Below are 144,179 nucleotides of genomic sequence, written 5' to 3'. Positions count from 1 at the left end.
GCGCTGGGTACGATATGGGAAGGGTTACCCTTCCGGTCAGACGTAAGCAGCACTGAAGATGGCTTTGGCTGGGCTTTGTGGCAAGATCAGGATGGAACTAAAGTACCTCTAGGTTTTTGATCTCAACTATGGAAGGAGTCAGAAGATCAATACAGTCCCATGGAGAAACAATTATTGCCTGCCTGTAATGTTCTCTGTCAGGTAGAGCTGTTAACAGGGGCAAGAGGGGTAACCTATTACACAGTTTTGCCCTTAAATGAGTGGGTCAATAGGCTGTTTTCCAAGTCATTATCAGCTATCACCCAGACAGCTATGTTGACCAAATGGCATGCATGCCTGCAACAGCACAGTGCCCTTTCTGCCAGTCCATTGTCTCAAGAGTTACAGACTGTACTTGGTCCAGCGACATATCAAGATGACCACTCAGCACAGGCTAGTGAGCCACCGGATCCACCTCCCCTCTCTTCTAAAAGATAGGAAGACCTCTTGCCAGCAGGCACCTGGTGCACAGATGGCTCTAGCTAAGGTATACCACCACTATGGATGGCAGTGGCTGTGCAAGCCTCTACTGACACCATTTGGTTTGAAACCAGCTCAGGGCAGAGCAGTCAGTGGGCTAAATTAAGGGTGTATGGATGGTCATCACCCACAAACCCAGTCCTTAACCCTGTGTATTGGACAGTTGGGCGGTGGCCTGTGGGTTAACTATGTGAATAGGCTAATAACATAAGGAGAAGTGGACAGTAATGGGTCCTGTCCTGTCGGGGAAAGCCGTGTGGCAGAACATCTGGGATCCGCTCCAAGCCTCAGATGCTACTCTGTCTTCAAGTAGCAGCCCATTCACCTCTTTCCCCATTGGGAAGCCAAAAGCAGACACTATAGTACAAGTTAGAACAGTACATCCCGAAGGGGAAACTGCCCATAGGATTCACCAGAAAAGTGGCCACTGTAGTGCCCATGTTGGTTAGAAAATACCTAAAGAGCCAGGCATAGCAGTGAAGTATAGTGATTTGGTGGTGGTTATACAAAATTGCCCCCTGTGCTCATACCAATGTCCAAGACATCTGCCCCACGATCCTGGGAAGATACATAAGAGGATACAGCCAGAGGTGGACTGGCAGGTAGATTATATAGGGCCCGTACCCCATGGTGAAGGAGCAAAATACACTCTGGTTTGTGTGGACACTGCTACCAGTTTGACACAGGTGTTCCCATGGAAACGAATGAACTAGACTACTGCAATAAAAGGATTACAAAAATTGAGTATTATGTACGGAATACCGCAAAGGACTGATAGTGACCAGGGCACACACTTTACAGGTCATGAACATCATACTGACACTTGGCATATTTCAGCATGAGAAAACGAACAGTACTTTTAGCCATGCTAGAGAAGGCCTAAATCCCTTCTCCGTGCATCCTTTCCCGTGAGCTTAACCATGGTTGGCATTTGGAGTTCTGGAATATAGAACGCAGCTTCAAAAATGGTGACCCTGTGGAGAAGGAAGGGCTCTAGTAGAAAATGAAATGTTTAAAAAGGAGAAGACCAAAAGAGAAGGTTTTAGGAGAGCAAATTTTAGAGAAGGGAAAACCTAATTATCTTTTCTATTGAAAACTGAGCCTCTTACTCAATTTCTTTGTGTTTCTGAGGATTCTATAATATGAGAGCTTAGCAATCATAGAGGTGAAATGAGACTGGTGTGAACCTGTCCTGGAGGTTTAAATTTGATCCCAGAAAATGTTTCTTACAGGATTATTATAAGGGTAAAATGAGTTACTGGAAGTGAATTAATCCAGTTTAGTGCTTAATAGAGAGTGGTGACTACCAAAGCGAATTTCTCTTTCATGAAGGAGCATATCTATGGACAGCCCTCTGCTGATCTTCTGGTCAGTAAAATTTAAAATCTCGTAGTTGTATGTCTCCTAATATACATATCATAGAATTATAAAATTTTACCCCAGTTTCTTGTGAAGGATGCTTTAATTTGTCTTTTACAGATTTTCTGGAAGAGAAAAAAAGAACTTTCAGAAATATACATTAGATAACCTTTTTTCCCCTTCTGCTATTAATTCAATTCATTAAACTCTAATGTAGTTCAATTACTATATTTATAGCATTGTTTTTCATAACCCTGACTTCTTAGGCCCTTGAGGATGCCATTTCACTAATTAAGTATCTTCTGTCTAGTCACATGTTCTTCCCTAAGTAGTGTGAAATAAGCTCATCTATTCTATACTATTGTCAAGATCCAGAATAATTTTCATTTTCTCTAATAAAAAACAATCTCTTCCAAATCTTATATTTTCTACTCAGGGGATCATACTAAAACTTTTGATATTCTCAAATCATGGGAAAAAGATTAATTTAGCAAATATAATTTTGTGATTCTTCTAATTTACTATTGACCAAGACACACACACACACGCACGCACACACACACACCCCAAACCAAAAACCCAACGGATTTTAAAAGTTAATTGCTAATCTACCTTATACTAACAGCTACAGATACATTACAAATGTACGTATTGTTTTTCTTAGCCAATAAACTGGTTTATTAGTTAGCATTTGCCTTCCACATTGCTGATAAAAATAGCACAAGTATATATGACCAAGCAATTAAAATAAAAGACTTCCCAAGAACATACTAAACCCGTAGTATTTAAAAGTAAAACTAAAGTTGCTGTCTTGATTTTTAGTTAACTCGGAATTAAGTGGTTATATTGAGTGTTGTATGCATGTTAGCAGCAATCAAGCTGAATTTATTTGCAAACCCTGAGATCATTCAAACAGTGTCCCAGGGGCCCCTGAAAGAACCAATTAGCCTATACCAACCACTCAAGATATGATCATCCTTAAGTACCATGTAAACTAACCCAATCTGACTAAAGAATTGTCTGTCTGAATGCCTCATTTAATGATAAAAATGTTGTAAGAAAGTGAATTGTCTCTTATTTCTCTGAACCACTTTCCCCTAACTATTGTTAATTCACCAGAGTGAGAATAAACCATATGGACCATCCAATTCTGTCAAACGAGGAAGACCCTCAGTGAGGTAGATTGACACAGTGGCTGCAACAGTGAGCTCAAGCATAACACAACGATCATGAGGATGGCACAGGACGGCGTAGTGTTTCGTTCTGTTGTATGCAGGGTCGTTATGAGTCAGAACTGACTCCATGGCACCTAACAACAATCTTACAGAAAGGAGAAATGACTAGCCAAAGGGCACATAACAGGTTAACGAGAAAGGTGCGATTGAAATCTATGTCTCCTTAGTCTAATTAAGGATAGTGTTGTATGTAATAAAGTTTCCTATAATTTTTTTTTTTTTTTTTACATAGTGGAAGGGAAAAAAAAAGGTAAAGACTCTATGACTTCTATTATTTTTTCCAACTTATTCTACTTATATTTCACTTTTTTAAAAATCTTTCCATCATTAATTAGTCACCTCTTCTGCATTTTTAAAAATTTTATTTTGTTGTTGTTGAAAATATACACAGCAAAACAACACCAACTCAACCATTTCTACATGTACAATTCAGTGACATTTGTTATATTCTTTGGGTTGTGCAACCATTCTCACCCCCTTTTTCTGAGTTATTCCTCCCCCGTTAACATAATCTCATTCCTCCCAAGATTCCTTTCAAGTTGGTGTTGTCACTTTGATCCCTTATAAATAGTTCTTAAAAGAACATGATGCTCAAGGCAGACATTTTTTACTAGTTAAGCTAAACTTGTTTGGCTTTAAGATTTCAGGGGATATTTTTGGTTTAAGGTTTAAAGATTATCTCAGGCAATAGTTTCAGGGGTTCATCCAGCCTCATTTGCTCCAGAAAGCCTGGCATCCATGAAAATTTGAAATTCTCTTTGCATTTTCTCCCTTTGATCAGGATTCTTCTATAGAATCTTTGATCAAAATGTTCAGTATTGTTAGCTGGGCACCATCCAGTTCTTCTGGTCTGATGGCAAAGGAAGCAGTTGTTCGTGGAGACAGTTAGCCACACATTTCATATCCTCTTCCTATTCCTGACTCTCCTTTCTGTATTGCTCCAGGAAAATAGAAACCAATTGCCACATTTGGATGGCTGCTTGTAAGCTTTTAAGACCCCAGGCACTACTCAGTGAACAAGGAGGTAGAACAGAAGCACTAAAAACGTTATGATGCTAATTAACTGTAATGTCCTATGAATCCATGACCCTAAACCTCCAAACCAAAGAACCAAATCCCACGAGGTGTTTGGTTGTACTTAAGCAGCCTCAGCAGCTACTCTTTTTTTTTTTTGTCATCATAGTAAATATATCTGTCACACAACTTTTGCCAATTAAACTTTTTACAGGTATACAGCTTATTGAAAGCAATTACAGTAATCAGCTGTGCAACTCTACGCTTGATAAATGCAATTTTTCTATCACCGTTAACCCCCTTTTTACTCTACCCTCCCTCTCCTAGTAACCACTAACAAATTTTGGTTTCTATTCATTTCTCTTTTTTTGTCTTTTTATATATGTGAGGTCAGACAATATTTGCCCTTTTGTGAGTGACTTATTTCACTCAGCACAGTGTCTTCAGGCTCCATCCATATTATAGCATGTGTCAAGACAGACTTCATTTCTTCCATTGGCAGAGTAGTATTCCATTGCATGTATGTACAACATTTTGTTTATTCATCTGTTGTCAGGCATTTAGTTTGTTTCCTCCACCTTTTGGCTATTGTGAATAGCGCAATAAACATTGATGTACAAGTCTCTGTTTGAGTCTCTGCTTTCAAGTCTTTTGGGTATATACTTGGAGTGGAATTGCTGGGCTATAGGGTCGCTATAAGTCAGAATCGGGTTGACGGCAGTGGGTATGTTGTTGTTGTTGTTAGGTGCTGTGGAGTTATTTCTGACTCACAGCAACCCTATGCACCATGGAAAGAAACCACTCCCAGTCCTGCACCATCCTTAATAATCGTTGTTATGCTTGAGCCCATTATTGCAGCCACTATGTCAGTTCATCTTGTTGAGGGCCTTCCTCTTTTCTGCTGACCCTGAACTTTACCAAGAATGATGCCTTCTCCAGGGACTGATCCCTCCTGACAACATGTTCAAAGTATGCAAGACACAGTCTCGCCATCCTTGCTTCTAAGGACCATTCTGGTTGTACTTGTTCCAAGACAGATTTTTTCATTCTTTTGGCTGTCCATAGTATATACAATATTCTTTGCCAACACAATTCAAAGGCATCAGTTCTTCTTCGGCCTTCCGTATTCATTGTCTAGCTTTCACATGCATGTGGGACAATTGAGGAAATACCATCGTTTGAGTCTGGCGCACCTTAGTCTTCAAGTTGACATCTTTGCTTTTCAACACTTTAAAGAGGTCCTTTGCAGCAGATTTGCCCAGTGCAGTGCATCTCTTGATTTCTTGACTGCTGCTTCCATGGGTATTGATTGTGGATCCAAGTAAAGTGAAATCCTTGACAATTTCAATCTTTTCTCCGTTTATCATGATGTTCTTTATTGGTCCAGTTGTAAGGATTTTTGTTTTCTTTGTGTTGAGGTGTAATCCATACTGAGGGCTGTGGTCTTTGATCTTCATCAGTAAGTGCTTCAAGTCCTCTTCACTTTCAGCGAGCAAGGTTGTATCATCTGCATAACACAGGTTGTTAATGAGTCTTCCTCCAATCCTGATGCCCCGTTCTTTTTCATATAGTCCAGCTTTTTTTGGATTATTTGCTCAGTGTACAGATTGAATAGGTATGGTGAAAGGATAGAACCCTGACACATACCTTTCCTAACTTTAAACCACTCAGTATCCCCTTGTTTTGATCTATGTGTAGGTTCGTTGTGAGCACAACTAAGTGCTCTGGAATTCCTGTTCTTCAAAATATTATCCATAATTTATTATGAGCCACACAGTCAAATGCCTTTGCATAGTCAATAAAACACAGGTAAACATCCTTTTGGTATTCTGTGCTTTCAGCCAGGATCCATCTGACATCAGCAATGATATCCCTGGTTCCATGTCCTCTTCTGAGTCTGGCTTGAATTTCTGCCAGTTTCCTGTTGATATATTGCTGCAGCCACTTTTGAATGATCTTCAGCAAAATTTTGCTTGCATGTGATATTGTTCAATAATTTCCATGTTCGGTTGGATCACCTTTCTTGGGAATAGGCATAAATATGCATCTCTTCCAGTCGATTGGTCAGGTTCTTGTCTTCCAAATTTCTAGGCACAGACAAGAATGGGTATGGTAGTTCTATTTTTAGTGTTCTGAGGAACCACCACACCTTTTTTTGAAGGGCTGCACCATTTTGCGTTCCAACCAGCAATGGGCAAGTCTTGCAGTTTCTCCACGTCCTTGAAAACATTTATTTATTTTAATTTTAGTTGTCCTTTTGTTGTGTTATGTGCTGTCGAGTTAGTTCTGACTCATAGTGACCCCACATACAACAGAATGAAACACTCCCTGGTACTGCGCCATCCTCACAATTGTTGCTATATTTGAGCCCATTAGCCATTCTAATGGGAGTGAAATGCTATCTGTCTTAGGCTGAGTTCTCTAGCAAAGCAAAACCAGTGAAGTGTGTATATATTCCAACTCATAGCGACCCTGTAGGACAGAGTAGAACTGTCCCATAGGGTTTCCAAGGAGCAGCTTGTGGATTTGAACTGCTGGCTCACCTTTTGGCTAGCAGTAAAGCTCTTAACTGCTGTGCTACAAGTGTGTGTGTGTGTGTGTGTGTGTGTGTGTATACACATACATATATATGTATATGTGAATATATGTAGATGTATATATACATATATACACAAATAGAGCGAGAGAGAAAGAGAGATCTTTATCTCATGGAAATGGCTTCTGCCATTGTAGAGGCGGCAAGTCCCAAGTCTGTGGGTCAGGCATCCGGCTGAATGCTTCTCCTGACTCAGGTGGGTGCAGGGGCTGTTGCACCCAAGATCTGTAGGTCAAATGGCAGGCCAGTGGCTCAACAGGCTACAGAAGCTGATGTATCTAAGATGGGCAGGCAGTATGACAGGCAGCTGGCTCAAGTCCCAAGAAACAGAGGTCAGGTGGTGATGAGTTGGATTCAGGATACAGAGAAAGCAAGCCAGCTTTGCCAGAATGTCTATATATATATATATATATATATATATTGGATACAGCCCACACCCCTGAGAAAACTCCCCTTACAACTGTTTGGCTAATCACATCAAATCACGTCAGGAGGATGAGTACATCATTACATAACTGCCAAACTACTTTATTACTGCCAAACCACTGAGAATCATCGCCCAGCCAAGTTGACACACAAACTTAACCATCCTAATATCTCACTGTGGTTTTGATTTGCATCTTGCTGATGGCTAATGACATTGAGCATCTGTTCATGTGTTTGGTTGCCATTTGAATGTCCTCTTTGGTGAAATGTCTATTCAAGTCCTTTGCCCATTTTATGATTGGGTTATTTGTCTTTTTGTTGTTGAGGATTTATATATGTTGCCATTCCACATAAAGTTAGGCTTGGTTTTTCCATTTCTATAAAGAAGGCTGTTGACCTCTTCTGCATTTCTGGTAAATAAAACAAAATTATCGCTTCCTGAATGAATTTGAGGTTTAGCTCTTTGCTGCTGTATTTCTTTAAAACATTCTAGACAAATAAAAGTTTGCCATATTTAAGAAGATTCCCATCATAGCATCCTTAATTTGGAAGTATCAGTGGTTTCATTCAGATTTAGAATTTTTAATAGACTTAAGGGATATCATTACACTTGGATAAACTTTCCCTGATAAATGGTTAAGTATGACTATATTTCTGAATGACAAATAGATGACTGTTTTTATATCTTCCTGTTTTTTACCAAAAACTCCAAAATCCTTTGTATTTAATGAAGTATAGTTGCTAAAAGACTAAAAGAACATTTTGTTCGGATAAATATTAGAGTATTCATCTATTTCCTTCCATTAAACAAACAAACAAATGAAAAACTTTTGTTTTCCTTGCAGAATAATTTCTACTGGAAAAGATGCTTTTTTTAAATTATAATATAAAATTTAGTTGAACACAGTTTTTTTTTTTATGCTTTTGTTTTGGTTTTTATGAATCTGAGTCTACAAGCTGTAATTGAACATGATGGTTAAATGGTGGCACAAGGTTTCGATGTGGGTACAGATTATTGGCCTTGATATATTGAATTGTAGTTGAATCTAACAATTATATACAGTATGTGCTGTTATGAAGATTAAAGTAGTTTGAACTTTTCATATATTTACTCAACTATAGTAAAATGCAGATTAAATGTTTCTAAAGTAAATAGTTTTAAAGTCAATAGTCTCTAAGAACCACAAGTACCCTTCCTTGAAAATACACTCCTTAAAAATTTTACTCCGTCATTCTAGCATGAGTTTCATTTTAGTTTGCTTGTCTAACCCTGTCTTACCGAAATAAGGAACTTAATTTGATAATTTAATAACTTAATTATGATCTTGTTGGCAGTTTCTGTGTTGAAATGTTTTTAAAATTCTGACTACCAAATAAATAGAAATATATGCCCCATATATTTTAATGTTCTCATATATTTCTCTGTATTATTATTATTATTTTTTTTTAGCTCTTTAACATTTAGATATAAAGCACTTAACAAGATCTGAAGGAGAGACTATAATCCTGAGAACACATTTTTTCTCCTTTATTACTGTTGAGTAGGAGGAGGTGCATGTTAAAGACAGGCCCTGACCTCAGATGCCGTCAGCCACTGCTCTTCTGCTGTACTGCTCTTCTCTCCCACTCTCCCACACAACATTTTTCTTTTAAATTAAACTGTTCATTAATACTGTTCCACCCTGGAGTCCTTTATGGATTTTCTCACATTTATTATATGAATTTCCTCTTTGCCAGCAAAATTATGACAGTTAAAACACAAAGGTTTTGAAAGCTATGTGACATTTTTAAAATAGAGGCTGACTTTAATGCAGTTTAGAGTTACACAGTGGAAAGATACTTGTCGTACGTCAGGTTTGTCCAAACGCTTTTCTCGTTTCTCCATAGGTAACTTTCAGATTTGCACAGAACAGGAAATTTCTAATATCTTGGGGATGGCAAATATGATTTTAAATGTAATGCGTAGTTAATTTAAGGCTGTTTTTCAAATATGTCAATATTTTCACATTTTAGTTTATGACAGTTGAAAATTAGTTAATTGAATAATTTAAGTGCCTGAGGGCATTCTTCTCCAGAAAAAAACACAAAGGAAAAGAAATAAAGCTGAAGTAAACAGAAGAGAGGAAATTAATGTTTTATAGATATACTGTTATAACTGCATAGTTTAATTGTTGCTGTTCTTGTGTTACTGATATCTGTTTGCTTGTAAGGGGTCTGCAGAAACACATTTATTTAATCCTTTCTTGTGTTAATCCTTTTTTTGTGTTTAGCAAAGGACCTGTTTTGTTGTTTTTGTTGTTATCATTCCCTGATTTCAGAAAGTCAAACCCTCTATAAGGCTGTGTTTCCATAGAGTCAGTTATCAACATGCACTGCTTTTAGATCTGTTCTGTCATCATTTAATCATGAGTTACTTTTCATTTATGCTAAATATTAACTGCTTTTTGCCAATTTTTTTGGCCTTTGTGCTTTTGCTTATTTTCTAGTTCTTAAATCACCTGATGTGAAGAAAATAAACTGAAACACTTGAAGCAGGAAACTTACTAGTATCTTTTCACAAATGTTGGGTGAATGTTTGGCTCAAGTTAAAAGTAAGAAATTGTTCTGTTTTTCACTGATCGTGACTCATTATGCCTAAATTAGATAGTTCTTTAAAGCAATTATGTATTATATAAAATAACATGCTTGGTAGAGGGTCAGTGAAAAAGAAGAAGACCCTCAACAAGATGGACTGACACAGTGGCTACAACAGTGGGCTCAAGCATAACAACAATTGTAAGGATGGCACAGGACCGGGCAGTGTTTCATTCTCTTGTACACTGGGTTGCTATGAGTCAGAACCAACTTGATGGCACCCAACAACAACAACAATAACAGTAACAACAAAATATATAATATGCGTTATATAATATATATAAATGTCTTATGTTAAAAAAAAGAAAAACTTGTTGCTATTGAGTCCATTCCGACTCTTGGCGACCCCATGTGTTACAGAGTTGAACAAATCACCAGGCCTGTCTCCTGAGGTGCCACTGGGAGGTGTATTTGAACTACCAACCTTTAAATTAGTAGCTGAGTGCAAACCATGTGCACAATGTTGTAAATACAACAAAAGTAAAGAAACAAGGAAATATGTTATGGCATTTTTTTTACTGAGTCACTTAAGTGTTTTATGTTTAGTTTTGTAATTTCTTTCTGCCTGAGAATAACTTTTTCTTTATTATATAAAAATACAGAAATTCTAGCTGAAACAAAAATATACCCAACAATAATTAGGCTGACATAACTTTGAAAAAAGTAAAAAAATAATAATAATAAAATGAAAAGTCCACAGTAGAAGAGAAAATCTAGGTAAACACTTTTTAGATAAAACATTAAAAGTGCAGAGTTCATGAAAGAAAAAAAAAGTTTGACTTTATTTAAATTAAAAACTTCTGCTCTGTGAAAAACATGTTAAGAGAAGGAAAAGGCAAGCCATAGACTGGGAGAAAATATTTGCAAAACATGTATCTGCTAAAAGATTTACAATCAAAGTATACAAAGAATTCTTAAAACTCAAAAACAACCCAATCACAAAGTGAGCAAAAAATCTGAACAGAACCTCATCAAAGAAGATACACAGATGGTACATAAGCATAAGAACAAATGCTCAACATTATATGTCATTAACGCAAACCAAAACCCGAATCAAAACAACAGTGTGGTACTACTACACACCTATCAGAGGGGCTAAAATCCAAAGCACTGACAACTGGAGTAGAGCAACAGGAATGCTCGTTAATTGCTGGTGGGCATGTAAAATGGTACAGCCACTTTGGAAGACAATCTGGCAGTTTCTTATAAAGCTAAACGTAGGCTCACCATATGATCCCGCAGTTAGCTCCTAGGTATTTATTCAAATGAGATAAGAACAATTGTTTATATAAAAGCCTGTACATGAATGTTTATACCAGCTTTATTCAGAATGGACCAAAAATTGTAAGCAACTAAGATGTATTTGAGTAGGCGAATGAATAAATTGTGGTACATTCATACCCTCCCCCCACAAAAAAAACCCCTTGCTGTCAAGTTGATTCTGACATGCAGAGATCATGTAGGGCAGAGTAGAATGCCCCCATAGGGTTTCCGAAGCTATAAATCTTTACGGAAGCAGATTGCCACATCCTTTTCCCATGGAGCAGCTGGTGGGTGTGAACTGCTGACTTTTCAGTTAGTAGTCAGTGCTTTAACCGTTGTACCGCCAGGGCTCCTTATATCCACACAGTGGAGTATTATTCAGTGATAAAAAAGAAATGAGCTATCCAGCCACCGAAAGATCTGGAGAAACCTTAAGTTCATATTGCTAAGTGATAACGGCCAGTCTGAATAAGGTAACGTACGACTCCAATTACTGTACTTTTATGCAAATAGCGCTCACCTTCTGCGTTTGTTTCCCAGACACACGTTTCAACCATGAGGCACCCTCACAAGCAACACCATGCCAAACCTCTTCCACATGCTGCTGTAAAAAAAAAAAAAAAGTAGCATAGAGCACTAACTTGTGGGGAGGGGAGGGAAGGGTGTGGCTGGCAAACAAACACAGAAGGTGTGTGTTATTTGCATAAAAATACGGTGTGTGACATTCTGGAAAAGGCAAAACTATACAGACAATGAAAAGCTCTGTGATTTTATTCTAGAGTTTCAGGGAGAAGGGGGAGGAATGAATACGTTGAGCACAGGGCATTTTTAAGGCAGTGAAACTTCCGTAGGATAATTTAACAATGGACACGTGACATTATGCATTTGTCAAAACCTATAGGACTATCCAACATGAAGAGTGAACCCTAATGTAAACTGTGGACTTTAATAATAAGGTATCAACATCAGTTCACCAGTTATAATAAATGTACTACAGGAATGCAAGATGTTAATAATTTGAGAAATAGTGTGAACTGGGGAAATGGGTATATGGGAATTTTGTACTTTCTGTACAACCTCTAAACCTAAGACTGCTCTAGAAAAGTCCACAATAATATTTTACATTCAAGAGCAAGGTTCAAATTATAAAAACCTGGTGTAAGCTTGGGTTGCTTAATTGGTACTTTACCAGTGAGCCCCGTATTACCAATTTAAGATTCATCTATAATCATGACTTCTAAAGTTAGAGAGCTAAGGTTTTTGGAGAGATTCCAGAATGTTTTAAACTATGAGCATTGCATTTTGTGTTTTTATGTAGTGATTGGCTAAGCTTTATGTAGTGATTGGCTAAGCATAAGGTTATATTTATTCGCATGTATGTATTTATTTATTTCAGCATTTATTTACTGAAGAGCTAATAAGTACTCAGCTCTGTGTTATGTATTGGGGATATAGCTTCTTGACAAGATAAAATCAGTTTCTTTTTTTAAAAATAAAGGAAAAATACTGGTTGAAAATTGAGAACAAATGGAAATGCTCACTTCTTCATTTACTGACAAAGAAAAACGCAGGAATGATACAACAGCTATGGAGGGTGGCTACAAGGGCATTGTCCTCAGGCAGAAGGAAATGTATCATTTACCCTCCCACTCCAAGTAAGGCAGGGGCTCAGCAAGTATCAAATCCCAACAGTATTCACCCTTGCCAGACACAGGGTGGAAAGGGAAACTGAAGGAGAGAATTGTTTAAATGAAGTTAGAACAAAACTCCAAAAGAATATTTAATTGGACCAAAAAGCCCACACAATTTGATGTGCCTATAAACAACGTTTCCACGGAAATTTCTTCTAAATTATTGTTTGGGAGACTTACTCATGCCTTTTTGATTTATATGCAGAGAATAGCTTGTTGTATTTCCCTGTGGTGGGCAAATTAACTAGCTTTACTGCCCTGGCATACTTTCTCTATGTTTCTAAACTAAATGCCAGCAACCATCTATAAAGTATCAGTAGAAAACATCAGTAATGAGGTAGCCAATGAGATTGCATGAAAGGTGCATTTGGGGGTTCTAACCTGGTCTCCATATCTTCCATTCTATCTGTTAACTTCAAAGAGATTATCTTCTTTCACAATTTGTCTTACTATTTGCAGTTTATCTCAAAGTGAATGTTCTGTAGTCACCTAAGGTAAATACTGCAAAGTTAGAAGTTACAGTATTTTAAAAATTAATTCTTAACACGTGTTATTTTTACATTGTTAATGTTAATTTTAAAATAAGACTCGCTTACTGAAATGTGGTAAAATACAGAAGTGTAGAGGAGAAGTTAAAAATCAACTCGAATTTCAAGAGAGAGTAATTGTCAGTATTTTGGAGAACTGCCCTCCACGTGTAGACATAAACACACGCACACACATTTATATAAAAACTTAGCATCCATGTGCATAATGAGATTTACCTCAGAATGACTGGACTGCACCCTTAGTTTTTGCTTTCCTGTTTCCTCATTGCCACTGGCAATACTGTCATACTGAGGTCACGGGCCAGGTCTCTTGAAATAGTATTTTCATATCCCTTTTATACATATAGCCTACCGTTGAATATATCCTATCGTTGAATTGTGTCACTTCTTTCTAACATCTGGAAATTTTCAAACATTCAAAAAAATGGGGGCAATAGTATAGTCCCCTCCAACGCATTTATGTGTTATGTGTAAATATTTTAAAGGAAACCTCACATTTTATTTTTGTATCCATAAGTGTTAATACTTCAGTATTTATCCCTACTGGAGAAGGATTTTTTCTCCTATATCTCCTCTATAACAATAATTAACAATAAAACTAAATGCCTAGTCTGTGTTCAGTTTTCCCCAGTTGTCACACAAATGTTTGTTTATAGTTGGTTTGTCTTAATCAGGATGCAAATAAGGTCCAAACACTGCAGTTAGTTGGTGTGTCTCTTAAGTCTGTATTACTTCACCCTCTTCCCCTCCTATTTTTTACCCTCCACATTTATTTGTTGAAGAAACAAGCTGTATGTCCTGTAAAAATATTCTACATTTGGGATTTGACCAGTTGGGATCCTTTTGTGGCATTTAGTATATTCTCCTATACCCATTCCTCCATTACCTGTAAACAATTCATTAGATCTTGACATTTGGTTAAAACCATGTTCAATATTTTTGGCAAAAAGCTATTGAAATGTATCAGGAGGCACATAATATCTTGTAATAGCACTTTTAGTGATTATAGTGTTATCAGTCTGACCTATCCAATAAGTGTCCCATCAACCTTTCACCCTAACAGTTTAATTAGCCACTAGTTGCCCAGATCCATTATTTCATTGTTGCTGTTGTTGTTAGGTGCCGTTGAGTCGGTTCCAACTCACAGCGACCCTGTGCACAACAGAACGAAACACTACCTGGTCCTGAGCCACCCCCACAGTCCTTGTTATGCTTGAGCTCATTGTTGCAGCCACTGTGTCAATCCACCTCTTTGAGTGTCTTCCTCTTTTCCGCTGACCCTGTATTCTGCCAAGCATGGTGTCCTTCTCCAGGGACTGATCCCTCCTGACAACATGTCCAAAGTATGTAAGACACAGTCTCAACCATCCTTGCTTCTGAGGAGCCTTCTGGTTGTACTTCTTCCAAGACAGATTTGTTCATTCTTTTGGCAGTCCATGGTATATTCAATATTCTTCGCCAACACCACAATTCAAAGGTATCAGTTCTTCTTTGGTCTTCCTTATTCATTGTCCAGCTTTCACATGCATATGATGTGATTGAAAATACCATGGCTTGGGTCAGGTGCACCTTAGTCTTCAAGGTGACATCTTTGCTCTTCAACACTTTAAATAGGTCCTTTGCAACAGATTTACCCAATGCAATGCATCTTTTGATTTCTTGACTGCTGCTTCTGTGTGTGTTGATTGTGGATCCAAGTAAAATGAAATCCTTGACAACTTCAGTCGTTTCTCCATTTATCATGTTCTTGCTCATCGGTCCAGTTGTGAGGATTTTTGTTTTCTTTATGTTGAGATGCAATCCATACTGAAGGCTGTGGTCTTTGATCTTCATTACTAAGTGCTTCAAGTCCTCTTCACTTTCAGCAAGCAAGGTTGTATCATCTGCATAACGCAGGTTGTTAATGGGCCTTCCTCCAATCCTGATGCCCTGTTCTTCTTCATATAGTCCAGCTTCTCCTATTATTTGCTCACCATACAGATTATTTCACTAGGGTTGAATAATGATGAATTTCTAATCCTGTCATGCTTACTACATTTTTTGGCCATTGAATACAGGTTCTTATATGGTGTTCAAGAGATTACCTTGGCAATGTGATCATTTCAGTTTGCCTGAGAATCACCTGGTTTTAGCAGTGATTGTCCTGTGCCCTGGGAAACCTCTCAGTTCCCAGAAAACCAAGGCAGGTCAATTTATGAACCAACCAATGGTTTTCTATCACTTTTAGCTATTAACTGTTGCTTTATTCAGGAAATTATGATGTGGTGGATTGAGGAGATATGGATGTTTGACTTCAGTCTCTGTCTTTTAGGCAACTCATGTAAACTTTAAAATCTTCAGTTTCTTATCTGTTACTTAGAGCATGTATCTTCTTCACAGGTAATTGAACGGGTTGGCATCAAAAAGCATGTGAGTATAGAAAAGTGCTACACAAAATTTAAGGATTACTAGTCCCCATTTCCATCATGTTTCATCTCTCATATTACACCTGAAGCCCTTCTTCTTTACCATTTGGTATCATTTTGAGTATTAGTATTCAGTTTGAGCTTCACCCCATGTAGGAGCCAAAGCTCTCAACCCCCAGGTCCTTTTAGACCACATATAGCAAATTACATTCAGTTGTGAATACTACATTGGAATAGATCTTAACATCAAAGGGCTTGTCCAGAGAAGGATGACCAGGATGGAGGTAGGCAAGAATCTATATCATAGGAGAAGGATATCTCAGAGTCACTTATACATTAAAACTATGAAGATTCTTGTGTCATCTGTTTTTTTTTAGGCTTTAAGCTCCTTTGAATTAGGAGATAATAAAATGCCTGGCATATTAAAAGCCTTGATATTGATCTTCTGAGAAAATAAAAAAAAAGATAAGCAAATGGATTAGTAATTGAGAGGCCCAACGTATAAATGCTCAGATGAAGAAAACCTGTAACTTAATTTTGGTGTGGGCAGAACCAGGCCTTGGACTAGAACTTAGGTTATTTTAGTCCCATTCCCACCTGTTTTCCACAGCAACAAACTGCCTAGAAATGTTAAACAAGAAAATAAAATAGTTAAAAGCATTATAGCAATCTACTAATATTTGAATGGAAGAGTAATTAGAGTTGATTTATGTAATTAAGGGTAAGAACCATAATAGCCAGAGCTGGACTATAACTATGAGAGAGCATTCCAACAATGAGAGTTGCCCTACTGCAGAACGGGCATCCCATCTGGAAGTGCTCAGTTGAAGCTGGGTGAGCATCTGTCAGATTTTACAGAGGGAATATGTATGCTGGCTGTTTTCAAACTACCTCCCAACTGTAGGACACTGTTATTATAAGAAATAAAGCAATCATAGGTACAACTCTCTAATTTCTCTGATAGAAATGGGTGTCTCCACTGGCAGGGACCCAGCTCCTCCTCAGCTGCTTCTGCTGCCGTCCCCAGCGATAGGAAGGAAGAGGGGGAATAAAGAGTTGGGCCTTTGTCCTTCCAGAGTCTAGTACTGTTGGCGGAACATCCCCTTTCTCATCAAAATGATTGGAGCAGTGAAGATGGTTATACAAGCAAACAGAGAATACGTTTTCATAAGCTTTGTTTTATTATAAACATGTCTCACATATGGTTTACTCTCCTTCATTTTCACTGTTATCCTTATTATCAATTGTCTGAATACTAAAATAGCTTCTTGACTGATTGTTCTCTGAACTTTCAACCCATTGATTCAACATTTGCCTGTATTTCTCTTTTTAAAAATACTGATTTCAGTGTACTGTATTTTTATGCAAATAATGCTCACCTTCTATGTTTGTTTGCCAACCATGCCCTTCCCCCATGAGGTATTTTCGTAAGTGCTGTTATACCAATTTTTTTAATGCTGCTGTTAAAAAAAAAAGAAAAAAACAGCATAGTGCACTTCCAAAAATAGCTTGCAGAGGGAGAGCGTGGTTGGCAAATAAACGTAGAAGGTGAGCGTTATTTGAGTAAAAATATGGTATTATTTGCTGTAAATTACTGGACCTCTCTTTATGATTTATTCTAGGCTTTTGCTGTCTAACTTTCAAAGCACTTTAAGGTTAGTCTCTTATTGAGCCAACAAGTTGCCTTCCTTTTCATATTATATTGATGGTTCCTCCATAATAAATCATACAGCCTCTGAGGAAGACAACTCTAGACAACATGTGACCTTAAGGAGTTTCCTTAACCTTTTTATTATCTCTAAAATAAGAATAATAAAATTTTATTTATGGAATTATTAGGAATAGAGAAAAACACTCTGCACAATGCTTGACATATGATAAGAACTTCATCAACGTCAGTTCCTTTCCTTTGTCCCCAAGCTTCTTATATTTACTATGCCCATAGAGTTATTTTAATTGGGCACATTGTTCATTTTTCGCCTAATGTAAATTTGTTTGCCCATAGAGTTATTTTAATTGGGCACATTGTTCATTTTTCACCTAACGTAAATTTGTTTGTATATTTTCAGTAGTTGTCTTCTTTTTTTTTTTAAAGGTTCACCATTGTGCTGTCAGGGTCTGCACTAGCAAATCCTGCCAACAATGCCAATTATACAAACTAGTCGAAGAAGACTAAGACCACCCATCTCTGATGACAAACTGTGTGGTGGATAATAAATCCCACTCCACATGCCAGCTGTGTTCTATGGAAATTTCAGCTCCCCTTACCTATTCAGACCCAGCTGCCCATGCAGCCTTTCTTCCTCTCACCCCCAGCCACTTGGGGCTAGGTCAGTGGGTACCAGCTGCAGGCTGAGGAGTCCACATGATTCTTTCTATTTCAGATTAGCCAGCCCCAAACCTGAGGCTTCTTTCTACCCCCTCAGGATACCAGCAGCAAGCACAGGAGTCCACACAACTCCCTTTTCTTTAGGTTGGCCAGCACCCCTGCTCCTTTGGGTCAGATGATTTCCTGAAATGACTCACAGAGTTCACAGGAAATGCCGTAACTGTGATAACAGCTTTACTATAGCAGAGAAGGATACAAACAAAGAGACACAGAGGGTGAAGCCGGGGGTGGGGGGGGAGGGGTGAGGGGTGACAGTCTGGGGCTTCCATGTCCCAAGAGGATGTACTACCCTCTGAGAGCAGATATTTGCATTTACTAAACAGGAAACTTTTTGAGCCTCTGTCTTCCATAGCCTTTATTGGATTCACCATAAGATCATTCCATCATACCCGGTAGAGGCTTAATAAGCATCGGACCCCCAGGTAGTCCCTCTTGGCTGGTCACAACACCGCCTGACTCACATTTAGACTCACTGTCGGTCCAGCTCTTAGGAACCAAGACCAAAGGCCAAATGGCTTTCTGCAAGGTGATTCCACACCTTGCAGCCACTAGAACAAATTAGACTGAAAGTAGTAGTGTTATTTATTATAATATGGCTATTTGAAAAATAGCATGTGATGAATATTTGGGAAAGGCAGAAAGACTGAGTCCCTGCCTTATGTAAAAAGGAAATTTTACATAGTGATGAAGGAAGAAGTGGCGTTCGTCTTCATATTTTATATAATTTAGCATGGCTGCGATACGTAATGAGCAGTTTGAACACTGATCCTTTGTTAGTCAGCCAAAAAGCGGTTGCCACATTGCATTTGTCATAATTTTTCACCAAATTCACTGAAAATTTCTTAGGCCAGAACCTAGTGTAAAATGATGCACATTCCACAAAAGAAATTAATCTTGTGCTATGCATATTATGGGTATCCACAAATTAGGTGAGTGCATGACAATTTATATCTAAAATAAAAGAAAGAGCAGAAATAAAATTCCAAGTATATTTAAAGTTATTGAGTTTCCCTTTAACTTGTCTGGCTTATATTGATACTGCTGTTTTGTTAGACTGAGTAGGTATAGTTTATAAATTGCTCTATGATTTTACACTTGTTCTCTTGAGAGGAAGGAAGCCATTATTTTAATCAAATATTTATATAATACCTTTTGAGCAGCTTGGGGTCTAAATGAATGGTTGTCTGTGATGATGAAACGAAATTGACTTTGTTCCACTGGAAAATATAATAACCCACCAAAGTAAACATGAAAAGGCAAAAAGTGCAAGATGATAGGGAAAAAGTGTCAGTGGTAAACAAAACAACACTAAAAGCTCCCATGCTGTGATCTCAGAAAAGTTTTATATCCTAAAGAGTTCTTAACTCTGAAATGAAGATATGATTTTATATACTTCAGAAACCTTGAAATGTGTACAGTATATTTGTTGCTAGAGAATACTTCTAGGGCATTGATCACCTGGTCAGAGTGCCTGCTTTTGTGAAAGTTCTTTAGTCCCAGCTCACCATAAAGGGCAATACCAGGAGGAACAAGGAGAAAAAAGCAGGACAGAAACAACAAAGCCAAGTGCAATTGTCTGAAATTCCACATTCTGTTTCACTTTTCAGTGTCTTCTCACAGTGCACCAAAAGTTACTAGTTTTCAGAGAAACCTAATTAATAGCAAATTCTTCTTCAAAAGAGTTCTGAGAAATAAGACAAAGAATCAAGGGATGGAGGCCAATGTCTTTGAAGGTATCTATGTTTTTAATGCTAGGGGCCTGCCTTGATTAGTGTTACACCACGGAAGAGTAGATTCTCCTGCTCCCTGCAGGTACCTTCCTCCAAGGGAAAAATGGAAAGAACTATGCTGAGAATACCCAGTGTGTTACTCCAGAATTCCCCAGTTGGCTAGCACCATTCCTTCTTCTCTGAGAAGAAGTGAGTGAGGGACTGAAGAGAGGCTAGGCATGTCAGAACAGTGGTGTTCCCATCACATACCAACATCAGGATTGTGAGAGAAGTAACCCTCAGTAATCTCATTTCCATATTAATCTGTAAGTTAAATGCAATTCAAGTAAAAATTCTAGCAAGTGTTTTTGAGGAACCTGAGAAATTCATTCTAAAATGTGTAGGAAAAATCAAATTTTGAAAAAGATGAGCAAGGGGAGATATTTCATCCTACCAGATATTAAGACATGCTACAAAGCTATAGTAATATAAACAATATGGATATTTGTGGAGGAACAAACATACAGCCCAGTGCAAGAGAATGTAGAGCTCAGAAATACATCCAGGTGTAAATATGGGGGTTGATATATGGAAGAGAGATGGCTCCCAAAATCCATGAAGCAAATATGGATAGTTTATTTAGATGTATTGAAAAACCTGGTTTACTATAAGGAAAAAAGATAAAATTGAAGTGTATTTCACACCATGTAAAGGTGTTTTCCAGATGGATTTAAAGATAAAAATGTTAAAACTATAACTAAAATGGAAGAAAGTAGAGGTGATTGTCTTTGTGACCTTGGAGTAGAAAAGGACTTCCTCAAAAGACCCCTGTAATCACAGACTTGGAAACCCAAGTGGCGTAGTGGTTAAGTGCTGCGGCTGCTAACCAAACGGTTGGCAGTGTGAATCCGCCAGGCTCTCCTTGGAAACTCTATGGGGCAGTTCTACTCTGTCCTATAGGGTCGCTATGAGTAGGAATCGACTAGACAGCACTGGGTATTTTTGGGTTTTAATCACAAACTAATGAGGAAAAAAAATCCAGCAGATTCAACTACATCAAAGTCATTGATTTTTGTTCAGAAACTTGCAAAAATGGTAATAGGTTGGGGGAAAGTATCTGCAACATCCAAATCATTAAGAAAAATACGTGTTGACAGTATTAATAAACTATTTTGCATCAGCTAAAAAAAAAAACAGGGAATTTAAAAGAAAAATGAGTAAATGGTAATTCACAGATAGGAAATGACTAACAAATATATGCAAACTCATCAGTAATGAAAGCAATGCAAATTAAAACAACTGTGAGACACTATTTTAAATAGAATATATATATATTATTATTTTTTTAACTTTTATTAAGCTTCAAGTGAACATTTACATATGCAATCAGTCTGTCACATGTAAGTTTACACACATCTTACTCCCTTCTCCCACTTGCTCTCCCCCTATTGAGTCAACCCTTTCAGTCTCTCGTTTCGTGACAATTTTGCCAGCTTCCCTCTCTCTCTATCCTCCCATCCCCCCTCCAGACAAGAGTTGCCAACACACTCTCAAGTGTCCACCTGATTTAATTAGCTCACTCTTCATCAGCATCTCTCTCCTCCCCGCTGACCAGTCCCTTTCATGTCTGATGAGTTGTCTTCGGGGATGGTTCCTGTCCTGTGCCAACAGAAGGTCTGGGAAGCATTGCTGCCGGGATTCCTCTAGTCGCAGTCAGACCATTAAATATGGTCTTTTTATGAGAATTTGGGGTCTGCATCCCACTGATCTCCTGCTCCCTCAGGAGTTCTCTGTTGTGCTCCCTGACAGGGCAGTCATGGATTGTGGCCGGGCACCAACTAGTTCTTCTGGTCTCAGGATGATGTAGGTCTCTGGTTCATGTGGCCCTTTCTGTCTCTTAGGCTCTTGGTTGTCGTGTGACCTTGGTGTTCTTCATTTTCCTTTGCTTCAGGTGGGTTGAGACCAATTGATGCATCTTAGATGGCCGCTTGTTAGCATTTAAGACCCCAGACGCCACATTTCAAAGTGGGATGCAGAATGTTTTCATAATAGAATTATTTTGCCAATTGACTTAGAAGTCCCCTCAAACCATGTTTCCCAGACCCCCGCCCCTGCTCCGCTGACCTTTGAAGCATTCATTTTATCCCGGAAACTTCTTTGCTTTTGGTCCAGTCCAATTGAGCTGACCTTCCATGTATTGAGTGTTGCCTTTCCCTTCACCCAAAGCAGTTCTTATCTACTGATTAATCAGTAAAAAACCCTCTCCCTCCCTCCCTCCCTCCCCCCCTCGTAACCACAAAAGTATGTGTTCTTCTCAGTTTTTACTATTTCTCAAGATCTTATAATAGTGGTCTTATACAATATTTGTCCTTTTGCCTCTGACTCATTTCGCTCAGCATAATGCCTTCCAGGTTCCTCCATGTTATGAAATGTTTCAGAGATTCGTCACTGTTCTTTATCGATGCATAGCATTCCATTGTGTGAATATACCACAATTTATTTACCCATTCATCCGTTGATGGACATCTTGGTTGCTTCCAGGTTTTTGCTATTGTAAACAGAGCTGCAATAAACATGGTTGTGCATATATCTGTTTGTGTGAAGGCTCTTGTATCTCTAGGGTGTATTCCGAGGAGTGGGATTTCTGGGTTGTATGGTAGTTCTATTTCCAACTGTTTAAGATAACCCCAGATGGATTTCCAAAGTGGTTGTACCATTTTACATTCCCACCAGCAGTGTATAAGAGTTCCAATCTCTCCGCAGCCTCTCCAACACTTATTATTTTGTGTTTTTTGGATTAATGCCAGCCTAGTTTAGTTGGTGTGAGAAGGAATCTCATCGTAGTTTTAATTTGCATTTCTCTAATGGCTAATGATCGAGAGCATTTTCTCATGTATCTGTTGGCTGCCTGAATATCTTCTTTAGTGAAATGTGTGTTCATGTCCTTTGCCCACTTCTTGATTGGGTTGTTTGTCTTTTTGTGGTTGAGTTTTGACAGAATCATGTAGATTTTAGAGATCAGGCGCTGGTCTGAGATGTCGTAGCTGAAAATTCTTTCCCAGTCTGTAGGTGTTCTTTTTACTCTTTTGGTGAAGTCTTTAGATGAGCATAGGTGTTTGATTTTTAGGAGCTCCCAGTTATCTGGCTTCTCTTCATCATTTTTGGTAATGTTTTGTATTCTGTTTATGCGTTGTATTAGGGCTCCTGGGGTTGTCCCTATTTTTTCTTCCATGATCTTTATCGTTTTAGTCTTTATGTTTAGGTCTTTGATCCACTTGGAGTTAGTTTTTGTGCATGGTGTGAGGTATGGGTCCTGTTTCATTTTTTTGCAGATGGATATCCAGTTATGCCAGCACCATTTGTTAAAAAGACTATCTTTTCCCCAATTAACTGACACTGGTCCTTTGTCAAATATCAGCTGCTCATACGTGGATGTATCTATATCTGGGTTCTCAATTCTGTTCCATTGGTCTATGTGCCTGTTGTTGTACCAGTACCAGGCTGTTTTGATTACTGTGGCTGTATAATAGGTTCTGAAATCAGGTAGCGTGAGGCCTCCCACTTTCTTCTTCTTTTTCAGTAATGCTTTGCTTATCCAGGGCTTCTTTCCCTTCCGTATGAAATTGGTGATTTGTTTCTCTATCCCCTTAAAATGTGACATTGGTATTTGGATTGGAAGTGCGTTATATGTATAGATGGCTTTTGGTAGAATAGACATTTTTACTATGTTAAGTCTTCCTATCCATGAGCAGGGTATGTTTTTCACTTAAGTATGTCCTTTTGAATTTCTTGTAGCAGAGCTTTATAGTTTTCTTTGTATAGGTCTTTTACATCCTTGGTAAGATTTATTCCTAAGTATTTTATCTTCTTGGGGGCTACTGTGAATGGTATTGATTTGGTTATTTCCTCTTCGGTGCTCTTTTTGTTGATGTAGAGGAATCCAAGTGATTTTTGTATGTTTATTTTATAACCTGAGACTCTGCCAAACTCTTCTATTAGTTTCAGTAGTTTTCTGGAGGATTCCTTAGGGTTTTCTGTGTATATAATCATGTCATCTGCAAATAGTGATAACTTTACTTCCTCCTTGCCAATCCGGATACCGTTTATTTCTTTGTCTAGCCTAATTGCCCTGGATAGGACTTCTAGCACAATGTTGAATAAGAGCGGTGATAAAGGGCATCCTTGTCTGGTTCCCGTTCTCAAGGGAAATGCTTTCAGGTTCTCTCCATTTAGAGTGATATTGGCTGTTGGCTTTGCATTTTTTTTTTTTTTTTTTCTAGTGCCCATAGATGCCCTTTATTATGTTGAGGAATTTTCCTTCAATTCCTATTTTGGTAAGAGTTTTTATCACAAATGGGTGTTGGACTTTGTCAAATGCCTTTTCTGCATCAATTGATAAGATCATGTGGTTTTTGTCTTTTGTTTTATTTATGTGATGGATTACATTAATGGTTTTTCTGATATTAAACCAGCCTTGCATACCTGGTATAAATCCCACTTGATTATGGTGAATTATTTTTTTGATGTGTTGTTGGATTCTATTGGCTAGAATTTTGTTGAGGATTTTTGCATCTATGTTCATGAGGGATATAGGTCTGTAATTTTCTTTTTTTGTAATGTCTTTACCTGGTTTTGGTATCAGGGAGATGGTGGCTTCATAGAATGAGTTGGGTAGTATTCCGTCCTTTTCTATGCTTTGAAATACCTTCAGTAGTAGTGGTGTTAACTCTTCTCTGAAAGTTTGGTAGAACTCTGCAGTGAAGCCGTCCCGGCCAGGGCTTTTTTTCGTTGGAAGTTTTTTGATTACCGTTTCAATCTCTTTTTTTGTTATGGGTCTATTTAGTTGTTCTACTTCTGAATGTGTTAGTTTAGGTAGGTAGTGTTTTTCCAGGAATTCATCCATTTCTTCTAGGTTTTCAAATGTGTTAGAGTACAATTTTTCGTAGTAATCTGAAATGATTCTTTTAATTTCATTTGGTTCTGTTGTGATGTGGTCCTTCTCGTTTCTTATTCGGGTTATTTGTTTCCTTTCCTGTATTTCTTTAGTCAGTCTAGCCAATGGTTTATCAATTTTGTTAATTTTTTCGAAGAACCAGCTTTTGGCTTTGTTAATTCTTTCAAGTGTTTTTCTGTTCTCTAATTCATTTAGTTCAGCTCTAATTTTTATTATTTGTTTTCTTCTGGTGCCTGATGGGTTCTTTTGTTGCTCAGTTTCTATTTGTTCAAGTTGTCAGGACAGTTCTCTGCTTTTGGCTCTTTATTCTTTTTGTATGTGTGCATTTATTGATATAAATTGGCCTCTGAGCACTGCTTTTGCTGTGTCCCAGAGGTTTTGATAGGAAGTATTTTCATTCTCGTTGCATTCTATGAATTTCCTTATTCCCTCCTTGATGTCTTCTATAACCCAGTCTTTTTTCAGGAGGGTATTGTTCATTTTCCAAGTATTTGATTTCTTTTCCCTAATTTTTCTGTTATTGATTTCTAGTTTCATTGCCTTGTGGTCTGAGAAGATGCTTTGTAATATTTCGATGTTTTGGACTCTGCAAAGGTTTGTTTTATGACCTAATATGTGGTCTATTCTAGAGAATGTTCCATGTGCGCTAGAAAAAAAAGTATATTTTGCAGCAGTTGGGTGGAGAGTTCTGTATAAGTCAATGAGGTCAAGTTGGTTGATTGTTGTAAGTAGGTCTTCCATGTCTCTGTTGAGCTTCTTACTGGATGTCCTGTCCTTCTCCGAAAGTGGTGTGTTGAAGTCTCCTACTATAATTGTGGAGGTGTCTGTCTCACTTTTCAATTCTGTTAAAATTTGTTTTATGTATCTTGCAGCCCTGTCATTGGGTGCATAAATATTTAATATGGTTATGTCTTCCTGATCAATTGTCCCTTTTATCATTATATAGTGTCCTTCTTTATCCTTTGTGGTGGATTTAAGTCTAAAGTCTATTTTGTCAGAAATTAATATTGCTACTCCTCTTCTTTTTTGCTTATTGTTTGCTTGATATATTTTTTTCCATCCTTTGAGTTTTAGTTTGTTTGTGTCTCTAAGTCTAAGGTGTGTCTCTTATAGGCAGCATATAGATGGATCGTGTTTCTTTATCCAGTCTGTGACTCTCTGTCTCTTTATTGGTGCATTTAGCCCATTTACATTCAGCGTAATTATAGATAAATAAGTTTTTAGTGCTGTCATTTTGATGCCTTTTCATGTGTGTTGTTGACCATTTGATTTTTCCATATACTTTTTTGTGCTGAGACGTTTTTCTTAGTAAATTGTGAGATCCTCATTTTCATAGTGTTTGACTTTATGTTAGTTGAGTCGTTACGTTTTTCTTGGCTTTTATCTTGAGTTATGGAGTTGATATTCCTTTTTGTGGTTACCTTATTATTTACCCCTATTATTCTAAGTAAAAACCTAACTTGTATCATTCTATATCGCCTTGTATCACTTTCCATCTGGCAGTTCAGTGCCTCCTGTATTTAGTCCCTCTTTTTGATTATTGTGATCTTTTACCTATTGACTTCCATGATTCCGTTTTGTGTACTATTTTATTTATTTATTTATTTTAATTAATCTTAATTTGTTTGTTTTTGTGATTTCCCTATTTGAGTTGATATCAGGACGTTCTGTTTTGTGACCTTGTATTGTGCTGGTACCTGATATTATTGGTTTTCTGACCAAACAGTCTCCTTTAGCATTTCTTGTAGCTTTGGTTTGGTTTTTGCAAATTCTCTAAACTTGTGTTTATCTGTAAATATCTTAATTTCGCCTTCATATTTCAGAGAGAGTTTTGCTGGATATATGATCCTTGGCTGGCAGTTTTTCTCCTTCAGTGTTCTGTATATGTCGTCCCATGCCCTTCTTGTCTGCATGGTTTCTGCTGAGTAGTCTGAACTTATTGATTCTCCCTTGAAGGAAACCTTTCTTTTCTCCCTGGCTGCTTTTAAAATTTTCTGTTTATCTTTGGTTTTGGCAAGTTTGATGATAATATGTCTTGGTGTTTTTCTTTTTGGGTCAATCTTAAATGGGGTTCGATGAGCATCTTGGATAGATATCCTTTCGTCTTTCATGATGTCAGGGAAGTTTTCTGTCAGGAGTTCTTCAACTATTTTCTCTGTGTTTTCTGTCCCCCCTCCCTGTTCTGGGACTCCAATCACTCACAAGTTATCCTTCTTGATAGAGTCCCACATGATTCTTAGGGTTTCTTCATTTTTTTAAATTCTTTTCTCTGATTTTTTTTCAGCTATGTTGGTGTTGATTCCCTGGTCCTCCAGATGTCCCAGTCTGCGTTCTAATTGCTCGAGTCTGCTCCTCTGACTTCCTATTGTGTTGTCTAATTCTGTAATTTTATTGTTAATCTTTTGGATTTCTACATGCTGTCTCTCTATGGATTCTTGCAGCTTATTAATTTTTCCACTATGTTCTTGAATAATCTTTTTGAGTTCTTCAACAGTTTTATCAGTGTGTTCCTTGGCTTTTTCTGAAGTTTGCCTCATTTTGTTTGTGATGTCTTGAAGCATTCTGTAAATTAGTTTTTTATATTCTGTATCTGATAATTCCAGGATTGTATCTTCATTTGGGAAGGATTTTGATTCTTTTGTTTGGGGGGTTGGAGAAGCTGTCATGGTCTGCTTCTTTATGTGGTTTGATATGGACTGCTGTCTCCGCGCCATCACTGGGAAACTAGTTTTTCCAGAAAATCCGCTGACTGGTACGCTGGCTCCAGGCTCTGAAAACAATCGCTGCTTCCCCGTATTTGTTTGTTCTCCGTCTCTAAATCTGTGTTTGTTGTTCAGAGTTCGTAGATTGTTATGTATATGATCGATTCACTTGTTTTTCCGAGTCTTTGTTGCAAGAGGGATCCGCGGTAGCGTCCACCTAGTCTGCCATCTTGGCCCCGCCTCTCTTTAAATAGAATATATTTTTTAAATTTAGAAACATGGATTATTATTCAGCAAATAGAGGACATAAGAATCCTTCTGTACTTCTGATTGGCAAGTAAACTAACATAGACTCTCTGGGAAGTAATCTTACAGTGAATAGTGAAATTTAGCATGCTAAAATCTTATAACCCAGAAATTTTAGTGTTAGAGGATTTCTCAGTGGGTCCATGAAAGTGCTTATATAAATTCACTCATTGCAGTTTGGCCTGTGCTATCGGAAACTGTTAGACAAATTAAGATATCCATCACAAAAATAAAGTATAAATAAAAAGTGGAAATAAAAGCAGAAAAGTTTGAAATTGATCTCAACAATGGAGTTGTTGTTAGGTACCATCAAGTCTGTTTCGACTCAGCAACCGCATCTACAAAGGAATGAAAAACCACCTGGTCCTGTGCCATCCTCACAAATCATAGCAATATTTGAGCCCATTGTTGTAGCCAGTGTGTCAATCCATCTTGTTGAGGGTCTTCCTTTTTTTTGCTGACACTCTACCTTACCAAACATGTTGTCCTTCTCCAGGGTTTGGTCCCTCCTGATAATATGTCCAAAGTACATGAGATGAATCGCACCACCCTCACTTCCAAGGAGTGCTCTGGCTGTACTTCCAAGACAGGCTTGTTCATTCTTCTGACTGTCCATGGTATATTCAATATTCTATGCCAACACCGTAATTCAAAGGTATCAATTCTTCTTTGGTCTTCCTTCTAACTTTTGCATGTATATGAGGCAGTTGCTTGGGTCAGGCACACTTTAGTCCTCAAAGTGACATCTTTGCTTTTTAACACTTTGAAGAGGTTTTTGCAGATTTGTCCAGTACAATACATCATTTGTTTCCTTGGCTGCAGCTTCCGTGGTCGTTAATTATGGATCCAAGTAAAATGAAATCACTGATGTCAATCTTTTCTCTGTTTATCATGATGTTGCTTATTGGTCTGTTGTGAGAATTTTTTTATGTCGAGGTGTAATCCATACCGAAGGCCATAGTTGTTGATCTTCATCCGTATTTCACGTCCTCTTACTTTCAGCAGGCAAAGTTGTATCACTTGCATGTGGAAGGTTGTTAATGAGTCTTCCTCCAATTCTGATTTCTTCTTCATGTAGTCCAGTTTCTCATATTATTTGCTCAGCATACAGAATTTATAAGTATGGTGAAAGGATACAACCCTGACACACCTTTCCTGATTTTAAACTGTGCAGTATACTCTTGTTCTTTTCAAACAACTGCCTGTTGATCTATGTATAGGTTCCACATGAGCACAATTAAGTGTTGGAATTGCCATTCTTTGCAGTGTTATCTGTAATTTGTTATAATCCTCAGAGTCAAATGCCTTTGCATAGTCAATAAAACACAGATAAACATCTTTCTGATAGTCTCTGCTTTCTGTCATGATCCATATGACATCAGCAATGGTATTCCCCCATCCATGTCCCCTTCAGAATCCAGCTCGAATTTCTCACAGTTCCCTATTTATGTACTGCTGCAACTATTTTTGAATTATGTTCAGCAAAATTTTACTTGTCTGTGTTCGATAATTCCACATTCCACTGAATCACCTGTTTTTGGAATGGACACAAATATGGATCTCTTCCAGTCAGTTAGCCAGGAAGCCATGTTCCAAATTTCTTGGCATAGACAGGTAAGCACCTCCAGCACTGCATCCCTTTGTTGAAACAGCCCAAGTGGTATTCTGTCAGTTCCTGGAGCCTTGCTTTTTGCCAGTGCCCTCAGTGTAGCTTGGACTTCTTCAGTACCATCAGTTTTTGATCATATGCTACTTCCTGAAATGGTCAAAAGTTGGCCAATTCTTTTGATTACAGTGACTCTGTGTATTCCTTCCATCTTTTTTGATGCTTCCTTTGTTGTTCAGTATTTCGCCCATAGAATCCTTCAATATTGTAACTTAAGGCTTGAGTTTTTTCTTCAGTTCTTTTAATTTGAGAAATGCTGAACCAAGCATGTTCTTTTCTTTTGGTTTTCTAACTCCGAGTCTTTGCACATTTCCTCATAATATTTTACTTTGCCTTCTCAGGCCACCCTTTGAAATCTTCTGGTCAGCTCTTTTACTTCATCATTCCATTCGCTTTAGCTACTATACATTCAAGAGCAAGTCTCAGAGTATCTTCTGCCATCCATTTAGACTTTTGTTTGTTTCTTATCTTGTAAAGGACCTTCTGCTTTCTTCATGTATGATGTCCTTGATGTCATCCCACAATTTGGTCTTCGGTCATTAATGTCCAGTGCATCAAATCTATTTTTGAGACGGTCTCCAAATTTAGGTGGCGTACACTCAAGGCTCTATTTTGGTTCTCGTGGACTTGTTTTAATTTTCTTCAGCTTCAACTTTAACTTGCATATGAGCAGTTGATGATCTGTTCCGCAATTGGCTCCTGGCCTTGTTCTGATTGATGATACTGAGCTTCTCCATTATCTCTTTCCATGGATTTAGTCAATTTGATTCCTGTGTGTAGTGCTGTTCATGTTGTTGAAAAAAGTATTTGTAATGTCGTTGGTCTTGAAAAATTCAGTCATGCAGTCTCTGGCATCATTTCTATCATCAAGGCCATATTTTACAACTACAGATCTTCTTTGTTCCCAATTTCCATGTTCTCAATTTAAAACTGTAGAAGTTGGTAAAAATCTTCAGTTTCCTCATCTTTGCCATTATTAGTTGGTGCATAAATTTGAATAGTGGTCGATTAACTTTTCTTCCTTGTAGGCGCATGGATATTGTCTTATCACTGATCACATTGTACTTCAGGATAGATCTTAAGATACTCTGTGATGAAGAACGTGATGCCTTTTCTCTTCAATTTGTCATTCCCAGAGTAATAGATCATATGACTGTCTGATTCAGAATGGCCAGTACCTGTCCATTTCAGGTCACTATTGCTTAGAGTTAGGGATTGAATTGTATCCGCTCAAAATATGTGTTAACTTGCCTAGGCCATATTTCCTAGTATTGTGTGATTATTTACCATTTTGTCATTTGATGTGATTTTCCTATTTGTTGTAAATTCTATGTCTATGATGTTAATGAGGCAGGATCAGATATGGTTATGGTAATGAGACCACACTCAATCTTTAAGATTTTATTGTGGCTTGAGTCAGTCTCTTTTGAGATATAAAAGAGAAAAGCTAGCAGAGAAACAGAGGGACCTCGTACCACCAAGAAAATAGAGTTGGGAGCAGAGCACATCATTTGGACCCAGGGCGCTACATTGAGACACACCTAGACCAGGGGAAGGTTGAGGACAAGGACTTTTCCCCAGAGCCGACAGAGAGAGAGAGCCTTTCCCTGGACCTGGCACCCTGAATTCGTATTCTAGCCTCCTAAACTGTGAAAGAATAAATTTCTGTTTGTTAAAGCCACCCACTTGTGGTATTTCTGTTATAGCAGCACTAGATACCTAAGACACCTAGGATATCTATCTTCAAGCGTCCATTTCATTTTTGATGACTTCCAATTTTTCTAGATTCATACTTTGCACATTCCATATTACAGTTATTAATGGATGTTTGTGGCTGTTTCTTCTCATTTTGAGTCATGCCACATCAGCAAATGAGAAGATCCTGAAAGCTTGACTCCATTCACATCATTATGGTCAAAACTACTTTGAAGAGTGCCTTCCAACCTAAGGGATTTATCTTCGGCACCATATCAGACAACGTTCTGCCACTATTCATAAGGTTTTTACTGGTCAGTTCCTTCTTTCTAGTTTATCTTCATCTGGAAGCTCCGCTGAATCCTCTCCACCAAGGATGACCCTGCTGGTATTTGAAATACCAGTGGCATAGCTTCCAGTATCACAGCAACACACAAGCCACCACAATACGACAACCTGACAGACATGTCTGTGGTGGCAATGATATAGAAAGTATGCTAAATATAAAAAAAAAAAAAATAGACAGTCATTATTTCTGAGTGGCTAAATTAGAGATTGTTGTTTTCTTTTGTAAATATTTTTGTTTTTCACATTTCCAACCATGGGTACATTTTTATTTTAAAATCAGGAAATATATCTGATTTGGTTAAAAATAATAATCTTTATTTAAATAGCAGTTCAAGAGATGTTGTTGCTCAGTAGGTTAAACTAGTATCAGCTGAAGAGAATGACAAAGATAAATGCAAATGTATCCAGGCATGAGACTGGTGCTTAGAGCAAGGACTTAATGATTGTATGGCTTAAGTGAGCTACGGGTATCAATAGCCTAAGAGATACAAATTGAGAACAATGTCTATCCTTGGAGAACTAGCATTACAAAGATACCTTTTCCTGTTCCAGTACATTTGAGAATTAGACCATTATTAGTTCTGATGCAAAGATTATTTTTTAATGTACTAAATATTATATTTCAATACTGTGATTCAATGGAACGTCAAATTATATGTTAATTCTCAGCACCAGAACCTGTCTTAGGCTGGGTTCTCTAGAAAAGCAAAACCAGTAATGCGTATAAATATTTAGAGAGAGATTTATATTACGGAAACAGCTCATGTGATTATAGGGGCTGGAACGTCCCAAATCCTTGGATTAGGATAGAGTCGTTTCCTAATTCACAGAGCTGCAGAAGCTGGTGAACCCAAGATGAGCAGGTTGGAGAGCAGGGATCCTGCTGACAGGTTGTGATGGTCAAGGAATCCCCAAGGTCGGCAGGCAAGATCATAAGGTTTCTCCTGAGTCAGCTGCAGGGGCTGGCGAACCCAGGCAGGTCGGGGACCAGGACTCTTGCTCACTGGCCGTGAAGATCGGCGAATCCCAAGATGGACAGGTAAGCCGCTAGTTCAGTCCCAAGAACCAGAGGTCAGACAAGAGCTGCTGGATACAGAACAAGCCAACAACCATTGCAAGGCGAGCAGGAAAAGGAAGTAGACAGCGGAAGGCAGAGAGATGAAGGCCGAGGGGGTGGTGAGCCATCACAGGCCCCACACCCACCGGTACCACTTGGCACATTCCATCATAGGGATGATCACATATCAGATTTCAACAGGAAAATGATCACAACATTATACAACTGCCGAAACACTGAGAATCATGGCCCAGCCAAGTCGACACACAATCTTAACCATCACAGAACTCTTAAAGGATTTTTTTGAGTGTTGCAATATGTTCTCAGCTATGAAAAGTTTTAATTTTGTTAAGTGCTGTTATGATGATAATGTAGCACCATATCAATTAACTAATATGATACTAATAATTTGGGTTCCAAAGTATGTATCACTACTTCCAGATCTTATAATCTCTAAGCATTAATATCTACTGTATATTTCATATGAATACTTTACCTAAACTGAGGGATATTCTTCATGGGTGTTATTACTACAGCTGGGGGAGCTTGTATTAGCAGTCCCCTGGAGCCTGGGTTTTTTCTTTCCTCCTGGAGATGGAGGGGTATGTGATATGTGATAGACTGCAGTGTCCCTGAGGGAACTTGAGTAAATGAATAATTCTGTGTAGATAAGCCATTTAATATCTCTGTTTAGAAGCATGTCCCTTCTAAAAGTTCCTCCTGTGTTCCATTCTGCATTTCATTTGTAACTTAAAAATCAGATATATCAAAAGAAAACTGTGATGGTTAAGGGGAGACATAAGCTCTGGCTCCAAAGAGCAAAGAAGTAAAAGAGGGCTGGGAGTGATGTAGCCAGGTAGGCTATTGCGTTAATGAGAATTACCAGATGTTAAAGCTGCAGTCGTTAGTATTAATCAGATGGAGTCCCAATGTTTAAAAGAATTGGACTAAACTATAAACAAGGCTGAACATTATTAAAATTTCCTCCTGCACTCAAGGATCTGACATTCTCTTCCCAAAACTCAGTAATCGGACCATCTAAGATACAACTGTTGGCCTCTACTCACCTGCAAAAAAAAAAAACTGAAGGAAACCAAAGACTCAAAGAAGGAACTAGCCCACAGGACTAATAGCCTACACGAACCACACCTTATCAGAAGAACTAGATGGTGTCCATCTACCACTACCAACGGTTCTGATCAGGGACACGATAGAAGTCCCAGATAGAATGGGAGAAAAATGTAGAAAACTCAAATTCCTAAAAAAGTCAGACCTACTAGAGGAACCCCCTAAGATATCCTTTGAACTTGGAACTGAAGCCACTCCCAGAGATCACTTTTCATCTAAATAGTAGTTTGGCTTATAGTATAAACATCACCTGAGAGTACTAAAAAAACTATGCTTCCTTAAATAACTATGTGAGACCATATGGTCAACATTAACCCTAAAGCAAAGATGAGAACACAAGGAGGGGCAGGGAAGCTAGATCAATGGAAACAGAACAAACAGAATGGAAATAACGAGACTGCTGACACATTGTGAAAAACGTAACCAATGTCACGGAACAATTTGTATAAAAATTGTGAAGTAGGAACCTAATTTGCTGTGTGATCTTTCACCTAAATCACAATAAAGTATTATTAAAAATCGACACATTGGCAAGTGATGGAAATAAGGAGAAACTTCGATTATCCAGAAATACTAGAAATTCCAATCTGAAAATCAAGTTGCCTGAAATTTTTTCTGGATTTAGCTTACCCTGCTCAAAATTTCACTTCTCAAAAAGTAAAGGAAGTGGCAGAGCAACTACTAACTTGGAGCTCTAATTCAGCCTAATAACGAGGACCTGAGTGCTCGGCAGCTAACCAAAATGTTCGCAGTTCCAACCTACCAGCCACTCCGAGGGAGAAAGATGTGGCATTCTGCCCCTATAAAGATTACAGCCTTGGAAACCCAATGGGACAGCTCCGCTCAGCCCTATTGGGTCACCAGGAGTCAGAATCGACTCTATGGCAGTCGATCTTGTGGGAGATGTCAGTGCAGATGCACGCTCAGATTCACGTCCTGGATGCATAGACGACAAGGCGGCCAAGCTCTGGGCAACATGCACCCAGCTGCTGCCCCCAACTGACCTGGTCGAGGTCTGAACATTAAACAAAGGCCAGAAAGTCATCTAAAAAGTAAAGATGTGCTAGTGAAAAGATATTAAATATATACTCAATATTAATTCATAACAATACATACGTATTTTATACCCAGTATGGACAAGTTATTTCTGTTTAAAAAATGAGTTTTGAACAGAAACTACAATTGATTATTCCCAATAAATTGGTATTTTTTGAAATTGCAAAAAAAAAAAAAAACAATATTGAGTACATAATATGTACCAGAAACTGTGGTTGGTGATAAGGGTAGAAAAAAAAAAAAAGAAAAATACATTATACATAAATTATAAGTATAATTAAGTTAAAAGAAATAAAACAGAAAACTTTAAAAACAAAACAGTCAGTGGTAGGAATTTACACAATGTTTTTTTTCTCCAGGAATTGCTTTAGAATACTTTTCTCCACATTCTATAGTTACTTGGCTCCTTAGCTATTGGCATGATTTTCCTCAGTCTGGTATGTGGAAATCTAATTAGCCTATGAATTTTGTTGCACAGATGCCGGACATCAGGAAGGGTACACTAAGAGTGTATGATTCATGAATGACAAATTGTTATTGGTTCATGATAAGATAAGTACAGAGGTTGAGAGTAAGTGTTTAGAAACTTTGACAACAATTTGATATTGTTGTGGTGTTCAAACATGTGGTCAGGGACTAGTCTGGTTGAACAGGGTATAAAATAGCTCTGGTATTGAACTTGAGAGCTGAGTCGCAGAAGGCACAAATTGTGTTCTGGCGTCATGTGTTACAGGAGCATTTTAATGTGTAATATTTAAAGATTCATTTAACAACTGTAGCCCAGTGTTCTATAAAATTTGGAATTCACTAACTTCTTCTATTGAAAGATAATGTAAATGTAATATAAATACAGGACAAATTATTGAAACAGGCTACTGATGAAATTTTGGAGATTAATTTTGAAAATAGAGCATGTCTTGCTTCATTTTGGATAAAAGTTAAAAACTAGTATACTGAGTTGGATGGAATTGCTTTAAGAGCTTTTTTTCCTTTCCTGTCAGCTTATATATGTGTGAGAATAGCTCTCTACTATTAGTTTTATTTAACAAATGTAGAAATTGTTTACATACGTGGTATTGCCTGCAAACAGCATTGCCATCGATCCAATATAGATTAGATGTATTAACAAGAAGCAAGCTTATTTGTCACATCAAAAACTTAAAAAATTGTTATACATGGTATCTGTTTAAACTGTGTATATAATTTTTCAGTATAGGAATTACTATTTCACTCCTAGCTTTGTGTAAGTTATGGCAGCCAAACAAAAAGGAAAAGTTGCAGGAGTAATAATGATTTTTTATACTAATTGCCCATATACACACTTTCAACAAATTTATATAGTTTTTTTCTTAAAATCTTCTCTTATCCTGTGTCATGTTTATTCTGATTATATTTATTGAAATGGAATTTTGAATCTGATAATAAAAATTGGGTCTTACACTTTTTTTCATTTATTTTTCTAGTAATTTATTTTTCTTTTATAAACGTATTAATCTGCAACCGTTTGGAAAAAATAACTTGGTTTGCCACATGAGTTAGCTTGAGAAGCTCTGTACTTAGAGTCTAAAATGTAATAGGACATCAGAAAGAATGTGTGGAAGGAAAGTTTTTGAGGATACTGCACACCCTGTATATCACAGACAATATGAGGCTACAAAAAGGCAGATATATCAGAAGTGCCCCGACCTCCATTTAAAATAATAGTAAGGTGAGTACAGTGTCCTAGACACCTTTACTTTTGTTTTTCTCCTCCTGTTTCACAGCTGCTGTTTCTAGAAACTACTTTCCCTCCCTCCAGCATACCTGTACAGATTCCATGATTTCTGTGGTATCAGCAGGGATGGCTTCACAGATGTGTGACCTAGGCAGTGGCACAGTGTCCCATACTTAGAAGAGCCCCACATGTACTTCAATACCCTGCTGTTGCCATTTCAAAATGCATAATGTTGAACAAGGAGCCCCATGTTTTCATATTGCACTGGGCCCACGACATTATAGCCCATCCTGGATAGCAACCCTTTTAGTATGGTCACATTGATTAATTCAAAGCTAGGTGCCAGGTTGTAAGGATGGCACAGGACTGGGCCGAGCTTCATTCTGTTGTACATAGGGTTGCTATGAGTCAGAACTGACTTGACGGCACCTAACAACAACAGGTGCCAGACTGAAGCTTGGTCATCATAGGGTTTCCTAGGAATTTGAAATTCAGGAACAAGAGATGGGGAGACAAGTCTTAGACAAGTCTCAGTAACCATAGCAGCCTTGTAGATCTACAGACTTCTGCAGGAGCTCACCTTGTTCTTTTAATTTTTTTTTTTTCTGAGGCTTGTAACCCAAGAGGTCTTTGGTGGTGAAAATGTCGTGAACCACTGAATTTTAAGGCTTCCTCTTTCATTGATAAGAATGGAATTTGATCATTATGTAAGTCTGTAGTTCAGGGTAGACATTTGATTGGTTTATGTTTTCTGGAAAAAAAAATTAATGCATTAGCTTAGACTCTGGAGCGGTTCTAGGTTTTGTAAGGCCAGAGGATAAAACAATTTCAGAGGCGTCTTTAAGAAAAAGAATGCAAAATTACGAATATAATATGTTTAGTGTCTTGGAAGGACTGTGCAAATGAGAGACACTCTGAAACTTAAGCTTCATTGCTTACATGTTATATCATTGTCTGCTGAGATGCATTTTTCCTCTTTTCACTAGAGTCTTGTTGATCATTTTCTTTGGGGCACATTTATTGTCACATGCAAATCACAGTTTTCCTTTAAAACCCTTTCATTGCTATTGGATTATATCAGCCACTTTTTATGTCTCAGGACCTCAGAGGTAAGCCTTTATTCCTGTTCTAATGCATTTCCCTTACTCTGGTTCTAATGCGTTTAACCTCAAGGTGGGTCTCTTTTGAAATGTGTAAAACTCAACAGCCCTGAGTTTGGAGCTTCATTGTTGTGTAGATAGGGTATTCAGTTAGGCTTCCTGGGTATGCTTGTTTTGTAAACTTTTGCCTGTTTACCCTTAATACTGCTAGATAATGATGCCTGTTGGAATCGGAATCGACATTCAACGGCAGTGGGTGTTTTTCGGTTTAATGATGCCTGTCGACGGCATTGGCTTTTTTTTAATGATGCCTGCTATGTTTTTCTGTTACTCTGTTCTCCTGAGAATTGCCTCTTCTCCAGGATAAAAATGTGCTATTCTTACCTCTCATTCATTCACAGCGGCCATCTTTTCCTGGCCTCACTCATTGTGGTCAGGAGTTGCTGCTCTACTACTATGAGATTTGGAATTCTGCTTTAATCTTCCAGGACTGCTTGTCTTGTCTCTGAATAGTAAGTAGTGGTTTTGGGATTAGGGAAACTGCATTGCGTTCGTTAATTTGAAGAGACTCTGACCCTTATAAGGTTTTCTTTACCCGGTATGCACTCTTAGATCCCAGTCATTGCTTCCCTGTGTAGCTGGTGGCATGCACAGCTGTAAGCTTTCCAGCAATGTTCAATGGCTGCTTTTCTTCTTGAGTCTTAGCTTTTAGTACTGCTTTTTGCAGTATTGAGGAATGTATAGTCACAATAATGTTCCTGAGGTAAAAAAAAACCTCCTTGGTTTCCTGTAGCTGGGAAGGAGACTGCACTTAGGCAATTTTCTCCCATCGTGTATTCTCATGTTTGTTTGGAGTCATGCAGTAGTAATTATTCTAGTTTTGTGGAACCAAGAATTATTTTTTTCTGGTGCATCCCTCTGTTTTAGAAATGGTCAAGAGATTTAGAAGCACCAAGGAAGCAATAGAATGTTACGTTTCTCCACCCAACTGTGATGATCCCTCTGTTGACCTCAGCGATGATGCTGGAAAAAAAAAAAAAAACAAACCTGAGTCAAATTCTGACAGTGGGAACCACAACAGTGACATGACAGAGGCGAGGAAGTGATGGGTGGAGCAGGGGAAGAGGATGGATTGTGTGGCGATGGTTATGATGCAGGTGAATGGTCCAAGTGTAAGGGGGCCAAATGTGGGCCTTGCCTAGTGTGCAAGGAAAGCCAACAACCAAGACACCGGCCTTTGGAAAATGGAAAGCAACATTCATCATGAGCCAGCAAGAAAAGAGTCAGGAGGAATTTTCTCAGATCAGGCTCTCTGCTCAAGGGTTGTGCCACACATTTATGGGGCAGCAGAATAAGGAAATTGCACATATTAAATTTCTGGTTAATCATATGCATAATAACAGCAAAGTGGGGGAGGATCTCAGGGCTGGATGCTGGTGTCAACCTCTCACTTCTGAATGCTTTCCCTCAATTTTGTACTGCAGCCTTTTGGTTCCTTCTGGTTTTTTATATGGCACTTTTGTTCCTGAGAAGTCATCTGGAGGACATGTGAGGTCTCTCCTCTGCATGTGTTGCAGGCCGCAGCTGGTCTTTACTGGTTTTAGCCAGTTTCTAACACCCAGGTGAGGATTTTCCTGGAAGATCAGAAGCTGAAAAACAACTTAAAATATCTTTAGCGGGCATGGCAGAGCTTCTTGCAAGACACCCTTACACAAGGGTGTTTCCTGCTTTGAAAATCTAAGTGTCACTTAGATATGCTCCCCAGATTTACCCTGACTTAGAAGAGTAAGAAAGAGAAAATAAGTTATTTTCTGTCAATATTTAACAGAAGAGATGTTGGAGATTATAAAGGACCAAACTAATTTCTACATGACCCAGGAGCGCATCAAACATTTTAAAGGGAAGAATATTGCAAGCCCCTCCATAAACTGGAAGCCTGCTTCCATAGAGGAAATAAAGACATTCATTGCAGTGCCCATGACGGGCATGTACATCTGACTGGCATGCAGACACTATCGATCCAGTGACCCCTGCCCGGGTGTTGTTTGAATTCAAGAAATAATGTGTAAAGGCAGATTCATAAAACTGATTGAAAACATATACTGTAATGACAATTCAAAAGCTGTGGCAAGAGGAGAACCGGGCTATGACAGGCTGCACAAATTGTGCTCATTTATTGATGAGCTCAGTAGTCATCTAAGTGTATGCACCATCAAGAGTCACGGCAGTCAATGAAATCCTGGTACCATACAAGGAAAGATCATCAGTAAAACAATACATGCCCATGAAGTCTGTCAAAAGCAGGTACAAAGTTGGTGTTTGGATTTTTAAACTGGCTTTGTGATTAACTTTGACATGTATTGTGGAAAATAAGACATAGCCAATGACTCATCTCTGTCCCTCAGGAAGTGGTGTTAGGGCTATGCTAGCCATGGTTCGGTACTCGGGCTCACAGCCTTAGATAATTTTTTACATCCTGTAAATTGATAAGCGTGCTGGAGGCAAGGGGATTGTATACTGTAGGCAGAACGAGAGTAACTAGAAAGGGGCTATCAGTCTATGCCGTGGGAGAAGGATAATTTACAGCATGGAGGATGTATATATTGTATGTGTGTCAGCTGTAAAGTGGCAGGACAGTAAACTGGTGACAGTTTTATCAGTGCCCCACAATCCACTGGCAAGAGACCCTCATTTTGGGTACATTACAAACAAGCAATAACTTGGGTGCTAGATGAGGCACAGCTCCAAAAAAGTGGGAAGCATTTTCCTGTAAATCCATTTAACAGGTGATGCAGGCAGTGCAACACTATGAAGAAGCAGAGTAGAACAAAATTTATGTGTGGGCATTGCCAGGTACCTTTATGCTTTATACCATGTTTTGCAAATATTAATGAATGAGGGGGGAAAAAAAAGGATAAGAAGGAAACAGGAATAACATTTGTGTGCAGTCTTTGCCAGATGAATTCACGTTTTACCTCATGGTTTGCAAATTTTCAATTAAAAAAAAAACAAACACCAGAAAAGATTTTATCTTTGACTTGTATTGCAGATGTTTACTACTGCCAGGTCCTGTTGATAATAATGTGATACCAGAAATTGTATCTGAAAATCCATAACTCGTAAAAAATTCCAAATTGGTCTTTGAATCAGCATGTCTTCCATTAGTGAAAACACATGACATCAAAAAAAAAAAAAAAAAGTAATGGAAGGGTTAAAACGGTGTTAGTGATATTATAGTGTATATATTTTTGGGAGTTTGAGCATATCAAAACAGAAGAGAAATTGTTTATTAATATTATTTACAGTGTACCTATGCCAAAAAAAATAGTGCTTAATCTTCAATGAACTCCAAGTTATAGTCCAGTTATTATGCAATAGTATTACAATATAGTAGACTTTCTGCATCCAGAGAATTCCTTTTGTTAGGGATTTCCTTGGATAAAGCAAAATAAAAAATAATTTAAAATCTGTCTTGATATTTCTTTTTTCTGCTTAAAATCATTCAATAAGTAAATTTTATTCCAGCACAAAGCAATGTAGTTGAAAAGTTTGAGAAGGTAATGTGACCAAAAGGGAGAAAATTAAATATACGTTTATAGTTGTTTTTATTGGTGTCTAAAGATAAAGACTAAGTGTTTTGTTTGCACTATAACCGTATGCGGTCACTCACTTTGGACCACATGTGATATAGCACTATCATCTTAGAGAAACATTGCTCTGTGCACCTTCAATTGTAAATATGTCATGAGACCTTAAGTTAATCATATTTGGGGTTTTAAAAAATTAAAAATTAATATTGTTACAGAATCATTTTACTAGGCCCCTGCATGTCCTCCTTTAAATTTGTCTCTTTTTTGGTGGTTGCTATTCCGTGATGATGTACATATGCTTCCTGTTACCCCAAGAGCCATTTGTACTGTATTTTTACACAAATAACACGTGTTATACATTTTTTGCCAACTGTGCAACCCCTTCTACACTGTTTTTGTAAGTGCTATGCAGGATGCTATATTTAAACTTGGGAGTGTTTTTGCAAAATAATATGGTAAATCAAAAGGGAAAGCAAACTAAAAAATATTTCTTACATCATTTAAAATGTGACAAATTTTGTATTATACTCTTAATATTTTCAAATTAAATACAACTTTTTATATAGCTTTCAAATAGAAAACTGGAAGTACATTTTTATGTTATAAACATGACCAACTCCTAGAACGTACCCGCAAAACGTTTTGCTGCTTGTGTCCTTTTAAATTTGCATGTAAATTTCTAAATAAGTTTTTAACTTCAAAAGTGACTAGATATTTTAACTGTAACAGAAGGGACCTTGGCAGTCTAGAGGATACAGCCCTTTAAGTCAAGATGAGAATAATCAGCAGATGGCATCTTGAATACCTGTAGAGGCTATCAGGACATTGCATTTTTCAGAGATCTAAGAGAAGAGGCACAGCTGTATTCTCAGTTTTGGTGGGATGTCAGCCTTGGCTGAGGCACAGAGTGTTATGGGTACCACACCATGGTTAGGAGGCATCTGGAGAATTGCAAGAGCCCTGGTGGCACAGGGGATAAGCACTCTGCTGCTAGCTGAAAGGTCAGCAGTTCGAACCCACTGGCCTCTTCATGGGAGAAAGATGTGGCAGTCTGCTTCCGTAAAGATTACAGCTTAGGAAACCCTGTGTCAGTTGTACTGTGAGTCGGAATCTACTTGATGGCAACAAGTTTGTTTGTTTTAAGATGGACATATCCCAAGGTGAACCAAGTAGAGAACCACAGTTAGTGTGCTAAGAAGTCTGTGTTGTAAACAGGAAAATTATAGCTTGCATAAATATAAAGGGTAAATCAAGAAAAGAAACATGAGTGAGAATAATCTAGAGCAGCACTAATGCAGGCCTCAAATGTGAGGAACATAAATAGTTTCAAATTTTCTAGTAACTCATTTAAAAAGTGAAAAGAGGCAGGTGAAATTAGTTTTAATAAACATTTTGTTTAACCTAATATATCCAACATATCATTATTTCAACATGTAATCAATTTACGAATCAAATTACAAATGAGAGATTTTACATTTTTTTCCCAAGTCTTCAAAATCCAGTGTGAATTTTTTACTTAAACAGCACATCTCAGAAGCTGCATTTCAAGTGCTCGGTGGCCATATTACCTACGGGGTGTTGCATTGGACAGCACAGGCCTTGTAGTCACAGGTGACTAATGGGTTAAGGTGAAAGACTATAGGGTTAATCCATCAATAACAAGTTTGCCAGAGTCCCTTTTGTTTCAGTGCACATAACGGGAAATATAATAACCTAAATATTAGCCTCAGTTGTGCTTCTCCTGCTTACTTTCTGAATCTTAGATTTATTGGCTATGTAGACACAAAAATATATTCTCACGGTATAGGCCTTTGATATTCTATGAATGAGGACTTTCAATGCTATTAGAAATATGTAGTATATAGTTCTTATTCTATTACAAAGTATACTAGGAGAAGTTAGGAGAAAAAGTATATTAAAATCGAGTGTACCTATCTAGCCAGAACAAATGACATTTTTATTTCACTGACTTTTCCGTAGCTTGTATTAAATAATCAAGTCTTTTAGGCAGGACCTGGAATTACTGTGTTTCTATCAATGAGCTTTTGAGTTAAACAAGGCAATTAGATTAAACAAAAATATTTGGTCCTGTTCTAATTAAAAGCAGACATAAAAAGATTAAAAATCTTACAATATTATTAACAGTACTTATAAGTAGTATTTATAACTTTACATGCAAGGGGAAAAATACAGTCCAAGGGAAGGTACAGTTAATAAGGCAAAAAAAACTGGAATCAACCCAGTGGGATGAATAGACAGAAAATCAATGACCCAATGATTACCCTGTTTTCTCAAGAAAATAGTATGTGTATTTCTGTCATGCTACTATTAAATTAATAGTAAAAAGTGTGTGCTTTTTATACTGTATAATTAGAAACCAGGGAAATATAATTGCTCATTCAAAATCAGCTATAACCTGTTATACTTGGGGAACAACTTTGAAGAAGATGCAAACACATAGTGAGAATTAACATCATGAATGCTTAACTAAGCTGTATGTCTCCTTCATGGCAGTTTGCACTTGTCTAAATTGGAAGATTACATTTTTGAAACTGAACAATGAAGTTATTTGACCTGTAATAATATAAAACTAGGAATCTTTAATGATGTTGGAGTATCAAATATATTCACTCGTTTCTGTTATTTTAGCTATGAGTGGAATTACTAAGTCACAGAGTTTGTGCGTTTTTAATTCTTGGAGGCAATGACAAGCTACCTTCCAAAGTGAATGTGCCAATTTACACTCCTGTCAACTGTTCCACGTCTTTACCAACACGTGGTATTTTCAAAGTTTTAAGCCAAGGCATCTTAGTGGGTTCGTAATTGTAGTTTTAACCTGTGCTGCCCAATTTACTAATAAGGCAGAAAACACTCATGTCTTTATTGTTGCACAGTAAGGATCATCATGAATCCAGCCCCAAAATGAGGAGGTTGATCAAGTCCTCACGTTCCCACCTCTCCATCCTTGTCCCCAGCTGCCCCTGTGACACTCTTTCTCTGACTCTAGCAACCTGGAGCTAGGTCAGAACTCACACGTTAAAAAGACACCATTCTTCTGATGTTCAAATAGGCACATGCCAGCAATAAGTTTGGGGAATCCACACAACACGTCAACCTTCTGACCTGCTGGCCACAAATTTGGGGCTGATTTCCTATTACCTCCGCAGGATGCCAATTGCAAGCCTGGAAGTCCACATGGCACCCTTACTTTCTGACCTCCTGACTCCTATTGTCCCTTTGGGTTCAATAATTTATAGGAATGACTGACAGAATTCATGGAGACTATATACTTATGACTACAGATTTATTCCAGAAGCATACAAAGGAAGAGACACACACATAAGGCAAGGTCTGGGAGGGCTCCCCCAAAAAAGCTTCATGTCCCAAGGGATATGCTTCCTCCTGAGAGTAGATGTTCTCACAACCAGGAAGCTGCCAACCAGAAATCTCTTTGAGCCTAGAGTTCCAAGATTTTATCAGCCTGTCCTGCCTGATAGGCTAAATTCTGCCTCCTGAGGCCAGTTAATAGCAGTCTCCCAGGTCTGTCCTGACCCAATTCATCAGCACAGATTCTCAGATACAGCCTGGAAGTGCCAGACCAAAGCAACTGAATCTCTCCAAGGGTTTTTTCTCTGGAGCCAAGGACAAAGGCCACCTGACTTGGGATAAAACCAAATCTTTTGGATATTCTCCTTTGTAAAGTACATCTCAAATATTTTGTTCATTTTTCTGTTTTGGGGGTGTCTCTGAGTCCGAATTGATTCACTGGCAATGTGTTAGGCTTTGTTTTTTTCCTCATTGATTTGTAGGTGTTATTTACATAAGCATTTTTTTAGAATTATGTGTTATATATAGCCTCTTGACTCTTCTTAATATTTTTGTTGAACAGACTTATTTAATTTTAACGTAGTTCAAATCATAAATTTGTTTATGGTCAGTGCTTTTTTTTTCTTTCCTATTTAAGAGGTTTTTCTCAGTTCTGAGCTCACGAAGATATTCTTTTTAAAGCTGAATTGCTTTGCTTCCTACATTGAGATTTACAATCCTAATGGAAATGATTTTTCTGTGAATGGTATGAGGTAGCAGTCAAGTCTCATGTTTTTATTTTTTCCATATCCTGACTCAATTGACCCAGCACCAATTATTGAAGATTGCACTTTATTTGCTGCTTTGCAGTTCCATCTTTGTCATAAATTGTCTGTGCGGGTCTGTTTCACAGATCTGTTTTTCTGTTGGGCACTTTGTTTGTCTACCAGTATTGTTCTGTGTTATTTTAACTTTATAATGTTAGAAGTGAATGTTCCCATTTGATCCTACAGTTTAAGGTATTCCTGGCTCTTTTTTTTTTAATACCCTTTTTAAGACAAATATTGGAATAAATAAAAAATATCAAAAATCATTTTTACATTAATAAGATCTGTAATGATATCCTTTTTTCATTTCTGATATGGTTTGTGCTGTATCTCCAACCACTCCCTCTTTTTTTACTTCTTTATATGTCTTGCTTGGGTTAATCAATTTTATTTTCTTCTCTTATGTTCTTTAGACTCAATTTAATTTCCCGTTCAAGATTTTTCATGAAATATTTAGGCTCATAGATTTAGTATTATTTCCTTTTCTAATATGTGCACTGTAAAGCTATACCTTTCCCTTTAAGTACAGCTTTACCATCATTAAAAGGTTTTTAAATATAGATTTTTCATTATTTAAAAAATAAAAATATGTGTACACTTCTAGCTTGAAAATATGCATACACGTAGTATGTATTAAATTTCCTTTGTGATTTCTTCTTTGATCTATGAGGTATTTATATTTCTTAATTTCCAAATAAATGCTAATTCAAAATATCCTTTTTGTTATTGAGTTATAGTTTTACTCCATTGTGATCTGTGGCCATATTCTGTATGACTTTAATATACTAGAATTATTGAGTCTTGTGTTCAATTTAGTGATCAATGATTTTTTTTTTATGCCCTTGAAAATAAAGGTATATTTTGACAGTTCAACAACTGCTGTGTGTGTGTGTATACATGTGTCTCCATATTCAATAGGCCAAGATTGCTGAAAGTATAGTTCAATTTTCCATATTTTTTTGTCTTCTAGTTTCATCAGTGTCTGAGAGGTGTGTTAAAAATCTTCCACGATAGTTCTGGATTTGTCCATTTATCCTTGTATTTCTGTCAGTGTTTGCTTCATAAATATTGTGAGTAAATATTGGGAAACACAAATTGAAAATTATCTGTTATGGATTAACCCTTTTATAATTAAGAAATAAGCCTCTTTATCTCTAATTTTCTTGTTTTAGCATAGACTTCTTTTTCTTAATAGTCTCACAATCTTTTCTGTTGATTGGAGCATTTAATGCCCTTATAGTTAATGTAATCAATGATATATTTTGGTTTTAATCCACTATCTTTCTACTTATCTTAGTGCTAATTCATTCAAGTGCTTTCTATATCCTTCTTTGTTCCTTTTTTCTCTTCTTATCAGTCTTCATTTTTTTTCTATATACCCTCTTGGAAGTTACTTTACTATTACTTTAATGGATTCTTTTGGTGTTAAATAAACATTGTTCACTTATCAAAATAAAATACTAATTGACACCATTAAAATATTTTGTGCAATGCCAAGTACCTTATGATACTGTATCTTCATTTACTCCCCTCCCAACATAAAGGTCATTATTGTTGTGAATTTAATTCTATACACGTTTTAAATTCAAGCAAGACATTATCGTTGTTTGTTGTATATAGCCAACATTCCAGTATATTTACCTACATATTTACTATTATATTCTTTTGCATTTTCAGGATTGTCAGTTATGTTTTCCAACATTTTAAGATACTGTTTTCTGGTTTCTATTGTTCTTTTTGAGAATTTACCTATTAGGCTAGTTCCTGGTGGTGCAATGATTAATGAGTCTGGCTGTTAACCTAAAGGTTGGCAGTTCGAATCTACCAGCCACTCCTTGGAAACCCTGTGGGGCAGTTCCACTCAGTCCTGTAGGGTTGCTATGAGTCAGAATTGACTTGATGTTATCTGGTTTTATTTAGACTACTTCCTGCTCCTTTGAAAGTAATCTGTATTAATGGTTGCTTTTAAGATTTCCCTTTTTCTTTGATATTCAATAATTTTATTTTCATGTTCATAAGAATAGATTTCTATTATTGGGTTTATAGGACTGTTGTAAATTTATATCAATATCTTTAATCCATTTTGATCATTCTAAGCCATTATAATAGTATGCTTCATTTTTTCTCTCTATCCTGTTCTAGGACTCCAATCTATCCTGTTCTAGGACTCCAGTTAAACATAGGGTAGACCTTTTCACCATATCTCCTATATTTCTAGCCCTCTCCTTTTATTCTTGATGGTGTTCTTTGAAGCACAAAAGTTTTTAATCTTGATGAAACCCAATTTAGTTTTTCTTTTTTGTCTTGTGCCACATGCTAAGCCAAGTACATGACGATTTACTCTTATGTTTTCTTCTAAGTGTTTTATAGTTTTAGCTTTTGTGTTAAGGCCCATGATTCATTTGGAGTTAATTTTTCTTTATATTATGAAGTGGGAACCTAACTTCATTCTTTTACGTGAGTATATTCAGTTGTCCCAGGACCATTTGTTGAAAAGATTAATCTTTCCCTAATGATTTATCTTTATACTTTTCTTCAAAATATTTGACCATAACTGTAATGATTTATTTCTTTACTCTTAGTTGTATTCCATTGTATTTTATCTCTATTCTTGTAACACTACCACACTGTCTTGATTACTGTACTTTGTAGTAGATGTTGAAATCAGGAAGTAAGAGCCCTCTAACTTTGTTCTCTTTTCCAATAATTTTTTGGCTATTTTTGGTTCCTTGATTTTCCATATCAATTTTGCAACCACCTTGTTAATTTCTGGAAAAAAGGCAGCTGAGATTTTTGGTAGGAATTGCATTGAATCTGTAGCTGAATTTTGGGATTATTTACCACTTTAACAATAGTAAGTGTGATCACACTGTTCAGGAAGTCCTATTAGTAATCCTCATTAAATGCTGCCTACAATATTAAGCAAATTGTGCACAGATATAACACCCATCAATGTTGTGCACCAAACCAAATGGGCAATTGGCATGGCAGGACATGGTACTGTTTTGTTTTTTCTGGCATCCTGATGCAACTTAGGGTAGTGGACTATTGGGAGGATGATCTGCCTCCATCCCTCTGATTTGGGCTGCCTAAGCAGAGGCCTTAGGCCCAGAACATTCTCTGATAAGGAGACTGGAAATTGGGTTTCTGTCCCTTTCCTAAGCCCTTCCTCTTACCAGAGAAGCCTTCTACCCTATTCTGAGCACATAGTAACTTTCTCTGTTTTTTGCACATGTGCGAGCACCGTATGGTACCTGGCCAACCCCATTTCAGTATTTATTCCCTTGGGGAGGTAAGGAAACCCTGGTGGTGTAGTGGTTAAATGCTATGGCTGCTAACCAAAAGGTCCGCAGTTTGAGTCCGCCAGGCGCTCCTTGGAAACTGTATGGGGCAGTTCTACTCTGACCCATAGGGTCCCTATGAGTTGGAATCGACTCGACGGCAATGCGTTTGTTTTTTGGTGGGTTTAGGGAGGTAATGGGATCTCTTGGTCGGCGGCACAAGAGGGATGTGCACAGAGCAATGTCCTGTACCAGCTGTGAGGAGCAACTCCCTCTCTGGCCATGGGAGACATGCCCACAACTGACGTTAATCTCACTCTCTCTCGGTGAGTAAAGCGTTATTCTATGCACTAGTAAAGCTTGTGGTTTGTATCTTTTGTTGGTGACCTAAAAACCCTGTTATGAGTTATACAATGGGGAAATTTAAGCACAGGATTTTAGAGAGTTTCCCAAGGTCGCCCAATATGTGCCCAAATAGAACTGGGATTCTGAACAGCTTACTTTGTCATTTTTCTTTGTTTTGGTCACTTAAAAAGGTGTTGATTTAAGCAATTAAAATTTTTGTAATGTATTAATCAGCTTGCTTAATTTAGTCACTTTAAATCATTATACATTTGTACAATAGGTCTTAATTATATTGCAGGCTTGTTGTTAGCTGCCGTTGAGTCACCTCCAATTCATGGTGACCCCATGCGCAACGGAGTGAGGACAATTTTGGTCAATAGGATTTTCATTGCTGATTTTTGGAAGTAGATTGTGAGACTTTTCTTCCTAGTTTCCTAGTTTAGAAGCTCTGCTGAAGCCTGTTAAGCATCATGGCAACACATAAGCCTCTACTGACAGACAGGTGGTGACTGTGTTTGAGGTGCATTGGCCAGGAATTGAACCCAGGCCCGCCATATGGAAGGCAAGAATTCTAATGAGGTTTGTTCCTCGACAACATGAGAGGCCAGTGAGAATATCCAACCTAAATTTTTAGTGAAATCCCTCTTTGACAATAGGTAAAGCACCAAGGGAAGCCAAGTGTATTAACTCTTAGTGAATTGACAGTATCTTTCAGTGTGCTCTCTAATTTCTAATATTATAGATAATGTGACTTCTGACCCACGCTGTGGGACCGAAAGACACCAAAGAGGAATAAATCTCCCGCTTACCATTTTTTCCTGTAACATCCTTTAGGGTCCTTGAATAAAAGATATTTTGCAAATGCTGAAGACTTTATATAAGAATTGCACGCAGTCTAGAGGTAAAGGTCTATGGTGAGTTCTGCCATATGGTACACATGTCTAAGATAGGAAAGCATCTAATACACTATTTTGACAGGCAGTCATTTTTAATGGGCAATCCAGATTATCCTCAAAGGTATTGAATATATAGGGAAAACAGTCATGTATTCAATGGCTTGAATTTTCCTTCTTTTAATTTCCCAATTCCCCATAACTACTCACAATTTGCCTTCATTTCTATGCTAATTACTTCATTAATGCTTTGGAAATGAGAATGTTTGCTATACTCTGCAATTGTTAGGTCACCTAAGGCAGAGTAAATTCTAGCTTTAAATAATTTCAATAAAATTATCACTGAAATGCTACCATTTATGATTTTTGTGCCTTTAAAATGCTTGGGAGATCCTATACTCCTTTAATTATACTCTGTTATATATGTACTTATACATACTTAGGGTGTTATAGAAAATATTATCCCAATTTAGAAGCTGTTAGTTGTAATCTTGATTTTAACAATATTTTAGTGTATGAAATATACTGGACCTTTTGGAATCAATATACTGAACATATCTAAGCAAATACTCTTGTGTTCCCTTTATACGTTTGTATAAAAACTTCAGAACTTATTATCTCCTAATTCCTCTCATATATTTAAAGGAATTAGAAGACATCAAGTTCTGACATTCTGTCTGTTTTCAGGCTTAATCCCACAAAGTGGGATTGATACAGTCTGTTAAATTTTACCACTATCATGAGATAAATACATTTTACGTTTAATATAGATGGATGGAAGTTCTTTTCTTTATTATATGTCACACAGCTCAGGTTACTATTTTAAAAACATTAAAATCACCATGTACCAATTTCAAACATGCCCATAATTATCCTAATGAAAATATAATCTCAATTCCAAACAAAGGTGGAAAAAATGAAATGTGTCATAGGATACTTATTACCTGATTGGGTTAATTTAGGCTGTGGATTAAAGAAAATTCTGTTTTACTGACCAAGGAAGTTTTGTTTATAATTAATAGAGTCAGAGGATCTTGAAAATAAGATTTTAAGGTAGATGCTATAATTTTTATTTTTGCCCATAACTCTTCTAACACATGAAAGAAAATGAAGCAGCTAAAATTTTTTCTTAAAATAGGTTTTAATTATGATAGTTTAAATAAAGTATCCTTTTCTATAAATAAATAGGATAAAATCTTGAAACATATTACTATACATTGTAATTCTATCATTTTACTTAACATTTTATTAAATAATTTGATCTTCAGAACAATCCCCTGAGCTAAGGAAAATAAGTATACCCATTCCTCACTTATCAACATGTTTAGGTTCCCAAGACCAGGTTGTTAGGCAAAAATCGACATTATGAGAAAATGGAGGTTGACCACATCATAAAAATAACCACAAAAATCTCATCATTACATAACTGCCGAGCCACTGAGAATCATGGCCCAGCCAAGTTGACACATAGCCTTAACCATCACAGCCAGTGTTATTCTCACTTTGCACCTGAGCATTCATTACTGCCAGATGTACTTTGTCACTGTCCAAAATAGTTGGATAGATCTTTTACTGCTGTTACAAATGCGAAATTTGGATAATGCAATAGTTGATAAGTGAGGAATAGGTGTATAATATTAACACTGAATATTTAGGCATAGAGACATTAAGTTAATATTTTAAGAGCTGAAATGAATACTCAAGGGATCTGAATTCTAGTGCCCATTGTATTATACCAGTTATAAAGCATCAGTCAAAAAACCATAAAATTATAGAGTTTTATAAGATTTTATAGAGCTGTATTTTTTTTTATAACACTTATAGCATGATTCCTATAATTGTAATAGGATATGAGGTCGTCGAATTTTAGACATGCAAGCATTTTTAAAAAATTTAATGTGCTTTAAGTGAAAGTTTACAAATCAAGTCAGTCTGTCACACAAAAATTTATATACACCTTCCTATATACTTGCTCTCCCCCTAATGAGACAGCACACTCCTGCTCTCCACTCTCTATTTTCATGTCCATTCGGCCAGCTTCTGACCCTCCTCTGCCCTCTCATCTCCCCTCCAGACCGGAGCTGCCCACATAGTCTCATATGTCTACTTAATTGAAGAAGCTTACTCCTCACCAGTATCATTTTCTATCCCATAGGTCAGTCCCATGCCTGTCTGAAGAATTGGCTTTGGGAATGGTTCCTGTCTTGGGCTAACAGAAGGTCCAGAGACCATGACCTCCAGAGCCCTTCTAGTCTCAGTCAAACCATTAAGTCTGGTCTTTTTACGAGAATTTGAGTTCTGCATCCCACTGCTGTCCTGCTCCCTCAGGGGTTCTCTGTTGTGTTCCCTGTCAGGGCAGTCATCGGTTGTAGCCAGGCACCATGTAGTTCTTCTGGTCTCAGGTTGATGTAGTCTCTGATTTATGTGGCCCTTTCTGTCTCTTGGGCTCATAATTACCTTGTGTCTTTGGTGTTTTTCATTCTCCTTTGGTCCAGGTGGGTTGAGACCAATTGATGCATCTTAGATGGCTGCTTGCTAGTGTTTAAAACCCCAGACGCCACTCTCCAAAGTGGGATGCAGAATGTTTTCTTAATAGATTTTATTACACCAATTGACCTAGATGTCCCCTGAAACCATTGTCCCCAAACCTCCACCCCTGCTACGCTGGCCTTTGAAGTGTTCAGTTTATTCAGCAAACTTCTTTGCTTTTGGTTTAGTCCATTCGTGCTGACCTCTGCTGTATTGTGTGGTCTTTCCCTTCACCTAAAATAGTTCTTGTCTACTATCTAATCAGTGAATACCCTTCTCCTTCCCTCCCTCCCCACTTTCATAACCATCAAAGAATATTTTCTTCTCTGTTTAAACTACTTTTTGAGTTCTTATAATAGTGGTCTCATACAATATTTGTCCCTTTGCAACTAATTTCACTCAGCATAATGCCTTCCAGATTCCTCCATATTATGAAATGTTTCACAGATTCATCACTGTTCTTTTTCGATGGATAGTATTCCATTGTGTGAATATGCCATAATTTATTTATCCATTCATCTGTTGATGAGCACCTTGGTTGCTTCCATCTTTTTGACATGCGAGCATTTTAACTATTAATGATGGAAACTTTATGATACACAGAATGAAAGGGGCCCAGTTCAAGGGAGATAAAATATGTTTCAATAAGTTTAACATATGGTTTCATGAACTATAATGACAGAAAGATTTCTAAAATACAGGCAAGAAAATTATGTTCTAAATAATATAGAGTACTATAAAATTGCATACAGTTGATTGATTCATTTATTCATTCTTTCAGGTCACAAATATTTACTGAATGCCTGTTATATGTTAGACCCTATTCTAATAGCTAGGAATACTAGAATGAATGTCTTTTAGAGAATTTTTTTTTTTAATAGTTTCATGAGTACTATGTAATAGTGAAGATGATGTTGAGTACTGATTTAAATCCTTCATATTTGGACTTTTTCAACATAATATACATTTGAATTATGAACACTGATATAATAATGATTGTAGCTGCTATAAACCTGTTACTGTTGAGTCTATTCGGACTCATAGCGACCCTATAGGATGAAGCAGAACTCCCCCACAGGGTTTCCAAGGAGTGGCTGGTGAATTTGAATTGTTAAATTTTTGCATAGCAGCCTAGCTCTTAACCGTTGTACCACCAGGGCTCCACAGCTGCTATAGTTTAAAATAAAACAAATTGAGGGATGTTGAGTAAAATGAAAGAAAAAACAAACTTGCAAATAATCAAAGGGGCAATGAGAAAGAGAAATGGAAATGAAGATACTTTGTCAGTTCTAATTATCCTAATTTGAAAAAGCAAATAGACCCACCAGATGTTACTACATGAGTTAATTCTGTTTTCAACATATTAAAAGTAATTAACTTACATGCTTACACTTGTACAATTTCTTAGACTAGAGTTAAATCACGTTATGACTTAACATAACAGTCTTGAAGCAAAAGCACCTATTAGTGTGATGAAAACTCTTTGCAAGTGGAAAAATGCTGGCTGTATAATTATACGCTATTCTTTGAGGAGACTTCCCAGGACAGGCCTTAACCACTCCCAACATTTGTGGCAGGGATGGGAGGCTGAGACCTTGTTGTCATCCTGCTCCATTAAGTGACTGCTTGGCCACTCCTCATTAGGATTCCTCTGACACATTTCCTTTACATCCATAACTCCTCTAGAGTCCCATAGAGGGAAGGTAAATTGAGGCAGTAAAGCTTAGCCTGCATTTTCCATATGCTGGTCAACTTGTTAGCTGCTGTAGAGTCCATTTGGACTCGTGGCAACCCCATGTGTACAGGATAGTACTGTTCCAAGGGGTTTTGAAGGTTATGACCTTTTGGAAGCAGATTGCCAGCCCCGTCTTCTGAGATGCTTCTGGGTGAGTTCAAACTGCCAATTGCAGCTAATAGTCGAGTGCTTATCTGTTTGTGCCACCCAGCTACTCCTACTGGCCAACTTAGTGACTTTGTAATAATAGCAGCTTTCATATATAGAGGAAACTCTAGCGGCATAGTGGTTAAGTGCTATGGATGCTAACCAAAAAGTTGGGAGTTCAGATCCACCAGGGGCTCCTTGGTAACTCTGTGGGGCAGTTCTACTCTGTACTATAGGATCACTATGAGTCTGAATTGACTTGATGGCAACAGGTTTGGTTTTTTTGTTTGTTTCATATATACAGCGTCAGAGACTGTCCTAAGTGCTTTACTTCTGCTTACATGTACCCAGTCATTTAATCCTTACAAGTCTTTAAGGCAAGGTTTTTTTTTTTTTTTCAGAGTCTCTAGTTTACAGGTAAGGAGCTCTGGGTGGCACACAGTTAAGCGCTTGGCTGCTAACCTAAAAGGTGGGCAGTTCAAACCCACCCATCAGGTCCGTGGAAGAAGGAACAGGCAATCTGCTCCTGTACAGATTACAGCCTAGGAAATCCTGTCGAGCAGGTCTACTTTGTCACACGGGGTTGCTATGAACCAGAATTGACTCAACAGCAACCAGCAGCAGTTTTACAGATAAACTGCTGAAATCAGAGATCCAGAGAGGTCACGGGGTCAGTAGACACCCAGTGGAGGTTCGAACCCACGCTATCTAGACTAGACAGGTCATGACCCTGAGGGAAAATATTCTATGATTTGGATTTTCCCATATTCGTGAGTTCTTTTCTTTGCCTTTTCTAATCTTTCTTAACGTAGATATGTTCATCTATAAAAGAGGAAAATTAATATCTGCCTGCTTCCCTCACATGAAAAAAATTTTCGAAACTGTAAAATACTGTATAAGTGTCAAGAACCATTATCATTATCCCTTGGCAGTGTTGACAACCTCCTTCTTTATGCCACTCTTTTCTTTCTAGCTTTGTGGCAATAATCTAAAAAAAAAAAAAAGCTGAGAAGCTTTTCCCCAACTTATCTTACTGCTCCTTTCTTTTTCCTTTGTTGGCTCCATTTTCTCTTAACACCACAAAAAGTGGGTAAGAGCCAGGCTCCTATCCTTGGCCCTGGAGAACTGAGGTATGTTCTAGTCGGACTTCTTCATTTTATAGATGAGGAAACAAATTTTGAGTAGTTATTTGGTGCCACAATGTTAATTTTGTCAGAGATTGTTCATGCTCTTACCCAGCCTGAAGTCCTTCCACTGAAAACGCCAAGCCTATTGAATAGGAGGCATTTCTGCATCAAAGGGTGTCAGATTTGGAAGTTAAAAGTGGTTAAACATAAAAATTGCAACAGGAAATTTTAAAGATTGCAAGTAGTAATATCAGTTAAAAGGAGAAAATTAGACAAATTGATTCCATAATAAAAAGATACGCATTATCAGGGCAGAGTAACTAAAACATCTGTTTTTACATCTTTTGGGGAGGAAAAAACTAGTTAGTCTGGGCCTGGTTCAGAAAGATGTCATCTTAAATTACTTGTTTCTTCTGCTTACCAAAATAATGCAATTAGTTGGAATGAGTAAAATAAAGAAGATAGGTTTAAAACAGATGTCTGGCATTAGGCATGCACACTATTAAAAACTCTGTATGGAACTGCCTCGTAGGCAAATTTATGCAGAACTAAATGTTGGGTCATTCTTAAGAAAAATTAGCCTTGACTGAAGTACATAGAATTAGCCATAGGTTTCATTTTTAATCAACAGAGAACATCATTTGGTCAAGTTAGAATGACATGGTTTGTTATTCGAGGGAGAGGTGGATACTGATGGGAATTGTTTAGGTTAATCAGTCTGCTCAGTGGAAATAAAGCCATTGCCGTCAGGCTGATGCCGACTCATCGCAACCCAATAGTACAGAGTAGAACTGCCCCATAGAGTTTCCAAGGAGGCCTGGTGGATTCGAACTGCTGACCTTTTGGTTAGCAACTGTAGCACTTAACCACTATGTCACCAGGGTTTCCATATATATATAGACATAGATAGATACATATATATGTGATATGAAATTTTATTTATTTTGTTAAATTAAAAAAATTTTTTTCTTAATTTTCTTTCAATTTAAGTTTTGAATGTATCTCTAGGTATATATGTATTTATACACACATACAAAGACACACTTGTCCTCAGAGAATTAAATGACGATAAATCTTACGTCTAATTTAGTAAATTTTTAATTAAACTTAACCTATCCTTTTCCTTGGTTTTCTTTGAATAAGGAAGACAATGGTTGGAAAGTTAGTCTCAGATGGCAACAAGCAGTTCTGTCCAAAGCATAAAGGGGATTTTTCTTTGAATTGGCAGCGTATTTAAGATAAAAGCAGAGTGGGACTTAAACTCCATTAGCTAGGTAAGGATCTTTAAGCATTTTCTTGGTGCCATGTAACCCTTCATAACCTATAAAGAATAAATGTTAGAGCAATAATAACTATAGTGTAATTAAATAGCTTCTCGTCCCTAGAAACGTCTGTGTACTTTTTTCCCCCCACATGGAATCAATTACCTTTATTTTTAAGGATGCAATTTCATTTTTTTTTTAACTAATCAAGAATCCAGGGTGTATGGACCTCATATTTGTTTCCTAAGGCCTGGCCCAAAGCCTTGTGTCAACTTTTAAAAACATTTTTATTGTGCTTTAGGTGAAAATTTACACAGCAAATTAGTCCTATTGAACAATTCATACTCAGATTTTTCGGTGGCATCGGTTGCTATCCCTGCAATGTGTCAGCAGTCTCCCCATTCCCACCCTGCCTTCTCCATTTCCATCCCACCAGTTTTTCTGCTCCTCCTTGCCTTCTCATCTTTGCCTTTGGGCAAATGCTGCCTTTTTGGTTCCCTTTAGTTGATTGTTTTAAGGAGCAAATTCCTCATGGGTGTTACTGTTTATTTTATAGGACAATCTATTATTTGGTTGAAAGGTGACCTCTAGGAGTGGCTTTAGTACCAGGTTGAAAGGATGTCTTAGGGCAATCGTCTCAGGGTTTCCTCCAGTGTCAATTAGTCCAGTAAGTCTGATCTTTGTTTTTTTTTTTAATGAGTTTGAGCTTTGTTCTACATTTTTATCCCGTTCTAACTGGAACCTTCTACCATGTCCCTGGTCAGAGCTGTCAGTAGTGGTGGCCAGGCACCATCTAGTTCTTCTGGTCTTAGGCTAGACTAGGCCATGGTTTATGTGGGTCATTAGTCCTATGGACTAATTGGTTCCTTGAGTCTTTGGTTTCTTTCACTTTCCCTTGCTCTGGATGGAAAGAGACCAGCAGTTGTATCTTAGATGGCTACTCACAAACTTTTAAGACCCAGATGTTACTCGCCAAGCTGGAACATAAAACATTATCTCTAAGGTATGCCAGTTGACCTAGATGTCACCCGAGACTATGGTCCTTAGCCTTCAAATCCAGTAACACAGCCCCATGATGTGTTTGGCTATGTCTAAGAAGTTTCCGTAACTGTACCCGCTATGTGCTCAGTTATGTATATGAATGTATATGCAGCACATACAAATACATATATACAAATGCCCATGACTGTACCTATACACGGACATGCATGTACTCCCATACACCTTCCACACCTATACGGCATACATATCTACCTATGTAACCACTCACAGATTTTTGGTTGTTATTACTGTTGTTAGTATAACAGAATGAAACACTGCCTGGTCCTGCGCCATCCTCACTATTGTTGCTGTTTGAGACCATTGTTGTAGCCAGTGTGTCAATCCATCTAGTCAAGGGTCTTCCTCTTTTTTACGGACACTCTACCTTACCAAGCATGATGTCATTCTCCAGGGACTAGTATCTCCTGATAACATGTCCAAAGTATGTGAAACAAAGTCTCACCATCATCACTTCCAAGGAGCACTCTGGCTGTACTTCTTCCAAGACAGACTTGTTCGTTCTTCTGGCAGTTCATAGCATACTCAGTATTCTTCCCCAACACCATAATTCAAAGGCATCAATTCTTCTTTGGTCTTCTTTACTCATTGTCCAGCTTTCACATGTATATAAGGCAATTGAAAATATTGTGACCTGGGGGCAGGTGCACATTAGTCCTAAAAGCAACATCTTTGCTTTTGAGCACTTTAAATAGGTCGTTTGCAGCAGATTTGCCCAATGCAATACGTTGTTTGTGGATCCAAGTAGAATGAAATCCTCGATAACTTCAATATTTTCTCCTTTTATCATGATGTTGCTTATTGGTCCAGTTGTGAGGGTTTTTGTTTTCTTTATGTTGAGGTGTATTCGATATTGAAGACTATAGTTTTTGGTCTTCATTAGTAAGTGCATCAAGTCCTCTTCACTTTCAGCAAGCAAGGTTGTGTCATCTGCATATGGAAGATGGTTATTAAGCCTTCCACTAATCCTGATGCCCTGTTCTTCATATAGCCCAGCTTCTCGGATAACTTGCACAGAGTACAGATTGAATAAGTAATGGTGAAAGGCTACAACCCTGGCACATACCCTTCTTGATTTTAAACCATGCAGCAGCCCCTCGTTCTGTTCGAACAACTGCCTTTTGGTCTATGTACAGGTTCTGCGTGAATATAATTAAGTGTTCTGGAATTCCCATTCTTCACAGTGTTATCCATAATCTGTTATGATCCACAGAGTCAAATGCTGTTACAGAATCAGTAAAACACAGGTAAACATCTTTCTGGCATTCCTGCTTTCAGCCAAGGTCCATCTGACATCAGCAATGATATTGCTCATCAATATCATATGCAAGCTGAAGCTGAAAAAAAAAGAAAACAAGTCCAGGAAAACCAAAATACTACCTTGAGTATATCCCACCTGAAATTTGGAGACCATCTCAAGAATAGATTTGATGCATTGAACACTAACGACTGAAGACCAAATGAGTTGTGGGATGACATTCAGGGCATCAAACATGAAGAAAGCATTTATCGTAGTTGTCCTTTAATTTGCTTACTTCTTAGTGTCTTCATTTGCCTTGGTCACATTGTGCTGACTTCCCCCGTATTGTGTATTGCCGTTCCTTCAGCAGAATTAACACATGTCTACTATCTTGTTTTTTAGGGGGGACTATTTTGTGATTCTTCTTCCCTTCTACTCCTATCTCTGGTAACCATCAAAGAACATTGCTTTCTGTGTATAAACCTGTTCTTGATTTTTTATAAAAGTGGTGTCATTCAGTATTTTTCCTTTTGTGGTTGACTTATTTCATTCAGCGTAATGTCCTCCAAATTCATCCATGTTTTAAGATGTTTCGTGGAATCATCATCATTCTTTGTTGTTGTAGGTATGTACCATTGTATGTATGTACCACATTTTGTTTAGCCATTCATCCATTCATGGACACTTAGGTTGTTTCCATCTTTCCGCTGTGTCAATAATGCAGTGAACGTGGCTGTGCATATGTCTATTCATGGCACTACTGTAATTTCTCTAGGATATATAGCTAGGAATGGGATAAGGACATCATGCTTGGCAAAGTACAGGGTCAGTGGAAAAGAGGAAGACCCTCAATGAGGTGGACTGACACAGTGGCTGCAACAATGAGCTGAAGCATAGCAAAGTTTATAAGGATGGCGCAGGACTGGGCAGTGTTTCTTTCTGTGGTGCATAGGGTCGCTATGAGTTAGAGCCGATTCGGCGCACCTAACAACAACAGCATATACCTAGGAATGGGATTGCTGGATCATATTTCTATTTCTAGCTTTTTGAGGAAGTGCCATACCATCTTCCATAGTGCTTGTACCTTACAATCCCACCAGCAGCATGGAAGAGTTCAGTCTCCCCACAACCTTGCCAGCATTTGTTGTTTCCTGTTTTTTTTTTTGGATAAATGCCATTTTTGCAGGGGTGAAATGGTATCTCATTGTAATTTTGATTTGCATTTCTCTAATGTCTGATGATCCTGAGCGTCTCTTCATGTATTTGTTAGCTACCTGGATGTCTTCCTTGGTGTATGTTCTTGTTCTTTGCCCATTTTTTGATTGGATTGTTTGTCTTTTTGTTGTTGAGGTGTTGAAGTTATCTATATATTTTAGAGGTTAGACCCTTTCAGATATGTTGTTGCCAAAACATTTTTGCAGCCCGTAGGTTCTCTCCTTACTCTTTTGGTAAAGTCTTTTGATAATCAGAGGTATTTAATTTTTAGGAGATTCTAGTTAACTAGTTTATCTTCTGTTGTTTGTGCATTTTTGGTTATGTTTGATAGTGTATTTATGCCATAAATTAGGACCCCTAGCTTTGTCCCTGAATCATCATCCAAGAACTTTATAGTTTTAGGTTTAACATTTAGGTCTTTGATCCATTTGTGTTAGTTTTTACGTATGGTGTGAGGTATGGATCCTGTTTGTTTTTTTCTTTTGCAAATGGATATCCAGTTTTGCCATCACCTTTTGTTAAAGAGACTATCTCTTCTCTATTGAATGAACTTCTACCCTTTGTCAAAGACCAGCTGTCCATAGCTGGATGGATTTAATTCTGGATCCTTAATTCTGTTCCATTGATCTGTGTGTCTGTCATTTTACCAGTACTGGGCAGTTTTGACTGCCATGGCTGTATATTAAGTTCAGAGATCAGGAAGTGTTAGGCCTCCTTCTTTGTTCTTCTTCAATAGTGCTTTACTATTCAGGGCCTCTTTCCTTTCCATATAAAGTTGGATATTAGTTTTTCCATTTTGTTAGAGAATATTCTTGGGATTTGGATTGAAATTGCATTATGTCTGTAGATCACTTTGGGTAGTATTGACATTTTCACAATGTTAAATCTTCCTATCCATGAGCATGGTATGTTTTTCCATATACATAGGTCTCTTTTATTTTTTTGGTTTCCCACAGTAGTGTTTTGTAGTTTTCCTTGGATAAGTCTTTTATGTCCCTGATTAGATTTACTCCTAGGTATTTTTATCCTTTAGGGGGCTATTATAAATGGTGTTGTTTTCTTGATTTCCTTTTTGGAGTTCTTCTTGCTGGTGTAGATGAATCCAACTTATTTTTGTAGATTGATCTTGTACCCTGACACTTTGCTGAACCTTCTTTCAGTTCCAGTAACTTTCTTGTGGCATCTCTGGGATTTTCTATGTTTAGGATCATGCCATGTGTGAATAGGGTTAGTTTTATTTCTTTCTTATCAAATTGGCTGCCCTTATTTCCCTTTCTTGCTTTCTTGCTCTGGCTAGAATTCCCAGTACAATATTGAGTAAGAGTGGTAATGATGGTCACCTTTGTCTCATTCCCATTTTCAAGGATAATGCTTTCAATCTCCATTGAGAATAATGTTGGCTGATGGTATTGTGTATGTGCCCTTAATTATGTTGAGGAATTTCCATTCTGTTGCTGTTTTGTTGAGAGTTTTTATCAGGAAAGGATGTTGGGTTTTATCAAAAGCCTTTTTTACATCGATTGAGATGATTGTGTGATTCTTTTCCTTTGTTTTATTTGTGTGGTGAGTTACATTGATTGATTTTCTGTTATTGAACCACCCTTGGATTCCTGGTATGAATACCACCTCATCGTGATGTATTGTTTTTTTGATACACTGTTGTATTCTGTTGGGTAGAATTTTGTTGAGAATTTTTTCTTCTGTATTCCTGAGGGATATTGGTATTAATGTACTCTTGAAATATTTGTCCATCTATTCATTAAAAACATTTCCTGAACATCTATGCACAAAGCATGGGACAAATGAGGATATGATGAATACAGTCTCTTCTCTCACAGAGCCTATTGTCCTGTAAAGGATGTAGATTTATGGTTTTCAATTCAGTGTGATATGGGGTGTTGGATGGGAACTTTTAGTGAGCTCTATGTATGTATATAGAGCCAGCTAATCTATTCTGTTGCAGGAAGGTGAGAGGGAGCAGGAGAGTGGAGGGATATGGCAAGGGAGGATATGAGGCTGCATTTTGCAGAGGATGGAAAGTTGGCAGAGCCAGATCATGAATCGCCTAATGCACTTTGTGGAGCTCTGGTGATACAGTGGTTAAGTGATATGGCTACTAACAAAAAAGGTCGGCTGTTCAAATCCACCAGCTGCTTCTTGGAAACCCTATGGGGCAGTTCTACTCTGTCCTCTGGGGTTGCTATGGGTTGGAATCAACTCCCTGGCAATGAGTTTTTTTGGCTAATGCACTTTGCTAAGAATTTTAAAACTCATGTAGTGAACAATGGACAACCACTGGATGGTTTTAATGGGGAAAGACATGAGTGAGACAATTTGCATTTTAGAAAGATCATTGTTTAAATTGATTTGCCAATTAGAATTCTTTTTAGGCAGGATTTATTTCCTCTAATTGTTTACATAGCTATCTGTCAATACAGGCTTATCAGATACTACAATAAAGAAAGGAGAAATTTGGTTTTGTTCATTTCTGTCTGATAGTTATCTATTGTGTGCTTACTAAGCATATTGCAACTTGCTAGGTTCTGTGAAGTATAATAAGAATCCTGAGATCACACCAGGGCTGTTCCAGTTATAGAGCATGATGGAGTTCTGAGTAAGACAAAGAATCCCTCCACATTCTTGATTTCAGAGAGTGGAACAATCACTTGTTTACTTTTCTACTCCAGTTGCTTTTAAACCAATGCTGAATCTCCTTACAGAGATACCCTGAGGAGGCAGGGCCAAGATGGGGAATAGTCAGATGCATCCTGTGGTCCCTCTTACAACAAAGACCAGAAAAAGGAAGTGAATTGATTATACATTACAGTCTAGGAGCCCTGAACATCAAAGACAAAGTTGAGGAGTCAGACTGAGCAGCAGGGGGAAGGAGAGACAGTTCAGAAGCAGCAAAGAAGTGTCAGACTTGAGCTAGCTGGCATGCTGCATGCTGGATTGGCTGGTGCATGTAGGCTGAGGCAAGCAGTAGTGCTTGGGATGTATTTTATCACTTTGGGAAAGACTGGGTGGTGGAGAGTCTGCACAATCCTCCAGAGCCAGGGGGAAGCAGCACTGGATCTGTGACAGTTAAATGCAAGCATCTAACCTACCCCACCAGATCAAAAGAAATCCTCACCCTCTGGGACTTTCGTAGCAGAGAAGTGCCTCTTTCCCGTCACCCACCCCCTCCCCACTTAGCTCTGATACCAATCCAGCAGAATTCAACAATTGCCACACCCCCTAACCTGGAAATAGGAGCTATTGTGACCAAACCAGTCTTGAGGCTTTAGGGGAAAAAACAAACAAACATATAAAACCTGCCAACTCCCCTAAGCTAGTTACTAGGGACTAACCACGCCCAAACCAGTCTCTTGGCTTTAAGAAATCACCACATGCCCTAAGCTGGGAATTCAAATTAGGCACTGTCCCTTTGCCTATGCACAGGCATAAGAGGTCCATGGACTTCGAATGCCCTTTACCCCTGCCTAGACCTGTGTGGGCCAATTCACCAGTATAGGCCCACATTAGCATAGAACAACAGGGTATATACTTGAAGCCTATTTTCACTGCAACAGCCAAGAGCAGTGGCAGATTCATGACATTTGACACTGCCCTGCCCATTAAGCAGGATCTTCATCCACCCACATCAGGGGCCTGAGGACTGGCGGATTCACCCATTCCACCTAGCCACCTATGACAAAAAAAAAAAAAAAAAATTATTTTTTATTTTTGGTGTGATAATAAGTGGTGCCTCCCAGACCTTACAGTCAACTGCATTAGGTGCCCATAGTCCAGCTGCAAAACCCACCCACCTATGTGCCCTAGGGGACAGGGACATACCTTCCACCTAGGTACTCAGAGGCAGCCATCAACCCCTTACCTTGCTCAGCACATAGACCCCTACTACGTCCAGATAACTGCACCTGCTCCAATCACCCCTACATAGGTCTGCCTATCTAGGACTGTATGTGAGAGCCTGCACCACATACTCGGTGACCGATCACCTGGACGCCGGAGCTGAATCCATACAAGAAAAGTAAACAGACTCCTGGGCTCACACACCTAGTAGCAGCTCTTATCACCTGGTGACAGGGCATGAGAAGTTCAAAGATGCCAATAACCAAAGTAGCTCACACACCCAGCCTATTTGGGCATATCAAAACAAAACAAAATAAAAGAAAAAGCTAGGACGCAGTAAGCAAACATACAATAAATATAACTTATTGATTAAAAAAAAAAAATTTTTTTTTTTTTTATTGATGGCTTTATTGATGGCTTGGAGACAATTAAAATATCAAATCACATAAAGAAGCAGATCAAGATGGTTCCAGCAAGTGACCAAAACAAAGAACCAAGAAACCTTCCAGAGGAAGATAAATCTTAGAATTACTGGAGGTAGAATTCAGAAGATTAATATACAGAGCTCTTCAAGAGATCAGGAAGGTGATCAGGTAAAACTCTGACCAAGCCAAGGAACACACAGACAAAGCGATAGAGGAATTCAGGAAAGCTATACAAGATCAGAATGACAAATTTAATAGGTTGCTAGAATCCATAGGGAGACAGCAAATAGAAATTCAAAAGATTAACAATAAAATTTAAGAATTAGACAACTCCACAGAGGTACCCTGAAATCACCCTCTTTATCTCCCATTATCCTTTCTTTTCTACCTCTCTCCAGCCAGACTTTGATGGCAGTTGTGGGTTTCTCCAAGAAAATCCTCTTTTATACAGCTGTCTCCTGAATTCATGCCTGCAAATTCTAATTGCCTTGGGTCTTCACAGTCTTAATAGCATCTAGAAGAAAATGTTTTTTTAAAATTTTTATTGTATTACTTTGATATACTAAAACCAGGTTATGCTGATAAATGTTTAACAACCTGCTTTTTGGGGAGGGAGGAAAGTGCCATGATTTGTAGCCACTGTCAATGGTGTAAATAATCCCACCATTATTGATTTCATGCTACGAACTTGACCTCACTGAATGTGGAGTTGGGAAGAGATGCATATACCTGGCTCTTGCAAGTACAAGCCAGCTCCCACGTACTATGGAAACATTCCCTTCCCACTGGATGAGGGAATAGTGAGGGATAAAAAGAGGGCAGAGAACTCTGGAACCCCATGATGCCTCACATAAGTGAAACAGAGAAAAGTAAATTAAGAGAAATTGTTCTTGAAAAAATTTTCCCTGTCAAGCTCAGAATGTTAGAAATATTCCTTCAGCTCTGGGTTTAGAAATTGAGAATAAAAAGGTAGTTGGCTTTTTGTCTGCTAACTTGCTTTTGGTTTTGAAATCTAGCCTATACATGGCCGTCAGAGAGATACTTTGAAAATGCTAATGTAATCTGTTCTGCCCTTCTGCTAACTTTTAGTCTGATTTGTCTGTGTACCATACTTCTTCTACTTGTCTTTGTTCCAATTGACTTGAGTATGATGTTATATTGTATTGTAAAATTTTTTTCTGATGTTATATTAGATTGTATTTTAAAATTAGAAATATATAAAAAGGAAAAATAAACTTAAATACTCTGTAATTCTACAACAGAAATGCCTGCTGGAAATATTTTCAGTTTCCTTCATGTCTATCTGGTCTCTCTGATTATCTGTGTGTATGCACATTTACTTATAGACATATGTAAAATATTTTAATCACTGTATAATCTTATTTTCTTCATTTTTAATAGAAAGTAAATCATAGGTATTTTCTACATAATAGATATTTTTAGTAAATCATATTGGTAGTGGTTAGCGCATACTCTGTAATAAACAGTATATCAGAATTACTTCTTTGTGTATTTTGAGAATTTAAGAAATTTATAATTATTTACTATTATAGATAATATTCTGAAGAACATGTATTTCTTTATATGCATTTCTTATTTTTTTCCTTGGAGTAGCATCCCAAAAATGAAATGAATTGTTCAAGAGTATAAGTTTACAAGAACTTCAATATAAAAATGCTTACAGGAAAGATTAGAGAAAAATATTGCTTTCCCTCAGCAGAATATAAGAGCTACATTTTACTGCAACATCACTAGTATTCAATATTAAAAATATTTGCTAATTTGTTAGAAGAAAATCAGTTTTTAACTTTTGATTTCAGTTTAGTAGTAAGGTTTAATATACATTTGTTTGCCCTTTTTTTTTTTAATCCTTTCATAAACTGATCAGTGTTTGATCCAGTTTTCTATGGTGATCTTAATTTTTTTTTAATTAATTTGAATGGACACTTGAAATTTAGAGACTTATTGATTTCTCATTTTGTGGCTTATTTTGCCTTTTTTTAACATAGGAATTTTTTTTATGATTTACTTTTTTGCTTAGAATCCTGTCTTTTACACCAGGAACAGATACATGTTGACTTGTACTTTCTTCTTGTACTTTTATGATTTAAAAAATTGTCCAGCCCTTTAATGTATCTGAAATTTATTCTGGTGTATTATTGAGCTGAATGGGAATTGTGGTGGTGTAACAGTTCAGCACTCTGCTGCTATGATGGTTAAGGTTATGTGTCATCTTGGTTAGGCCATGATTCTCAGTGATTTGGCAGATATTATGTAATCATCCTCTATTTTGTGATCTCATGTAAGCAGCCAGTCAGTTGAAAGCCAGTCAGTTTCCTTGGGGGTATGACCTACCTCCAGTATATATGGATGTTTTGGCACAGCTCTCTCAGGATCCTGCATCCAACTCATCATCCTCTGACCTGCATCTCCTCTGCACTGTCTGCATCATCCTCATCTTTGGCAGTCCCTCTGGCTGTCATAAATGCAGTGGCTGTGACCTTGCACTTTCTTAGGGTGATGTGGGAGGCCATCTCCTTCAGAGCAGCCCCATCACCCCTCTGGAAGTGGTGGAGCATGATCTGCAGCTGCTGGCTTACCTGGGGCAGACTTGCTCCACAACTGTATCAGACTTGGTGGTCATATGCTCTCTGAGGAAGTCCTGCACTTCATCTAACACCAAGTCAGCATTATGGATGAAATACTTCTCCACTGCACCACCCACCCCTGCTCCCCCCGCCCCCCACCTACTTGGCCTTCCCCTGGCTGTGCACAACACCGAAGCCATTCTCCACAGCAGTCTGGAAGGCTGACCGTGCAAACACCAGCTCTGGAGAGTGCCTGTGAATCTTCACTGATGCTTGACCCATGGTTTTGGGACTTGCCAGCTTCCACAACTGCATGGACCATTTTCTTGAAATAAATCTTTCTGTTTATAGGGTCGCTATGAGTCGAGATCGACTCGCTGGCAATGGGTTTGGGTTTTCGGTTTTGATATATATATGTATATGTGTGTGTGTATATATGTATATATATAAAAAAAATTTATATATATATATATATACACGCACACACTTCACTGGTTTTGCACCTCTAGAGAACCCAGAGGATGACAAGTCAGATGTAGGATCCAGAGAATGCTTTGGCAGAACATCCATATATATTGGATGCAGGCCACACACCCAGTGAAACTGATTGGATTTCAACTAATTGGCTTTCAACTGATTGGTTGTTCAAGTGTTTGGCTGCTTATGTCATATCCCAAAATGGAAGATGATTGCATAATATCTGTGAAACCACTGAGAATCATGGCCTAGACAAGTTGACACATAACCCTTAACCATCACAGTTGCTAACCAAAAGATTCATGGTTCAAACTCACCCAGCAGCTCCATGGGAGAAAAGTCTTGGCAATCTGCTCCTGTAAAGATTATAGGCTAGCTATGAGTCAGAATGGATTTGACAGCACCTGACAAGAACAACAATCAATTTGAAGACCTAAATTGATTATTTTCCCAACACCTCTTCATTTCCTTCTTAGCATTTACTTAAACAACACATTTTCATTATTGACTTAGTGCTTTATTTGTTATATATTAAATGCTATATTGAAAAAAATTCTATTTCTAGGTTATAGCTTGTTTTTCATTTATTTCTGTATGCTTACATGCTGCTGGACTATTAAAATTATGCAGCTTTTTTTGTTATTTAAATGTGATAATGCATATCCTCTCTCATTACTCCTTATAAATTTTACTTGGCTCTGTATATCTGTTAATTTTTCCAGTTAAACTTCACTTTAATTTCATTAAATTAGTTGTTAATCTCAATCCCACTGGAGTGTTATTATGGGAAGAATTGAAGTTTTTACAAACAATTTGTTCACATTCAGTAACATGGTATTTTTTTTCCTCCATTTATTTAGGTATCCTGCATGCATTTATAGAAAGGTGTAGTTTCCTATCTATTTAAAAATGCATTTCATGCTAGCTGTTACATACTTTTATTTGGTTGCTACTGTTAATGGCTCCCATATCCATTAAATAATCCATTGCTATGGTACGTGAAAACAGGCAGTAATTTGATAAGTTGTTAATTATATAAACTTTATCAGTTGGTCCTCTTCTGTTATTTTTTTAAATAAAATTTTGAAACGTACTGAATTTATAATATTGATAGCTTTTATTTCTGCTTAATAAGTTGTTTATTTCAGGACTTCCAGAATGAAATTATAATCGATACCCTGAAACATATTTAACAGGGGATTTCTGTATTCTATAGGGTTGCTATGAGTCGGAATCAACTCAATGGCACTGGGTTTGGTTTTTGGTTTATTGTTCAGTATAAGATTGATTTACATAAGATACAATTGGTCTCTATGTGTCCGGAGTACAAGAGAAAGAAGGAAACCCAGACTCGGAGAAGAAACTAGTCCACAGGACTAATAGTTTACACGAAGCACGACCTCATCTACCCTGAGATCAGAAGACAAGACGGCGCCCAGCAACCACTACTGACCATTCTGATCGGGAACACAATAGATCTTGATAGAATGGGGGCAAGATATATAACAACTCAAATTCTTGAAAAGTCCAGACTTACTGGACCAGTTAAGACTGGAGAACTCCCTGAGACTATGACCCAGACCCAAAAAACCAAACCCAGTGCTGCTGAGTCAATTCCGACTCATAGTGACAGAGTAGAACTGCTCCATAGAGTTTCCAAGGAGCGCCTGGTGGATTTGAACTGCTGCCCTTTTGGTAAGCAGCCATAGCACTTAACCATTAGGCCACCAGGGTTTCCCTATCGCCCAGAGATACACTTTAAACCTTCAACCAAAACCATTCCATGAGGTCAGTTTTAGCTAACAGATTGGCTTATATTAAGTGCTACCACCCGTGAGTACTCTTTTAAAATATCATCTATATGAGACCAAATAGCCAACATTTACTCAAAAAATGAAGATTAAAGAAGGCAAGGGGGTAGGGAAAGTAGATAAGTGGAAACGAACAACCAGTACAGAAATAATAAGAAAGCTGACGCACTGTGAAAAATGTAACCAACGTCACTGAACAGATTGTGTAGAAATTGTTAAATGGGAATCTAATTTGCTGTGTAAACTTTCACTGAAAACACAATAAAATATTTTAATAAAAAAAGGTGTATTTAGAATAAGTATTTGAAAGTTTTAAAGCATGGACATTGGATTTTATGTAAAATATTTTTGTGATATTGTTGGTCCTTGTTCATATAATTGTGTCTATAAGATGATGCTGGCATCTGATGTCAGAGCATTAGTGCATTACTAGCATTCTTAGAAAAACCTGCTTTGACTGTGATAAATGACTATTTTACTATACGACTGAGTTCTATTCATTTGCCAGCATTTGGTTCAGCATTATAAAGCTCATATTCACAGAGACTGGATCTCTGGTTTTACTATTTTATGCTTTTTGTTTCAAATCATATTAGGTTGGTAGTATTGGTTAGATGAAATGATTCCCTAGTTTAGCGTGTTTCTTACATAGTAAATACTGCATATCTCAGAAATCTCATAGGTGAATGAATGCTACTTGAATGGTTTATGCAGCGTTGGAATTAGACTTTTATTTTGTACATTCAGGTCTGCCATAATGTGACATATGTGTCTTAAAAATCACCCACTGTGCAAAATCATGTAATAAAAACCACAGGGCTTATGGGGAAAATGGGGTTATGGAGCATTTAGAATCATTGCCAATGACACACAAAGAAAAAGATTAGTACCAAGTAAAAACTGTAGCATGGTTTTTTACACATGTTAAATGGAGATGGATCTATCTATCATCTAAGTTCTTTTCCTTTCTGTCATCAATACTACAATATGATACTTTACCTTAAATGTCCTGAAGTTTGCTTTTAGGTAGAAGTCAGAAGAATTGCAGCTTGAGTTATTGTGGAGTTGTGAAAGGAAGGTTAACTAAAAACAGGAAAAGCTGTAACCTGTATGGATCAGTGTGGCTCACGATGAATTCTGAGAACTGGGGTAGCTGGGAGATGTTTGAGGTATGTACATGGGTGAGTTTTTTGTATTCTTACATGGCTCAGTTCAGTTAGGTACAGTTTTCTGCTTTCACCTAGTGTCTCTCCCAGATGAAACCACTCAAGCAAACCCAATTTGTGTTATGCTAATATTGTTGTTAATATACCAGTTGTGTTGGAACAAATTCACAATTTAAAAGAAATATTGCAAAAGAACTGACTGCATTTGAAGGAACTCAAATACTTTGGGAATTACTTTAGCAAGTAGTTCTTTTGTAAGTTCTATTTTTTGTTTTTATTCTCTATTTTTGATCTATTCAGATTTTCTTCTGAAATCACTTTTGGACATCCTGTGTATTTTATCTGCATTCTGGGTATACTTCTACTTTCGGGGCCTGATATTAGTCTTTGCCTCTGGCCCAATGCCCAGCCCCAATATCTGTATATGAGCCAATTGGGAAAAATAGAAGGGAGCCAATAGTTCCCAGAGGAAATGTTTATAACACCTTCTACCTCATTTCTCTGCCATGCCTGAAGTCATCTCTCCTTTGGAGCAATTTTTTCTGCCAAAATAGTGGAGTTTAGAGTTTGTACTGGTGCTGTTTTTCTGTGAATCATGACTATGACAGTCTATAAAATAATGAGTCTTGTCTTACTACTTTAAAAGTGTGTTGTGTAATATGACAACTATATTTAGAGTTTTCAAGGAAGCAAATAATGTAGCATGATTATTCTACTAACTGTCTCAATAGTGACATGTAGGTATGGGAGCTGTTTTTAGAGCCTAAAGAAAATCTTAGGTACCACAAGCTCATATCCCATGATGAATAGCCAGAGCACCCCTTTATTAAAATCATGTTAGAATTTGAATTATATTTGCTTGAAAAAGCAGAAATGATCACTCAGAAACAACTACAATTTAAGAATTGCATAAATACCGAGAAATGCAAAATAAATGGGAATACTTTTACGAAGTAGGAGTTAATTACGAAAAAAGAAAACCACGGGAGGGGGAGGAAATGATGTGGGGCAGACTGCACAGCTAAGTGATGTTGTCTGTGTAGTACTTAACCCTATTTCAACTTTGTCTAAAGGTAGAGGGGTTGCTTACTCCTCAGGTGAATACATGTGATAATTATAAGAATTACTACTAATGATACTAATGTATTGGTGGTAGTGATTCAGTAACTGATATGATGTAGTTTAAAAACTATTTTACATCATCTGTGCTCTGTATCTAGAATAAAAGGCTACATCAATTTGTTTATCCTTGGTAATTGACAGGGATTATATAAGGCTTCTGTAAATTCCTACTCGAGAAGAACAGGTTCCTCCTTTAGCCTGTCACAAAATTTTGGTTGCAGAATTGTTTTAAAAAGGCAGAGAATTAGCAGGTTTTCAAGGAAAGCAAATACTACTAAAAATCTAGGCTAGTTGAATGTTACTTAAAATTCCATAGTGCCTAATTAAGAATTTCAAAGGAGTGAAAACAAAAGCTTGAACCCCATCTGTCTCTTGAATGCAATATCAGGGATTCACAGGAACAATGAACCATCTACTTATTACACATCGGTGAGGTTTGTTTGCTTTGTTTTTTGCAGACAGTCATCTGGTATTTACATTATGCTTTTTCTCCTATATCTGACCTGTGAAGATAATCATGCCTTTTTTTGACTTTTCTTCATTTTAGCTAAGGAGAAGCCTATAAGAACAATAACCAAAATAGATAATTTTTCTGAAGTTTGATGAATTCAAGTCATTGAATTTGTGATGTTTTAAACTTTTAAAAAATCGTTTAGACATTACAAGAAAATTTTAAAAGTACTTTGAACTTATATATCTGACTATGAGTTAATGATAAATTCCCTTCTCTAATGGTACCTTATAATATTCCAGAGAAAGAAAGTTATAAACTTTTCAATGAAATATACTTCTCAGAAAAAAGTTCTGATGGCCTCAGACCGAAAGAGAGAGAGAGGGAGGAAATATTGAGCCAAGTAGCTTGCTCGCTCCTACAAGAAGGGTATGTTTGCCGATGGAACCTATTCCAAAAGTACCTGTATGGTATCAGATCTAATTACATTAAAATCATTCTAATGAATGAATGTGACTTGGCTTGAATACTCTTCTTAATTTCTGCTTTTTCAGTTTATACTCATAATTTGTCTATGACATGTTTTCACCTCTGTGTCGGTTGGAATTGTGAAACTGGATGGAGATAAAAGCAGTTTGCAGAATACTGTCACAGAATATTCTTTCAGTAATATTAATGGCTCTTCAAACTGGTTCCCAGGCATGACAAGATAATGAATCAAGGCGGAATTAATTTTTTTTGCATTCTTTCGAAGTGTGGCAACAGCGTTAGTCGTTAGGGTTGTTTTGTTTTCATTTAAAAGGTAGTAGTTTTTTTAGTTAGTGCAATAATGCATCATATTAGTGTCTAACTAGCTAAAAGCATTTAGACACTGCTGTGAGGAAAAGCCTGTAGAGGGATAAATATACCCTCCCAACTCTAGAGAAACTGATTTTAGATGAAAGGAAAGAAGTCTGGCTGGGAAAGACATTCTAAAATGGATAGAGAAGAAAGAACCATGGAGACTATTAACTGAGACAAAGTTGAAGGGAGTTACTTGTTTGGTTTGCATGTAACATATTCCATTATTCATATTTTGGTGGCTTTTGCTATTAATGATCAGTTTCTAAGTACTTTAATATGTTTGGGTTCAAAGGTTAGGAACCGTTTTATTAGTATCGTGGTTGTAGGAAATTCATTTTAACCTTTAAGCCTTCATTGTTTCATATGTAAAATGAGGATTAAAATCCCAGCTGTATGTCCCATAAAAGACTGTGAGTGTGAAATGAGATAATACAATAAAAGAATGTTATAAACTTAAAGGTGTCATACACATTAGGTAACAGTATCATATGTCCATATATAGTTGAAAGAACTTAAGCATATCGTACTTTCTTTCGTCAGTATGAAAATGTAATTTATGGACTGAGGACTATGTGTCCCTTTGAAACTGCCTCTCAACTTCTAGTTTGTAAAGAACAGGCACCTATTGCATGATTCTCTGCACAGTAACCAGAGTGAGTGAATAAAATCCAAATTTCTTACTATGGTTCACAAAGTCTATGATCATCTCTCCAGACTCATTTTCTGTCAGTCTTTTTGAGCCACACTGGCTGCCTTGCTGTCCCTAACAAGTTTATTGCCACCTCAGGGAGAATTTTTACTTTGGGTTCCCTCATCTTAGAATATTCTTCTGCCAGATTGTCACACATTTTGCCCCTTCCCCTCATTTATATTTCTACTAAAATACCACCTCTTTGGAGAAGTCTTTCTTTGCCATTCAGTGAAAATTTTCTCCTCACCCCCATTACTGTCTATCCTCTTACTCCCCTTAATTTTCCTCATTACTCGACATCATACATATATTTTCATCTTTATTATGATGGCTTGTTTGGGATTTTTTTTTCCTCTTTCCCCACTGGAAGGGAGTCTTTAGAAATTTAATAGTGTTGTTCACAGTATCCCAGCATCCAGACATTTTATGACACAAATAAGGTACACAAGAAGCATTGGGAAAAGCAAAAAAGCAATAAAGGAGAAAAAGAGAAGAAAATCAAATGAAAGGGGATGGAGGGAAGCAGGGAGGAAGAAAGGAAGGAAGGAAAAATACATGGGAGATTCTGGCCTATACATCGTGATCATTGGTAACTATTGTTTCCCAGTAGGCCAAAATACTGATTCAATATGTTGTCGTTAGGTGCCATAGAGTTGGTTCCGACTCATAGCAACCCTGTGTACCACAGAATGAAACACTGCCCAGTCCTGTGCCATCCTTACAATAGTTGATATGCTTGAGCCTATTGCTGCAGCCACCATATAAATCCACTTCATTAAGGGTCTTCCTCTTTTCCACTGACCCTGTACTTTACCAAGCATGGTGTCCTTCTCCAGGGACTGATCCCTCCTGACAACCTGTTTAAAGTATGTAAGACGCAGTCTTGCCATCCTTGCTTCTAAGGAGCATTCTGGTTGTACTTCTGCCAAGACAGATTTGTTCGGTCTTTTGGCAGTCCATGGTATATTTAATATTCTTCGCCAACACCCCAATTCAAAGGCTTCAGTTCTTCTTCAGTGTTCCTTATTCCCTGTACAGCTTTTACATGCATATGATGTGATTGAAAATACCGTGGCTTGGGTCAAGCGTACCTTAGTCTTAAAGGTGATGTCTTTGCTTTTCAACACTTTAAAGAGGTCCTTTGCAGCAGATTGGCCCAGTGCAACACATCTTTTGATTTCTTGACTGCTGCTTCTGTGTGTGTTGATTGTGGATCCAACTAAAATGAAATCCTTGACAACTTCAGTCTTTTCTCCATTTATCATGATGTTGCTTGTTGGTCCAGTTGTGAGGATTTTTGGTTTCTTTATTTTTATTCCATACTGAAGGCTATGGTCTTTGATCTTCATCAGTAAGTGCTTCAAGTCCTCTTCACTTTCTGCAAGCAGGTTGTGTCATTTGTGTAACGCAGGTTGTTAATGAATCTTCCTCCAATCCTGATGTCCCGTTCTTCTTCATATAGTCCAGCTTTTTTTGTATTATTTGCTCAGCATACAGATTGAATAGATATGGTGAAAGGATACAATCCTGACACACACCTTTCCTGACTTTAAACCACTCAGTATCCCCTTGTTCTGTCCGAACAACTGCCTCTTGATCTACATACAGGTTCCTCATGAGCACAATTAAGTGTTCTGGAATTCCCATTCTTTGCAATGTTATCCATAATTTGTTATGATCCACACAGTCGAATGCGTTTGCATAGTCAATAAAACACAGGTAAACATCTTTCTGGTATTCTCTGCTTTCAGCCAGGATCCATCTGACATCAGCAATGATAACCCGGTTCCACATCCTCTTCTGAATCCAGCCTGAATTTCTGGCAGTTCCCTGTCATACTTATGCCTATTATGAAGAAAGGTGATCCAACCAAATGTGGAAATTATCAAACAATATTAATATCACACGCAAACAAAAGTCTACTGAAGATCATTCAAAAGCAGTATATCCACAGGGACTGGTATTGGCCATTTTGAATCAGACAATCATATGGTCTAGTATGCCAGGAATGAAGAGGAATGGCGTTGCACTCATTGTCAAAAAGAAAATTTCAAGATCTATCCTGAAGTACAAGCTGTCAGTGATAGGAGAATATCCATATGCCTACAAGGAAGACCAATTAATACAAATATTATTCAAATTTACACACCAACCACTAAGGCCAAAGATAAAGAAATTGAAGATTTTTACCAGCTTCTGCAGTCTGAAATTGATCAAACGTGCAATCAGGATGCATTGATAATTACTGGTGATAGGCATTAGAAAGTTGGAAACGAAGGAGGACTGGTAGTTGGAAAATATGGCCTTGGTGACAGAAACGATGCCAGAGATGACATGATAGAATTTTGCAAGACCAACAACTTCTTCGTTGCAAATACCTTTTTACCAACATAAACAGCGACTATACACATGGACCTCGCCAGATGGAATACAGGGGAATCAAATCGATGATATCTGTGAAAGAGACAATGGAAAAGCTCAATACCATCAGTCAGAACAAGGCCAGGGGCCAGCTGTGGAACAGACCATCAATTGCTCATATACAAGTTCAAGTTGAAACTGAAGAACATTAGAACAAGTCCTCGAGAGCTGAAGAACGACCTTGAGTATTTAGAGACCATCTCAAGAATAGCTTTGATGCGTTGAACGCTAATGACTGAAGAACAGATGAGTTGTGGAAGGACATCATACATGAAGAAAAGAAGAGGTCATTAAATAGACAGGAAAGAAAGAAGAGACCAAAATGGATATCAGAAGAGACTCTGAAACTCGCCCTTGAATGTCGAGCAGCTAAAGCAAAAGGAAGAAATGATGAAGAACAAGAACTGAGTAGATTTCAAAGGGCGACTCTAGAAGACAAAGTATTATAAGGACATGTGCAAAGAGTTGGAGATAGAAAACCAAAAGGAAAGAACACACTCAGCATTTCTCAAGCTGAAAGAACTGAAGAAAAAATTCAAGCCTTGAGTTACAATGCTGAAGGATTCTATGGGGAAAATATTAAGTGACGCAGGAAGCATCAAAAGAAGATGGAAGGAATACATAGAGTCATTATACCAAAAAGAATTGGTCAACATTCAAACATTTCAAGAGGTAGCAGATGATCAGGAACCAATGATATTAAAGGAAGAAGTCCAAGCTGCACTGAAGGCATTGGTGAAAAGCAAGGCTCCAGGAATTGACAGAATACCAATTGAGCTGTTTCAACAAACAGATGCAATGCTGAAAATGCTCACTCATCTAAGCCAAGAAATTTTGAAGCTAGCTACCTGACCAACAGGCTGGAAGAGATCCATATTTATGCCTATTCCCAGGAAAGGTGATCCAACTAAATGTGGAAATTATTAAACAATATCATTAATATCACATGCAAGTAAAATTTTGCTTAACATCATTCAAAACTGGCTGCAGCACTATGTCAACAGAAGAGGATGTGGAACCAGGGATATAGTTGCCGATGTCAGATGGGTCCTGGCTGAAAGCAGAGAATACCAGAAAGATGTTTACCTGTGTTTTATTGACTATGCAAACGCATTCGACTGTGTGGATCATAACAAATTATGGATAACATTGCAAAGAATGGGAATTCCAGAACACTTAATTGTGCTCATGAGGAACCTGTATGTAGATCAAGAGGCAGTTGTTCGGACAGAACAAGGGGATACTGAGTGGTTTAAAGTCAGGAAAGGTGTGTGTCAGGATTGTATCCTTTCACCATATCTATTCAATCTGTATGCTGAGCAAATAATACAAAAAAAGCTGGACTATATGAAGAAGAACGGGACATCAGGATTGGAGGAAGATTCATTAACAACCTGCGTTACACAAATGACACAACCTGCTTGCAGAAAGTGAAGAGGACTTGAAGCACTTACTGATGAAGATCAAAGACCATAGCCTTCAGTATGGAATAAAAATAAAGAAACCAAAAATCCTCACAACTGGACCAACAAGCAACATCATGATAAATGGAGAAAAGACTGAAGTTGTCAAGGATTTCATTTTAGTTGGATCCACAATCAACACACACAGAAGCAGCAGTCAAGAAATCAAAAGATGTGTTGCACTGGGCCAATCTGCTGCAAAGGACCTCTTTAAAGTGTTGAAAAGCAAAGACATCACCTTTAAGACTAAGGTACGCTTGACCCAAGCCACGGTATTTTCAATCACATCATATGCATGTAAAAGCTGTACAGGGAATAAGGAACACTGAAGAAGAACTGAAGCCTTTGAATTGGGGTGTTGGCGAAGAATATTAAATATACCATGGACTGCCAAAAGACCGAACAAATCTGTCTTGGCAGAAGTACAACCAGAATGCTCCTTAGAAGCAAGGATGGCAAGACTGCATCTTACATACTTTAAACAGGTTGTCAGGAGGGATCAGTCCCTGGAGAAGGACACCATGCTTGGTAAAGTACAGGGTCAGTGGAAAAGAGGAAGACCCTTAATGAAGTGGATTTATATGGTGGCTGCAGCAATAGGCTCAAGCATATCAACAATTGTAAGGATGGCGCAGGACAGAACAGTGTTTCGTCCTTTTTTGCATGGAGTCACTATGAGCCGGAACTGACTTGATGGCACCTAACAACAACAATACCAGTCCATTTCAGTTCACTGATGCCTAGGATATCTATGATTATGCATTCCATTTCATTATTGACTATTTCCAAGTTTCCTAGAGTCATCCTTCATACCTTCCAGGCTACAGTTATTAATGGATGTTTGCAGGTGTTTATTTTCATTTTGAGTCATGCCACATCAGCAAATGGAGATCCTGAAAGCTTGACTCCATCCACGTCATTAAGGTCGACTCTACTTTGAGGAGGCCGCTCTTCCCTAGTCATCTTTTCAGTGCTTTCCAATCTGAGGGGCTCTTCGTCCAGCAATATATCAACATTTCACTCCTGTTCATAAGGTTTTCACTGGCTAATCCTTTTCAGAAGTAGACTGCTGGGTCCTTCTTCCTAGTCGGTCTTAGTCTGGAAGCTCAGCTGAAACCTCTTCTCCATGGGTGACCCTGCTGGTGTCTGAATACCGGTGGCATAGCTTCAAGCATCACAGCCACATGCAGGCCCCCACAGTATGACAAACTGACAGACACGTGGGGGGATTCAATATGTGGAGGTATTGTTAATAGAATTTGAAGTTTAAAAATGCACTAGACTTTTGGGATAACCTTATATCTACATCTGTGTAAACATATAGATCATATGTGTATATTTATTACTGTATCTAAAAGGGTATAGATTCATATATCTAAATGGATAGATGTACATGTATATAATTATCAATGTATATACATATACACATGTGTGTATGTGTGTGTATTATATACGTTAATATTATTCTCACCTCCCCATGTGTGGTTGATACTTTTTACTTCACTGTATTGAAGCTAGTTGGCATTCAGCTGTTCTGTATTTTCCTTGTAGGACTTTGGAAAAAAAAGTTCTACCGTGGTGAGCATTTCTCTCCTTCCGTAGCTGGTAATGGCACAGTGGTTAAAGCACTCTGCTGGTAACCAGAAGGCCAGTGGTTCGAACCCACCAGCAGCTCCATGGGAGAAAAATGTGGCAGTCTGCTTCAGTAAAGATTACAGCTTTGAAAACCCTATGAGGCAGTTCTACCCTGTCCTATAGGACCACTGTGAGTCCAGATTGACTGGATGGCAGTGGGTTTGGTTTGGGTTTAGCTTAGCTGTTAATGATGTGTGATTTTTATTGCTGCTTGTCTACATATCTTTCAGCTAGATGAGCAGGTAGCATTACTATAAACCCACTGCTGTCAAGTCGATTCTGACTCATAGTGACTATAAAAAAAAAAAATAGCTGACCACAAAAAGTGACTGTGGTATTGGTGGTATTTTTCACCTTAATCAACAATGAATGGAGTTCCATTTCTATTAAATTTACTGGTTATATTCCATTGCGAACACATTTTCTTAGTGAATCAATTACTTGACAACTAATAAATAGATCCTAAACATTGCTACTTAGGTTTGAAATAATTAGCCCGGAGACCAGTATGGTAATTATTGCCATTCCATGTTCCTATAGCTCTGTGGTTCTCTAGAGGTATAGATTTCATTTCTGAAGATCAATCACTAGACTCATCTTCTGTGGTCTAATGCAATATTAAATCATTATAATATATCTTCGTTTACTGAGGTTGGGATCTGGTTTGGGGTTGAAAGAATTAGTTCCCTTTCTGTATTAAGCCATTGGTCTCAATTATAGGTAGAATTTATATTCCCCTGCATATAGAGAACCACATCAGAGCATTTGCTCTGTTTTTCAGATGGCATTGTTAACACATCACGTACCTCATTTTGTGTGCTATGCCTTTTATTTCTCTTTAGTATTCCTTTGAATTGCTCCATTAGAGGTACAACTATTCTTTTTTCTGGATATCTTGCCAATATCAAAGATGCTTGTTAATCAGTTCCAAAATTTTAAAAGAAATCAATCTCACATCTTTTGTTATCTTTCTATTATATGCTATGTAATTTTTGTTTCCTCATTTATCTGGAGGATATAGGGTAAAACAACTTTTGGTAAGTAAATGATGTCGGTTTTCTTAATTTTATTGGTTCCAAGTAATACCTAGTATTATGTAAACTAAATTTTTATACTATATACAATTTTAAATGTAACTTGCCTATTTCTTTAAAGGAACTTTTTATTGAATGTTACGATATTGATGATTCTCTGGTGATTTTTCTAGGAGAAATATTTTCTATGTATGTCTTGTTACAGTGGTAATGAATTTTACTTTTAAGCCTTTCAATTTTCTGAGAAGCATTTTATGTTCAAAATCATCCATTGGGGTTCATTTTGTGATAAGGTAAAACAATATGATTCCACACATGAAGACATGAAAAATGTAGTTTTCTTTAGATCTTAGATTATAGCCTAAATTTAATATTCCACAGAGATATTGCAGAAATAAATTTATAGAATCATGTGATACTGAAATATGGATAATAGAAGTAATATGCTTTACCTGAAACTCCATTCTCCTTTATAAGCGAATATCCTGTTTTAATAGTCTCTCTGTTCCTCCTCAGATATTATAATATGCTCTCTCTGTTTTAGCAATCTAGACTGGAGCATATTTATATGCCCATGGATTTCACCAGCCTCTCAGAGTGTCATGACTCCACAAAAACTAGATGGTATATAGAATTTTGCATGTGATTTCGAGGGGTTTACTTCAGCCTAGGAAACTCTATGGAGCAGTTCTCTGTCCTGTAGGGTCCTAGGGTCACTATGAGTTGGAATCGACTTGATGGCAAACAACAACTTCCTTACCAGAGCCCATTTATGTGTAGGTGTGTTTTTATTTTGGCCCGTGAAACTTTTCAGTGTGCAGCCATCCATATAATAACTGAAGTTTAAAGCATCATAACTAAGGCCTCCTTTCTGAAATATGTTTGGAATTTAACATTTTTCTTGCAGAGTAGAGAGATCAGATTTAGTTTTACATTTAGAACCGGCTTCAAATCTAAACAGCTGTTGATTATTAACAGCTTGACACTACTGCAAAAATAGCCAGTGAGAACTGGGCAACAAGAGAGTTCATGTAATTTCTAAGACCATCAGCTGTGTGAGCCTTTTCTTCACGTAAACCCACCAAAACCAAACCCACTGCTGTCGAGTCAATTCCGACTCATAGTGACCCTATAGGACAGAGTAGAACTGCCCCATAGAGTTTCCAAGGAGCACCTGGTGGATTCAAACTGTCGACCCTTTGGTTAGCAGCTGTAGCACTTAACCACTACACCACCACGGTTTCCTTTTCCTCGAGTGCCTAAAAATAATACAGTAAAATGTGAGTTGTCAAGAAGATGATAATATTAACAAAAAAAAATTTAATTTAAAACACCTTAATATGAAGTTGTAAAAACGCAGGTATCCAATAACACCAGGACCTTCATTTGGGGGAAAGTTTTATTTTAATTAATTTCTGTATGTTTTTATTCTGCTTGCCTGTACTGCAAAATGTGTGTAGATTTCTCCTTCCTGCATTCTGTGATGTCAGTGGAAGAATAAACTCTTATTGTCCACCCTTAATAATGTACTCTGTGCCCAATACCCTAACATTTTCTGAAAGACTTTGTCTCCGTGATCACCTCCAATAACTCTATATCGTATCCCTTTCACTTTCCTTCAGATTAGAAAATACTTTTCTATCAGAATTTACATTCACTCTCAGATCCTGCAGTTTCCCTAGTTCTCACCTAATCTGTTTCTATCTCTCCACAGACAAGTTTCTTTTCTAAGAGGTAATTTATTATCATTGTCTCTAATTTTTCACCTCAGTTCACTCCTCAAATCAATGTAATCTGTTTTCTGCCCTAAGCGTTCTTTTTTATCTTCTTCCACCAAGATTACAAATTATCTCTTAATTTACAAGTGTAATGGAGACTCATTTTAAAAAAAAAGCAACACTTTATTAATTGACTTATTTAAAACATTTAGTACTGATAACTATGCCTCCTTCTTGATGTTAGATCTCAGCTCTCTCACCTTTCCCAACATTCCTCCTGATTCCTCCAGCCATCTCATAACTGTTGATCATCCACATGTATTCCTCCTCTGTCCTCTCTATTCTATACATCTCTCTTTGGTTAATTTCAAATATGCTTTTAACTTGCAAATATGTGCTCATGACTCTGAAATATTATAATTCACCATATTCTCCTGAGTTGCTAGACCATATTTTCGTATTTCCTACCTCAGTGTCTCACACGCATCTCAGAACTTCAATTTATCTTGGGACCCTAACTTGCAGCTTCTTCAATATTCTTTCACTGAATGAGTGTACAGCTCTGCACACAACTGCCTAAACCAAAATCTGGGCATCAACCCATAGTACATTAATTAATTTTGTTTCAAGCACAAACCAAAAAAAAAAAAAAAACCAAACCCGTTGCCGTCAAGTTGATTCCAACTTATATTGACCCTATAGGATAGGGTAGAACTGTCCCATAGAGTTTCCAAGGAGCACCTGGTGGATTGGAACTGCTGACCTTTTGGTTAGCAACTGTAGCACTTAATCACTACGCCACTAGGGTTTCCTGAAGCACAAAGAAAGGCCCTAATAGGTTTTAATCCCATCCCATTGCCATCGAGTCGATTCTGGCTCATAGTGAACCTATAGGACAAAGTAGAACTACTGTATAGGGTTTCCAAGCAGTGGCTGGTGAATTTGAACTGCTACCCTTTTGATTAGCAGCCAGACGTTTAACTACTGCACCACCAGGGTTCTGAATAAAATAATGTAGGAATAATCTTACAAAATCTTGTTGGTTTTTAACCTGACTTTCTATCTCCTGTCTGAATAATGGCCTGGTTGTGAAATGTAGTCAGCCCAAGGAGGGAGAGGTCGATAACTTGGTGATGATTGTTAGATTTTGAACTATTAAGAGCTTAGCTCAAAACATGATGATGATTAGTATTATAGCAACATATTAGTTTATTAGTGGGTACAGTATACTCTATACTAGGACAAGCGTTTTCTGTAAGGGTCCAGAGAGTAAATATTTTAGACTTTGTGGGTCAAGAGACAAAATTGAAAATATTATGTGAATTCTTATATAATCATTTAAAATATAATCATATAAAATTGTAAAAAAAAATGATTTTAGCTCACCAAACATGTAAAAGCAGGCAGGGGCCGGAGTTTTGTATGCCCCACAGGTCCTAGTTTCCCAGCTTGTGCTCTGTAACATATTATAAATAAGAGCATCAAATTCTTGGTGCAATGAGCATGACTAAAAAAAATTTTTTTAATTAACCCCCAAATTATATGCTATCTGACATTTTAGGTAGATAGATATAGTTGCTGTCAAGTTGATTCCTACTCATGGCAATCCCATGTGTGCAGCATAGAACTGCTCCATTGGGTTTTCAAGGCTTTAAACTTTCAGAAGCTGATTGCCCGACCAGTCTTTCAAAGTATCTCTGGGTGGGTTTGAACCACCACCTTTAGTCTAGTGCTTAACCGTTTGTGCCACATGTGTGTATATATATGTGTATATATACATATACATGTATGGTTGTCTGTGTACATAAACATTAGACATATAGTGTATACATACGTGTATGTGTATATTGCTATGTTAAGAATTTTTTTTTTTGGAAACAGTAATTTTAATATTTAGGACTTAGTTTTTATTCTTCAGTGTTGTAATTTCTTGGTCGATGTAACTAATAAAGCACTAAATAAGTAATTGCATTTTTACTGCAATTGCATGTGAGCCAGAAATCTAGAATTTTTTATTACAAAGTCTCCCTAATTTTAAAATGTTTGCAACTTACTGAATTAAAAATTAAAAAAAGATGAAACAAAATAAATCTCCATCCTTTTCTCTTTAGATTCAGAATTACAGCTTGTTCCTTTGAAACAAATTTTACTATCAAAAGCAAAAATTCAAGTGTACTTGCATTCTAGGCATTTAAGATGGAGATCAGGTGTCTGGGGCTATGTATACGTGTTTGAGATTTGCTTCAACCAAAGTTGTCTGAATACTAAGTCTTGCTAATGATTGCTAATTCTTTCTGTGGTTCTCACGTTCAATTTGTTCAAGAGAGGAGATTCAGTTAGTTAATAGATCATCATATTGGACAAAACATTTGTATTTATCAGTTTATTTGTTTTTACTAGACCATCTCCAAGGTCTGATGTCAATCTCTAGTCCGGCGTTTAAAGTCGGGGGAGCAGGTCATGACCAGTCAGTGTGTAATCACTCAGTGTGTAACCATGGTTGTGGGTATAGCAGGCAATTGCACTTTCATAGACTGTTCTACACATTATGTCTGTTCTCTGATCACTGCAGGTAAGATTCGGGTCAAATGCGGCTTGTGTACACATTTACAATTTTATTCATTGAGATATTGAAGGGAAATAAGTGAAACTCAGAAATCTTTATTATTTATGTTTTATGACACCTACGTTCAAACTAAAAAATACACATCAAAATCTGAAACAATACAATAATCAAGAGAATTGCAGATAGAGAATAGAATCCTTCAAAAGTACAATTTATCATTTAAACATAATATCACTGTCAGCTTTTGACTTGTAAAAAAAAATTTGGTGAAAATATGTACAACAAAACATACACCAATTCAACAAATCTCTTTTTGACTTTGGTTTAAGTTCCAAATTGTTTAACAGTATAGTCTTGTTGAATTGGCAAATGTTGTGTTAGCTATATTTTTACAAAAAAAAAAAAAAAAAAGGACTAGGGAAGAGCTGCCTCATCATGGATTGACACAGTACCTGCAACAATAAACTCAAACATGCCAACAATCGTGAAGATGGTGCAGGACCAGGCAATGTTTTGTTCTGTTGTGAATAAGGGCACCATGAGTTGTAGCTGACTCAACAGCAACTAGCAACAACATGAAGATGTGAGGGAATAATACAGAATTTATTCTGCTTTGAGGGTGCTTATAAATCAGGAAAGCATGAAGAAAAGGTGGCTGTGGGGATACAGACATGAAAATTTTAGTTAAAATTTATTAGATTGGAAATATTCTGACTTTTAAAGAATAATAATAAAAAAAGAAACCTATTGCTGTTGAGTCAATTTCAACTCATAGAGACCCTATAGGATGGAATAGAACTTCCTCACAGGGTTTCCAAGGCTGTAATCTTTATGGAAGCAGACTGCCACATCTTTTCCCATGGAGCCACTGGTGAGTTTGAACCTCTGACTTTTTGGTTAGCAGCCAAACACTTAACCCCTGTGCCACCAAACCAAACCAAACCAAACAAAACAAAACAAAACAAACTAAAAAATACCACATCCGTTGAGTCGATTCCAATTCATAGTGACCCTATAGGATGGAGTAGAACGGCTCCATAGGGTTTCCAAGGAGCAGCTGGTAGATTCAAACTGCCAATCTTTTGGCTAACAGCTGAACACTTGACCACTATGCCACCAGGCCTGCTTGAAAAAAAAAAAAAAGAATAATGCCCCTCAGTTTCTCCAGTGAGTTTCTGCAAATGTCTACTATATCCGAGACATCCTGTGGAGAGTTTGTGCTCTGCTACGTATAATTCCTGATGAGATATTCATAGTTTCTCTCCCAGTGCCACTTGCTGATGACACTAAATAATACATAGCTTCAAATTCTAGGCTGTGTATTTGTCATTAAGCTTATAGGACAAACATAGATCAAGGAGAAAGAACAGAGTTTATACGCCGTGATTTATTTTTGAGTTACATGATTCAGTTGTGGTTGATGTATGTGCAGCAGCTGGCTTTTGATGTAGAATACAATTTAAGCCTAAGAATCTATTAACCAAAGAGCTATGATTGGCATTAACTACAGTTATCTCATTCCGGGAAGTGAAGCCATATTTATAGAAGGGAACAGATAGCTTCTGAACGTATGTTGTAAACATATGGACAACATATCAAGGTGGTGTTTCGCCCAATTTTTATAGGCTACTGTGATGCACATTGCCATGGTACTTTTTTGTGTTCAAGTGATAAAGTAGTTCAAGGTAAACAGGAACTCTGCATTGTAATTGCTAGCATCAGTGTACCAAGTGCCCTTAACAACTCGATTTAGAAAATCTGAGCCATTGACACAATAGGGCAGGTTAAAGCCAGGGGTACCTCAGTAACATTCTGAATAATGACAGCTTTAACCAGCAGTTATACCATCAAGGGTACTGAATTCAACCATGGGGAATTCATTTTTTCAAATTCAACATAGGCTACTTCATGCTTTATCAGATGACAACAGATAAAGTGATAAGTGAGTCATAACTTACAATATATATTGACATTGGGAGCTCAGTTTTATCATATTAGTATTTGTAACCATATATTTCATTTCTTCCTTTCACGTGTGTTAGTAATTGAAGAGTTGATGCCAACAATACTGATCTCTCTCAAATACACAGAGAAACAATTTAAAAAAACAAAATAAAACTCTAGGAAAAGTATTTAGTTAACTGTGCTTTCCTTCTAAATTGCTGCCAAACCACCATCTTCTTTATGAATCTTTTGCTTCTATAACCCGGAAGTATTGGATGGTAATAAATGATGTTTTCTGGGGTTCATATTTATACCTTAAAGGGCAACATCTGTAATATGTTTCCACACGAGAATCATCTGGGGAGTTTTTAAAAATACAGGTTTGGAAACTCCATCTGCACATATTTTACTGAGCCCAAGAAGCTGACCGGTAACCTCCTTCTCCCACCATGATTCTGATGAAACCCTACCTGGGGAAAAAGCTTGGAAAACACTGGAAGCAATACATACTTGATCTAATCAAATAACCCAATCATTTATATTTCCAAACATTCATTTAATAGATATTAAATTATTGTCATCAATACTTTGGAATGGGTTTTGTATTTATATTGTGTTTCTGCTGAAAGAGATCAAAGGATGCAACTTCCTTATTTTTAGATGAAGACCCAGGTGCGGTAGACTAGCCTAAGATAGTACCCAAACCCCAAAATGCTAATTTAGTGAATACATTTCTGATTTTACTTCAAACTTATTAGGTATAAAATACGAACTCTCCTCGTGCCTCCACAGATGTATATTAATACATAGAATATTAAGGTAATTAAGCTCAATAGACCTTGAAGTTACATTTTTTAATTTTAGCCTTAGATATATTTCACTTTACTCTTTAGGATAAAAAAGTCTCCTTCACCAAGGAAAAGGAACAAGAAAAATACCAGGGATTTGCTTATTTATAAGGGCCTCTTCTTCAGTGTTTTGCATTATTAAAAAAAAAAAAAAAAACCCTACATTTCAGATCTCTTTATTTGTTCATTTCTGCTTTTTAAATTAAATGTGATTATGAGTATAGTCCCCATAGATAGACTAGGAAATTTATTTTTTTTTTTTAATAATAGTAGAGAAAGATCTTGAAGAACAGGAGAGAAGAGCAAGCAAGTGAGCAAACAAAAAAGAGAACCCAAAAAGCAAATACTTACTAAATTATGTACCTTTCCCAAGTCTGCTAAGAAAAAAAAAAAAAAAACAAATTGCATTAATCTTTTATTTCATAAAAGATTAAAGTCCAACTGCATACATGTCTTCAAACACTCATCATCATTTTAAAGAGGCACAAATAATTTACTCTCACCTGTTCCATTCAGAAGGCTGTTTTGCCACACTATCAAGGGACCATGGCTGTCAGGAAGTTGTGTCTGTCTGTCTTTTTAGCTTGAAGATGTTCTCATTTCAGACTTAACTTTTTTTTTAAATAGCAAATTTACCACATTATTCCTTACCAGGGCTTTAGGAAAATATATGTATATGCAGAGACATGGAACCATCTAGCCTACTGTGTTTACTTAGTATGTGAAAGCCCTGGTGGGAGCTAATTGAGCCCATGCTGATTAATTATCAATGGAAATGAGTTTGGCCATTTTCTTTAGCACTGGGAAATTTAAACAAATAACATTGTTGAGTAAACATTGATACTATATTTGTGCATCCATTAAAGCATAAAAGCCTCTCATTTGAATTCCAAGCGGGTGGGTTAGAATAAGAAAAGGATTAGATGGAAGTATACTGCAGTATAAATGTATTCATGGGCTGGGTAAGCTCGCTTTGAGTAGAATCAGATTTACAAAGGAATCTCCATATACTCAGTTTCTTCTAAGAAGACTTGATCATTTTCAGATGAGAGAACCAATTCCTGGCTGAACATAATTAGAAATAACATCAACTTGTAATTACTTAATAAGCAGAATTATTTTATGGCATAATTTACTGGTGCTAACTTGTCAATTGATTATTTTCTTTTAGATATATAGCTGCAATAATGATCCACCCATGTGTTCACAGTGCCTGTGAATTCTCCTCTACTTCTTAAAAATATTGATCTCTGTTCAAAACTAAAACCATAGCATTAATGTTGCTTTTCAAAATGCCACTATCCACTGGCACCAAGTTTTCAAAACATAACTGCATTTATTTTAAATATTTGGAATAAAATGCACGTTCTACAATTGTTTAGAGGAAAAAAGTTGATATCACCTAAAATATAGTTGAACCAATAGCACTTTTTCAGAAAATGTTTTGGATTACATGAAAAAGCATATTATAGAAGATGGCAGAATAGACAGATGCTTCTGTCAAGCCCTCTTTACAACAAAGACCTGAAAAAACAAGTGAAGCAAGTATATTTGTGACAAGCTGGGAGCCCTGAGCATCAAAGACAAGCTTAGACAACGAACTGAGGGGCAGGGGGAGGAAGAGGCCGTTCAGAAGTGGAGAGGAATTACCGGACTTGAATTGTGGAGAGCCCTCGGGCACCATTCCTGGAGCAGTGGCAGCAGTGGCCGAGGACTGGTACTAGCATTTGGCTGTAGTTTCCTCAGGGAGAAGCAGCCAGCCACACAGCCTACTTACACCTGCAGAACCTGAGGAGAACGACGCTCTTGGCAAAAGCTAAGTATATGCGTATATTTTACTGTGCCCACCCACCCCCAAGCCGGCTTCAGTGGCTGAATCCCTGGGCCTGAGATAGACCCTGGTGATCACCTAGAGCAATCCTCCCGGCCTTGGGGAAGGAAAAAATTTGCAACTGGGGGGAAAAGATAATTTGCTAGCTCCATTAACCGGGGGAGCTCAGGACAGAAGCGGCTCCTGTCCAGGCATAAACTGTCTGTGGACCTTGAGCACCTTTCCTTTCTGCATGGACCTGTGTGGGCCTATTTTAGGAGAATAGGCCCTTGTTAGCAAACTCCAACCATTTCAGCAGTGTGGTGGAGAGGTGGGTGTTTGACGTTTGACATCGCTTTGCCTATTAAACAAGGTCCTCATCTACCCACATCAGGGACCTAAGGACTGGTAGCTCCACTCAGGTCACCCAGCCACCTGTGACAGGGGTCCAAAGATAACTGGTACCTCCTAGTCCTTACAGCCAAAAAACTTTGGGTGCCCATGGTCCCTCTGCAGAACCCACCCACCAGCACACTCTAGGGAACAGGGACACTTGGGGGTCAGTTTTCAGCCCCCCTGCCTTGTTCACAGCATGACCCCCTGTTGCAATCAGATGCTGGTATATACACCAATCACCCCTGCCCCTCTAAGACTGTAGGACAGAGCCTGTACCACACACTTGATATCAGCTACCTGGAAACCTGAGCTGAATTCATACAAGAAAACTGAATGGACTCCTAGACTGTTATACCTGATAACAGCTCTAGCCAGCTGGGGACAGGACGTCAGAGCTCCAAAGGTGAAAATAATCAAGCTAGCTCACTCAAGCAACTTATGGGGGTATACCAAAACAAAACAAAGCAAGCAGCTATGACACAGTAAGCAATCATAAACTAATACTACTGTATAGTAACTTATAGATGGCTTGGAGACAACAGTCAATATCAGGTCACGTAAAGAAACAGAACATGATCACTTCAACAGGCTCTCAAAACAAAGAATCCAGGGATCTTCTAGATGAAAGTGCATTCCTGGAATTACCAGATGCAGAATACAAAAGTTTAATATACAGAACCCTTCAAGACATCAGGAAGGAAATGAGGCAATATGCAGAATAAGCCAAGGAACACACAGATAAAGCAACTGAAGAAATCAGAAAGGTTATTCAGGAACATAAGGAAAAGTTTAATAAGCTGGAAAAATCCATAGACAGCAATCAGAAATTCAGAAGATTAACAATAAAATTACAGAATTAGATAACTCAACAGAAAGTCAGAGGAGCAGAATTGAGCAAGTAGAAGCTAGAATTTCTGAACTTGAAGATAAATCACTTGGCACTAATATATCTGAAGAAAAATCAGATAAAAGAATTAAAAAAAATGAAGAAACCTTAAGAATCATGTAGGACTCTATCAAGAGAAATAACCTACGAGGATTGGAGTACCAGAACAGGGAAGGATAACAGAAAATACAGAGAAAATTATTGAATATTTGTTGGCAGAAAACTTCCCTGATATTGTGAAAGATGAGAAGATATCTATCCAAGATGCTCATCAAACTCCACATAAGGTAGATCTTAAAAGAAAGTCACCAAGACATATTATAATCAAGGTTGCCAAAACCAAAGATAAGGAGACAAGTATAAGAACAGTGAGGGATAAAAGAAAAGTCACCTACAAGGGAGAGCCAATAAGAATAAGCTCAGACTACTCAGCAGAAACCATGCAGGCAAGAAGGCAATGGGATGACATATTTAAAAAATTGAAGGAAAAAAATTGCCTGCCAAGAATCATGTATCCATCAAAACTGTCTCTTAAATATGAAGGTGAAATTAAGACATTTCCAGATAAACACAAGTTGACGGAATTCGTAAAAACCAAACCAAAACTACCAGAAAACTAAAGGGAGTTCTTTGGTTAGAAAATCAATATCAGGTATCAACCCAAGACTAGAACACTAGGCAGAGGAACCAGAAGTCAACCCAGACAGGGAAATCCAAAAACACAATGCAAGATTATATAAAAAAAAAAAGCCCCAAACAGGGTAACAGTGATGTTATTATATAAAAAAAGACAACATTAAAATAATAAAGAGGACTAAGAAATGTAATTATACACCTTCCATATGGAGAGGAAGATAAGGCGATACAAAGAAATAAAAGTTAGCTTTAAATTTAGAAAAATAGGGGTAAATAATAAGGTAACCACAAAGGAGACAAACTATCCTACTCATCAAAATAAAATATGAGGGAAAAATACAGACTCAGCAGAAACAAAATCAACAACAACAAACATGAGGAAAGGACAGTATATAAAGAAAATCTACTCAGCACATAAAATCAAGTGGGGAAAAGAAACTGTCAACACACAAAGACATCAAAATGATAACACTAAATTCATACTTATCCATAATTACCCTGAATGTAAATGGACTAAATGTACCAATAAAGAGACAGACAGTGGCAGAATGGATTAAAAAAAAAGATCCGTCTACATGCTGCCTACAAGAGACACACCTTAGACTTAGAGACACAAACAAACTAAAACTCAAAGGGTGGAAAAAAAATGTATCAAGCAAACAACAATCAAAAAAGAGCAGGAGTGGCAATATTAATTTCTGACAAAATAGACTTTAAAGTTAAATCCATCAGAAGGGGTAAGGAAGGACACTATATAATGATTGAAGGGACAATACACCAAGAAGATATAACCATATTAAATATTTATGCACCCAATGACAGGGCTGCAAGATACATAAAACAAACTCTATCAGCAGTGAAAAGTGAGATAGACAGCTCCACAATAATAGTAGGAGACTTCAACACACCACTTTCGGTGAAGGACAGGACATCCAGAAAGAAGCTCAATAAAGACATGGAAGATCTAAATGCCAAAATCAACCAACTTGGCCTGGTAGCCATATACAGAACACTCCACCCAACAGCAACCAACTATACTTTCTTTTCTAATGCACATGGAACATTCTCTAGAATAGACCACATATTAGGTCATAAAGCAAGCCTTAGCAGAATCCAAAACATTGAAATATTATGAAGCATCTTCTCTGACCATAAGACCATAAAAGTGGAAATCAATAATAGGAAAAGCAGGGAAAAGAAATCAAACACTTGGAAAGTGAACAATACCCTGCTCAAAAAAGACTGGATTATAGAAGACATTAAGGATGGAATAAAGAAATTCAGAGAATCCAATGAGAATGACAACACTTCCTATCAGAACCTTTGGAACACAGCAAAAGCGGTGCTCAGAGGCCAATTTATGTCAATAAATGCACACATCCAAAAAGAAGAAAGGGCCAAAATCAAAGAATTATCCGTACAACTTGAGCAACAAAAGAAACCCATAGGCACCAGAAGAAAACAAATGATAAAAATTAGAGCTGAACTAAATGAAATAGAAAACAGAAAAACAATTGAAAGAATTAACAAGACCAAAAGCTGTTTTTTTGAAAAACTCAACAAAATTGATAAACCACTGGCCAAACTGACAAAAGAAAAACAGGAGAGGAAGCAAATAACCTGAATAAGAAATGAGAGGGACTATATTACAATGGACCCAACTGAAATTAAAAGAATCATATCAGATTACTACAAAAAACTATACTCAAACTGGAAAACCTGGAGGAAATGGATGAATTCCTAGAAACACACTACCTACCTAAACTAACACAATCAGAAGTAGAACAGCTAAATAGACCAATAACAAAAGAAGAGATTGAAAAGGTAATCAAAAAACTCCCAGGAAAAAAACCCTGGTCCAGACGGCTTCACTGCAGAGTTCTACCAAACTTTCAGAGAAGAGTTAACACCTCTACTACTAAAGGTATTTCAGAGCATAGAAAAGGATGGAATACAACCAAACTCATTCTACAAAGCCACCATATCCCTGATACCAAAACCAGGTAAAGACACCACAAGAAAAGAAAATTACAGACCTATATCCCTCATGAATGTAGATGCAAAAATCCTCAACAAAATTCTAGCCAATAGAATTCAACAACATATCAAAAAAATAATTCAGCATGACCAAGTGGGATTCATACCAGGTATGCAGGGATGGTTCAACATTACAAAAACAATTAATGTAAACCACAACATAAATAAAACGAAAGACAAAAATCACATGATTTTATCAATTGATGCAGAAAAGGCATTTGACAAAGTTCAACACTCATTCATGATAAAAACTCTCAGCAAAATAGGAATAGAAGGAAAATTCCTCAGCATAATAAAGGGCATTTATACAATTTTTTTTTTTTTTATACAAAGACAAAGCCAACATCACCCTAAATGGAGAGAGCCTGAAGACATTCCCACTGAGATCGGGTACCAGACAAGGATACCCTTTATCACCACTCTTATTCAACATTGTGCTGGAAGTCCTAGCCAGAGCAATTAGGCTAGATAAAGAAATAAAGGGCATCCAGATTGGCAAGGAGGAAGTAAAATTATCTCTATTACAGATGACATGATCTTATACACAGAAAACCCTAAGGAATCCTCCAGAAAACTACTGAAACTAATAGAAGAGTTCAGCAGAGTATCGGGATACAAGGTAAACATACAAAAATCATTTGGATTCCTCTACACCAACAAAAAGAACATTGAAGAGGAAATCCCCAAATCAATGCCATTTACACTAGCCCCTAAGAAGATAAAATACTTAGGAATAAATCTTACCAGAGATGAAAAAGACTTATACAAAGAAAACTACAGTACACTCCTGCAAGAAACCAAAAGAGACTTAAGTGGAAGAACATACCTTGCTCGTGGATAGGGAGACTTAACATTATAAAAATGTCTATTCTACCAAAAGCGATCTATACATTTAATGCAATTCCGATCCAAATCCCAACAACATTCTTTAATTAGATGGGGAAACAAATCACCAACTTCATATGGAAGGGAAAGAGGCCCTGGATAAATAAGACATTACTGAAAAAGAAGAACAAAGTAGGAGGCCTTACTTTACCTGATTTTAGAACCTATTATACCGCCACAGTAGTCAAAACAGCCTGGTACTGGTACAACAATAGATACGTGGAACAATGGAACAGAATTGAGAATCCAGACATAAATCCATCTACATATGAGCAGTTGATATTTGACAAAGGCCCCAAAACAGTCAAATGGGGAAAAGACAGTCTTTTTAACAAATGGTGCTGGCATAACTGGATATCCATTTGCAAAAAAAATGAAACAAGACCCATACCTCACTCCATGCACAAAAACTAACTCAAAATGGATCAAAGACCTAAATATAAAATCTAAAATGATAAAGATCATGGAAGAAAAAATAGGGACAATGTTAGGAGCCCTAATACATGGCATAAACAGTATACAAAACACTATTAAGAACGCAGAAGAAAAACTAGATAACTGGGAGCTCCTAAAAATGGAACACCTATGCTCATCCAAAGACTTCACCAAAAGAGTAAAAAGACTACCTACAGACTCAGAAAAAGTTTTTAGCTATGACATTTCTGATCAACACCTGATCTCTAAAATCTACGATGCTGCAAAAACTCAACTGCAAAAAGATAAATAACCCAATCAAAAAATGGGCAAAAGATACGAATAGATACTTCACTAAAGAAGACATTCAGGTAGCTAACAGATATATGAGGAAATGTTCACGATCATTAGCCATTAGAGAAACGCAGATCAAAACTGCCATGAGATTTCATCTCACTCCAACAACAACAACAACAAAAAAGGCTGGCATTAATTCAAAAAACACAAAATAATAAATGTTGGAGAGGCTGTGGAGAGATTGGAACACTTATACACTGCTGGTGGCAATGTAAAATGGTACAAAGACTTTGGAAATCGATTTGGCACTTCCTTAAAAAGCTAGAAATAGAACTACCATACTATCCAGCAATCCCACTCCTTGGGATATATCCTAGAGAAATAAGAGCCTTTACACAAACAGATATATGCACGCTCGTGTTAATTGCAGCACTGTTTACAATAGCAAAAAGATGGAAGCAACCAATGTGCCCATCAACAGAAGAATGGATAAATGAATTATGGTGTATTCACATAATGTAATACTATGCATCACTAAAGAACAGTGAGGAATCTGTGAAACAATTCATAACATGGAGGAAACTGGAAGGCATTATGCTGAGTGAAATTAGTCAGTTGCAAAAGGACAAATATTGTATAAGACCACTATTATATAAAAAAAAAGAACTTGAGAAATAGTTTAAACTGAGAAGAAAACATTCTTTTGTGGTTACGAGAGAGGGGAGGGAGGGAGGGTGGGGGGGCATTCACTAATTAGTAGATAAGAATTACTTTAGGTTAAGGGAAAGTCAGCACACAATACAGGGGAGGTCAGCACAATTGGACTAAACCAAAAGCAAAGAAGTTTCCTAAATAAACTGAATGCTTCGAAGGCCAGCGTAGCAGGGGCAGGGGTCTGGGGACCATGGTTTCAGGGGACATCTAAGTCAATTGGCATAATAAAATCTATTAAGAAAACATTCTGCATAACGTCTGGGGTCTTAAATGCTAGCAAGCAGCCATCTAGGATGCATCAATGAGTCTCAATCCACCTGGATCAAAGGAGAATGAAGAACACCAAGGACACAAGGCGATTACGAGCCCAAGAGACAGAAAGGGCCACTTGAACCAGAGACTACATCATCCTGAGACCGGAAGAACTAGATGGTGCCTGGCTACAACCAATGACTGCCCTGACAGGGAACACAGCAGAGAACCCCTGAGGGAGCAGAGGAGCAGTGGGATGCAGACTCCAAATTCTCATAAGACCAGACTTAATGGTCTGACTGAGACTAGAAGGACCCTGATGGTCATGGCCCCCAGACCTTCTGTTGCCCCAGGACAGGAACCATTCCGGGAGCCAACTCTTCAGACATGGATTGGACGGAACAATGGGTTGGAGAGGGATACTGGTGAGGAGTGAACTTCTTGGATCAGGTGGACACTTGAGACTGTGTTGGCATCTCCTGCCTGGAGGGGAGATGAGAGGGTGGAGGAAGTTAGAAGCTGGCGAAATGGTCACAAAAAGAGAGAGTGGAGAGAGAGTAATTGGGAGTGTGTATCAAGGTATATATGGGTTTTTGTGTGAGAGACTGACTTGATTTGTAAGCTTTCACTTAAAGCACAGTAAAAATTATAACAAAAATTAGATGTTTAGAATAATGTGTTTTAAATCTGATGCTACCTTCAAGCAGGTGGGACTTCATAGGTGGCAGTCCCTTTCTCTGAATATTCCCAAAAGTGGTGACTTTTCAATATTTTTGCACTAACCAAGTTGACAAGAGGGTTGTTAAGAATATAAAAATATTTTAATGGAAGTAGAGTTAAAGCAAGGGTGTGATACACATAAAGTAGCAGAGTGGCTACAGTGTGTGTGTGCTTGTTTTTCTACAATCTAATGCTCTGGGCCCTAGCACCAGATATGGATGCTCATGTTAAATTTTACCTCTGCTTCTGCTACACATTCAATTCCTTACCTAGCTTTGTTAAAAGAGTCCTGGTGAAGTGTTTCTCAGTGAGAAAAAAGGGCAGACCTGAGTCTCGTTTCCTGTATCATCATACACAAACACCAATCTGGGGATCAGGTGATGGGCCCAGGAATGACTTTACCTCATTTAGTTGGCACTGCCTCTTTCAAACTCCTCTTTGCTTTATCCTAAGTTGAGTATGTACAGTGACTGCATGTCTTGGGGGAATTTATTGATTCTTCTGACAAACAGAGATAAAGATAAGGTTTTAAGACAAAAGTGGGAAGATACATTGTTATTTGGGTAAAGTAATTGTCTTAGTTATCTAGTGCTGCTAAAATAGAAATACCGTAAGTGGATGGCTTTAACAAGCAAATTTATTTCACAGTCTAGGAGGCTGGAAGTCCAAATTCAGGGTGCCAGCTCCAGGAAAAATCTTTCTCTGTCAGTTCTGGGGGAAAGTACTTGTCATCAATCTTCCCCTTGTCTAGGAGCTTCTCAGTGCAGAGACCCCGGGTCCAAAGGACATACTCCACTCCCAGCTCTTCCTTTCTTGGAGGTATGAGGTTCATTTCTTCTTTGTTCTTTTTATATCTCAGAAGAAATCAACTCAAGATACAACTTAATCCTGTAGATTGAGTCCTCCTCATTAGCATAACTGCCTGTAATCCTGCCTCATTACATCATAGAGGTGAAGATTTACAACACATAGAATAAATACTTCAGATCACAAAATGGTGGTCAACCACACACTACTGGGAATCATGGCCTAGCCAAGTTGACACATTTTTGGGGGACACAATTCAATCCATAACAGTAATCAAGGGGCAAAGGAAGGAATTTAAATATCTCCTATACTTTTAAGAATCTTTTCATTTTTCGGCATTTTCTAAGGGCTTTTTTTAAAGACAGAAATACTTACTTTTGTGGGTATCGTCCCTTTATGTTCTTCAAAATGAGGATTCTAATCACACCCTTTGGACCAACCGGCCCTGGGTCTCAGATGTCCATATATAGCCCAGCTGGAGGAAGCAGTATCATTCCTCTTTTTTCTAGTCACATTATTTATGCGGATTGCAAAATTCTAGTCCTAAATTGCAGCTACAAAAAATGTCACTGTGTCTCAGTTTTATTTTTACTGACATTTATCCCTTGTCAGCTAATTTTTCAAGTACTATATTGGGCCCAGGATATCATTGCTGTTGTCAAATGGATCATGGCTGAAAGCAGAGAATACCAGAAAGATGTTTACCTGTGTTTTATTGACTATGCAAAGACATTTAATTGTGTGAATCATGACAAATTATGGATAACATGGTGAAGACTGGGAATTCCAGAACACTTAATTGTGCTCGTTAGGAACCTGTTCTTAGACCAAGAGGTAGTTGTTCAAACAGAACAAGAGGATACCGCATGTTTTAAAGTCAGGAAAGGTGTGTGTCAGGGTTCTCCATGCTTATTTAATCTGTATGCTGAGCAAATAATACAAGAAACTGGACTATATGAAGAAGAACGTGGCGTCAGGATTGGAGTAAGACTCATTAACAACCTTCGATATGCAGGTCACACAACCTTGCTTGCTGAAAGTGAAGAGGACTTGAAGCACTTACTGATGAAGATCAAAGACCACAGCCTTCAGTATGGATTACACTTCAGTATAAAGAAAACAAAAATCCTCACAACTGAATCAGTAAGCAACATCATGATAACTGGAGAAAAGATTGAAGTTGTCAAGGATTTCATTTTACTTGGATCCACAATAAACACCCATGGAAGCAGCAGTCAAGAAATCGAAGGATGCATTGCAGTGGGGAAATCTGCTACAAAAGATCTCTTTAGAAGTGTCAAAAAGCAAAGATGTTACTTTAAGGACTAAGGTGCGCCTGACCCAAGCTGTGGTGTTTTTAATTGCCTCATATGCATGTGAAAGCTGGACAATGAATAAAGAAGACTGAAGAAGAATCGATGCCTTTGAATTATGGTGTTGGTGAAGAATATTGAATATACCATGGACTGCCAGAAGAATTAACAAATCTGTCTTGGAAGAAGTAGAATGAGAATGCTCCTTAGAAGCAAGGATGGCTTCATCTCACATACTTTGGACATGTTGTCAGGCGGGACCAGTCCCTGGAGAAGGACATCATGCTTGGTAGAGTAGAGGGTCAGCAAAAAAGAGGAAGACCCCCAACAAGATAGATTGACACAGTGGCTGCAACAATGGGCTCAAGCGTAACAACAGTTGTGAGGATGGCTCAGAACCCGACAGTGTTTCGTTCTGTTGTACATAGGGTCGCTATGAGTTGGAACCAACTCGATGGCACCTAACAACAACAACATGTTGGACCCAAGCATAAAATTTTCATTTTCAAATCTTGTGTAGTCCAATATAGGGCCATAAAATTAATTCTAGTATCTGTAATGAAAATCAAAAGGTAATCATCTATTCACCAAACATATTATGCGTAGATGTTGGAAATGTAAAGGCGTTCCTGCTTTTGCGGCCATGGGGAAAGTATCTTCATAAACCAAAGATAGTAACCTAACTGCCTCAGGACCATGGTATAATATCAAACCAGGGATTTTAATGAAATCTTATATACAGTATAAAAGGCGTGTAAATATTTGGGCAGGATCTTGACGGATTGATAGATATAATATGGTCATGGAGAAATATGGTACAATGGGAAGAGCGTATTCCTGATGAAGAGAAGTTGCGTGGGCAGTAATATAGAATTAGAAAAGTAAAAGGCCTGACCAGATGATGGCAAGTAAACTGAGTTGGCTGGAGATCTAGCAGGTTGACAAGTACTAGCTATCTAATAGATAATATCTAATAGTTATTGAGTATACTATATGTGAAAGGAAATGTGTCAAGCCTTTCTGTAGCTATTAGACCATTTAATCTTTACAACAATGTATTTTTTCATTTTTTATTGTTGTAAAAATATATAACATATTTGCCAATTGAGCGTTTTTCACATGTACAATTCAGTTATGGCAATTACATCAATCATGAATGACAATATTTTGAACTAACTATTCTTATGGAAATTTTGCAATTGAAGAAGGTGAGGCTCAGAGTTTGGTCATAGGTAGGCGATGCCAGGTATTAGAAGTATTTAATCTCATGTTACGGACCTGGTACCTTTTTTTTTTTTTTTGGCAATATGAATTTATTGAAAGCCTTGTAGTTTGTTTTTGCTCTTTAAAAGGAAATTAATATTTAATAAAGTGTAATTCATACGCTATGATAAAGCAACTTTAGTTCAGCACATAGACCATTTTCTAATAAGAATATGATGATTATTGCTTAATTGTAGAATTTCTTGATGTGTAAAGTATTGTTTCATAACGTATCCTTTGCCAGCTCTTCTTCCTCCAACCTACTTTTAAATATGAGGTCTAGGATCTGCTTCTCTTCCCTAGCCACAATTTTCTCTATATGCTGTCATCTAATTTGATGCTTTAAAATAGAATCTAACTTCCTACCTCTCTAGAATTTATATTTCTGATCTTAACCTCTTGCATGAACTTCATTATATTCATGTGATCAGTTGAGATGCCCACTTAAATATCTAAAAATAAATTCATACTCTTGATTAGCCTGTATTTTTTGAGTTAGGCTGCCTGTTATGACAACTACAATTATTAAATAAGCCACCCTTTTCCCCACTCAGTTGAAATACTTTGTTCATTTATTTCCTCTACCTACTTAGGTCTGTTTCTTGACCTTTTTGCTGTATAGTGTTATCCTATTTTGATTGTGCAGATTTACATTTTCTGGTTTTGGTAGGCAGAATTCTAAGATAACCTCCACTTTAACCATGTATAATTCTCTACCCTTTGAATGTGGGTGGAATCTGTGAATATGATGAATCACTCCATAATTATATTACTTTATATGACAAAATTGACTTTATGAAAGGGAGATTATTTAGATGGGCATAACTTTATTACATGAGCCCCTTAAAAGCAGAGTTTCTATGGCTGGTGGCAAAAGAGAAAGAACATGGGAAGTATGTGGGCGTTTCAACAGTAGAGAGGTTCTTCTTTCCTGCAGTGGAGGGGAACCACTGGACAGGGATCCCAAGAGTTGCCTCTGAAACTGGTCCTCACCCAACAGCCAGCAAGAAAATGAGGACTACAGCCCTCCTACAACTACAGAGAACTGCATTCTGCCAATAACAGGAATGAGTTCAGAAAAGACTTCAAGTTCCAGATGAGAGAATGCAGCTTGCTGAAACCTTGATTTCAACCTTGTGATACTCAGCAGAGAACCCAACTATGTAGTGCTAGACTTCTGACTTAAAGAACTGTGAATAAAATGAATGTTGATTGAATCCACTAAGTTTGTGGTAATTTGGCACAAAGCAAAAATTAATACACTGGTAGAACACATTTCCTTTATAATATTGATTTTTTTTCCCAAACATTTATTAACTCTTCTTGGACATACGTTCTTCTATCTGCATTTTAAAATCATTTTTCTGGTTCCCAAAACAAAAACAGTAAAAATACAATAATAGGATACTGATTAAAATGGCATCGTATGTTCATTTTCAAATGGATGATATTCTTAGAATATTATTTCCCTCAAGAAAATGGAATTTCTGTCAAGCCTTTTTTATTCTTTTGATTTTGATTTTACAACATTTTAATATACCTTTACATAGTTCATTTTAAGTTTATCTTTAATATGTATCTATTTTAATTTTCAGATATTTTGATTTTTAAAATCATCACCATTGAGAATAGAATATTTTGTTTCTATAATATAATCCCCAAAGAAAGTATATGTATTTTTTGTTTTTAATATACACCATTAAATGTTTAATTTTCTAAGCTAATTGTGTTAGCTAAACAGTTCAAAATAATATTCTATGACATTAAAATTTTATTTTACCATTGCAAAGTGCAATCAACATCGCACTTTGTGAAGATTAGTTAGTTTCAATATATAGGAGAGATTGGATAAAGAAAGGTATTCAAGACAGCAGGGAGAACAGTTAAGAGCTTATTTCAGTGGCCCAGGATGAGAAAAATGAAACCAAGGGTATATTTCAAAGGCAACACAGAGGTAAAATTGACAGAACTTAAGGACAAATGGAAATAGAATATAAGAGTAGATTAATTCAAATACAAGGTTTTAAATCTATATGGCTCTGTCATTGGTGATTCAATTTACAGAGCCAGGCAGGAGCATAAGAGGTAGAAAGTGGAGCAGAAATCAATGAATCTAGATATAATTCCACTGAGTTTATGATGCCAGAGGGACAATGAGGTTGAGGAAATTTGTCTGTTAAAAATTAGGGCCACATAATGTGTTGAAAGAAAACTCACCCTGAGAATATGGATTTTGGGTTGGATTCTCCCTCAAACTTTGCTGTAGAATAGCTGTGTGATCTTGGATAAAACATTTAATTTTCCTCAGCTTCAGTTACCTCATGTACTAAGCAAAAATAGTTAATTCACAAACATATTGAGCATCTATTATGTGGAATATATTGTTCTAGAGATTATGGGGCGGGGGTTAAAACTAAAGTCATTTGAGAGATATCAAAGAAGAGTTGGACAAAGATGAATGGCTGAGATTGGGAGACACACTGATGAGGAAAACCAAATCTTATTTGGGAACACTGGTCCAGTGAACTGAAATAGATACGGGAATCCTGAAGTCATCCACTTGAGAAGATGAAGATTTGAGTTAATGAAAAGAGGATGGAAGTGATTTCTTTACTCAAAACCGGTCTATGCCTCCTTACTGATAAATATGAGCCAAACTCTTGGTTTGAACATTAAGATCCTCATAACTCTGATTCAGCTTTCCACATGATAGATGCTCTATATGCTTGGTGAATTTAACACCCTTGTCCTAGCCGTATTGGTATACCAGCTCCGTTTCTGTACAGTGAAGTGGAGAAATTTTACCCTACTAAAGTGAAAAATCTAAAATGTGTCCATTCCTCTTTTAAAAATCTTTAAGTAGATCACTATTGCTTATAGGATAAAAATCTAAACTCCTTAGCATAGCGTAAAAGGTGGTTTATGATCTTTCCCTGTCTAACTCCCTAGACTACTGCTTCCATTTTCACCTTGTATTTGAGTCATTTCAACCTGGTTACTACTATGCTATTTCAAATATACCTGACCTCATACATGTTTTTCCTTTGGCCTGGAATACCTTCCCCCATCACAGCATTGCTTACTCATCCAGTGGCCATAAGACTTCAAACCAATTTGATTATCATCTCCTTTGTGAGAACTACTCTGACCTGCTCTCTTGCTCATCACAGAATCACTCATCTATGCCACTGTCATCTCCTGTGCACTTATCTATGTCATTGCTGTCTCATGTGCACCCTTTATTTGTTATAGTTAAAACATTGTTATTTGTTCATATCTTATTTCCTACATTTTTAAAGGTAGGGTGTATGTCATATTTTACTGCTCTTATTAAATATTTGTTTTGAGTTTTTCATCTTGGAATTTATTTTTTACCAGCAATTCTAGAATCAAGCCAGGTCCTCCAAAATCATTACTAAATAAGCGTTATTCTAGACAAATCCATTTCAGTTGTCTGAATTGCTGTTCCTTTAGATTCTAAACACATTTCAAAATTGAAATAACCAATTTGCCTTTCAGCTATAGAGGAGAGAGAGCTTATCTTAAGCAAGCAAAAAAAAAAAAAAAAAAATCAAATATTCAGTACAGAGATCAATTCACTCTTTTGGAGGCTTTATCTAAAAAACATTTTACTCTGATACCCATTGAAATTTTTAGAAAAAATATATTCAATCTATTATTTCTATAATCAAATTCTCACTTGTAGGCTTGCATCACAATTTGTTTCAATCTCAGTTTAAAGCCTTCCTCTACTAGCACATTTATAGAACTGGGACATCTGCTACTGTTGGACACTCGGACTCCTGTAAGAGCTAGCTGCAGCATACATTATTTATTTGAACAGCTGGTTGATTTGTAAGTCTTTAAAAAATTCTCTTTCTAACGCCTCAACGTGTGATATTTTCTTTTGTACTTTCCTTTTTGGTCATTTATTTCCTACATATGTGAAATTTTTTAATATAACCAGGGTAATTAAAATAATAACAGTGAGAAGCCTCTAATACAATGCCATCTACCCTATAGTTTTCCATATATTTAAAAAAAAAAGGTGTAGCATTGTTTAATGTTCTGGAAGTCACTTATTAAGATATCCGTGTTAGAAATAAAAATATCTGTGAATATTTCAGGGCTTCAAACTTGTTCTTTCTGGCTTGAGCCTCTGCTGAGAATTTGCCTTTCCACTCCAGATATACTGAGTCAGAATCTATGTAAGAATCACCTGGGGATCTTGTTAAAATATTACTTTTGGTCTTGTAGTGTATGTACCTTTAATAATACACTGAAATAGTACATATTTCCATGCCACTGATAACCTTTTTGGCATATTATTTTCTAATGCCTGTATACTTTTTCATCATAAGGATGAACCACAGTTTAGTCAGATCCCTGTATTTGAACCCTAAATTGTTTACAGTTATTTGCTGTTATAAATAATTCAGCAGAGAATATTAAAAAAAAATCTTTCATAGTCCGTGAAAAAATCCTGAGGATACATTGCTGTAAAAGACAAAGGAAACATTTGTCTTAGATTATATTGCCTCTTACGGCTGATTTGCTCACCAAAAAATTTGTACCTGTTTATCCTCTCAGTGATTGTAATTACCAATTTATTATAAATTGTTCTATAGTTTTATGATTTCTTTAGTAAAGAAATATGTGTTAATTGTAGAAAAACTTAAAAAATATCCAAAGAGTAGAAAATCACCCAAAAATAAAAATCAGAACTCTCTCAATTTTACTACTTAGGTAAAATCGTATGCATATGCATTTTATATATATATAAATATAAAATATATTTATATGCACATAAATACATATATATGTCTTATATACATACATATATAACATATATACATATAAACGTGCGTGTGTGTGTATATATACACACACACGCACGTTTATATGTAATATATATATTCCATGAGCATTTTAGCAACCTGGCATATTATATGACATTTTAATGTTTTTCACACATCTGGCTTTATCTGTAAGATTCTAAATTCTAGAGTGGTGCTGTTCAATATGGTACCTACTAACCACACAGGGCCTTCGAGCACTGGAAATATGACCAGTTTGAATTGAGGTGCCGTAATTGTAAAATTCATACCCTTTTTGAAGACTTAGCATGAATAAAAGGATGTAAAATGCCTTAATAGCTACAAACGTGCTGCAGCTTGTAGTATTTGCACAGAGATAGTAGCAAAAAAAATTCTAATTGAAAGGAAACCTAGATCATCCTGGAGGGTAGAGATTCTTTTTTTCCCTTCAGTTGTTTGTACACAGCAAGCCAACTAAATCATCCTCCCAAACCTAAGCTCCTTTCTGGTGCCTCACATCCTTTTGAGATTAGCCTTAAGGTAGAGCAGTAATAAAGAACAGAAACTAGCTAAATAGTACCTTTGAGGCTTGAAGTAACTATGCAGCTTCTTATGTAACAGTTAGAGACTAATTTAGACCCTGTGCGCATCTAGGCAAATAAATGTTATTCGATAATGATCCATTTTGTTTGCTTTGTGTTGCATCAAGCCATGGATTTGGTTTATAATGCAAGGACTGTTAGTGATTTGACACGAGGCACACTCAAACTGGGCTGGTGTCTTTCGGGTATAAAGTGACCTTGCAGCACAGTCGATAGGCTTTTTTCAACCTTTAGAGCTGGGAGCATAGCAGTGTCCACTTGAATGCCAAATTGTGATAAAGTAGCAGAAGCAAAATTGCATACCATAATCACTGCAATTTTTTATCGAATTGAGTGCTTTGCTCTTTCTCTTGACAGAACAGTTTATTGAATGTGCTTTTGGAAAACAAAGAAAGATACTTTTTTTTTTTTTTTTTGGCTTAAGAATAGAATGGAGCAAAAATGTGCCTACTTTAAGAGTGCATTTCTTAAGTGGAAGAACATTTTCAGGTGCAAACAGACTCTTTAGAAATATCATAAAACTGTGCTGCTCAAGGGCAATTCAGTGACTGATGAGGTTTATATCTGGCAGCCCAGTCAACTTGAACAATAGAAGTTTCTTATATCTTTTATTCCCGGGAAATGGAGAAATTCTACCAGCTAATAAAATATTTTCATTGTAAAGTAGAAAGATGATTTTAACAGAAGGCTAATACATTACTGTATACATTCAATAATAAAGGGTCTGCAGGTTAAAGTTTTATAATGAACATGAATGAATAGAAGAGCAATTCAGTTGTCCAGAGCTTAAGGTAGAAAATGACATTGGGAATTTCTGGCTTTCAATCATAGCTTCCGCATTGATGCCATTTTGGGTATTTAGGAAAGTGGCTACCTGGCCTTTCTTTGCACTCTTGAATTTAGTAATCTTTGAAAATATAATCCTGCAATTTTTATATCATGTATTTTTTTAAAGGGGCACAATGGTATTATCACAAAATATTTTGGTGATATTTATTAATACAACAAAAGCCTCAATTTTCAGAAGCTGAATTTTATTGTTATTTGTTTTTTGTTGTTACTTGTTCCTACAGATTATTTATTCTGATATTATTGACATTTTCATTGATACTATAATCTCATACTATAATAGAAGTGAATATCAAGAGTCTTGTAACTTTTATCCTTGTGTAAAATATCATTTCTTTTTAGTATGATTTTTAACAAAAATTATAAAAATAATTGATTATTTTGTATTTTGAAAGTTTCATATTCTTCAGTGCTAAATATCTTGATCATGATATTGACTTTTTCTAAACATTACTTAGCACAAATACTGTTCTACAAAGCATTTTATTCTGGAATCCCTTCTTTTATGGATTGAATTGTGTCCCCCCGAAAATGTGTGTCAACTTGGCTAGGTCATGATTCCCGATATTGTGTGATTGTATACCATTTTGTGATCTGATGTGATTTTTCTATGTTATAAATCCTATCTCTATGATGTTAATGAGGCAGTAATACAGGCAGTTATGTTAATAAGGCAGGACTCGATCTACAAGGTTAGGTTTTAAGTTAACCTCTTTTGAAATATGAAAGAGAAAAGCCAGCAGAAAGACTGGGGGACCTCATACCATCAAGAGACAAAAGGCAGGAGAATAGCATGTCCTTTGGACCCGGAGTCCTTGCTCTGAGAAGCTCCTCAACCGTGGAAGGTTGATGACAAGGACCTTCCCTAGGAGGTGACAGAGAGAGAAAGCCTTTTCCTGAAGCAGGTTCCCTGAATTCAAACTTCTAGCCTACTAGACTATGAGACAATAAACTTCTGTTAAAGCCATCCCCTGATGGTATTTCTGTTATAGCAGCACTAGATAACTAAGACACCTAAGCCAAGGAGTAGAAACCATATTATGCTTCAAGTCTGGCAATGTCTTGGTCAATATGTTTTAGAAAAAAAAATCCTGTATTTGATGGAATAGCTTGAAATGCCTGGCAGATGTTTACTCTTGCCCATTCTCTTGAAATTACTTACTATCCATTTAAATCGCCATTATTACTGAAAAATCTTAAGCATAAATTAATGAAGTCTTCCCCCAAAGAGAGCCAGACTTACAGCAACAGGGGTTACCAGGAAACTAAAGTTTATCCACTCATTATGTGTATTCCATATTTCTTTTTTGTTGGTGGCACTAAAATATATGTCTACTGATGAATAAACAGTTTAATATTGAGTGTTGATGTAAAATTAAGAATTTAAAGTAGAAGGGCATTAAAAAAGGTAGATGATATTGTAAGCTTTTCTTTTCTCCTCTCCACCCCCCAGACCCTTCTGCCTTTATATAGTTAGGTTGTTTCTACAATTTCATCTTTCAATCTTGAGGACTAAGATTTTATTTGGTAATATGCTTAGGTAAAGTACAACATTTTGGGGTATCTCTATTAATGTACTGTGTCTTTAGTTCACTTAAGTGAATGGCATATGTAGAAAAGAATTGAGTAGTAAAAAGAGTTGTCATAAAAGGTAATTATAATTAATTGCTCAGCTATTGATGAGGCTCAGATCATATGAGGAAAAGCTACACCTAGCATACTGAGATATATTTTATCTGTTTTATTAGTACATATATTATCAATTTTTTTAGATACTAGATACTGTATTTTTTCTAGACTCAAGTTTTATTAAGTATATACTGTGTGAACAAAATGCAAACTACTTTTCATGGGAAATATGCAAACAGTCTGTATTTTAAAATGGACTATTACACACACACAAAAAGGAGTGAAATTAATTTTATCATTTCAATTAGTGTTTCCTATGTGATGGTCATCTTTTACCTGATTTTTGAACCATCTCTGTAGTGCATTAAAACTTCCTATTGACTTGTAAATCTTAATTTGAAAAATAATTACTAATAGGTAATTTCCATGTAATTCCTTATCTCTTTTTCTGTAAATCAATATAAATGAATCATAAAATTATAATTAATTCCCTACTTTACTTCTTTGGAAAACCTGGTGGCATAGTGGTTAAGTGCTACAGCTGCTAACCAAAGGGTCGGCAGTTCAAATCTGCCAGACGCTCCTTGGAAACTCTATGGGGCAGCTCTACTCTGTTTTATAGGGTCGCTATGAGTCAGAATCGACACGACGGCACTGGGTTTGGTTTGGTTTTGGTTTACTTCTTTTGTATGAAAGGCACCAGTTCCTGATAGCACAGGATTTGTGGAATTCTTTTTCTTCTGATAGGTTGTTCCTCAGATGCTGTCCTTAGGGTATCTTCCTTATATTACTGGGGCATGTTTTTATATCAGGTACTTAAGTTCCATCCTTAGCCTGGAAAGATATAGTTGCTGCAGATTCACCTGCTGCTTCTGTTCTTGCTCTGATGGGCCTCTACTGTTTTGGCATAAATATTGCATTTACACCCTGAGAATGATTTTCTTGGTATTTAGGAGAGCTGTTATCAAGAACATGAGGAAATCATGAACCAGAGTATATTTTTGCACTCTGTATTCCGTTTTTTATCTATTTACTGTGTGTTGTCATGTCCTCAAATCACATGATTTATTTTCACGGTGTTATTTATAGAGCATGATGTAGGCTCAGATAGGCATTGCAGCAGATTTTGTTTTCTTGTGTGGTTATATTTTTATCCAATTTATATTTGTCACATTTTTTACTATTTTTGCTAATGTTTAGAGTTTTTCTTTAGAAGCCATATGTGTAGTAGAAAAAACTTAGGCTTTTGGGACAGACATACCTGGGGTTAGAATGAAGCTCTCCTCCCTACTCTATTATATTGGACAAGTTATTTCATTTCTAAAGTCTTAGTTTTGCCTTATAGGAATGAGAATAATAGTATCTTTTTTTGAAAATTGTTATGACAATTAAATGGAATAATGAATCTAAACTATGCTGCTCTGGGAAGATAGTTGTTTAACAAATCTTAGCATCCCTTCTATGCTAGGGCATTATTAAATTTTCCAAATTAATTAGTAATAGAGGAGAGAATAATACTTATCTAAATTGGTCCTTGGTAGCTTTAGTAAATAAATTCTGCAGAGACCTGTCATTCTAAACTGATTTCTTAAGTTTTTCTTAAGCATTTCTTAGCAAATGTGAAGTCCCCAGTCTTCTGGCAAAAATCAGTTGAAGTTGTAAAACTCTGGATATTGCTGAAGTAGGGTTGAGTTTAACCAAGACAACATTGATATTAAAGAGGCTCAAACTGAGCAGTTTCTTCACAGTACTTTGAAAGGGGCCAAGAAATCTCCACTGTTTAAAAAAAAAAAAATTCTTCCCAATAATTATGCCTCATCTTCATGCATTTCCCTGTGATAAAATTTGACCCTATTTTTGAAGGAGCAGGAGCCTTAGTGGCACAGTGATTAAGCACTTGGCTGCTAACCAAAAGATTGGTGGTTTGAATGCACTAGCTGTTCTGTGGGAGAAAGATATGTCAGTCTGCTTCTGTGAAGATTACTGCCTTGAAAACCCTATGGAGCAGCTCTACTCTGCACACATGGGGTTGCCACGAGTCGGAATCAACTTGATGGCACCTAACAACAGCAACAATTCAGATTAATATGAATTGTATTGTTATACTCTTTTCTTCTGTAACAAGGGATTTGGGCAACAGGAGTTTTGATTGAGAGTTGGCGCACATAAGAGCCAAAAAAAATTTGGTGGTTGCCCTTGGGTGGAGCAAATGATTTGCACTAGGCTATTAACTGAAAAGTTGGTGATTCAAACTTACCCAGACGTACCATGAAAGAAAGGCCTGGCAGCCTGCTTCCATAATGATTACAGCCAAGAAAACCCTGTGGAGCAGCTTTACTCTGTAACACATGGTGTTGTCATGAGTCAGAATTAACTCAGTCAGTGGCGACCAGTTCGGTTTGGTTTTTGAGAAACAACCAGACAGATGAGATGCAGGGTTAGCACACTGCTGTTTATTAGGAAAGACGCTTCATCCTAAAACCATTCTAAAGACAGTAGTACTTTATTACTATACCATTTAGCCCTAACCCTAGAGAAGTTTAGTTAACTTCAGTGTCCAGTTTTATCTACATAAAAAGAATGGCCTCCAAAACTTTCCTTGTCCATCTTGTGCTCCGTCTCGTAGGTATGGGTCAATGCTATAAGAATAGTGACAATCTGTTAAAGACACAGTTCTATCATACTTACGTGACTAGATGAGGCTTATTCACCCTGAGGTAACGAATAGAAAGTGGCTTTGGGGATGATGGAGAGAAGGGTTTACCCCAGTCTCATGGCCAGTATGCAGATTTTGAGAATAAGTTATATCCAAGCAGAATGGGTAAGTGACAAGAGCTTACGTCCAGCCACCATGGCACTGTATTAAGATAAGTGTTGTGTGTGTATGTGTGTGCTATATGCACAAGCATGCATGCATTCGTGTATGTAAACCTAATAAGTTTGACGAGTTTAAACACTGAAATTATATGGAAAAATGTGACTGGAGCCCTTGATTGTGCACATTTAATACATTTGAAGAGCTCTTAGCTTCTTTGTAGGAAGTATCCATGCCCCAGATTTGAAAAAAGATTTACTAGGCTACTAATTCACCACGTATTTTAGCCATTCTTGCCTGGTTCAATAAATCATACGCCAAGTGTTTTGATGCAAACACTAACTGCTGATATTGTTGAAAAGAGTGACTTATTGGATGACATAGCAGACTTCCTGTTTTATTTTGTAACTAGTACACTTGCCTTTGGATTGAAGATGCATCCCTAAGTGTTTACATAGTGAAATAATTAGAAAGAGGGAAGACACTTATAAAAGTTGTTTAGTCAGACTAACTTCAGTTTCATGATTTCTTAACCCATTAGATGCTTGAGCTTGCAGAGGAAACAGCTGTCCCCAAGCATAATAAGAAGTGGAGCCTGAAGAAAGGGAAGAGATACAAGAACTTGTAAGATTCCACTTTCATGAAACTCTGGAAAAGGCAAAACTATAGAGTGGGAAATATATCAGTAATCACCAAGTGTTCGAGGTGTGTAGGTGGAGGGTTTTTCTATAAAGGGATAACATAGAGGAATTTTCAGGAGATGGAACTGTTCTTTTGAAACTGGTAATGGATGGATGATTCCATGCGTTTATCAACATGCATGGAACTGTGCATCACAATAAAGTGATTTTTACTCTATATAAGTTAAAAAAGAAAACCAGAATTTTTTTTGAAAGATGAAATACAGACTGTGACAAATAAAATTAACTTTTTTTATAAATCAGTCATATTACCACACTGAAGGGAATGGGAAAGAAAGGAGCTGATTCAAATAAGTTTGGAAAACAGTGTTTAATTGGATACTTTATGTTCAAAAGAAAAAGGAGCTTATAAAACACTTTACTGTAGCTGGTAAATTTGTCTCTCACAAGGTTATGGGCTAGCAATTCTGAAATTATTTCTATACTTGGGTTGAACAAATAAGTATATATATTGTAGATAATGAGAGCCAAATTTCTCTCTTTCAGAGAAAGAAGTTAAAATTACAAGGAAAGAGGCAGGTTATAATAAACCATGTGGAGCTGGATTTGAGTTAGAGTAATTTTCTTAGGCTGGCTTCTCTAGAGAAGCAAAACCAGGAGAGTGTGTGTGTTTATATATAACAAGGAAATGGCTCATGTAGGTGTAGAGGCTGGCAAGTCCCAAGTCTGTGGGTCAGGCTGGAGGCTTCTCCTGACTCACATATTTACAGGGGATGATGAACCCAAGATTGGCAGGTCAGGCAGCAGGTCACTGGCTCACAGGCTGTGAAGGCTGATGAATCCCAAGATTGGCAGGCAATACGGCAGGCAGCTGGCTGGAGTCCCAAGAACTGGAAGTCACATGATGATGAGGCAGGTGCAGGATCCAGAACAAGCAAGCAAGCTCTGCCAGAACGACCATATGTATATATTGGATGCAGGCTACACCCCCAAAGAAACTCCCCTTACAACTGATTGACTGATCAAATCAGATCACATCGTAGAGGATGACCACATTATTATGTAACTGCCAAACTACATCATTACATAACTGCCAAACCACTGAGAAACATGGCCAAGCCAAGTTAACACAACTTAACCATCACAGTAATCAACAGGAATCATGGTGATAGATAAAGAGATAGATAGATCTGTATAGATAGATAAAATGTGTGTGCATACATGAGTTAATATCCATACTTATACTGCTAATTGAAGGAGAAAGACTGGATGGATACCCCAGTAAGTGCTTCAAGTCTTCTTCACTTTCAGCAAGTAAGGTTGTGTCATCTGCGTAACCCAGGTTGTTAATGAGTCGTATTGATCTCATCTAATTCCCAGTATGATGCACTGAGAAGGACGTGTCACCTCTGTGTGGTCTTTCCAATAATTCATCTCCTCAGTCTAATCATAAGAGTATATCAAACACCCTAATTTGAAGAAGATTAAAAAAAAAAAAAACAAATAGTACTCTTCAAAGGTGTCGGGGTCAGGAAAGAAAAGGAAAGACTGAGGAAATCTCACAGATTGGAGAACATTAAGGAGACATGGGAACTAATTACAATGTAAATCCTGAATAGGACCTTGGAACATAAAAAGGACATTAGAGGAAAAATTTATGAAATTTGAGTAGGTCTGTACATTAGTTAAAATATTCTACCAAAGATAATTTCTAAGTTTTGATAGATATTCAAAGGTTAAATAAACTGTTAACATAAGGCCAAAATGAATAAAGTATCTTCTTGGTATAATTTTTACCATTTTTGAAATACTTCTTTGAGTCTAAAATCATCTCAAGCTAAGTTTTGGACTTCATTTTTACCTAAGCTGGTGAAGCAGAACACATTGTGATCAATAAACTTAGTTTTCTTTTATCATGTCCCAATTTGTTGTTTAGTTCCTTTTTCACTGTTTTCCTAATCTGCTCTACTGATATTACTTAGAAATAGATTTGCTTCACACTGTTAGTGTTAGCAATTTACATTGGACTCCTGAAGTTTTCAGAGAAATATTTGAGTAACATTATTCCCGAGAACCATGTAGTTTTTTTAAAAAAGCATTTAAGTTTAATAAAAATAAAAAGCAAAAGCAAGACATGTGATTTTAATATTATTCAAAAATGTTTCCTAGTTCCTAGAAATATTTAAAATATGCAAAACTATATCAGCCTGAAAGGTAGCATTGTGAGCATCAATTTAAGGGTTTTTTGTTTCCTTGTTTGTTTCTAAGATATATCTGTATGTTGTATTTGGGTGATTCCTTTAAATGAGTCGGTGTTGGATGACATTTAAGAGAAAATAAATTGTAAAAATTATTTAACCATTAATGACTAGATCCCATTTTCTTAATATAAAAAGTGATGCAGTATAAAAAATTATGTGGTAACATCTCATGTCACCAAAACCAAATCAAACTCATTGCTGTCAAGTCAATTCTGACTCATAGCGACCCTATATAGGACAGAGTAGAACGGCCCCATAGGGTTTCCAAGGAGCGCCAGGTAGATTCGAACTGCTGACCTTTTGTTTAGCAGCCGTAGCTCTTAACCACTATACCACTATGCCACCAGGGTTTCCTAGGATCTCATAGCAGAGATTTATTCATTTTAGACAGCTTCAGAAAATTATGGCAGCTCTTGAAGGCTCAGCTATATCTCAGCAAGAAGATGCAGGTGGAAGGACTAATGATAATTATAAATGGTGACACTGCAGTGATGTTTGGCTGTTTACCCAACATTTTCATGTACATCATCTTATTTAATTCTCACAGCTATCCTGTGAGAAGCTTGAAAGTGTGAAAAAATATGAAATCCCTTATGAAAAATCTGAAACCCAGAAAACTCATTCCCAAGACAACTATCATTTATGAAGAAAAAGAGTTACAAGAATGACATCATCACATTGGAGTAAAGGAGGAGAAAAGATGCTACCTGTTCACTAGTCAAAGAACCTCCTGACCTCTTAACAGTCTGAAGGAAGAATGTGAGTCATGTGCAAGGAGCCAAAGTGGTTTCACTTTGAATTATTCCTTTGTAATAAAGAAAAAAAGAAAATTTAATTTGCATAGGACCTTACTTTTTTATGGTTTATACATTTTGTTGATTTACTCCCTTTTTCCTCAGCATTGGATCTGTCATTCTGCATTGTTTATTCCTGAGCTTTTCCACCAGAATGTGGAAAACAACCAGTGTAATAATTTAAGCCACAAAAATGCGTGTATTGAATTCTGTATAGAACTAGCCTCAGAAGTTTGTTTAGTTACATTGTTGTCCAGCTGAGGGAAAAAATTTGCAAGGAATATTAAACAGATGGTCTATCATGAGTATGTTGAATTTTAGCCATTCTAATGTGTATGTTGTGGAATCTCATTTTGGTTTTAATCTGCATTTCCCTGGTGACCAATGATGTTGAATAAAATTTCCTGTGCTCATTTATTATTTTTGTCTCTTCTTTTTTGAAAAACTTGATAAAGTTTTGTCCATTTTTAAATTGGGTTGTGTATCTTATTATTGAGTTCAGAGAGTTCTTTATATATCCTGGCCGATGTCCTTTAGCAGATAATGTATTAACAATATTTTCTGTTATCTGTGGCTTGCCTTTTTCTTTTTTAAAAAATTGTGCTTTAGGTGAAAGTTTACAGAGCAAATTAGTTTCTCATTGCCTTTTTATTTTCTTAATAGTGTTTTCAAAGAGCAAAAGTTTTTTTTTTAAATCCGATGAATTAATTTTTTTGTTTGTCTACAATTTTTATGTCCTATGAAATCATTGCCTATGCCAAGGTTGCAAAAACTTTTCTCCTATTTTCCTTGAGAATTATGATTTTAGCTTTTACATTTAAGACTATGATTCATTTTGAGTTAATTTTTATGTGTGGTTTGAATTAAATGTCAATATTTATTTTTTTCTCATAGAAATCCAATTATTCCGGCAACATTTACTGAAAAGACTTATGTCCGCTGTTGAATTGCTTTGGCACCTCCATTGCAAATCACATAGCCTGGCATATGTGGGTCCATATATGGATTCTCTATTTGATTCCATTGAACTCTTTATTATTTTGGCAACACCAGACAGTATAGGTTACTGTAGATGTATAAAAATTCTTAGAATCAAGTAGTTTAAGTTTTCTTTTTTTAAAAAATAATTGTTCCCCTTTTCCAGATCCTTTATATTTCATATATATTTTAGAATTAGCCTGTCAGTTTCTAAAAATAAATAAATAAAAGCCTGCTGCATCTCTGAATGGGATTGTGTTAAATGTATACATCAATTTTGGAAGGATTACAATTTAAGACTATTGAATTAATACTGTTAATTATATATATGTATGTGCATATCTGTACATATATAGGTATATATATTCCACAACATAACTTTTTAAGTTCTTAAAACATGTATTTGTGAAAACATCTGAGCAAGTTTAAGAGAAAAATACATAATTTTCTGTTTAATTTTCTCTTAAACTCACTCAGATGTTCTTGCAAATGCATGTTGAGTCGGAGTCAACTCAGCAGCAACTAATTTCTGGTTTTTGTTTTTAGTTTTTTACTTCATAATTGAAAGAGGTTGCACTAAGGTTCATTAAGTCAATGAGTAAGGTTAAATAAAAAGGGGGAAATAACAGATAAAATTGCTTCATTATAGGGGTTGGGTCCGAAAAGAACTAGGGAGCGATGAAGATATGATTCTTTGAAACTCACCCTAAACTACCTTTCTGCCTTTTGTCCTAATGACTTACCTATCTAAGTCTTTCTGTTCACACTGGCTTACTTGAAATATTTCTGAAAGTTCTTTTATTTTACTCTTTCCACATTTTCGTTATGGCCGTAATGACACAACTGGAATGCCTGACTTTTCTCAGTCTGTTGAATTGTAGTCCTTCTTCCAGGTCAAACCTACTATGTCAAACCTTCCCTGACTTTTTGGTTAGCAGCCAAGCTCTTAACCACTGCACCATCAGGACTCCTTTTCCAGGGTAGAGTTGATCTTTCTATTTTCATAATTACATTTCTATATGATCACAGTATCATAGGATATGTTCTATTTGGCCTGGAGCTATGCGCTCTTTCATATCAGCTTGGTTCTTTCCTTATGCTTTTTCACTTTAAGCAAGTTTGTTATATGATTTCACATTCGTATGCTTGACTGTAAAGACAGAAATAAATAGTAGTTGAATAAAAAATAGATCTCTTTATTCTTGTCATAATTTTTCATTTCTCTCTATGGCAAACAGGTTTTACATCCATACCAGTCACTTAGCAGTTGCTGTGTAAAGTGCTGTATGGAGAATGACTGAGAAGCCACATCTCTACTTAGTGGTAAAAAGTGACATAATCAATAAGCAATGTTTGCCAGAGGCTTAGGTGGTGGCTGTCAGTGTGTCAAACCTGCATTATATTATTTTCATGAAATGTGGGCCTGTTCCTTCACTAGTCTTCTAATTATAAACATGGTTCAAAAGATAATTGTAGTGTTGTTAGCTCGTTCTAGGCGTAGCCTTCCAAGTATTCTTTGGTTTATAACAATGCTGTAGTCATAAATTTTGGTTTCATATGAGCACTTTTTACAATTGCATTTCTATTTCCATTAAAAACCAAGCTGATATTATGGAGCTCTGGTGGCTCAGTGGTAAATGCCTGGCTGCTAACTGAAAGTTCAATGGTTTGAACCCACCAGGCTTTCCACAGGAGAAAGATGTGACAGTGTGATTTTGTAAAGATTACAGCCTTGGAAATCTTACGGGACAGCTCTACTGTGTCCTATAGGGTCACTATGAGTTGGAGTTGACTTGATGGCAATCGATATAATGGGTAGAGAGAGAGAATCTGCAATGCATACATGAAAAAGATTGGTACTTCACCACAAATAGTTTGTAAATTACTGGGCAAAAGAGCTATGATGAACTTAAATGAAAAAAAAAAATTACAATCTAAATATGGAATAATTGAAACATGTTCCTTAGGAAGCCCCCATTATTTTATGTTCAATTTGGCAGTCATCGTTAGGGACCTGTTTTTTCCTTTAGCCTCTTGACACCAACATTGTTTCAGGTCTATTACCTACTTCAGATTTGCTGTACTGTTCACAGTCATGGTGCCTCAATTTGTTTAAGACTTGGCTAGAGACTTTAAATGTGTTGCTAAGGGAAAATAATCCATCTAGTGCAAAGGCAATGTTCACATAAATGTTTTTAGTGGATTACTAAAATGGATTCTAGATGTAAAGTCATTTTTCTATCATTTAAAACCTACAAATAATACTAAAATCTATCTTTTTAATGGCCACGGTTTAGTTTATAGTTGGTACTTACCTGCCTGTTTCAAAAACACTTTACCTCTCTGAATAATATTTCTTATAGTTGATTATATGATAAAGAAGCCTATGAGCAACTATTAAATGGTTTGGCCTATATCATAACCAGTGATTACTAGTTTCATATATTAGAAATTATTTCTATGTTGGTAATAAGACTTAAAAATTAAATGTAAATACCCCTAAAGAAATATATTACTTTAATCTGTTATCACCCAAGGCAGTTTTAGGTACACTTTTGATGATTTCCTTACTCTAAGTGAAACATTGATATAGGATACTCTTCACATGAGCAACGACAGGGATGTCCTGTATAAGATCGTCCTTACTGGTACTTCCTTGTGTGTCAAATTCAGCAAACTTCTGCATAGAAACTACCTTTTATTTATTAACTAATTTACTTTTCAATAATGAAGTGCTTTTATGTGATAGCTTCATTAAATTTTCAATTTTCTAAATATGTCATCAAAATAGTAAAACTTTTTCTGTTAAATGTCTTGATGCATTTGAAATTTGAGCTGGAAGAAAGCTAGGAACGTTGATTATGATTTCTTAGGTCGCCATGTTCTTATTCCTTTTTTTTTAAAAATCACGTTTAGTACGACTTAGCTCATTTTAGTGTGACTTCTTTTTCTCATCAGGTGCAATCTCATCTTTCAGCCACTTTTCCTCATTTTCTTTTCTGAACTAAGACATATTTATCATTCTCTTTTTGGAGCTTCTGTTATCCTTTATTGACTTTTTGTCTAACATAGATTCCATTTCTTACTTGATTACTAAGACACTCGTCTACTTTTAATTTCATTATTTTTCATTTCATACTTTTAATTCCATGAATGTTTTTAATTCTCTGAATCTTCTCAAGGTTAACTATATATTACGAAGTTTAAAGTTCTATACTATAATTCTTTACTGAATTGAACCTGAATTCTGCAATATTCTTAGGGATATTTATGATGATATGTCCCCAAATATATTCTTTTGCTTTTTTTATTTAGATATTCAACAAGCTTTTCTTGCTTATCTTTTGTATTCTGGTCACTATGTTGTGTACTGGAGACATAAAGATGAATATGGTTTATCTTTTTATACCTTGTATTCTACATGAGGAAACCCTGGTGGCGTAGTGGTTAAGTGCTATGGCTGCTAACCAGGAGGTCGGCAGTTCAAATCCATCAGGCGCTCCTTGGAAATTGTATGGGGCAGTTCTTCTCTGTCCTATAGGGTTGCTATGAGTTAGAATCGACTCGATGGCAGTGGGTTTGGTTTTTTGAGGGGTTTGTTCTACATGAGGAAAGCAGGAACTTGGTAGTATATCCTCAATATAGGACAAGCATCAAAGCAAGAGGAGGTCCATGGTTACTTTATTTTGTGATACACCTTTCAAAAGGCAACAGTGGTTATTACAGATTGGATTGTGTCCCCCCCCCCAAAAAAAAAGTGTCAACTTGACTAGCCCATGATTTCCAGTGTGATTGGCCACCATTTTGTCATCTGATGTCATCTTCCTATGTCGTAAATCCTATTTCTATGATGTTAATGAAGTGGGATTAAAGGCAGTTATGTTAATGAGGCAGGACTCAATTTACAAGATTAGGTTGTGTTTTAAATCAATCTCTTTTGAGATATAAAAGAGAGAAGCAAGCAGAGAGACATGGGAATCTCATACCACCAAGAAAGAAGCACTAGCAGCATAGCAGGTCCTTTGCACCCAGGGTCCCTGCACTGAGAAGCTCCTTGACCACGGAAAGATTGATGACAAAGACTTCCCCCAGAGCCGACAGAGAGAGAAAGCCTTCCCCTGGAGCTGGCACTGTGAATTTGGAGTTCTAGCCTCCAAAACTGTGAAAGAATAAATTTCTCTTTGTTAAAGACATCCACTTGTGATATTCCTGTTATCACAGCACTAGATGACCAAGACAGACATGTTATCAGGAGGGACCAGTCCCTGGAAAAGGACGTCATGCTTGGTAACGTGGTTTGATAAGTGTTGGCAGAAAGAATGAATTTTCTTCTGTTTGTTCTTAAATGACTATGACATGGACATATTTGGTAAAGGGTATTTCTGTATGTAACTTTTGGATTGTGAAATTGAAATAAAAAATTAAAGAAGAAAAAGAGACAACTTGAAAAAGTCTCTGGTCTTGTCTAGGATAGAGTGTTCCTTTTGGAAAAGAGTACAGGAATAGTGGCACACTTGCTCTTTGTGCTGGTTGTTAATATAGGAAACATTTTTTAAGTCAAAACCATTCGGTATGGGTAACCTATTTTCTTAAGCCATGTTTCCTGGGAAACAAATTCTGAGATGAGATTCGTGTGCAAGAAATTTACTGGGAAGTTTTCTCAGCAGTAATACCAGTGAGGGACTGAATAAGGTAGGATCAGGCAGAGATAGAAGTTGGACTGCAATTCAAGGGGAGCTCTGGAGCTAGGTGGCCTTTCAGAGTTGTTTTAAATTGAGGCAACCAGGCTCACTGGATGCTTTCTGCCCTGAGGAAGGAGGTGTAGCCTTGGGTAAAGGACCTCCCTTCAGTTGCTTCTGGGTAGCTAAAGGCAGTTTCTGGGGAGAAATTTAGCTCTGAGCCATCAGCTGACAACTCTCCCAGCTGAGGAATGAGTTCCTAGATCCTAAAGGGAGATATGAACAGTGCATAACAATATCGCCTGTATTTGTCTCCTTTGTTTGTGTTGCTAATATTTGGAGTGGTGAGGAGGACTGAGAAGTGTACTTCAGTGTTATTTTTCCTCCTACTAAGAAAAATGCTGAAATTTATGGTAAGTGAGACTTGCTTATTTGCAACTCTAACTGTTCACATAGACCGCTTTGATAATTCTTCCTACCTTATTTACTTTTCCCTTGAGTTCACCTTAGAAGCAAGGTAATGTAGCAAGTCAGGAAGAAATCATAGTATACTTAAATAATTGCTCTTTTACTATACATTACTTAAGCCAATTGTATAGATTTGTCTAGTTATTAAATCAAGAGCTTATAATAAGAATTTAATATATCCTAACTGACACATTTTAACTGACACATTTTAACTAGTTCTTAACTATGTTGAAGTTCTTGTCATTTTATAGTGACAAATAATTAGAAATAATGTCGCCTGGATAATTCAAATCAAAGTAGTATCTAACTAGCAGACCCAGTGCAGTTTTGCTCAATTTCTCACTGAAGTACTCATGAAGATACTGAAGAGAACCCTTGGTAACTCTGATAGCAGACACTAAAAGGACAGCCTAATGTTAGATTCTGGCAAAAGTTGACTATTATTATGAGTAAATAAAAATGGATTAAGTAAAATCTATACAGATTTGGCACACAATAGATCCCAGTTTTACTTCAGGAAAAAAAATGTTTGGAAAAGGCAGAGATATGCTTTGTCATTCCTCCCTGCAAGAATCTTAGAGCATGAACCAGAGAACTTGGCACTACCCCTCTATAGTTCTTGGGGTTACTCCATGAAGCAAATAGAACCCTTGATGTTTTTCTTCCCATTTTCTCAACTACCATCTTTCTGTGCCTCGGCATGGACTGCCAATGTCATAAAATAACTTAGACAAGAATAAAAAGATTAAAGATAAAGGTAGAGGAAGTAGAAGATCTTGCAATGATACCAGTATATTCCAGGTTATACCCTACAATCAAGAAAGGGTATCATGATTAGATCTTAGATAACAGGGAGTTGCACACCTCAGGAGGATAGAGGTATCTAAGGTGAAAATCTGGTAGAACAAGAAGCATTGTGCACATCTTTAGTACAGGTAGTCCTTGATTTACAACACGGTTCCATTTCAACGACTGTTGTAAGTCAGTTCTGAAGAAGTCAAATACCTCATTTTTTTAATTTTTAGTTTTCATTATTATTGCCTTTTATTATCAGCAACTTTATAAATCCAATCTTTGTCTTTGGGGGTTAGAAACATTACATATAAACTTACAGATATATTTTAGCACATACATACATAAAAAATAGACAAATCATGAAAATTTACTTTGATGATGAAGAAGAGTTGAATGGCACTGGCATTTTGTTGGTTGCAGTAATAACTCCACCTGTGGAAAGTTCTGGATCACCTGGATCATCCCTAGGGATGGGGATGGCATTTCTAGTCAGAAAGTGAGTGTGGTCCTTTTCTTTTTTTCTTCATATATTTTGCAGTAACATCTGACTGTTTCCCACATCTGTCTATTGACTTTAGCAAAGTGATCAGTGTTTGGGTCCATGTTTTCAAGCAACTGAAGCTCCTGGTTTAGATTAGAAGAAACTCCAGCTAATCCTTTCACCATAAAAATTTTGATATCTTCTCTCCTTCCTCTTCCTCATTATTTCATTCTTCTTCAGCTTTTCTTTCCTCTTCAAAATCCATTAAGCCCTAATCTGTCAATTCCCCTTCTTCCTGCTCTATAAGCTGTTCCACATCAGTGATACCAAGCTATAAATTCAGCGTTCTTGCTGTATGGATGATTTTTCCACCAATATCTTCCATCATATTATCCTGATCAAATGCCCGAAGCAAGTTCACATAACTTAACATTTTTTTCCCCGTATTTCCTGCATGCATTTTCCAGTAACTTCCTCCTAGGAAGATGCAATATTCTAGATACACTGACAGTCGTAAGTATGGTTCATCTAACTTGAACACATCATAAGCTGGGGACTACCTGTATAGATCTGGACAAGAATCACAAGTGAACAGAAATTGTTTAAGTGCAAACCACTTACTCTATTGATAAAAAATAATAGTGGCCCATTTTGGGGGGATAAAGAGAATGTTTTCGTTACCTTGTGCTGCCATAACACAAATCCCACAGATAGAGTGGCTTTAAAGAACAAGAATTTATTGTCTCAGTTTTGTAGGTCGTAAGTCCAAATCAGGACATTAGCTCCAGGAGAGGGTCTTACCTTGTTGGTAGCCCAGGTGTTTCTTGGCGTTTCTTGGCTTCTCGAGGGATCTTTATATGGTATCTGTCTTAACTCCCAGTATGTGTCTGTATCTATTTTGCAAGACACCACTCAGAAGGGATTAGGCTACAGACTCACCCTCTTCCTGTGTGACCTTATTAACATAACAAAAGAAAACCCCTATTTCGTAACTGTTGCTAACAGGGTCTTGTTTACAGGTACAGGGATTAAAACTTTAATGTAACATTTTTGGAAGATACAATTTGATCCATAATAGGAAAATAATATAACATGTTATGCAAATTATTGTTGAACAAGAGAAAGGGAATAATGTCAAAGATAAGCACAAACTTATTATAGATAACTGAACCAAAAAAACAGGTGTAATTTGGTATTCTCAAGAGCTTGCAATAAGACTTACTGTCTTGAAATGGAGATAATAGTGCATAAATAGTGCAAACGATGACACAAATGAGAATAAGAAAAATAACACAGGGAAATGAAACAAAAATCCAATACCAGAAGTAAAATCCACATTGGAAGAAGTTAAAAGTAGAATTTATGCAATGGAAATAAATTTGTAAAGTGAAAAAAGCAAGCAAATGGGAGAAGATAGTCCAAAATGCCAATGAATTAAAATGAGAGAGTAAAAGCAATTGACATGGAAAACAGAAAACAGAACGCCAATTATGTGGCTACATAGCATTACTGACTAGGACCTGAGTAAAAATGGGCATAGATATTATCAAAGAAAAGATTAATACTCTCCTGGGCTGAAGAAACACCTGTGCATGTAGATTAAAAAGAACCTCGGTGTTTTAGACAATTAACTTAAAAAAAAAAAATGCTCCAACCCTAGATATTTTATGGCCAAACTTCTGAACTATAAAAATTAAGAACATTTCTATGGATTCAAAGGAATAAAGGTAGGTTACCTACGAAGAAACAAAAGCCAGGCTGCTATCTAACTTCTCTCCAGCAATATCAAATGCCAGGAAGTGATAGACTAATGTATATAGTTTTTTTTTTTTTTCCTAATAAAAGGATTGCAATCTGTCAAATAATGCTAAAGCTGACAAAAACAAACAAATGAAAACATTTTCAGGTATGCAAAATCTGTTCAAAAAAGATATAATAGAAAAAAAAGCATTCAAGAATGAAGAAATAATGGAGAAGCAAGAGCCCTCAATAAGTCCTAAAATTTAATGCAATTTTCAAAAATCATTGTGAAAAAAGATATGCATAAAGTATAGTACAATAACAATGCCTATGATATTAAGAGAAATATTTTGAGAAACTTAAAGAGATAGAAATAATATGATTTTTTAAAATACACCCTGTAAGACATTGGATAAAACTAAACAAAACATTGATTATATATATATCAGGAGAAATAAAAACAGAAAGCCCAAAATTAAGGCTATGTAAAAACTGAAAAATGTAAATTTTTATTGTTGTAAAAAATACGTAACACATTTGCCAGTTCAACATTTTTCAGGCGTACAACTTAGTGAAATCAATTATATCAATCATGTTGTGCAGCCATTATCCATAATCGATGCCAAATTTCCCATCACTGTAAACAGAAACTCACTGCTTCCTAAACAATGGATCTCCCTGTCTACCTCCCTTTTGCCCCTGGTAATCATTAAGAAACTTTGGTCTCTATACATTTGCCTGTTTTTATCATTTTATATTAATGAGGCCACACAATATTTGTCCTTTCGTAATTGACTTATTTCACTCAAGACAATTTTTCAAGGGTCATCCATGTTGTAGCATGTGTCAGGATTTCAATGAATGTAGGTTTAATAAATATGTGTAAATGAATTAAACTTCTGTAACATTAATAATAATAATAAATCTATTCAACTGACAAGATATATACTAAAACAAAGTGACACAACACGGTAAGAATTCAAGACTGGAAGAATTTACGTGAATAAAAACAAATAATTAATGCAAATATACTTCCAGGAAGGAGAGACCCTGGTAACACTGAGCTTTAAGCTGGGAATTCAAAAGACTGTATCCTAGGAGTAAGGTTTTCTTCCAGAGACAGAAGCCAAAGTAAAGAACCAACAATCAGTTGCCATCAAGTAGATTCTGACTTATGGCGTCTCTGTGTGTGTCAAAGTAGAATTGTGCTCCATAAGGTTCTCATGGGCTGATTTTTTATAAGAAGATCATTGGCCCTTTCTTCTGAGGTACCTCTGTGTGGCCTCCAACCTCCAACTTTTTGGTTAGCAGCTCAGTGCCTTAACTGCCTGCATCACAAAGGGACTCCAGAGAGTAAGGAAAGAACTCTCTCCCAATAGAGCAGCATGTTCCTTCTTGAGTAAAAAACCCAGTGCCGTTGAGTCGATTCTGACTCATAGCAACCTTATAGGACGGAGTAGAACTGCCCCATAGAGTTTCCAAGGAGCGCCTGGCAAATTCGAACTCGCGACCCTTTGGTTAGCAGCCGTAGCACTTAACCACTATGCTGAGTAAAAAAAACTCAGCGTATCTACTTCTAGATTGACTACAGGGTAAATGTAAACAGCTTTTTTTCAGACCAACCATTCTAAGCCAGTTTACTAATTCAACTTGTTATCTGTTAAACAACCCACCCTAATTTTTATCTGATAGCAAGAGGCCAGGAAATAAGTAGATTTCTTAATGAAAATATTTTAATTTTCAAGATAATTCCCTGTTAGTCCCTGCTGAGAAGTGCATCTATTCTTTTGAGCTTTCATATTGCTTGACTGAATATGACTGCTTTTTTGCTTATTTCCCAGATTTCAAACAACTTATTGTGAACTTTAGAAACTATAATAAACTTGCTATATTGGTGTCACCTCTTACAATTTTACAGTACTTGTGTTTTATGTGTGTGTAAACTGAAAATCTATTAATTTCTCTATTCCAGCTCACTTTTACTAAGCCTTCTCCCCATGATACCCTCTATTTAATCAAAAAGCCAGTGATGCCAAATGGTCAAGTCAAAAAAATGAGTGAATAGTGCAAAGCATAATTCAAAATACTCATTCCCATATCGCACTGTCAGTCTGCATCTGAAGGTATATTACCCACTGGGGCCTGCTTGTTGAAGCAATCATGCACTTTATATTTGTTATTTGGTCATTAAAGCTTCTGTCTAAGCACCTAGAGAACTGTATTTGTCACTCAGATTTCCTTTTATCTATTTTCATTTTCTGTGAGAAAACATTGTAGAATGGGAGCAGCTATCCAAATTGCTACTGGGGACCCATTCTCTAAGATTTCCTTGTTCAAAGGAAGCCATTGCAGATGTTATTCATTCCAGGGATTTGTGTCTTGAAGAACAAAAATGTCAAAGGTGAGATTACATTACATTACTACCAGATCAATTTTTTTCTCTAGAGAATTCCAGAATTTTGTATAATTAGTTTTCAGAAACCCTAAATTAAAAACTAATTTTTACATTGATACTTTAATAATACTTTCTTTTGCATTGCACTTAACTTTATTCATGTGAAAACACCAAAACAAATAAATTTCATTGTAGTACTATTTGCTTGTGTATCAGATATTCATAATCATTGAAATGATGTCATGGGAGATTTCAAAGATAAACTTATTTAGGTTAAAACAATGGAGAAAATAACTTGTGATATTCAATCAACTCAAGCTTCCAGCTTGTTTAAAATAATTTATCTGGCAATAACTAAATTTATTTTGTAAATCTAAAAGCGTTTTTTTCAATGCTGCCAACATCTATTTTCTTATTAGCTAATTTTATGGGTTTGTTTTTTATCGTGCCTTTTAGAAATACTACTCTATATGTACTCACAAAATATTTAAAACTAGGTTTGAAACAGTTGACATGACTAATGTAATAGTTGATTCATTAAAAGTAAAAGACATAACAACGGCATACTGGTTAGAGCAGTGAATTACTGAAGACAGTTAATATTTTGGGATTTTGCCTCTGGGAACTTGGTCCTATCTCTGTCCAGACAGCAATGTTTGTGAGCTTTCCAGGCCAGATGGCACAACATAGAATGTTGGAAAGAAAAAAAAAAAATCAAAGATGAAAGCTTTTGTTTTATTCTTGTTAATTTAATTAGAATAATACAAATTCCAAACTCTTAAATACTGATTGAGTTTGCCTTATCTCTACAGACTGAATATTTCTTCATCGAATATCGTGATTAGGTTAGGTTGAAAGATACAGAAGAGATGAAAGTATTGACTATTATTTCTGTTTTTTAAAAATTAAATTGCTACTTACTGACATACAAATTAAGGTAAGGTTTTACTAACATTATTTTAAGTAAGTTTTAAGAGTTTTCATCGTGACATTGTACGTTGGTGTTTTTAAGCCAATTAAGTTTAGATATAAATGATGACTAAGCAAATTGAATCTAGCTCTTTTAAGATTTACTTACCTCCTAGTCTAGAAAAGAAGCATTGAACTGAGAATTAGATAAATACGTTTTGCTCCCAAGAGCGCCACCAAATCAATCACTCCTCTCTTAAGTATATTATGAAATTATTCATCCCAGAAATACTGAAACTCACTGAAATTTTTATAAAGAAGATATGCTGTGATACAAAGATTAGAAAGTTAAGGCTTTACTTACCAATTTAATCTTGAATGTTAATTATTAGAATATACTCTAGGTGTCCTTGTTTAAATAAAACCATTGTGGTTTGTTTAAAAATGAAATTTAATTTCAATAGACAATAATTATAGCATATTAATGATGAAGTGCTTTTTGGAAAGCAAGATATTCTTTTTATTTGCTGTTGTCTTTTGTAGTGAACTTTTTATTTTAAATAAATTTCTTGAATATATCTCATTTTGATTTCATTTAACACTTAAAATATTTGAGGGAAAGATAAATGTAAAGGTAAAATGGCAAATTTTACAAAGCCTTTGAGGTTCTGAAGTAATATAAAAATAGAAGCTGACACTCTTGGCATATATCTGCAGTGCTAATTAAGTTGTGATCTACTGGTTCCCATATGGTTTGCTTGGCTGCCATGATCACTGTTCTGATATCTCCAGGGCTTTAGAGGAGACATGAAAATAAGTAGAGGCCCAGGTGTCCATGGCCTAATTGGAACTGGGCAGTTAGCATAAGGAAAAATTAAACATTTTACTTCTCCTTTCTATTTCCCTTATGTCACATTATTTTTAATCTCTGTTTTGGGTGGAACATCAAATGTTTCTTCTTCAAGCAAATATCTTTGCCTATTGGTAAAAGTGATTAAACTCAAATATTGAGAGAGGACCTCTTACATACAATGTACTGTGCCAGATAGTAGGGAAACAACTAATGTGGTCCTTGCTCAAGGAAATTCTAGTAAATTATGAAGTATAGGCATGTGAACAAATAATATAGATACATGTTAAATCATAGTTGTTTTCGAAGTGAGCATAATCATGATCACCTAGGGGAGTCAAGTAATGAATAGAATGATTACAAAGAATATTTAATACCATATCCATTCATTGTCTCTTAAAAAAGCAAAATCCGAATCTGTTGCTATGGAGTCGATTCTGACTCATAGTGACCCTATAGGTAAATTGTTAGTTATTAGTCAATTTTTTTTTTTTTTTTTTGCACAAATGAAAATGCCTTGGAAAATAGAGAAGCAAATAAAAATGGGGAAGCTCTTAACAGTTACTTGAGAGTCAAGTAGGAATGTTATGTCATCCTGATTTTTTAATGCTATTGTCTTACACCCACCAAATGAAAGATGATTGTTTTTGAAATACAACCTAATAGACAATATCACATGAGACTCTGCCAAAACATAACATTGGTAATCACTAATGTTTCAATTATAAGACAAAAACCTATGATATATTTGCTTTATTTTTGAATAGGTACTACATTTCTATGGAAGATACGTAGTCTTTCCTTATAGAAGCAGAGTCATCTTTTTTTGTCACTATTGCTTTGACACTATCAAAGATGATATATTCTGTTTTCCTTATTAATTATATGATCTAGGCCTTCTATATTCATAATTATTTTGCTCAATGAATAGGAAAATGAATGTGAAAAGTGAATCAAAGTTGTATATTACTATTTTGTTTCAGTATATTTTCTTTTGTATCACCGATAGTTTTTGCTTCATGAATGTTAGTACCATATTATTATGCACAGATATTTGCAACTTATATTATTTTTTACACTATGAAATCATAACTATGAATTTATAATGACTCAATTTTCTATTTTATTTTGCCATTGCCATCTAGTTGATTTTGTCTTGTGGAGACCCCTATTGCTAACATATCCTCTAATCCTTTAAGACAATTTTCTTCCTCCCTATCCCACTTCCTTTTTTTATGTCTACCTTTAGTCAATTATATTTTTTCTTAGAATTTACCTATATAGTATTCAATGAGCTTGTACTACTCTACTTGATATATAAGATTTAAATTATATCTGTATCAAAAAATATAATAATTACTATAGATAGGGTCTGGGTTATAGATAATTATGTAATTATTGTAATTATGATTATAGCTGTTTTCAAAGCAGACATAATCATGTTTGCCTAGGGGAGTCAAGTAATGATTGGTATGACGTATATTTGGACTGGTAAGTATAAGCGATAATGAAAGTAATACACTTGCATTACTGCCATCTTTTGACACTCTTACTGTCAGTGTCTTAGTCTGGATTCTCTACAAGAGCAAAACCAATGAAGCGTATATATATATGAATAGATATAGAAAGATTTATTGCAAGGAGACGGCTCACGCAATTGTTGGGGCTGGCAAGTCCCAAATTGGGTCAGGAGGCAGGCTGAAGACTTTTGCTGGCTCATGTGGCTGCAGGGGCTGGTGGGCCCAAAATCTGCAGGCAAGGAGGCAGACTGAAGACTTCTGCAGGCTTACATCACAAGAACCAGAGGTCAGGCAATGAGAAGAGTGCAGGGTCAAGAAAGAGAGTGACCCTTGCCAGAACATCTATTTACAGTGAAACCTGTGAGAGCCGGAACTTGACGGGGACTGCCTTGTTTTCACAGGTCTCGCAAGTTTTCTGCCTTTGACAAGTGCAGCCTTAACCCTTTTCTATTGCTCCTTTTAGTGGAAAATATTTGTTTTCCTTCTCTGACAGGTTTCCACCTTAGTCACATTCTGTCTTTCACAGGTTTTACTCTATATACTGGAGGCAGGACACACCCCCAAGGAAACTCTCCTTTCAACTGATTGGCTGATCACCTCAGATCACATCATGGAAGATGATTACATTATATTACATTATGGTAATCAGTCTAGTGTCTGCCAAACCACTGAGAGTCATCACCTAGCCAAGTTAACTTATAACATTAACCATCATACTTACTTTTTAAACTTTTTCTAATTTTAAAAGTTTTATGTAATTTTTTTCTTGCCACCATACTTCGTAGATTAGTTTCAGAGATATTATGAGAATATAATATTGTTAAATAGATGTTGTGTTCACCAGTAGTCTTATTGCTTTAGTTTTCCTCGTCATCCCTAAGTTATCTAACTGATCCTTCAGGAAAAATTTCTGGGAACATTATGCCCTAAACTGTTGCATAGTTCAAACTCTTGCATGTTGCCTGGGTGTAAATTCCTAGTCATAGTTTGTTTCATTAGGAATCTGTGGAAGTTTCCCCATTATCTTGGGGCATTTAAGGTTGATGTGAAGGTACCTGAGACTATTAAAAAATATTCCTCTTATATTTTGTTTGATCTTTCTGGCTGGCTGCACAAATGATAGTTTCTTTGACTTTAAACACCAGTAACTTTAGTAAGATATTTTTCTGTGTTGACGATCTTGGTATTTTTTTTCCTAGGATCAAGTTTTTGTATCAAAATGTAGATTCAAGTCTACTTGTATTTTAAGACTTTAATTATTTCTATGTGTATGTAAATATGTATTATGTTCCAGCCTTTTTTTTTCTTCTTTAGGAATTTCTGTTTTTATGCCCTTTTATGGGTTTCTATCAGGCTCATTCCAATTCTTTCTTAATTTCTCAATGTTTTAATTTTAATCTACATCTTTGCTGAGCTCTTTCTGTTTGTATTTTATCCCTTCCTGTTTTTTTTTTTTTGTGGTATCTTCCCTAAATTTTCGTATCTGTGACACTTTGATGCATGAAAGCTATATCTTTATTCAATTTTGTAAATCCTTCAAAAAATTATTTAACAAAGCTTTCATCTATTCCTTGGCAACCTTTTGAAAAATTGTTTTATTATGGTAAAAATATATATAACATTTGCCAATTCAACATTTTTTATATGTGTAATTAGTTGCGTTGGTTACATCAATCATGCACAATCATCACTACTGTCCATTCCCAAAATATTCTACCAACATTAATGGAAACTTAATGCCCCCCTAAGCAAAGACTCCCCTTTTCTCCATCCCTCCAGCCCTCGTAACCACTAATAAGTTTCTGTCACTACGCATTTACCTATTTTATATAAGTGGGATTATACAATATTTGTCCTTTTGTGACTACCTTTACTCAACACAGTGTTTTCAAGATTCATCCATTTGTAGCATGTACCAGGACTTCATTTCTCGTTATTGCTGAGTAATATTCCATTGTATGCATACACCACCTTTTGTTAATCCATTCGTCTGCTGATGAACAGTTAGATTGTTTCTACCTCTTGGCACCTCTTTGTAGTGGGCGTTCTTTTCTGCTTGTATTTTGTTTTATATTTTTCTTGTAGTACTTTCATATAGATTGTAAAAACTCTATGCTTGGTCTAACCTTTAAAGGGATTTTGCATTTTTGTTTTTGTTTTTCAATTCTGGAGAGGCTAGAAGAATTTTCCAGTCTACCAGAAATTTTTTAAATTAATGACTCAGGGATTTGTGTTTCTATTTGTTTAACCATATCTTAAATCAATAGGTACATACAACTGTACTTTTGTACACAATAAAAAGTTTCCTTCTTCCCTGGTGCCACAGATACTGAAAAATGCTTTCAAATATGGCTTGCATGTGTGCTCCCATCCCCAGCCTATGCATCCATCACAGCTACTGCAAACGTGGGATTTAGCTTTTGCACCTCGGTTTGGTTAGAGCCTTTTTACCTATTCTGTGTTTTAGGTTTACCAAAGGTAGCATTTATATTACTGTATATTATTCTTTCACTGACAGTGGGTGATTTTTTAGAAAGACAAAGGGTATTGCCAATATCATACCACCATTTTCACACAGGAAGTTCTTTAATTATTTAAATGGAAATTCAATTTTGATGGTAGTCCAAGATGAATTTGACTCTAATTACCCTACTGGGAGACAATTTAGTCTATGTAGTCAGTTGAGGATATGAGATTTAGAACTCTGTTATCCAGATGTGAATTTTAGCTCTTCTTCCTCTTTGCATCTTTCAGAAAATTACTTAACTTTCCTCTGCTTCAATTTGTTCACCTATGAAACTATATTGATAAATAGCTGCCTCTTAGAGTTGCTGAAAGGATGACATGAGCTATCTCTGTAAAGTGCTCCAGATTAGAGCTTACCACATGGCACATCATATTCATCATCGTTATGCTCTGGTACTCTTAAACACAATATTATCACGTTTCACAAAAACGAAATCTTTCAAAAGTATAGATTTGCATATACTCTTCTGAAATTTCATTTTTGTTGAAGCTAAAAAAAAATTGATTGATGTCTAGGTGACTCAAAAAGAAGCCAGTTAGTTCATGAGTTTAATTTTTATTCATTTATCATCAGTAATGGGCCTCCGTATCAAAAATGGGATCCATTTTCAAAAATAAAATACTTAACATTTTGTCTGTAGGACATTTCAATTTGAAATTGCTTTAGTTTAACTTTTATGCAACAAAGGTCTTTCTAATTCACAAAGCTTTCTTTGGTATAAAAAGATTGTGGAATTATATTCTTAGTCAATTGATAATGAGAGTTTCCTACTAAGATTATAAAATATATATATATTTTTTTTAGATTATAAAAAAAAATTTTATTTATAATCTTTTAAATAAATATGTCTATCATTTAGCTCTCCAACTAGCATTATTTCAGTTCGTTACCACATTGTTTCATTTCTTTCAAATTATTCCATTTTTATATTTAATTTTTAGCAACCATTAGCATACATTTCCTGCTCATTTACTGTTATTGTTCACTAATAAAAAAAAAAAAATAGGTCTGCTTAAAATCGTCAAGGGAATTTAGCTTTCCCTGGAAACAATCCAGGTGTTTGCAGACAATTGTCACACTTTCCTTCTGTCTTAATCATTCATTACTCAGTAAAGTATTCCTGCTCTAATTCCATTAAGATTCCTCATACATCAATCCTTTACTTACTCTTAATGTTCTTCTCTGAATCCTCATGATTATTTTAATCTTTCCAGTAAAGAGGCACCCTGAAATGAAAGTAAAGGGAGAAATAATATTGTATAAGTCAAATAGTCCCAGTGTATTATAACTTCCTAGAGTACAATAAAACATTCATGTAAACGCTAAGATAGTAAATACTCAGTTACCCCTGGACTTTCAGAGAAGGATATAGTTCAGAGTATCAAGTTGGGGGAAGGGCAGCTGTGTCTTTATGCACCCATGCATGGAAGTGTAATTTGCGTGGGAGTATTATTGTTTCTGAATAACTAAGCTATTCTAGAAATATGTAGTTAATGGAAAAAAAAATGGAAAAAATTCTATTTTGGAAACTTGCTGGAAGAACAGTCCTCGGTGTAACAGTTTTCTTACTGGAACTGAAAGGTGTTTTTATGCTGAGGTACTTTACATGAAAGTATTTAAATTCAGTGTCCTTCTGGTGAAATTGACTCATCTCATTATCTGAGATCATCTGTTCTCATTCTTTTGGCTTTATTTAGCATAAAAACTTAACTTTTAAGCCGCCAACCCTCTTAGTACGAGATGAAAAACAAAGACTAAAAAGTCTTTGAAGGAAAACTGAACTGCTATGTTGAAATTCCGGTTCCCAAAATGAAGAAAAGGAAACTGAGTGGTACTGGATAATTTCAACCAGTTAGTCTTCTATGGTTAATTTCATAGTGAATGTGAACTTGCAGATCACCATTCAAAACCAGAATCCTAGGACTATGGACCTTACCCTAGCCCAGGAACTTTTCTGCTTTTTGGAAAGTCTTTTCCCTCTCAAATGAATGGAGGACTATTTTCCATCTTAATGCCTTTCACCTAATAAATGTATATTTGACTTTATGCAGAGTAGTTTTAAGGTTGATGATTTTTAAACTATTACAACATGAATGAAGAATGTGTGTTATGATGTTTGAGCAATATTGTGTATGTGGTGTTAATGCTATAGAAATTTCAAAACTTTGACACTCTGGCAAACCTCTTCTAAATCAGTGCAGCTAAGGAGAAAACTAGCTAATTTCTTGATTCTCTGCCACATATATGTAACTCTCAAACCATGTAAAAAAATATGGAGACAAAATCAATACTCAGTTGTAACATTGCCTTTATTTTTTATATCTTTTTTACTTTTTTAGACGGTCTGTGATCTGATTTATCCATATATCAGTTTATTTTGCATTATGTTTGAACTTCAAAACTCCTTATATATGAAGTGCAATGAACATATATAAAAGGATACTTTTGATAACCATATGTATGTATAATTTACAAAACATCCCATTTAATTTTTTCTCTTTAAGTATTCTCAAAACTTCTCACACACTTATCATTCAAAAACTTATGAAAATTGTTTGTTTACGTATGTTTCTATAACTGATACCAAACCTTTTATATTGATGTATTTGAGTTGAATTTTGGTCTCACTAGAGTCGGAATCGACTCGACGGCACTGGGTCTGGGTTAATGAAGCTCACACGTGATACTATTTATAGAAACCTAGTTAGTCCTTCTGTAAGTTCGAATTTACAGTGAGATGCAGCTATCAGAGAAGTCTAAACACAGTAGCTTTCATCAGAGAAAAACTCACTTCTTTTTCACTAATGGTTCTGGTAGGCAAATTCAGTTCCACTGAGTTACCCAGGACCCTAAACTGGAGTGTTGGTTCTGCCATTCTCAGCACGTGCTTCCTACAAAGAGCATGAGGTATCTACTCTAGCTGTCAGTCTGTATGACAGAAGAAGGTGCACTAGCACTGTGTCCACTTTCTGAAAGCATGCTGCAGTTTTATAGCCACAATTATGAAATAATGCAGTTTCATCCTTCATAGGAACCACTTGATCTTTGCCTGTTTTCCCACCCCCACCGCAAGCTCATTTATCTAGCCTCCTCATTTGCCACTTCCTCACTCAAATTGCATTCTGACTACAGAGAGCAAATCCTAAATCCTAAATATGTCATGTTCTGTACTGTACTATTTACACATCACGGACAGGCTGGCCCTTATGGCTGTAATTCCTTTTCTTTCCTAGCCTCGTTAACTCCCTCTCAGTCTTCAGTACACAAATCTCTGTCTTTGTTCACAATATATCTCCTAATTATATTGTAAACTCCTTATATAGTTATGCCATTTCTGAGTTGTGTGACCATGGGCAAGCTACTTAAACTTCCTGTGCCTCAGTTTCCTCCTGTAAAATCAGTGATATAAATTGTGCTTTCCTCATAGAGTTTAGGTAAAGACTGAATGAGTTCATCTATGCAGAGACCTTAGAATACTGTCCCTTTATATGACATTCAAGACTGAAAAAACTAATACATGGTGATAGCAGAAATGTGGTTACATATGGGGGTTTCAATCAATTAGAGGGGCAAAAGGAACATTCTGGGGTCTTAGAAATGTTCTGTATCTTGATTGGATTGTGGGTTTCATGGATGTATACATTTGTCAAAATCCACGGAAATGTCACTTAAGGTATGTGTACTTTACTACATGTAAAATTTACCTCCAACCGTGTGTCTGTCAGTTTGTCGTACTGTGGGGGCTTGCGTGTTGCTGTGATGCTGGAAGCTATGCCACTGGTATTCAGATACCAGCAGGGTCACCCACGGAGGACAGGTTTCAGCTGAGCTTCCAGACTAAGACAGACTAGGAAGAAGGACCCGGCAGTCTACTTCTGAAAAGCATTAGCTAGTGAAAATCTTATGAATAGCAGAGGAACATTGTCTGATATAGTGCTGGAAGATGAGCCCCCAGGTTGGAAGGCACTCAAAAGATGACTGAGGAAGTGTTGCCTCCTCAAAGTAGAGTCGACCTTAATGACATGGATGGAGTGTAAAGCTTTCGGGATGTTCATTCGCTGAAGTGGAACGACTCAAAATGAGAAGAAACAGCTGCAAACATGCATTAATAATCGGAACCTGGAATGTACGAAGTATGAATCTAGGAAAATTGGAAATTGTCAAAAATGAAATGAAATGCATAAACATCAATATCCTAGGCATTACTGAGCTGAAATGGACTGGTATTGGCCATTTTGAATCAGACAATCCTATAGTCTACTCTGCCGGGAATGACAAGTTGAAGAGGAATGGTGTTGCATTCATTGTCAAAAAGAACGTTTCAAGATGTATCCTGAATTACTATGCTGTCAGTGATAGGATAATATCCATATGCCTATAAGGAAGACCAGTTAATACGACTTTTACTCAGATTTACACATCAACCACTAGGGCCAAAGATGAAGAAATAGAAGATTTTTATCAGCTGCTGCAGTCTGAAATTGATCGAACATGCAGTCAAGATGCATTGATAATTACCGGCGATTGGAATGTGAAAGTTGGAAACAAAGAAGAAGGATCAATAGTTGGAAAATATGGTCTTGGTGACAGAAACAATACCAGAGATCAAATTATAGAATTTCCTAAGACCAGCAGCTTCTTCATTGCAAATACCTTCTTTCATCAACATAAATGGCGACTGTACACATGGACCTCGCCAGATAGAACACATAGAAATCAAATTGACTACATCTGTGGAAAGAGACGATGGAAAAGCTCAATACCATCAGTCAGAACAAGGCCAGGGGCCGACTGTAGAACAGACCATCAATTGCTTATATGCAAGTTCAAGCTGAAACTGAAGAAAATCAGAGCAAGTCCACAAGAGCCAAAATATGACCTTGAGTATATCCCACCTGAATTTAGAGACCATCTGAAGAATAGATTTGACACATTGAACACTAGTGACCGAAGTCCAGACAAGTTGTGGAATGACATCAAGGACATCATCCATGAAGAAACCAAGAGGTCATTGAAAAGACAGGAAAGAAAGAAAAGACCAAGATGGATGTCAGAGGAGACTCTGAAACTTGCTTTCAAACGTCAAGCAGCTAAAGCAAAAGGAAGAACTGATGAAGTAAAAGAACTGAACAGAAGATTTCAAAGGGCGGCTCAAGAAGACAAAGTAAAGTATTATAAGGACATGTGCAAAGAGCTGGAGATGGAAAACCAAAAGGGAAGAACACACTCGGTGTTTCTCAAGCTGAAAGAACTGAAGAAAAACTTCGAGTCTCGAGTTGCAATAGTGAAGGATTCTATGGGGAAAGTATTAAACGATGCAGGAAGCAACAAAAGAAGATGGAAGAAATACACAGAGTCATTATACCAAAAAGAATTAGTCGACGTTCAAGCGTTTCAAGAGGTAGCATATAATCAGGAACTGATGGTACTGATGGAAGAAGTCCAAGCTGCTCTGAAGGCATTGGCGAAAAACAAGGCTCCAGGAATTGATGGAATATCAATTGAGATGTTTCAACAAACAGATGCAGCGCTGGAGGTGCTCACTCATCTACACCAAGAAATATGGAAGACAGCTTCCTGGCCAACTGACTGGAAGAGATCCATATTTATGCCTATTCCCAAGAAAGGTGATCCAACTGAATGTGAAAATTATAGAACAATATCATTAATATCACACGCAAGCAAAATTTTGCTAAAGGTCATTCAAAAATGGCTGCAGCAGTATATTGACAGGGAACTGCCAGAAATTTAGGCTGGTTTTGGAAGAGGACGTGGAACCAGCGATATCATTGCTGATGTCAGATGGATCCTGGCTGAAAGCAGAGAATATCAGAAGGACGTTTACCTGTGTTTTATTGACTATGCAAAGGCATTCGACTGTGTGGATTGTAACAAATTATGGATAACACTGTGAAGAATCAGAATTCCAGAACACTTAATTGTGCTCGTGAGGAACCTTTACATAGATCAAGAGGCAGTTGTTGGGACAAAACAAGGGGATACTATGTGGTTTAAAGTTAGGAAAGGTGTTCATCAGGTTTGTACCGTTTCACCATATCTATTCAACCTGTATGCCGAGCAAATAATCTGAGAAGCTGGACTATATGAAGAAAAACGGGGCATCAGGATTGGAGGAAGACTCATTAACAACCTGCATTATGCAGATAACACAACCTTGCTTGCTGAAAGTGAAAAGTACTTGAAGCACCTACTGATGAAAATCAGAGACCACAGCCTTCAGTATGGATTGCACCCCAACATAAAGAAAACAAAAATCGTCACAACCAGACCAATGAGCAACATCATGATAAACGGAGAAAAGATTGCAGTTGTCAAGGATTTCATTTTACTTGGATCCACAATCAACAGCCATGGAAGCAGCAGTCAAGAAATCAAGAGATGCATTGCATTGGGTAAATCTGCTGCAAAGGACTCTTTATAGTGTTGAAGAACAAAGATGTCAACTTGAAGACTAAGGTGCTCCTGACCCAAGTCGTGGTATTTTCAATCCCATCATATGCATGTAGAAGCTGGACAATGAATAAGGAAGACCAAAGAAGAACTGACACCTTTGAATTGCAGTGCTGGCGAAGAATATTGACTATGCCATGGACTGCCAAAAGAACAAATAAATCTGTCTTGGAAGAAGTACAACCAGAATGCTCCTTAGAAGCAAGGATGGGGAGACTGTGTCTTACATACATTGGACATGTTGTCAGGAGGGATCAGTCCCTGGAGAAAGACATCATGCTTGGCAAAGTACAGGGTCAGCAGAAAAGAGGAAGACCCTCAACAGGGTGGATTGACACAGTGGCTGCAGCATGAGCTCAAGCAGAACAAAGATTGTAAGGATGGCACAGGACCAGGCAGTGTTTCGTTTTGTTGTGCATAGGGTTGCTGTGAGTCGGAAGTGACTTGACGGCACCTAACAACAACAACAACAAAATTTACCTCAATTTAAGAAATGAAACAAAACATTAAAAAGTCAATGTATTTGGTGACAAAGAATGTCAAAGGACAGTTTGCTGGGTGGGGAGAGGAGTGGGAAATCAAGGGTTCGGGGTTAGGTAGAGATGTCTGTACTATATGATAACCCTTATCTGAAATGAGGTGCTGTTCTAGAGACAAATATTTGGGAATAATCTGTATGTTGTTCTATTAATAGAAGATATTGTGTCTTCTTCTTCTTGTTGTTTTTAATGGGTGCCATAGCTAATTCTTACTGTAACTTTGAGTTCAAGGTTGACTACAGGGCCAGAGTTCCGAAACTGTTAATCCTATCTCTTGCATTCTAAACTACAACTTACTTCTTTTTTGTTGTTATTTGTTTTATAATATTTTAATTTCTTGGTATTACAAAGACTTTCCTCGTTACTTTCTGATGAGAGAATATGTCTATTCTAGTGTTAGTGTTCTGAAATTAAAACACTAAAAAGACAAAGAAATCCTCAAGACTTTTATCAAGGCTTGTTATTTAATCGTGACATATACATATAGTGGAGAAAAGATTAGGTCACATAATCAAAAGAATCGAATGCTCTATTTTAGTTATAAACCATTTGCATATTACATAGAAAAATTTTCTGTTTTGGTTAGGTGATAAATGGCTAACTATCCAACACAATTATACGATTCTACTTGTTACAGGTAAAGTGAGTATTAATTTGAATTAATATTTGTTAATTTTGAAAAAATAAGTTTATTAAATTTTACCAAAAAAATGGCTTTCTGTGAAGGTTATTCTCTTGATTTGTGAATAATAATCTTACTAATTAAACTTTTAATGTTTAGTTTGTCCAAGCATGAGGGAAAAAAAGCACACCCTTACTTGGAAGACAATGTTGTATGTATTTATGTCACCTAGACTAGTGGTTTTCAAAGTGTTTTTCTCTGGTCCTGCAGCATCAGCGTCACCATCACCATCACCATCACCAGGGAGCTTGTTAGAAATACAGATTTCTTGGGCCCCACCCAGAACTATGGGATCAGCAACTCTGGGGGAGGGCCTAATGATCTCTACTTTAACAAGCCCTCCAGGTGGTCCCAATGCATGTTAGTTTGAGAACAACTGACCTAGCAGACTAACATATTTTATTATCACATATACTTGGCATCATGTATGTATGTTCTAAATATTAGTATTCTATATGCTGCTTTTTTCACATAGGTTCTGAATTAGAATTTTTATAACAGAATTAAAGCTGTATAACATGATTTTCAAAACATGAATACCATTGAATTGTTTGGCTGGACCATATTTTTACTATCGTTAAACATTTATGTTGTTTTAAATTTTTTACAAATATGTCATGATTAACAAATATGTAGAAAGGTTTGTCATTGTTGTTTTTTGGTGGGTTTATTTATTTTTGAATCTCAGGTTATCCCTTAAGGCTATATTCCTAGAGTGAAATTGATAAACCAGAAAATTCAAATATTTTTAAGCCTCTTGTTATTTATTATTTCGTGACCTCTTTGTCCATTTATTCCCAGTAGAATTTATCTCATTTCCTTATATTTAAAAAAAGTTAAATATTGTTGTATAATATGAATTATATATAACTCCATCCCCTCCCATTTTGTCATTTATCTTTTAATTTTGCTGATGGTGGTTTTCCTGCAAGAAATTTTGAAAATTTTACATAGTCAAATCTATCATTTTTTTATTACTTTTCTTTTTATGTTATGCTTAGAAAGACCTTTTCCACTAAAAGAGTTTCATAAATATTGATCTATATCTTGTTCTAGTATGTTTATGGTCTCTTTTAGTGTTTAACTCTTCAATCCATCTCAGCTTATAGTAAGAAAAGGACAAATGTTTACTCCAATGAAATTGCACGATTACCTTCATTCTTTCCTCATCCATTCGAAATGGCGGCTTTGTCACATAGCTCTCCTGACTGACTGGCGGTTGCCACTCTCCCCGCTGCTCCTGTGGTTATCCTCAGTTAACCACAGCAGAGCAGCCAACGCTTCATCCTGCACAACCAATGACGTATTTGAGGGAAAACCAGGGTCATAGAGTTTTCCCTTTCTTTTCCTCCTACTTAGTTTTGCATACTCTAGGTTAAAGTTTGTGTAGCTTTTGTCCAAATGATTCTTCTTACTCAGTAATTTAATCATATTAGTTGCCTTTTTGAGGCCCTATTAATCTCAGAAAAGAAAACAAAGCTCCAATAATCCTTGTATTTACCAGTTTTTCTTTCATATGCTTTTCTACTATGTTCTCCTGTGCACAAAGGTTCATGACCACTACTTCTGAATTATGGGCTCTCTTTGTTATAAAAGTAAGTAAGTTTTATCAAATGCAATGCTTATTTTTATATTAATATTGTTACTTTTGCTGTGCTTTTGTTTACTTAATATGTATTCTCCAATCCTTTAACTTCTCTGAGCAGATGATTTTGTCTTTTGTTTTAACTGTTTTATTGTGGTGTAATTGACAGAAACAGTCTCCTTGGATCTCATTTAGAGCATAAATCAGACATATTTTAACAATTCCATATTTCTTACAGTAACTATTTCTCTGAGAAGACATCCTCTAATTATTTACACATACCCGCCTTTATGTGAAACTCCAGTATCTTTTCACATGTCTGTTAATTTTTCCCTGTTTGTTGATTTTTATGGGTAAAAGTCACAAACCTCAATCATAATTAGTAACTGAGATGAGCCCTATTAGCCATCATGTGCTTTCTGCTCTTTGCATTTAGTGCAAAGTAGCAGTTTAAAGTAATAACAACGCTGTGGGGTCCTCACTCAGGGTTACCTCTGACAATTCATCTGTGTCCAGAGGACTTGGTGAGATACAGGTGTGCGTCTGCAGGGCCTTGCCTCTCCCGGTTAGGGAATGTCAATGTGGTTCTGCGATAGTGTCTCTCCTTCTTTTCCCAGATGGGCAGTCTCACCACGGGAGAAGCCATAAGTCAGCCTTTCTTTCAATCTCTATCCTGACTCCTTTATATGAAGAAAGAAGTCCTTACAGTTTCAATATGATTCCATCTGTAGTTTCTATGACTCGCACTAGGTGTTACCTGACTGCATTTCATCCCTTCGGGTGAATTTAGGGAAAAAGAGAGAATAGTTTGATGAAGTTGCTTTCTATTCAAAAGTGGTTCTGATTTTTTTTTTTAATTTGGTGAAAAACCTTATATTTTACTTTTAATTGTATCTTATTACATTTAGCTTATCATTTAAGTCTTTCAGTATATATGGATATCTTTTTGCCTATAATCTAATGTATTTTATATCCCTCCCAGTTTAACTGTGCATATAAATGTGATGAACATTTATACAAGTTATTCATCCAAATTTTTAATAAAAGGAATAGGCCTACAATTTGTCTTTAGAGGTTGTCAGCTTTCCTATCATGGTCACTAATTTTAATTGTACTACATTATACTACATCTGAGAATATCTCACCTTACCCCAAGTTGGAAACCCTGGTGGTGTAATGGTTAAGTGTTCAGCTGTTAACCGAAAGGTCGGCAGTTCAAATCCACCAGGCGCTCCTTTGAAACCCTAGGGGGCAGTTCTACTCTGTCCTGTGGGGTCACTATGAGTCTGAATCGACTCGACGGAAATGGGTTTGGTTTTTTTGGTTTACCCCAAGTCGGTTTTTGTTTTGTTTTTACATTTTTTTCCCTTTGCTAGGCTAATGCACCCATCCTGCAGCACTGTGGGCACCCGTTAATAACAACTCATGTGTGTACCATTCTCTGGAGGACTGCTCTTAGCCGTTGGTGCCCCCTCCCCTGGAAATGCCTGAGATGGTATGCCCCACACTCTTTGGCCAATAACTGTCAAATGAGGGGGTATGAATGTCCAGCCTCCTTGTCTCAAAGCAGTATGCACCCTGTGGTAAAATTCATGCTCCAGAGCTCTCTATGGGATCAGGCTGAGGCTAGATTTCTCCTGAAACCACATTGTTGCATAGCATCTTCCCATACCCTGTACAGCTGCTCTCACTCCTTTACATGTTTATCCTAAGGGTACTCCTTCAAAAAAATCCGTAACACAGCTCTACTCCTAGGGAACCTACCTAAGATAACCACTTAACAAGTCTGGTACCTATGGCTTATTGACCCAGCCATTGCTGTCCTGATTCCAAATATCCAGAAAAGAGAACTGGGTTGATTCAGGCTGAGCTCAGCCCAGCTTCTAGGTTGAAGACCTGGGCCAGGTGTTTACTCCAGATACAATCATCTGTGGCCAGGAAGGGGTCAGAGTTATGTAGTATAGAATAAATGAGGTGTGTGGAGAGAGGAGGCAATTCTCAGAAAAGATTGGTCAGTCTCTGCAAAAGTGGATCCTACCACCTGCCCTACTCTTTGGTTTTTCTTGAATTGATTTTCTCAGTCTGTCTCCTTACTCCTCACCTCTCTCCCCACCTACAATCACAGGTTCAGATTGGAGAATGAGTTTTTTGTTTTTTTTTTTAATTGCACTTTAGGTGAAAGTTTACAGCTGAAGTTAATTTCTCATTGAAAAATTTTAATATTTACCCCAATTTTTCTAAGTTTAAACCTTTTATTTCTTTATATCACCTTGTCTTCCTCTCCATATGAAAGATCTGTGATTACATTTCTTAGTCCTTCTTTATTGTTTTAATGTTGTCTTCTTTTACGTAACGACATCACTGTTTCCCTGTTTTGAGCATTTTTTTATCTTGATTTTTTTTCCCTATCTGGGTTGACATCTGGTTGCTTTGTACTATGTTCTAGCCTTGGGTTGATATCTGATATTATTGATTTCCTAACCAGAGAACTCCCTTTAGTATTTCTTGTAGTTTTGGTTTGGTTTTTACAAATTCCCTAAACTTCTGTTTATCTGGAAATATCCTAAGTTCACCTTCATATTTGAGAGACAGTTTTGCTGGATATATGATTCTTGGCTGGCAATTTTTTCCTTCAATGCTTTATATATATCATCCCATTGCCTTCTTGGCTGCATGGTTTCTGCCAAGTAGTCTGAGCTTATTCTTATTAACTTTCCTTTGTAGGTGACTTTTCATTTATCCCTAAAAATAGCCACTCTTAAAATTCTCTATTTTTGGTTTTGGCGAGTTTAATTATAATATGTCTTGGTGACTTTCTTTTGAGATCTACCTTATGTGAAGTTTGATGAGCATCTTGGGTAGATATCCTCTCATCTTTCATGATATCAGGGAAGTTCTCTGCCAACAAATCTTCTACAATTCTCTCTGTATTTTCTGTTATCCCTCCCTGTTCTGGTACTCTAATCACTCGTAGGTTATTTCTCTTGATAAAGTCCCACATGATTCTTAGGGTTTTTTCGTTTTTTAAAATTCTTTTATCTGATTTTTCTTTGAATATATTGGTGCCAAGTGTTTTGCCTTCAGTCTCACTAATTCTGACTTCCACTTCCTCAATTCTGCTCCTCTGACTTTCTGTTGAGTTTTCTAATTCTGTAATTTTATTGTTAATCTTCTGAATTTCTGATTGCTGCCTCTATGGATTCTTGAAGCTTATTAAATTTTTCATTATGTTCTTGAATAACCTTTTTAATTTCTTCAACTGCTTTATTTTTGTGTTCCTTGGCTTTTTCTGTGTTTTACCTGATCTCCTTCCTGATGTCTTGAAGAGTTCTGTATATTAATCTTTTGTATTCTGCATCTGGTAATTCCAGGAATACACCTTCATCTGGAAGATTCCTTGATTGTTTGTTTTGAGAGCTTGTTGAAGCAATCATGATCTGCTTCTCTGTGATTTGATATTGACTGTTGTCTCTGAGCCATCTATAAGTTATTGTATTAGTTTATTTTATGTTTGCTTGCTGTATGTTAGCTTCTTGCTTTCTTTTGTTTTGATATGCGCAAATAAGCTGATTGAGTGAGCTGCTTGATTATTTT

At 36.7% G+C, this 144,179-nt stretch overlaps 1 long non-coding RNA gene across 1 annotated transcript; it reads left to right on the top strand.

Annotated features, from left to right (window-relative positions):
* Window positions 1-68,641: 68,641 nt before the first annotated feature.
* LOC135232240 (uncharacterized) lies at window positions 68,642-115,083 on the top strand. Its single transcript, XR_010322693.1, has 3 exons — window positions 68,642-70,395; window positions 110,812-110,894; window positions 113,720-115,083. It is a non-coding gene; the product is annotated as an uncharacterized LOC135232240 (long non-coding RNA).
* Window positions 115,084-144,179: the final 29,096 nt, after the last annotated feature.

The sequence above is a fragment of the Loxodonta africana genome, chromosome 8 (assembly GCF_030014295.1).
Source record: "Loxodonta africana isolate mLoxAfr1 chromosome 8, mLoxAfr1.hap2, whole genome shotgun sequence".
NCBI classification, from domain to species: Eukaryota; Metazoa; Chordata; class Mammalia; order Proboscidea; family Elephantidae; genus Loxodonta; species Loxodonta africana.
The sequence above is the reverse complement of the archived record's forward strand: the minus strand, read 5'-3'. Positions and strand labels throughout refer to the sequence as shown.